Source organism: Colletes gigas, unplaced genomic scaffold (genome assembly GCF_013123115.1).
Source record: "Colletes gigas isolate AHSC1104 unplaced genomic scaffold, ASM1312311v1 Colletes_gigas_Sc00020, whole genome shotgun sequence".
Classification (NCBI taxonomy): domain Eukaryota; kingdom Metazoa; phylum Arthropoda; class Insecta; order Hymenoptera; family Colletidae; genus Colletes; species Colletes gigas.
Window position 1 is genome coordinate 15,469 of NW_025106649.1, and position 144,179 is coordinate 159,647.

The following is a 144,179-nucleotide window of genomic DNA, read 5'->3' on the forward strand; positions in this document are numbered from 1 at the left end:
GAAATGAACTGGTACTCGAAGTCCGAACTTTGATATAGAAACGAAAGGGTTCTCTACTTAAAGGTTGAATGACGATACGGTATCGATACTGATTTGGACTTTGAATGTCGGTATAGAAAAATGAATACTGACTCGGCTATTGGATATCGATATAGAACTGACCTCGTAATGACTGATCAGTGAAAGTGCATTTGGTTTTAAGGATTTAGTGTAAAACAAGATTTATAGGGCATCGATGACTTCTTGTTTCATGAAGAGAAATTTGGAATTGAAAAATATTTTCTAAAAAAAAAAAAATACACTAATTGGGTGTTTTTTAATTCAAATACAAGCATGTCACAGTATTTGAATATTAATTCCTTATTAGTTCCTTGTCGATACGACGTATTGATTGCGAGGCAGAGATGGATTAAATGGTGTTTGAATAATGGATAAACAATAAGATTAATATACTATAGGAACTCAATCATGATGTTTATTCAATCAATTAATTTTTATCCACTCAGAATATACAGTTTTTATAGTTTTTTATTTCTTATTCGTTATTCGGTAGCTAAGTAAGAAAGTTATTCATGTCTATTATCTTTCTCAAATATATTTGAATTTTAAGTAACTTTTTCATATATATTTGAATTTTAAATATCTTTCTCATATTTATTGAAATTTTACATATCTACTTCAAATATACTTGAATTTAAATATCTCTTTCAAATGTATTTGGATTTGAAATACTTTTTTCAAATATATTTGAATTTTAAGTATCTTTTTCATATGTATTTGAATTTTAAATATTTTTCTCATATTTATTGAAATTTTACATATCTACTTCAAATATCTTTTAAATATCTCTTTCAAATGTATTTGGATTTGAAATATCTTTCTTAAATACATTTATATGTTTGAAAAAGATCGTTCTTCGTAATAGACATGTATAAATATCTCATCTACACACAAATTTCACAAATACCAAATAAAAAATAAAAAGCTGTTCACTCACAACCTTGAAAATAAGTGCAAAGCGTGCCCAGAGTCGCTGGAGAATAGAAAATTGATTTATTTAGAATTTCAATGGGCACTTCCACGTTATAACAAGTTAAGAACCAAATCTACAGATACGTGGCAATATTCATGAAGCGGTTAGCGTAACTTGGCGCGGTTTAGAGACACGCGTAACCGCTCGCGAATTACCCAAGACGATAGAAATTAGTTAAACGCGAGATTCTTGGGATTCCAGACCCGGGAAGAAGCCACGAAACGATCCAAACATTCCCGTAAAGGGTCGGTTCCCGTTCGCTCGTCAGGGAAGACGGACGGGTTAAACGAACGACGTCGCTCAATACTGACCCGACGAAACTGGGAATCGCTGATGGCGAATAAATAGCATCGGCATTGTTCAATTTGCTCGTGACGTTAGCCTCTCGTTAGTTGGCGTGGAATTTCAATCGATCTGGGGCGAATTTTGTACGTTGAACGGGCAAAGTGTGCCACCGTTAATACAGAGAAAACAAACAAAAATGTGTACACCGTGAACAACCATAGTTCGTTAATAAACGCTCTCACCAAACATTTGCGATCCATAAGTTTGCAATCGCTGGGAAAAAAAAAATTCAAGAACCAAATTACACTTTTTCGAAGCAACTGAAAAAATTTCATGAGCAACATATTTCTTTTTTTAACTAAGGAAAAGGTATTCTCTTAAAATTGTTCTTTCAGTAAAGAATCTTTCCATAAGGTTTCTAAAAAATGTGGAAATTTGAATTATTGTTAGTATTAGGCGGTTTCTTGATTTTCTATAATACTATTATTTATAAAAAGCCTCATAATATTAGTGTTTGTGGAAAGTTTTTACTGTCTAATTTCTCATCTGATTTCTCATTTTTCATTTATTTCGATATTGCATAGTATTTATTTATTATATAGATAGAAACTCATTAACACTAGAACTACCATAAAGCAGTCAAAATGACCCATTCATAATTTTCAATAAAATTTGTAAAAAATTTACTCGACCGAATTTTTGAAAATTTACCACAATTTTCTACAAAAGAATGAATAAACAGTTATTTCCATTGCATTACACATTTCTTCGCGTATCTATCGTTTTAATCTCTTTGGTACAAATAAATACACTATAATTGTCGGTAGTTCTAGTGTTAATGTGCAAAAGAAAATATAATAGCTTTATAGTCGAGCTGGAGAACAGTGCTTATAGATAAATAATATACAGAACTGATGGAATTAATATCGAGATTTGTTATTCAATTATAAATTGCAAATCTGATTTTCGAACAAGGAAATTTTAATTCTCGTAAAATTGCTAAAATTCACAAGTCTGAATTAAAGTTACATTTTTTAGTAAATATCATCTCTCATCTTCGAGTAAACTTTCATATAAAGAATAAAAACCAACGACACCAAAAATGAATGCCTACCAATTCGCTAATATCGAAACAAAAGTGTTTACCATCAATGTCACGCGTTTTGGATCGTTTGCAACGCCAAGCAAGACGTTTTAAAAGCCCTCTATTTATTTGCCCAGGCTTTCGGAATATTCCCAGGGTAAGGTCCTCCGAAAAAGGCTGAATTTCACGGGCGAAAAGTTTAGGGTTGTTCCGGAAGAACAAAGAAGCGTTCTTTCGTTTCAAATTCCGCCCCTTCGCCGGCGAAACTTTGCCAGTTTAATAAAGAGTAACGTATGCGGAGGTTAACAGGGCTGGAATTGGGCAAACGGCACGGCCAAAGGTATTTCCTTCGAGATTAAAAATTTTCGGAGCCCCGTTAGGGGGCGAGTTTTTCTCGCTACCTTTCTCCCCCCGTCTCGACGATATTAAGAACGTTCATGACGATGCTTTCGCGCAGACGGAGAGAAATCCTTGCGTTCTCGTCGCTTTTCTTTCCCGTTCTCATTGCAAAGCGTCCGGCATAAACATTTTCCCCTTTCACACTCTAGTTAGAGCGTTTCGCCTCGCTTTTATCCGCTCTCGGAGCAACGCGTGAAATGGTTTAATACAATATGTAATCGACGACTGGACTTTGCGCGAAACAACGTTCCGAGATTCTAATTCCTCCACTCGTACGTTTCCCACTGTTTTTCATTTGAAAAATTCACGAGCATCCTCGAGAGACGAACAAAAGTACAGAGCGAGACTCTCGTATCAAAAAGCGTCCTTGATTTTTATCCCATAAGGGTGAAATAGTCTTTACGTTTCGATCTAAATTCAAATTTATTTCAATTAAAATGGTTTCAGATATCAAGGCCATAAACTGTATTTAATTTAGAGAAATTGAATAAGGTTATTCGGTATTAAAAATAGAATAGTTTGAGCTAACAATAACTGCAATAAATTTTGCAAGGTTTATTCTATATTTTAACAAAAATAGTCCAAGGTGTCAGGGTCCTAAATTTTGTTTGAAAAGTATCGCTGTTTTTTCGAAAAAAATTTGCAAAGATTTTCATTTTTTTTAAGGGTGAAACAGAGTTTATGTGTCGAACTAAATTTATACAGAATAAGACGAAAATCAAGAATACCAATTTGTTGATGGAGGCTTCGTTAAAAAGTTATTAACAATTATATTTAAAAATTTCAAATCGTTTTGGAAAAATAATTTTCGGTTGCAAGGGTCAATTACAATCATTTTTTACCATTACACATACCCCCGAAATCCTACGCACTTTCGAGAAAAAAATTCGAGAAGGTGTGAATTTTTTCGACAAAATTAAAACATTTCAAATCGTTCTGGAAAAATTATGTTTAGTTACAGGGGTCAATTACAAGCATTTTTGGTCAATAGCCATACCCCCGAAATCCTGCGCATTTTCGAGAAAAAAATTCCTTACCGAAAATATTATTTCTGACCATACATTGACATGTTTCCCTGAAATTTCATGCGAATCTTTAAAATGTCATAACTCCTGAACGGATTGGGCGATTTTAATGTTTAAAAATGCAAACAACGCGTATTTTAGTGTCGAATATGTAGAAACTTTAAAAATATTCGAAAAGATGTTCCTTGACCCCGTAAAGTTAGAAAAACTCCATAAAAATGGTTCATTTTTCAAACAGCCATAACTCTCACAATAGTGAATATATTTCAATGAAACTTTTTTTTTATGTAAAACTCATGGGTACCTACAAAAAAGTATTAGGCAATTTTTCTCTAAGGCGTCAAATAAAATTACTAAAAATGAAAAACTAATTTCTAAGAAAGATCGACAGGGGGTAGTAGGTGTCTAAACTTTTCAATGCAAAAAAAAATATCAAATCGTTCTAAAAAATTATTTGCAGCTAGGGGGATCAATTACAATAATTTTCGGTGAATAGATATATCCCCGAATTCCTACCCACTTTCGAGAAAAAAATTCGAGAAGGTATGAAATTTTTCGACAAAATAAAAAAATTTCAAATCGTTCTGGAAAAATTAATTTGGTTGAGGGGGTCAATTACAATAATTTTTGGTGAATAGACATACCCCCATAATCTTGTGCATTTTTGAGAGAAAAATTCAGTACGGTCGGAACTTTAAACGTTAATAACTTTTTCACGAAGCCTCCATCAACAAATTGGTATTCTTGATTTTCGTCTTATTTTGGCCTCCAGAATCCCGCCATTAAAAATTTTCCCAGGGTTAGCCAAACACCCTGTATACAAATAAATACACTATAATTTTCGTTAGTTTCGATGTTAATATTTTCAAACATTTAAATACAGTTCCCACGAACGATTTGCAGCAATATGGAGTGTGACTGACCAGACTTTTCTCGCCTGTGATTGCAGATTTTCGAGCGTGAAAAATCAGCTTGCATGGACCTCGACTGACCGGTCTTAATGCAAGGATTGCGAGCGTCTAGCACAGCCGGAGAGGGTGAGTATATTATTCATCGATTTATCGATTTTTCCCCCGTACAGTGTAGTCGACGGAAGAATCGACTCGGGAGTTCTCTCGTCGATTGCTCTGTCGAGAGGAATTCCTCTCTTTGTAACCGTCTTAACCCGATGGCTTTGATGCTCACAGCGAGGGCAGCGTTCAATGGAATTAATAATAGAATCGAGCGTATCATAGTTTCCGCGAGTACTATTTCGACGAACCCTGGATACCGAAATCATTGGTATTCGCCAATTGTAGTAACAATGGATATTATTGACGCTCTCCTGGCCATCGGTGAACCCTCGACGCTCTGATCCATTCAAAGAAGATTGATCACTATCAACGATCACCAGGTACAACGAATGAGAATAAATAATACCTGGTCTATCTGGACTTTCGTAAATTATTAGGTCGTACCATAAGTTCGTGACTGTCGATATTCAACAATTCACGAGGATAACATTCGTAATTTAATAGAAAAGAAACAAAATTTGTCAGTTCAAGGGATTTCTAGAAACACCAACAATTCATAGAAATTTGAAAGAAATAGATATTGTGTCAAAGCTCGAAGTTTAAAATCCATACTGGTTTACTGGAACGAAATTTTCTTAATCGTGCTCGAGTCTCATTGAGCCACAAAATAAAACTGAACCTTATAAGAAATGAAATACAAAATCTCCAGGTTTATCAGTGGGTGAACAATTTGAAAATGTCAACGTTTTCATGAATAGTGTTGAATTACATTTTAGTAAGAAATCAAACAGGTTTCATAGCAACCATTAAATTTGCTAAAGGAAGGGGAGAGAGTTGTCTCTTGAAGAGGTTTACTGTTTTTCATTAAATTACATTATATGTTTAAAACATTGCTTCAAGTTGTCGTATAAAACTTGTCACGAATATGTGGGACGACCTAATATTTCAATTAAAATTGTGTATCGTGATAGAATGAAAGAATTAATCTGCCTTGGAAGGATATACAGCTCGTGTTAGGTCAGACGTTTCAGCATAGACTCACGAATTTGTTTACATGTTGAGGGGAGGATCTGTTCTTCAATTTTTCTTGTCACAAAGGTGCAACTTGGATCTGTTTAACCCCTCAACGCTCATATTTTTCGAATTAATGATCAGTTCTCTTCATTGGATTTGTTTCTAAGCTATATTAAAATACGATTTTTGTTAGTTACAATGTTGTATCTAACGTATAATTTGAAGGGAAGCAAATATTGTCATCCCTTAACACATTGACTGCCAGAATAACACCTTCAAATTGTCTATGAAAACGATACTCTTTTTTTGGACATTTGGAAACTAGCATATCCAGAATTTGTCGTAGAACTTATTTTTACAGTCTCTTTAAACTTTAAGTATCCTGTCAAGATTTATTTCCTTTAAGATCTAATCTTGAGAAATAATTGTTTCCACTCATCAGTGTAAACTCATGTCACCCATATATGGTTAGATTAAACAAATATCGTTTTTCAAAGCAGACAGACTCGGGCATGAACGTTGAGGGGTTAACTTTAATCAATTTTTTAGTCCAAGATTGTACTATGAAATATTAAGTCAGAAATTATGAGGTCGTATCGAGTCTAAATTCAGACTAAACTTAAAAATGGGTCGAATAAGGTCGTGTTTGGGGAAGCAGTGAAATGTGTGAAATGTTTTATTTTCATTGGTGGATGAATGAAACGCCCCATTGTTCGATGTAAACATTTAAAACGTTCGTCAGAATTTGAAAATCAATTTTGAAACAATCATCCGCTTGGTATTCATCAGGCAATTGGAAGATCCAAATGCACGTACGCTTCGATGCGTCAGTTAATCAGTCAGATTAGCAATCGAAGCATCTAGGCTTCATACAGCAAACAGCAAGTCAGAAGCAATCGGGTCTCTATTAATCATTATGGTCTGTTGACGTTCGTGGCGGTCGGTTATCAGTTAGGTTGTCAGGAACCGATCGGTTATACAGTTATGCTACACGTGGTAAAAAGTGGTTTAGAACTTAGATCTTCGTTAAATCGTATAAAAAATCGACCTAAGTCGAAAAATTAGTCTACTTGGAAGTGATTCTGTTGGGGTTTTGTAATGAGCTGACAAATTCGATATAACTGTTCAATATAAACGTATATTTAGAAGTAAATTAAACACGTGTGCATACAAAGGCGATACGTACTCTCAGGGAGACATATTTGGACTGAACAACAAAAGAAAAACAAAACAATATGTTCGTATAGATAACGGCCATCATCGATTCTCTAACAGATTCTTTCCAGTAATTGTTATCAGAATTGCTGAGAATTTAGAGATCAGAAAGATTAGTTCCTTGGTTTGCCAATCAATGGATTATAATCCATCAATTTGTTACGTTCAAATTGTACAGTGTAATTTTAATTCGTCCTCGAGATCAGACAAAATATAAAAACAATTTTATTTATCAAGAATTTAAAGAATTAAATAAATTCTTCAGTTTACAATAACTGATCTACTCGTCTATGATCACGATCCATATCGTTTTTATATTCTATTTTAATTAATATGCATATGTAATTTAATTTTAATTTCTTCTCGTGACCAGACAAAATATAACAAATTTTATAAATATTACGAAGAATCTAGAGAACGAAAATAGAATTATTTTCTTGGTTTACAATAACTGATCTACTCATCCATGATCATAATCCAGGTCACTTTAGTATTTCACTTTAATTGATATACGTGAGCAATTTAATTTTAACACTAGAACTACCAACGATCACGAAGCATTTATTTGCATCAAAGAAATTAAAACAAAAAATAAATTAAATATAAAAGAAATAAATATTTATTCGTTCTCTTTATAGAAAATAGCGATTTTGCAAAAATTCAGTCGAGTAAATGTGTAACAATTTTTATTAGAAATTATAAATGGGTCATTTTGACCATTTTGGTACTTCCAGTGTTAATTTGTCCCCGTGACCAGACAAAGTATAACAAATTTTATTTTCATCGTGAATTTGGAAAACGGAAAAAATTCCTCTTTGGTTTATAGTAACTGATCTACCCATTTGTGGCCATGATCCACGTAATTTTAATATTTCATTTTAATTAGAATTCGCAATCTAGCGGTGATCGACGAATAGATAGGGTGTCGCGTGTTTGCGGAAAAATGAGCGACGAGAATTGGGTCATTATTTCCGACCAGTGGCCGATGTTTGGCAATGCTAGTCGCGGAATTTTCGTCGATGGAAACGTGACATTCAGATCGTGGCTCGCATCCAGGCCAATCACGCCTCGCAGAAGAATTAGCTGGTTTCAAGAACGACCGCATGACCCCTCTTCTCTTGTCTGCCTGCTTCCTTCTTTATTTCTTTTTTTCGTTTCCTGTTTTCTGCAATCCAAGATGAATTCCCGAAAGGCGGACGAAACGAGCCCGGCTTTTCCACGAAATATTCGTTGGCAACGAGCTCCGGTCGAATTGGGACGACTCGGCCTGGTGATAATGACCCCTGCGAATTGTCTTGCTTTCGTTTCTTTCCCCTTGGCCCTACAGTCTTCGACAAAACGATATCACGTACTAGAATATCGACAATACATTACGTATAATTACCCCAGAATATTTTATTCGATCTCGATTATTTGATTCTTTTTTTTTATATACATACTCCTGGGAAAAATTTTAATGCGGAATTCTAGAGGTAAAAATAAGACGAAAATCAAGAATACCTATTTTCGGTTAAGGGGGTCAATTACAATCATTTTTGGTCATTACACATACTCCCGAAATCCTATCCATTTTTTAGAAAAAAATTCGAGAAGGTGTGAAATTTTTCGATGGTAAAAAAAATTTCAAATCGTTTTGGAAAAATTATTTTCGGTTGCGGGGGTTAATTACAATAATTTTTGGTCATTACACATACTCCCGAAATCGTACCCATTTTCTATAAAAAAAATTCGAGAAGGTGTGAAATTTATCGACAAAATTAAAAATTTCAAATCGTTTTGGAAAAATTATTTTCGGCTACGGGTCTCAATTACTATCATTTTTGGTGAATAGACTTACCCTCGAAATCTTGCGCATTTTCGAGAAAAAAAATTCATTACAGGCGGAACTTTAAACGTTAATAACTTTTAACGAAGCCTCCATCAACAAATTGGTATTCTTGATTTTCGTCTTATTTTAGCCTCCAAAATCTCCCATTAATCTCCCTGTATAGCATTGATTAGATAAATTCTACATAAAATTGCAGTATTTAATATTTTTATAAATAAATACGAGACAAATATATTTATCGTATTGTAACGAATAGTTATCATGAGTGATGACAGATTTCACAGGTTTTCTTGCTGTTCGAGACATAGATGTCTACCATTCGTTGCGTCGATCGTAATTTTCTCACGTGGAGATCATGCCGCGCTCCGAGAGCCAACGTTGCGTAATGAATTTATAAAATTAGACAGCCGAGTACGTTGGAAATGCGTCGCGGGTTGAAATGCAGGGAAACGAAGATAAACTGACCACGATCCATTCATTAGGAAACAGGAACAAACGAGTTGCCTGCATGCACAATTCGTTTCCGTAAAGGAATACATCATTGTAGATAGTTTTCCTACACCAGAATCCAATTAAGCCGTATAATGCAAAAATAATATAAAAGCAAATTAAACCCATGCTTAATCTATTTACTCTTTCGCGTTGCAACGCGCATAAATTATTCCCGTTATTTTTTAATAGGAACGCATTCAAAGAAAAAAATTACAAAAGATCTCTCTTGTAAATCCAAACTACAATTCTGACAAATAAATTTCAGTTCTAAAAACAATCGTTCGTAAAATTTACAAACTGAAAAACATTCGAAATAGATCGAAGGCTCGGACAATTTTCTAACGATATTTCGAAATATAATAAAAAGGGAAAATAAGGTTAAAGACCACTGATCTGGAAAATATATATAAACTCGTGAAAATTGTTCATTACAATTTGTTAGGATTATTGGTTTAAATTAAGTAAAACAACCTTTTATAGATAACAATTCATTCAAATTTTATGGGAGATTTTATAATTATCAGTAAACAGGTAAAATAGATAAAATTAAAATTTCAGTTCCTTTCATGGCAACAGAACTTTCAATTTCTATAGTCTCCATATTTCTTATTCGATTGTTCAAGTAAATTCGCCTAAATTTTGTTAAATTTAGTTGCCAACATTTGTTCTTCATACTATAGCGAAATTGTGTAATTACAACCTTTTAATATTCTCCAATAATAGTAGCAGAGTTTCGTATTCCCATAGCCACCACATTTATTATGTATTTATTCGAATAAAACACCCAGAATTTTCTAGTTGCCAACATCTGTTCTTCACACTATACAAAAAGATCTCCCCTGTAAATCCAAAGTATAATTTCAACAAATAAATCACAGTACTAAAAACAATCGCCCATAACATCTACAAACTGAAAAACATTCGAAATGGATCGAAGGTTGGACAATTTTTTAACGATATTCCGAAATATAATAAAAAGGTAAAATAAGGTTAAAAACCACCGACCTGGAGAATAAAATAAACCCGTGGCAACGCATCGCTGGAAATTCCGGATTGCCAAAACTCGAAAAAATTTCGTATCGAGGATTCGGAATCGAAGGTCGGGAGTTCGAAATAAAAAAAAAAAAAATTATTCCGTGATTGTTCCTGGGAATTTCTTCGACGTTGAACTTCACCGGGCGGTGGCTCTTAAATTCCGAACAGGTTCGACGAATTTTTCAGCGGGCAACGAAGTTTCGTTGAATTTTTTCAACGGTCGGTGAATTTATAGCCGTCGGGGGCGAGAGCAAACTCGCGAGAACGATTATAACAGTAATTACAAAGCGCGGTTTCCGGAGTTTTACAATCATGTAATGTCACGTTGCGGACGAGCCATTACTAACGATCGTTACCGTGTCTCGCAGGACGATTTTACGCTCGCGAACCGCGACGCCGCGGGCGTTCGTCCCTCCACGGGCGTTTTTCTGCGCAACTAAGAAATTAAGATCGACTTTGGAACGTTTAATTACTAGCTACGTTAACGTCGATTAATCCCTTGCAGACTGAGATTTTTTTTGGATCGTTCAACTACTAAAACACGTTTGTTTACTGAACGGTAATTTGGTATGGCGTTGGGAATAATTACTGTGGTCAATGCTTAATGGGTATCATGGGTGGAAAGTTCACTTGAGACTGATGTATCATTTTATTAGTTACATTTTACTGTGTTTGATTTTTCTATAGATAAACCTTGTCTCTTAAAAAGAATGTGGTTTTTCATTTTATTTGCAATATTACAACTGAAACAATAATATAATTATAGTGAGTAGGTGGAAAATTCATTAGAGAGAAATTTTTAGGTTTTATTTTATTACTTAAATTTTTCTGTATTTAATTTTGCTATAGATGAATCTTGTGTCCTAAAAAAAGTAGATTTTTCATTTTATTTCCAATATTACAACTGAAACAGTATTATTATAATTATAATTTGTAGTTGGAAAATTCACTTGAGACAAATTTCAATGTATAATTTTATTAGTTAAATTTTTTTGTATTTAATTTTTCTATGGATGAACCTTGTGTCTTAAAGAGAATACATTTTTAATTTTATTTCCAATATTACAACTGAAACAGTAATATTATAATTATAGTGCGTAGGTGGAAAATTCACTTGAGAGAATGTATAATTCTATCACTCAAATTGTTCTGTATTTAAATTTTCTATAGATGAACCTTGTGTATTAACAAGAGTACATTTTTCATTTTATTTTGAATATTACAATAGAAACAGTAATATTATAATTATAGTGTGTAGGTGGAAAATTCACTTGAGACAAATTTCAATGTATCATTTTATTAGTTAAATTTTTCTATATTTAATTTTTCTATGGATGAACCTTGTGTCTTAGAAAGAATATAGTTTTCATTTTATTTCCAATATTAAAGCTTTAACTGTATTATTATAATTATTGTAGTATATGGATGGAAAATTCACCTGTAAAAGATTTTAATGTATTATTTCATTAGTTAAATTTTACTGTGTTTAATTTTTACACAGATAAACATATGTCTTACAAAAAATACAGTTTTCATTTTATTTTCAATATTGCAATTAAAATCGTAATATTACAATTATAATGAGTAGGTGGAAAAATCTCTGGAGAGAAATTTTTCTGTATAATTTTATCACTTAAATTTTTCTGTATTTAATTGTTCTACAGATGAACCTTGTGTCTTATAAAAAGAGTACATTTTTCATTTTATTTCCAATATTACAACTAAAGCAGTAATATTACAATTATAATGTGTGGGTGGAAAATTCACTGGAGAGAAATTTTTATATATAATTTTATTACTTAAATTTTTCTGTATTTAATTTTTCCAATATTATTTCCAATATTACAACTAAAACAGTAATATTACAATTACAGTCTGTGAGTGAAAATTCACCCATGATAGCATTGGTATAACAGTAAAGTATCGTACCAATTAAGGGTTAATCAATCCTCGATCGTTCAATATTATAACCCCGTATTACCTTCGTCTTTAAAAATTCTACTTAAATTACTTATGGAATAGAAATAAAAAGTAAAATTCATTTCTATTACAAAAAGAATTATCGATAGTTTATATTATATTCACTTCCAGATAAACTGATTCTAATTCTGTGAAGTCTTGTAATATTCGTTGCTGCAGTACCACTTTTCATATGTTATTTTCCGGTGTAAATTATTACGGCGTTTTCAACCCGACAAGTGGCGTGAAAATTTCGTTTGGTCGCGTAGCGTCGACGCGTTCGTTTGATGGGAAAGTTTCGGAATAAAAATACAGCATAATTGACTGTTTAAAATATTAATTCAGCAGGTCCGGGCAAAGACCGACGAGGGTGGGTGTCTGATTAAAATTCAACGGAAATTCCGTCTGACCTTTCAGCACGGACTTGATCACGAAAACTTCTTTTCCATTCACGGGGACGCGTAATTTCACGCCCACGCTCAATTTATAACGCCTACGAGGCTTTCAGCTATATTCCATCATCCCCCCCGCGGGCGCGAGACCAAAGCCTTTCCCGTAGCCTTTTAATCCGTTGAACTGTAAGTAGATGTGCCTCGACCTTAAGTCAGACTCGGCGTTCCCCGTCAAAGAATATTTTCAAATGTAACCTTCCCTCGCGGGATAGCCTGAAAATTCTGCCCTCCACCCACGTTATTAAATAAACGGGGAAAGAAGGCGACAATAACGTTACCCTCTTAGAATCGCTTAGGGAAATGTTTCCATTTAGAAACGAAAATGAGTCATAACTAAGTAAAATAAAAATTTGTTAATTTAATCAAAATCTATCATCGAGAAAGAAGTGTATATTTAAAAAAATTTCATCCTTAGAAATAATTTTTAAAAACTATTTCTCCACTTGCGATTCTTAAAATAAAGAATTTTCACAGTAATTATGAAGGAATGATTTTTAAATTTTTCTTACACGTTCAGTTATTTCTCAAGATAATACAGTAGAATCTCCATGCAATTATCTGTATTATTACTCAAGTAACTGCATCTGTTTAAATTTTTACTTAATAAAATTCTCATAATTTTCTCTCCAAAAGAATTATGACTAAGATCACAGTACTTTACCGAGATACTTCATATTTTACTTGGATCCCATAATTATTTATACTATCGTACATGCATGAAATTAAAATTAATAAAAATTTCCTCCGTCAGTATCTTTGTTTTCTCAAAAACATCGCGTCCGTTTATATTTCCCGTTTTCTTTTTTTCTTCGATTACAAATATCGAGACAGTTATAGATTCCGGTGCAGTATTTAACAGAGTGAGAGAGCTGGAATTTTTTGTCGAAAGGCAAAGGAATTTTAATTAGCGCTCCCGGGATCGAAACATGCACTTTTCCATCTCGCCACCATTTGCATTCCCACCGTGCTGTTTCAATTCTGAACCTTTTTCCCAGCCAATGTGCCACTGGTACGCGCACGCGTGTGCAGATAATAAAGCGAGAACGCTCGCCCAACATTATTTCGCAGTACATTTGGCACGGGGTGCGTCGTCCTCTCGATACGAGTCTGAAATTCCGCAGTTTTCCTGCATCGTCGCTTTTCCCGCGACGTATCTTTTTTATTCCGGAACGCTCGAACTTCGCTTACGTTTCTTTTTCTCATCGATTCGCGCACAAACCCACTCATCCCTTCGAGAATCTTCTTTTCTATGATCGAATTCTCTCTATCTTATAAAAGACCGCGGAGACTGGGGGCCAACAGTCGTGGAAGAGAGGATTCTTCGCATATCGACAAATCGAAAACCGCGGAAATCCTTTTCGAGATTATGATCGTCACAACTCTCGCCAAACAGTCCTGGAACACATATAAATATTTTTATAGGGAGATATAACTAACATTTGAGACGAGAGAAAGCCCTGAACAAACGTTTTTAGGTTAAAATCGACGAATATCTGACTGAAACAGGTATTAAATTAGATTCTGTGGTGAGAGGGGAACGTTTCGGTCAAGGAGTGTATATATAGGAATTATTGGTCGATCGACCACTTGTGAGAGAGTCAAGAGCGTAGCCCTCTGCTGGCGAGCGCGGGAATTACGATTAATCTTCGTGGCTCACATCGATCACTAAATTGAGTCAATGGATGCTCAATATTATTTTCTGATATTGGACTTAAATTCGAACTGCCAAATTTTTACACAATTTTCTCGTACGAATTTATTAAGGACTCAATATAGAAGGAATTTAATATTTTACCAGACTCGAAAAAAATTCTACAGCCTGTCTACAGTCATTTGTAGTTTTTCCAATATTTTATAGCTTCCATTAAAATCGTCGAAAGTAGACAGAATATTCTTCAGAGACAATTTTCGTCCAAGGGATGCAAGAAATAATTCGCGTGGAGAGTTGCAGAAAATTTGGAACGAAGGGCTCCCGGATATTTCGGGAAATAACGATGAGAAGAAACTACTGACTCCTCGTGAGGGAACGTCGTCGGGAAAAACGTCTACACGGTGACAAGAACGAAATTCCGGGGAACTTGGAATCGTATTTTGTGCTCGACGGTGGGAACTGCAACGCAGGACGACGCAAGCATAAAAATCTGAACCTGGAAATAAAGTTTGGAGAGAACCCCCCGATAGAGAGTCGAGGAGGAGCTCTTTTTCCGCGATACAAGGTTCGAGAGAGACCAAACATAAGAGGAGTTTACTATCCCTTGCGAAATAACACAGTCGAAAATACAAACGCTTTGTTTTCGTTTAATTTATTAACAATTAGCGTCGCGAGAATGTTCAGTCAGCAGTGACTAGCATAGTTTTCAAATGAGGGCTTTCAATTTTGATAGTCGCGTAATTTGTTATTCACTTGATCGAGTGAAAGTGTCAGAATTTTCTAGTTGACAACATTTCTTCTTCACACTATAGCGAAATTGCGTAGGAAAATTGTTCATTACAACTTGTTAGGATTATTGGTCTAAATTAATTAAAACAACCTTTTGTAGACAATAATTTCTTCAAATTTTATGGGAAATTTTATAATTATTATTAAATAGATATTTAAAAATATTATAAAATTAAAATGTCGGTTCTTTTCATAGCAACAGAACTTTCAATTTATGTAGTCGCCATATTTCTTATTCGATTGTTCAAGTAAATTCGCCGAAATTTTGTTAAATTTAGTTGCCAACATTTGTTCTTCACACTATAGCGAAATTGTGTAGGAGTTTTGCTAGTTACAACTTTTTAATATTCTCGTTTTAAAGTAATTAAAACTTCCTTTTATAAGCAATAATTCATTCAAACTTTATGGAAGATTTAATAATTATTTCTAAACAAATATTATATAATTAAATCCTCGCTTCTTTACGTAATGACAGAACTTTCAATTACCATAGAATTTTCATAGTCATAGCCATATTTCTCATTCACTTGTCCAAGTAAATCTGTCTGAATTTTCTTAAAGCTAGTTGGCAACATCTGTTCTTGACACTATAGTGAAATTGCATAGGAATTTCGCCCATTATAATCGTGTACTATTCTTCAATAAAAACAATAGAGCTTCGTATTTTCATAGTCGTCATATTTGTTGTTTATTCATTCAAGTAAAGCTTCCAGAATTTTCTACTTGCCAACATCTGTTCTTCACACTATAGCGAAATTGCATAACAATTTTACCCGTTACAACCGCTTACTATTCTCGTTCTAAATGAACTAAAACCGCCTTTTGTAAACAGCAATCGATTCAAACTTAATGAAGCATTTAACAATTACCACTAAACAGGATATTCACAATCATTATAAAATTGAAACCTCAGTTATTTCCATAGCAACAGAACTTTCAATTTCCATAATTACCATATTTCTTATTCAATTGTTCAAAGTAAATTTGCCTAAATTTTGTTAAATTTAGTTGCCAACATTTGTTCCTCACACTATAGCGAAATTGTGTAGGAATTTTACCCATTAGAACCATTTACTATTCTCGTTCTAAATGAACTAAAACCGCTTTTTATAAACAGCAATCGATTCAAACTTTATGAAACGTTTAACAATTCACAATCATTGCAAAATTGAAACCTAAATAATTTTCAACATTTACCATTCAATCACATCTTATATTTCACCCATGTGTTTAAATTAATTATCGATGTTAATTGAATAACATTAATAATATTCGATATAAGTTTCCACGATATGTATTAAAAATTTTATTCGAGCGTTTTGGAACGGAAGAAATAACGATTATTAATTCGATCGAGCTTCGAATATTACACGGTGCAACGATATTCTAACGACGCATCAGACTCGTGCTCGAAACGAAAAGGAAGAATAAAGCTGTCGCTTCGTTTTATCATTCGGGGAATGCTGCCCTTCTTTTACCCTTTTTTTTTTTTCGTCTCTTTTATCGGTTCATCCTTTATTCCAATCACAGGCCGCCGCATACGCGTCCCAGTTCTTTTCTCCGCCATTCAGGGCTCCTTCGATTCGAGCGAAATGTTTCAGAAGCAATTTTTCCCCGATGCACGAAATCACGGTTCGTTTAAAGCATCGCGGAACGTGTAATCAGGCATTCCCGTTCGCGCCTAATTAATACTCGTTTCCACCTTCCGCGGCGCGAGTTGCACGCGCTGGAATTAAGGCTGAATTTCCACCGGGATCCTTTACTTTTATTTTCAATTCCTTTTGAGCCCTTTTTCACTCCCGTTTTGCTGGAACTTTCTCAATGATTAGGTCGAACGGATATGATAATGAAACTCGTAACGAACGGCGCAAGAATAAAATAACTGTTCGCTAATAATATTGAAAATTTAAATATTCCTCGAGCAGAAAATCATGTATCCTTTCCGAGAATTGACTGTAATTGTAAAATCAAATTAATATTGTTTTTTAATATGATTGATATAAAATTGTTTAAAAACATACCCAAAGAAGAATGATAAAAATTTCAATTTTCTTAATTCTAAATTTACTCTTAGAGAATTTCAAGACACGTGGTTTTTATTTGATTATTGCTCGTAAAGATTACTTGCCCAGCAGAACAAATAATTTACCAGCGTTTAGAGAAGCAAAATTCTCAACTTTGTTCGCAAATAGTTGTATTCTTCTATCGTGCTATTCATTTCGCGTTTCGTTATCGTAATTATTTTCCCCGTCCCCGAGATCTACCCCCGAGCGAAAGAAGGACATTTTCGTATCAACTTATCCCATTATATACAGCGAGTAATCTGCTTTTATTGTGACCCATAATAATATTGACAAGAAAGTTTCGAAACGGTTAAATAAGTTCCCAAGCGGCTAACTGGATTAAAGTACCGTGTCAGAACGGTCAGGAAATTTCAAGTTCGAAATCCTTTCGCGATGAAACTTCCCTGCAATTATTAAGGTATTAATTTACTTTTTAAGCGGCTTTGGGCTTTCGTACCTTTTGCCATCGCAAGAAGGTGGAATTAGATTCTGCGACAGTTTAACGTCATGGCGGAAGCAATTAATTTTTTTCTATTCGGGGGCCCACGTATTAAAGGACAAAACGTTGCGTCGACGTCTGGTAAACTAATCTCGTCGAAAAATTGTTGTAAATTAGATGTACAGTAGAACCTCAATTTTTCACAATTTATTTCTATTTATTTGGTTATTTCGATTACTGAGTAGACGTTTACTATGCAAGGAATAATACTGAAATTGTAAATTTATTTCGACCTTCTCATTTTTAATTAATTAATTAGATGTGTAATAGAACTTCAATTTTTCACAATGCATTCAAATCCATTTCTATTTATTTGGTTATTTCGATTACTAAGTAGACGTTTGCTATGCAAGGAATAATACTGAAATTGTAAACTTATTTCGACCTTCCACTTAATTTTTAATCGTAATGATAAAATAATAAATTTGTTAAACCCTCTTCGTATTTCGGTTCGCTTCCAAGCGTGAAATAATCTTGGAGAAAATTCAACATGAGGGTGCAAAAGTAGATGGTTCAGGCTTTAAAATGACCCCAGGAAAATGGTCGTACGACTTCTTTTCGCGAAGTTATACCACTTCAAACATCGACAACATACATACGTTCTCTGCGAGCGACTCTTTCGATCGTTCCGCCATTTTGTTTCGCGTTGTGCCGTCTAAATTCGAAATTTCCTCGATCGCCGACCAAGTTTCGACATCTCCAGTTCTTGAAGCGGTCGTGAAATTATCCCCCGGGATGGCGTTTATCGATTTCATGGAGATATTATTATTCCGGGTATTCCCGTAAATCCCCGTGCAAGCTTTCCGGTTGTAAATAGATCTGAGGTCGTCCCGAGCCGTCACGTTTGTCGAATTCAGTGCCGAAAACAAACGTTCAAGGCTGACAGCCATGAGACGGAGATACGAAGCGAACAGGGGGGTTCCCGCCCGCGCAGAAATATTAAGGTGTCCCGGAAAATATTATCGAAACCTTAATTTATCAAGCGATAACTTCCAGCAAATATAATCTCGGATGATCTATGGACCTCCGTCATCTTCCTGAAAGCAATGCCGATTCTTCCGGCGAAAAATGCTACGTTCGTTCCATGATGTCGTTGTTGGATCTCCGACTAAAAACGATTCGAAGTCTGAACTATGCACACACAGGGAACAAAAAGCGTAACTCGTTCATTTTTATTATTAAGCGTTATTCAAATGTTCTATACAATAGTCGATCGATCGTTTTTATTCTCTACGGTGGTTATATGATGTAAGGAAATTATATTTTATTCTGTTTGTACCTCAAAGAATTTAAGTAGTCTTTTTTTCAAAAGTAGTTTTCATTTTTTTGATAAAATTAAAATTTTTTATCGTTTATTGTAAAATTGATGATAAATATATAGAGTAAGGTCACTTTAATATGTTAATTGTGTTTATAATTTTGGGGGAAAATTTGTAAGGCTTATTCAATACTTTAATAAGTGGACAAATTTTATATAAAGTTTATGTAGTATGAGTAATTTATAGAATTCTTACATTTATAATGTTAGACAGAGTTTGAAACTCGTGGACTTGGCGCCATGTTTCTATTGGTCACGCGAGAACCAATCACGCGTCTCTTCCTGCGTTACCGATAACCGTTACGCGCCCTTTTGTTAGTACGACTCGGGAGCCATGTGCAGTGTGTACGCATCGCGTCGTAGTAAAATTGCGAATTAATGTGTTCTACCGTCTGTAAATAGTCTATTCTTAAGTGTTAGTGAAACTGCGGGGTGTGTTTATTTAATAATCGATACATCATCCTAATATATAATCAGAATTTTGGAGAATTTTTCAGAATTTCTTCTTCGACTCTTTGAGGTTACGTTGGTTAGAAACTGTCCCATCTTTGCTTAGCTATTTACGCATGTTTTAGCCTCAAAGAATTGATGTATATTTTATGTTAAATAATTGAAACGAACGTTCTTTTCCACTGTGTTACATTGAAAAACATTCTGTGCAACTTGAGTTCATAGAGTTAATCTGTGTGTAAAATTAACAATTTCTTCTTCATCGAGAGAATAAACAGCACGAATAGGCACACATTCCTTCATCATGGAAGCCTCTTTCGGTGAAAAAAACTATACCACGTAAGTGACAATAAGAATGTTTGTTTAATGTAGACGTCGAGAGTCGAGTTTATAATTTTGGGGGAAAAGTACAATCATTTTTGGTGAGAAATCCTACGCACTTTCGAGAAAGAAATTCGAGTAGGTGCTGAAATTTTTCGGCGAAAAAGAAAATTTCGAATCGTTCCGAAAAAATTATTTTCAGTTGAGGGGGTTAATTACAATCATTTTTGGTCAATAGACATACCCCCGAAATCCTGCGCATTTTCGAGAAAAAAATTTGAGTAGGTGTTGAAATTTTTCGGCGAAAAAGAAAATTTCGAATCGTTCAGAAAAAATTATTTTCAGTTGAGGGGGTTAATTACAATCATTTTTGGTCAATAGACATACCCTCGAAATCCTGCACATTTTCGAGAAAAAAATTCTTTACCGAAAATTTCATGTCTGACCATACATTGAGATGTTTCACTGAAATTTCATGCGAATCTTTAAAATGTCATATCTCTTGAACGGATTGAAGGATTTTAATTTTTCAAAAAGCAAATAACGCGTATTTTAGTGAAGAATATGTAGAAATTCTAAGATTACTCGAAAAGTTGTTCCTTAACACCGTAAAGTTATAAAAACCCCATAAACGTGGTCGAAATTTCAAACGACCATAACTCCTACAATAGCGAATATATTTCAATGAAATTTATTTCTCAGGTAGAGCTCATGTATACCTACAAAAAAGTATTAAACAACATTTGCGAAGGAAGTCAAACAAATTTATTAAAAATGGTAAACGAGTTTTTAAGAAAAATCGACAAGGGGCCTAAATTTTTCGTCGAAATTGAAAAGTTTCAAATCATTCTGGAAAAATTATTTTCAGTTGTGGGGGTGAATTACAATTATTTTTGGTGAATAGACGTACCCCCGAATTCCTACCCACTTTTGAGAAAAAAATTCGTTTTCCCTAAGTGGTTTCAAAATGGCGTATGTACGAAACCACGTATGTAGCTGGAAACTCGACCAAAGTACACTGTAGTTTATTTCGATAGGGGGTGCAAAAAGAGCAGGAAGCGAGGCGTACTGAATTTGCGCAATATTTTCTGGGACACCCTAATATCTAACGAGAGAGTCAGCCAGTGTAAATGTTAAAAGTTGCGCGTGAATTTGCATAAAGCCACGAAACTTCGGTTTCGTGGTTGAATGTCTACGCGTCCCTGTAACTGGGACGTGGCCGGAACGAACGCGAATGAGAACCTTGGAATACCCATTTCCCCGCGGCCGCGCGTTCTTCTTCGTGTTTCTGTTCTCAGACTTTCTTTTGTGTGTTTGCCTTTGTTGCCGATCGTACGTCGCTTTTCTGCCCGTTCGTTTGTTACGAAACGCGAAAACGAAGGGGGGAAATCCGTCGGGCGCGGACGATTTTAACCCGTTCGCCAATTTATTCCGTTCCGCGCCGCGCGGAAAGTAATTATGCGACTGACGTGGCCGAAAGGTAAGGTGGAAATTTAGTAATTTGTTATTGCAGACGGCTGAAAAATTTTATCAAATATTTCTCCATCACTGGAGTGCACGTAGGGGAAGAATTTTTTTACCTGAGTTTAAAATTTAGAAAATATCGAGTGTTTTTATCTACAAATTAGCTGATCGTAGTTTGATTCGAAGTTTTGCAATGTTGTTAATTTTTTGAATCTCAGGATCCTTTGAGCATACTGTTTTTAAAACTTTAAGGAAACGCAGAAATTATATTGAATATTTCGGTTCAGATTTTTACTCATTTTTTTTCCTTTAGAATTCTGTTTTTTAAATTTAAAGTTTGAAGAAAACGCGATGGAAATAAAAAGAGATGGAAATAAATAGGGAGAACGTTAAAATTGATTCAGGGAAGTGATGTATGTTGATCAGTCGGAGCTCCCGGATGGAATTCAGAATGTTCGGGGAAAGGTGACTGTCGGTTAAAATTTCATGTCACATAAACTACTGATTAATAGCATTGCTATCGCGGAAACGAAATTTATGGGTGAAAAGACGGATTTCTCTCATACCATAAACATGACTCAGGGGAAATCTTTATAGCCCCTTGCAGTAGTATACATACGTGCTCTGTCATTTAACAGGAACGCAATTTTTATTTGCAACTTGTAAATACAAAAACCAATACAATAGTCTTAAAAGAACTTTTCGTCTTCGATTCGTATAACAGGAAACAAATAAAAATAATAAATACAAAAATGCATTTTCAATCGAAGAAAAAATTGATGGACCATCGTAATATATTTATTTATTAGTTCGAGAATTTTCCAAGCATTTAATTCTGGTCGAATGTTTTTTAAAAATAAACTTCTCGAACGAAGGAAACACGGGAAAATAGCAACTGGTTTAAATATAATTTAAACGCGGTAGAGAACAATATACCGTACGCTTAAATAAAAATTAAGAAAGATTACACGAGTAGAAGTAAGTATAATTACACGCAAGCTAAGCTCTCCCTTAATGTCTAGCACCTCACGGCCGCAATTTCCACGCGTTTAACTTTTTTTACTGCCGACTCTTTTTCCTTGAACGGCATAGCTTTCTTTAATGCAAGCAAACATACATATCCCCGTGTCACCAAATAGAGCCATTACTGTAAAACTGAGGCTATATGCGCTAGACTAAATGCACTCTAGATTGAACATTTCTTTAAAATTAGCCACCTACGTACCACTTTGGCTATTATCGCAAGTGCCCGGCGTAATTGCACCTACACTTCTATGACTGCGTTACAAATAATTGGGATGCTTTCCGCCTTTTATTTTTTCCGGAAAATAGAAACAGGAGAAAAGTTGAACGTTGGAACGATTTTCGTCTTTAGCGGTTATCTGGAATCTGGATTCTAAAATATTAATAATATTTCTTCGTCAATTTATAATAATTTAGATTTAAAATAAGTAGAACTCCATTTACTTTGGGGAAAAAAATGATTCTTCGATATTTATTTGATGTAACGTCTCTATTGCGCATGAATGATGGTATTTCATATTTAAATAAATATTAGTTAATGTATAAAGTTCATATGGTATGAGAAATACATAGAATTCTTACATTTATAATGTTAGACAGAGTTCGAAACTCGTGGACTTGGCGCCATGTTTCTATTGGTCACGCGAGAACCAATCACGCGTCTCTTCCTGCGTTACCGTTAACCGTTACGCTTACGCGTCCTTTTGTTAGTGCGACTTGGGAGCCATGTGCCGTGTACACGCGTTGCGTCGTAGTATAATTACGAATCAATGTGTTCTACCGTCTGTAAATAGTCTATTCTTAAGTGTTCGTGAAACTGCAGAGTGTGTTTACTTAATAATCGATTCATCATCCTAATATATAATCAGAATTTTGAAGAATTTTGGAGAATTTCTTCGTCGACTCGTTGAGGTTACGTTGGTTAACAACTGTCCCATCTTTGTTTAGCTATTTACGCATGTTTTAGCCTCAAAAAGTTAATGTATATTTATGTGTGTTACGTTGAAAAACATTCTGTGCAACTTGGGCTCAAAGAGTTAATTTGTGTGTTAAATTAACAGCTTCTTCTTCATCAAGAGAATAAACAACTCGAATAGGCACGTATTCCTTCATCATGGGAGCCATTTTCGGTGAAAACAACTATACCACGTAAGTGACAATAAGAATGTTTGTTTAATTTAGACGTCAAGAGAATCGAATTTACGATACGTGGAAATTAGCGAATCCGCTCGTAAAATATAAATAAACGTGTATGCACGTGTATCGAAAGCAAACATATCCCTTTCAATATAAGAAGCGATCGTATTTGTTTTCCAATTTCAATATTTCCGGAATAAATGATTTACGGGAGAAAACAGAATTATTCGATTGTCCGAAAAATTCGATTACGCGTGCACTCGTGTACCGCGATTTGTTCGTACAATCAAGGTTCCACCGTACTTTAGCATTTTACCCCGTCGCGTTGATCGATCGGTTCGTCCGGTTTTATCCGCAAAGTTGGAAAACTTGGGGCTTAAAATCTTCTCGAAAGTTCTCCGGTAATTCATGAACTTCGACGCGAACATTTTTGCTGACCCAACCGTTCGGATAATGTATCCGTGGGAAACTGTACATTTTCGTCAAAAATTTCGCGTTCCATCTTTCCAGGAGCAGCTTTCATCAAAGTACCCCAGAGCACTCGTGAATTTTGAAAGCGGATCCCAATGACTGAATGGACGGATTCACCGGAACGCCAGACGTAACTTGAAAAATAAAGCAAATGTCTTTTTCCATTCCCAGTGGGAACAAATTACCGTGGCGCGGAACAATGGCCATTGTTATGAATATTATTGCAACAAGCACCACTCGTTCCGGCTTAACGTCCCGCATTCATCAAACCCCGACGCGAAAGCAAATCGCGAATTGATCTATTTTCTTTGTTACCACTCTTTCACTTTCCCTCGAGGATCGTTCGTTTTTCGCGTCGTGTCGGTCGTGGTTAAATGAAGCCAAGATCTCCTCGTGATCGCGTTTGCATTTCGAGACTACTTAAACAACTGAAATTTCATTCGTTCGTTATATTCGATCGGAGGGTTGCATTTAATAAATTTAAAATTAACTGTGGCTGACAACGACCTTTCAAGCTAAAGCAACCTTAATAAAAGTCGAATAAAAAAAAAAACGTTTTATAGATTATTTGTAAATGGGGGGAATTATTCGTTTTGGATTTAGAATATAAATTAAACAATTAAAAATTGCTTGTAAGAAATTATTCATACAATAGTTGAGTCACGATAATTTTATTTAGAATATTGATTTATTTTCGTCTGTTTTATCGCTTGTTCGATTTCTTTGACTTTGATAACCTAACCTCACTTGGATCCTGTTACTTTCAATTTCTATTTCTATTCTTTTTTGTGCTTGAATATTCTCCACTGACATCGTTTCTTTCCTTTCCTTTCGCAATTTCAGCTCTTTACGTTTGAGGTTAGGAACGTCGCGTTTCTCACGCGTAATTTCGCGAATGTGCGTAAAATATGAAAAATCGGGACCGCCGTCGCGCATGAATGACAAATGGGTATTAAAATGTTTCGCCAGCGAGGCGTCTCGTTGATGCACTACCTCGAGAATGGCGGCCCGTTTAAGCGTGTAAGTTGGAAACACGTACAGGCGCTTCTCCATTTTCTTGCCGGTGGAAAAAAATCGCGTGTTGCACGGCGCCAAGGAGAACACGACGCTGGCAGAGACGAAGGAGGCGCAATAACGTTACAAAACGGAAAGGGAGAAAAAAGGAGAAGCGTATCGTTGTAATTTTTTATCGGCCCTCCGCATCGGCGAAACGAGCGTTTGATAGTAAAAGTAACGCTGAGAAATGTCGAAACTTGCACGGTGAATTCCGTGCACCCTGTGGCGACCGTACACTCGAGTACAGTTAAGAAAATTAAATTTAACTCTCGACGAGTTTCATTTTTCTTTTCCCCCAAAAACTTAAATGTGCACGTTAGACCATGGTGGGCGATGGTAATTTAATTGCAAGCTTCGTCATTTAGCATAGTCAGAAATTCGAATTGCAAAGTTCAAAGTTTCGGTATGAGAGGAGTAATTTCAAATTTTCAGAATATTCGGTGTAATATAATTATAATTATTATAGTTGTTGCTTGACTACTGTAAGTTAAATTTGCTATATTTGGTGAAATATAATTATAATATAGTACAATTTACTTGAAAGCTTGCATTAACATTATAGTCGTTGCTGAGCCATTATAAGTTAAACTTGCTATATTGTGTGAAATATAATTATAATATAGTATAATTTATTTGAAAGATGCATTAACATTATAATTGTTGCTGGACCATTATAAGTTAAAGTTGCTATATTTGGCAAAATATGATTATAATGTATTACAATTTTTTCTATAGTTTGCATTAATATTATAGTCGTTGCTTGGCCATAACAAGTTGGACTCGCTATATTTGCTGAAATATAATTATAATATAGTATAATTTATTTGAAAGATGCATTAACATTATAATTGTTGCTGGACCATTATAAGTTAAAGTTGCTATATTTCGTGGAATATAATTATAATGTAGTACAATTTTTTCTATATTTTGCATTAATATTATAGTCGTTGCTTGACCATTACTAGTTGGACTCGCGATATTTGGTGAAATATAATTATAATGTTGCTTGACCATGATAATTATATTGATATATCGATCTGAAGCCTGTTGAATCAATCCATGGACACGTAAGTTGATTTTAAAAATTGTCTTTTCGAAGAGTATCGATCTAAAATGTCTCCATTATAAAAACACATTTGATTCCAATAACCGGAAGTATAGGGCCTTCCGTCGAACCCGTTCGCCAAGCAAAACACTCTCGCACGTCCACGGTTCGGCTAGTCGTTCGCTTCTTTAAACGCCGCGAACGTTTTCTCAGTTTTCGTTCCGCCTCGCCGTTTAAAAGTTTATTCAGAAATTCAATTATAACAATTGGATCGCGCATTACCAGGATCCAAATTCAATTTACGCGAAGGGTTGAAGCTGAACAGCCACTGGCAACGGACAATTAAATGGATTGCGCGCTCGGACAGAGCGCCGGGTGTATAAAACCGATGGTTTTCGTAACTCTTTTTGCTGCGCGGGGAAAACAACCGTGGTAAAAAGGGTAACTCCGAGACTCGTTGCGAAATTGAGACGCAGAAACGAGCCAGCAGTTGCATTAAAAATTTCAACAATACGTTCTCCACGCGAACGTACGATCGCCAGTTTCTCCTGCGACTCGAACTTCCGCGAAACACACGATTCTGCGAGCAAACCTTAACGTTTACAGGAAGTTCTGGATTTACGCGATTAATTTGTCTTGGGAGATTCTAACGCAAGTTGAAATTTCTACTAGAGAATAAATACGCCTTTATCGCTTGGAACTAGAGATCCATAAAATATTGAGCTTCAACTATTTTGTTCCAAATGCTAAACACACGGTATAGCTGAAAAAAATAAATAGAAAATTTTAAGTTACGCAATTTTTTTATTTAGCGAGATTTTGACTTCTTTGTAGTTCCTGCCATAAATATACCCTTCCCAATGCAGGGACTTTTATTATTATTACTATTATTTATATATTACTATTATTATTTACTATTTTTATTAACAAGCTGAAGACAAGAAAAAGATGAAAACTATAAATTCAGGAAGCCATAGATTAAACTGTTCAACATTATAATTATATTTCACTAAATATAGCAAGCCTAACTTGTAATGGTCAAGCAACGATTATAATATTAATGAATGCCATGGAATAAATTGTATTATATTATAATTGTATTCACTAAATATAGCAAGTCTAACTTGTAATGGTCAAACAACGACTGTAATATTAATGCAAACTATAGAAAAAATTGTAATACATTATAATTATATTTCACTAAATATAGCAAGTCTAACTTATAATCCTCAATGACTATAATATTAATATAAAAAAAATCACAAAACGAAACGAAAAATGACAATCTAGACCAGTAATACCCTCTCAAAACAATTAAATGACGCTTCAAATACTAAAAAACATGACTCCTTTTTAACCAAATGGGAATATTACCATGAACTGGAAGAAATCATATTTAAGAATTGAGAAAATAAAATCGAGGCCCGATGATATTGTATTAAAGACAGCACTGAAAATTGATTATAATACATAGTTTCAGATCCTATCGAATGCACCAAGAACTCGAATTGCAGAGAATATTCACGTGCAATATATCATAATAACAAATGCACGGTCTGTCAAGGAGGATTCGTGATCGGCATAACTTTTGCCCGAATCCTGTTACCGATCCAGTCGAGCGTCTAACGGGTAAGAGGAATCATAATATACGATGCATTATAGAACAAGTCAACGGTTGACCTTATACCTTTTCGCGGGTACGACGTTTTCGAGAATAAGTGCTGCATACATCAAACGTTTCGAGGCGATTTCGCATTGTGGTCGTTCGAAAGGATCGAAAACGTCGGGAGCAGCGATTGCTGGATATATCGAGAAGTCAAAGACATTTATAAACAAGCTGGTGAAGCGATGTATGAAGACAGGAATGGTCGATGATACGTCAGAGCGTGGCTCGACGAATAAAATGGAGGACGATATTCCTATGGGGGTCTCGAATGGGTTTCAGAGCGTGGAACGACGCTGAAATAAAATAAATATACCGTACACGTATCTGTGTTATTCAATACACGCGGAATAGGAATCGAAGGGGGACCAAATGTTTTCGTATCGTTGCTTGAACTTCGACTTTCGTTGTAATGTCGACAAGTGACACGACCAGCAGCGTCTAAGCTCGAGCCAGAAGTCAGTCGTTAGTCGAATCGTAATTGTCAGGTCGACTTGGATCGGACAAGTGGAACAAAGGCTAGCCAAATTGAAGGAATGCACTTGACAGACTAATTGAAGGGACCTTATACCCTTGGGTCACGTTCGACCAAAATTCAAGTTTTCTTCCTCGTCGAATGGCTCTTCGTTTCGTCTCCACTTTTCTCTTTTCATCCATTTGTGTTGAGGTCGTGGATATCTTCGTTTCTTATCGAATCGAAACACTAGAATTATTATTTAATCGTTAAATATGTGGGTGACTTTTCGCTATGGAATTGAACAAAAATTAATTCTCAAGTTGAGATTCGAATAAATTTAGATAGGATTTGTTTATATCAAATTTGGATAGTAAGACAAATTTTAGATCGTGTTTAAAAGTTGTCTAAAATCAAAGTTTTAGCCTGATAGAAAATGCTTATTGAATTCTTTTTTTTTTTATATAAACATTCTTTGATATTCACTGAAACAGGAATACAGAATTTAAAAATGAAATTTAATTGAAATACAATCATGTTATCAAATATGCATGTTAGTAACTAAATTTTTCTCAATTGCAATACTTTTCTATAAATTGAAACAGAAAAGTCACTTATAAGTTCCTGAACAGATATTAATTTATATTTAAACTTGGTACCTCTTTAAAATATTGTCAAAATTGACTTTCAATTTCCCACAGTTATCTGCCATCGTTAATTTAACAGAAGCCAAAATTGTTGTTCTTTGTCACTAACTAGATTTTTCTTTTTTGTTTCAGGTAAGTCGAATCCACAACTAAATACCAAAGAAATTCCTCACCACAGGTATCTATCACTGCTACTCATTGTTAGTAAACAAGTATTAGAGTATAATCACCATATTCAGAACGATTATTAATTTTGTAAGATGACTTTTTCAAAGCTAATTTAAACTAATACTAATAATTTAAATTCAACGATATTAGATTATTTATGTACTCGAAAAGAACTTAACTTAGGATTCAAAATATTTGTACTTGCATAAACTAAATTGCAAACTCATGTACAAAACTTTTTAGTACCTAGAAGCATGGAAACGTACGACTTTCAAGTAGAAATAGTCAGTAATGGTCAGACATGTTAGCCATACAAATATAAGAGAAAAAGTATGATATAGAAGCTCACATATAATTCTAGCTTTGTCCTAAATAATTGAGAATTAAAAACATAAAATATAACATCATTTTGTGAATGTCCTTTTTGGTTTTCAACTTTATGCCAAACGTATACGTTAAATAATAATAATAACTTCAAAATAAGCATGGAAACAAACAATTTTCCAGTAGAAATAGTCAGTAATGGTCAGACACGTTAGCCATATAAATATAAGAGAAAAAATATAACATAGAAACTCACATATAATTCTAGCTTTGTCCTAAATAATTGAAAATTAAAAACATAAAATATAACATCATTTTGAGAATGTCCTTTTTGGTTTTCAATTTTATGCCAAACGTGTACGTTAAATAATACTAACAACTTCAAAACAAATATGGAAACAAATGATTTTCGAGTAGAAATAGTCAATAATAGCCAGACACGTTAGCCATACAAATACAAGAAAAAAAATATAACAGAAGCTCAAAAATAATTTAATTTTAGGTTCGTCCTAAATAATTGAAAATTAAAAACATAAAATATATAAAACATATATGTTCAATAATAATAGTGACTTAAAATTCTAGAATTTATTTTGCACATTCATGGTTCTAACATAAAGATGACTATATATAAATTTTTATTAAATGATTCTAAAAGTGTAAAACTGTTTTTCTTTTCATATAATCTGGTATTAATAGTAAAAGTATAAAAAATATAAAAGTGAGCGTCGTATTGTCAGAGAATTACCGAATAATTATGTTTTTCGTTCAGATCAAACAATGGAGGTTCTATCGCGAGTGTAAACTATTTCATGCGAATTTAAGAAAAAGTTATTCGCAACCGATCCGCTGTCGTTCGATCTTAAAGCTTTATTTTTACATTCTCCTCGGCGTTACGATGAAGAATTCAATGGAGGATGGGCGTCTATTATTTCAGAGGACATTAATAGAGGTAGATTCTTTCAGCTCGTCCTTTTCATCACGTCAGTGTCGCGTTAATCGTTCCTACAAGTAAAACTTCTTTGGGGAACGACGAGAGAAGCTTCAGAGCCTTGAATGCCAGAGTTCGTTATCGATTTCGAGGAAGTCTGCATTCTAACGAGATCGAGGGAATTGTTAACGAAGACAAATTTATACAGAGACTGGAGAGCTATTTTTATATTTAAAATTGTAACGATCCTCGAATCAGGAAGGATCGTGATACGATTAACAGAAATTCACTGCTATTATTTCAAACACTTCACATAAAAAAAAAAAAAGTCATATTAAACTTTCTGTAAATTAAATTTGATATATTTCAAGACTCTTAAATTGTTAAAATGGGATATTAAATTTAAGGAGTGTAAGTAAATTTACAATTTTAAATATGGAGCCACATTCAAATTCTAATAGATTGTTCAACAATCTTCGAATTTCTGACTTAATAACAGTTTTTTTTCTTATTAAGTTTTTATAATACTTAAAATCAAAAGAAATTTGTATTAAATTTTTTATAAATTAAATCTGATATATTTTAAGATTTTACTTTTTTAAATTGTTGAAATAGCATATTAAATTTTAGTTGTGTAAAATAGATGAATTTACAGACCTAAATGTGAAGTCACATTCAAATTCTTTACACATTGTTTGGGTTTTCTGGTTTCTTCCCTCGCTAAGAACATTTCAATTTGTCACAATTAAAAATGATTGATGTTTCTTAGCCATATAACACGAAACATTTCTTCCATAATGATAAAATATTTAACAAGATTCGTCGACTCGAACGAAGAATGAAATTGAAATGGTATGACACGGCGTTAGGACGATTAGACAGAAGCTGATAGCCATGCAAGATTAATAACGCGACGAAACCGTGGTACAGGAAATAGAATGTCAACGTCGATTACGCGTTTAAAAAAGCAGGATAAAAAAAATGTACGGATGTCCACGCGACGACTTTAATTTCTCGCGTTAGCGAATATTCGTCGACGGATTTTGCAACGTTTCCGTAAATTCTGATTGCCGTTTGTTCAAACAAAACCCTCTGAAAAATGCACTTAATCTTCTCACATTTTTAATCGTCTTGCTTTTGTAAATTTAAATTCTATTTTTTTTTTACTTATATGTATTTTTACACATCTCTTTATACCAGAACCATGAATGTGAAAACATATAAAAGAGCTTCTAAAGCACTCTATTTTTAAATATTTCTAACTCTCGTAATTTAAAAAATGAAGTACGAATAAAATTCTACAAAAATTTAAGAAATTCAGAAAGAATAAAAGAAAGTTTCAATATTTTTTTTTTCTTTATAAAATTTTTACCTGTAGACCTCTTAATAAAATAACCTTTATTTTTACCCCAATTCCTGGGAATTTGCTTAGTTTTTATTAACTTCGTGTTCTCAGCAAATAAATATTAATGAGAACGAAAAGAAATTTTATTAAAGAGTTAACAAAGCACTCTATTTTTAAATATTTCTATCTTTCATAATTTAAAAAATGGAGTACGAAAATTTAAGAAATTCACAAGGAATAAAAAAAAGTTTCAATATTTTTTATTTCTTTATGAAATGTTTACCCGCAGACATTTGAATAAAATGCTCTTTATTTTTATCCCAATTCCTGGGAATTTGCTTAGTTTTTATTAACTTCGTGTTCTCAGCAAATAAATATTAATGAAAACGAAAAAAACTTCCGTGTTTTCGAGGTTGCAAAAAGAACTAAACAGTCGTTTTACACTACAACTGTTATGGTTGGTTACGTCAGACAACAAATTCCCCGTAGAATCTTTCGAGTCGTTATTTCAAAACTCAAAAAACTCTCGAAAGCCATTTTTTGGCGGTAAATCGTGGCAAAGTAAAAGGTCATTCGAACGAGACGAATCTCTTCGACGTTGATTCGAAAACATAGAACCTTGGTATGTTTTCGCAAGGCCACCGCGTACTTTGCGGGAATTTTCACCGGCGCATAAAACATTTTTCTTTCTATTTTCGGAGCCAAGCTAATTCTTCCCCATAACCACACGACGCGACCGTTTTTTCTTTTTTTTTTTTTCTACAATTTCCGCCGTGAATGTACATTCTTTCACGAAGCCTTTTACGTCCCCGACGTCGATTTTAATTTATACACGCGTCGAGAAATTAACGCGCTCGTGTTTGAAAAACTAGGCGTTTTTTTCCCCCCCCACCCGGGCAAAATTTCTAACTTCCGGGAAGCCGTTTTGCCGCGCGACGAAACGCGCATCTCGTTGTTTCTTCTTGACGTGAAATTAAAAGGAGTTTTCAAAGACAATCTTGAAATAAAACTGTTTGTATTTAGGTTGTTAATAGCTATTTCAAAGGAACAATATGTTTACGCCTGGAACAGATTTTAGTGTTTCATAAAAGCATCAAAAGCTTACGAATCTAGTATTCAAAATTAAAGTTTATATTTGGAAGATTTTTTATTTATATTTGCACAAAGAATAAATTCCAGTAAAAAGGCTCAAAATACTCACTGGATATATAAGACTCACTATGCAAGGAATTGCAGAATTTGAAATGAAATAGTATACTAGCAGTTAAAATTAAAATTAATAGCTGTAATATTTTCTATTTATATTTGCAGGAAGAATAAATTCCAGTATAAGGTTAAACATTCTCGATATAAGACTCACTGTGCAAGGAATTGTAGAATTTGAAATTAAATAGTATACTAGTATTTAAAATTAAAAAATTAAAAATCGCAACATTTTCTATTTATACATAATTTCCAATCCAGTATAAGGTTCAAAATTCTGACTCGATATAAGACTCAGTGTGCATAGAACTGTAGAATTCGAGCTGAAATGGCCCGAAAATGTCATCTTGGAGAAACCGAATGGGAGTCTGTGTCCATACAGACGCCTTGGTGGGGGAAGGGGCGGGGCCAACGGTGTTCTCGCCACCAAGGATCTTATTTAACTTGTCGAGCTATAGCTGACTATTGATCGGTTCGACTTCAACTGTTTGACTCTTAGGTTTGTGGACTCGAGTCGAACGGAAACTTTGTCCGCGACGTTCGAAGATGGGGCGCGCGTGAGAAACCAAATAAGTTGTTCCGTAAAAGATTTCTGATTTATAGTTGTCGGTGTATCGTTTCTATGGGGGTGGGAGAGGGGGCGGTTGCTTTTGGCGGAAAATTATTCTTGGTAGCAGGGAGCTTGGCTCCACGGCTAAACTTTCGACCGAACTTCTAACGGGACCGACCTCTCGAGTCGTAAACTCATAAAGCAAATAAATCGGAGAAGCACGTAGAAAAAGTTTGAAAATCCCTGAATAATACAGTACTATCGTAACGCCGGGAATGGTGGATGAAAAAATCTAATTTCCACAATGTGAATGACTTCGTCTGTTGGGCCCCCCGTTGGTTCTGCTTCCACTCGCAATGTGAAATATAACTCGTGTATTTTTTTATTTATTTTTGCCACTGGTATGCTGCTCTGGAAAGAATTCTTTTTAATATCTTAAAGAAAAATAGTATTTTATATCTTGGTAAATTTTTTTTTTTCTTCAAAATTGGGGAGAAGTTATATTAGTGGAAATTATTACTTTTTCAAGATGGGTAAAATACATTGTTTTAAATAAATGTACCATTATAAAAATATGGAAGTTAGTAGTTTATTACAGTGTAAATATAATTATAATACACTAGAATTAATAATAAATTCAAAAGATTTGGATTATGAATTAGCATTGAATATAGAGCCACGATTAATAAAGAAGCGTTAAGACACTCCTATTGATGAATAATAAATTTTATTCATGTTGAAAAATAGTGTTATTTCTAGAACATAACACTACAAGCTTCACTAATTCTGCGATTATGTAAAAAAATTATGTTTGATTAGAATATTCTATTTCATTATCAAATCGAATGAATTCAAACACAAAAATATATTTTGTTATTCGACCAAATAATCCAATTTATTTTCGTTAAAAATGAGTAGTCGTACAAACAATGAAGTGATATTATTATTATATTTAGCGCTGATAAATCTAACATTAAAAGAATCTGAAACGTCGTTTAGGTTTGATAAAACCGTTTATAAATGGTTTTGTACGACAACGAATTAAGCTAAAATATTTAATCTACGGGACAAGCGAGACGCCTTTGCACAGCGATCGTTATACGTCTGATAATTGCATTAATACGACTCCCTATCGTTTACGTTTAATCCGAGAATGGTTTCCAAGCGCACCAACGTCAGGAGCGCCCAACTCCTCGTACGAACGAAGTACATAGAGCGTGTTTGCATCCCTGCGAACAGGGAACCCAATTTTCCTTTGAAAGCTGGGCTGCTTTCCGCAGCCAGCAGCTTCCATCGTCGTTTGCAAACAAATTCCCCCGCGAATGTTACGATTGTCTTGCGTTAATTTCGATATTCTTCCAAGCCCCCCGGTGGATTTCTACACTGGTCTCTCTCTGTGTTATTGTACTATTGTTGGAGGAGAATTCGACGCGGGTCAAGGACCTGGTAAACGTCTTGTGAAAACACTCGGTCGCTAGACTGGTCCTTCGAAGCGACTTCCGGTCGTTCGAGACTCTTAGAAGACCGGAAGTGATGCATTTTTTCCTTCTACCTCAGTTCTGATAGGAAAATCGCCCCCAAAAATCTGGACCAACGACATAGTTTCGAATCAGTCACATTTGTTTAACGAAAAGATTTTGCAAAATTCTATATAAATTCTTATTTTTCTTTGCCATTCAAAACACTTCTTTTGTTTAAGAAATTCCTTTAATCGCGTAAGAGTGTGTTTATTATTGCTAAAAAAAGTATTAATCTATGCCAGAAGTCTCTATAGAGTAGTTTTTCAATTGTTTAGATTGTTTAAAATTTTGTACAAGCGGAAATCTAGTTCAACAGAGTGAATATCTCAAATAATTGAATATGATATCAGAATATTTTAGAAATATTTTATCTCTTTTAAAAAAAATCACGATCGATTAAATCGAGAAGATAAAGGCGGGAAATTTGAATTTCAATTATATTTAAAAAGAAATTTTTTCTATTTTCTCGATATGGTTGAACATGTTGAACGTCAAATACAGATGAAATGATATCGTACGATACACGGATAAAATAAATCAGATATTTTGAAGAATTTTTCCCAGTCCAATGGCGGTGCAAATAAACTTGAATACAAATTCATACTTCACGGAAATGAGTATTAAACTAAAAGTCCCGGGAGCCGGAAACTTGATTCTCTTTAGAAAGTAATTTTGCGATTACGGAAGCTACGGTAAAAAAAAGAAAGTGGCAGAAAAAGTTCTTTCGCCGGCTCTGATAAACTGATTAAACATTCAGCGCCCCGTCCGAAAGAGAATTTTTAGCGTCTTCGTTTCAGACGAATTTTGCCGTCTGTCCTTAAATGTTAGCCGGATTTACGATGCTTCGGTTACGTTTAAAATCTGAAGTTTTAAATCTGATCTAAAATGCAAAATTAATAACAATATCGTGCATCAACTGCCTGGAATTTGATTCGAGAAAGAATTTAGAATTAAAATTATTTATGACAATTCTATTTGGATCCATTTTCAATCACAAAATTAAATAACTACTATATATAATTAGAATTTTTGAATCCAGACTGTCTTTCGTTGCTCCAAAATTGTACGAATACTATCTTTCGTCACCTAATGTAAAATGAAAATGTGTAAAAATATCCTAGGAATTAGAATTATTTATGACAATTCTATTTGGATCCATTTTCAATCCAGTCTGTCTTTTGTTGCTCCAAAATTGTAGGAGTACTATCTTTTGGGCACCTAATATAAAATGAAAACGTGTAAAAATATCCTAGAAATCAAAATCATTTATAATTCTATTTGGATCCATTTTCAATCACAAAATTAAATAATAAATATCTAATTGGAATTTTTCAATCCAAACCGTCGTTCGATGCTCCAAAATTGTACGAATACTATATTTTGAGCACCTAATGTAAAATGAAAACATGTAAAAATATCCTAAGAATTAGACAATTCGATTTGGATTCATTTCCAATCATAAAATTAAGTAACTAATATATAATTGGAATTTTTGAATCCAGACCGTCGTTCGTTGCTCCAAGATTATACGAATACTATCTTTCGTCATCTAGTGTAAACTTAAAACGTGTAAAAATATCCTAGGAATTAGAATTATTTATGACAATTCTATTTGGATCCATTTTCAATCACAAAATTAAATGACTAACATATGAGTGGAATTTTTCATTCCAGTCTGTCTTTTGTTGCTCCAAGATTATACGAATACTATCTTTCGTCATCTAATGTAAAATTAAAGCGTGTAAAAATATCCTAAGAATTAGAATCATTTATAATTCTATTTAGATCCATTTTCAACCACGAAAATAAATGATCGAAATTTTTAAACAGACGTGAATCGCACCAAAATTATATCCTGCGATAAAATCTTATTTTTTGGGGCTCGTAATGAGAAGTAGAAACCATTGAAAATATGTAGGAGCCACGAAGCTAGAATACAATTACAGTTTATTTCGGCGGAAATGAACGTAATGGGTCCGGAGGCCAAGGACAAGTCTCAAGAGAGTGGAAAGCAGACAGTTTTCGTCTGCACAATCTGTTATTTAGCCACCATTCTCCCTATTATTCTGTACCAGTCTGCTCAGAGTTTCCTGGTTTTTACATCTCATCATAGAGATTCGTTCTATGCTTCCGAAACGTTCTGAATTAGCCATGGAAGCCTGTTTACACAGCTCCGCTACATCCTCGCGTTTTCCACGTTAAATAAAGAATCAGACTTCCTAAAATCCTGTTACTTGTAACGTATTTGTCGTCGAAAGCAACGCATTGTTGTTTTCAAAGCGTATCATTTATTGAACGTAATGTCCCGGTAAAATTGCACTCGAGGAATACTCGTTCGTCGGTTGAGAAGCTTATTTTTAGATCTTACGCGGAATCCAACCAGCACAAAACTTAAGGAGACATAATTAATGGAACAGAAATTCCTTCTGCTCGAAGTAGAAGCAAAAAGAAATGCAAAAACACAGATCCTCTTTCGTCTTTTGAGTCCAACGAGGAGGACTTCCCGTATCGACTGTTTATATAAATTATATTATTTATTTGTTATACTGACAAAACTCCATTATTGGGCAAAAAAAAATATAGAAACATTTTATAATTGAAAAAATTATTATTATTGCTCAGAAAATTATTAATTAATATATAATATACGACAGGAAAATTATTTATTCGAGCTGCTAAATAATTTCCTAAACAATAATAATTAATTTATTATACTGACAAAACTCCATTATTGTGCAAGAGACATTTTATAATAGAATAAATTGTTATTATTATTATTTAGAAAATTATTAATTTATATAATATAGTACAGTAAAGTTATTTAGACGAGCTGTTAAATAATTTCCAAAATAATAATAATTCGTTTGCAAGGAGCTCGACGAGCACATGAAAATTGCAGTGGCTCGAATTGCACCGGGGGACGCAAAAATGTTTATTACACGGTCGAAAAAACAAAGGGAGAAAAGAAACCATAACCGCGCGTTGACACTTGTGCTCGTCATTGCACAGGTTCGAGGAAAGCCTCTAAATCATCTACAGTATTTTTAAATTGAAGTGTTCTTGAAGAAAAAAAAAGAAAGAAAAAAGAACGCGGTTCCCGCGATACAAAGAGAGCCCCTTCGTTTACAAAAGTTGTTCAGCGAGGAATTACCAGTATCACTCCGCGAGACGTAACGATTATTTCCGCGTTTTTCCAGTAGCAGTTTCCTTTATCTAGGGGGAAACGCAGGTCCTTTTTCTTCCCGTTTACGCGCGTCGCGGCTCCGGTATATTTTCCATTTTTCCATCAAAAGGAAACGGCCGCGCCGCGTCTGGGAGATTTAACATCGACAGAGATTAAAAGCATGGAAATAAACGCCGCGGCAACGTCATATCTTCTGCTCCGCGTGCAATCGAAAAGCACAATTTTCCTTTGACGGGGGACGCGCGTGGTCCGACGTTGGGCGCCGTTTACGAGAACGAATGTTCGACGACCGTGTACCGGGGGATCCTAACGTTTCCCGTTCTACCGCGTTTCTGAAGAATTTTTATCAAATTGTTTGCTGACGAATGGGATTTCGAAACGCTGACGAATGGCGATTACGGTGGCTGTTATATTGGTTTATTCTCACATAGCACGGGGGACGAAGAAATATTCTAGATAGAGCTAGGAATTTATAAAGCAACGTAGTAGTGCTTAGAAAATTATATTAGGCCTCTTGTTTTAATTCAGACCCGATATGGAACAGTTTGAAACGGTTTGAAACAGATTGGAGCGGATTAAAGCAGTTTGAAATGGTTTGACAGAGCTAGGAATTTATAAAGCAACGTAACAGTGCCTAGAGAATTATATTAGGCCTCATTTTTTAAGTCAAAACCGATATGGAACAATTTGAAACGGTTTAAAGCAGTTTAAAATGGTTGGGCAGAGCTAGGAATTTATAAAGCAACGTAACAGTGCCAAAAAAATTATAGTAGTTCTCATGTTTCAATTCAAAACCGATATGTAACAATTTGAAACGGTTTGAAATAGTTTGAAATGGTTTAAAACAGTTTCAAATAGTTTAAAACAGTTTAAAATGGTTAGACAGAGCTAGTCATTTATAAATCAACATAAAATTAACTAGAAAATTATAGTAATTCCCATGTTTTAATTCAAAACCGATATGGAACAGTTTGAAACGATTTGAAACGGTTTGAGACGGTTGGAAACAGTTAGGAATGGTTAGACAGAGCTAGGAATTTATAAAGCAACGTAACAGTGCCTAAAAAATTATATTAGGCCTCATGTTTTAATTCAGACCCCATATGGAACAATTTGAAACGGTTTGAAATGGTTTGAAACGGTTTAAAGCAATTTATAATGGTTGGACAGAGCTAGGAATTTATAAATCAACATAAAATTGCCTAGAAAATTATAGTAATTCCCATGTTTTAATTCGGAACCAATATGGAACAGTTTAAAATGGCTTAACACAGCTAGGAATTTATAAATCAACGTAACAGTGCCTAAAAAATTATAGTAATTCTCATGTTTCAATTCAGAACCGATATAGAACAGTTTAAAACGGTTTGAAACGGTTTAAAACAGTTTGAAATGGTTGGACAGAGCTAGGAATTTATAAAGCAACGTAACAGTGCCTAAAAAATCATATTAGGCCTCATGTTTTAATTCAGACCCCATATGGAACAATTTGAAACGGTTTGAAATAGTTTGAAACGGTTTAAAGCAGTTTAAAATGGTTGGACAGGTGCTAGGAATTTATAAATCGACATAAAATTTGCCTAGAAAATTATAGTAATTCCCATGTTTTAATTCAGAACCGATAGGGAACAGTTTGAAACGATTTGAAACGGTTTGAAACGGTTTAAAACAGTTAGGAATGGTAGGACAGAGCTGGGAATTTATAATGCAACGTAACAGTGCCTAGAAAATTATAGTAATTCTCATGTTTTAACTCTAAACCAATATGTAACAATTTGAAATGTTTTAAAACAGTTTGAAATAGTTTAAAACAGTTTGAAATGGTTAGACAGAACTAGTAATTTATAAATCAACATAAAATTGCCTAGAAAATTATAGCATTTCCCATGTTTTAATTCAGAACATGTATGTAACAATTTGAAACGGTTTGAAACAGTTTGAAATGGCTGTACAGAGCCCTGAATGTGGAAAACGTTGACTTTTTGCAACAAAGACGCAGCTCGAAGATCTTCTATAGTCCCCAACTTTATGCCAAAACCATAAACACGCGCGTTAGATAACAATGGTGATTATACTCTAAGCTTGATCCATAAATGTTATTTATTGTACCTTTCAGCAACGCCAAAACTTTGAATTTCAAAATTTATATTATGTTCGTGATTCTGGCGTGACACTTAACAGTGGTTGATACAATTTGAACGAAAAATTTTGTAGAAAATCATGTAAATTCTGAAAAATTTTAATAATCGAATGATAAATATTGAAACGATGCGGAGAATGTTTATCAGAACTTTCTTCTCAGTTTGAAGGTAAGTTAGTAGAACTTCCTGCAGAAGGAAGCTTGTTGGGTTGCCATGTGTTGTCCACGACCCTAACTCGCAGGATATGCTTAGGTAGTTATAGGTAATCCTGGAGATCAATACGTTCGAACGTATGTTTATGCGTGCTGCAAATTATCGTCTGTTTTTACCTTTAGCCACTGTTTGTTGCAGTTTGAACGAAGATATCTCGAAATTTTGCGACGAATACGTTTCCAAAATCAATTTTCAATTATTTTTTAAATTTTACAAAATTTCTGCTATTTTTTGCAAAATATTCCTAACATTCCCCATCACTTTATACAATAATTAAATTATTCCATTATTGTGACTTTGAATAAATTTTTCATACGTTCGTTTAATCAAGTAGACAATTACTCTGAAGTTTCGAACATCCATAGAAGAATCCAATCCCTACACATAATTCAGTCTATTTTAAAAGATAAAATACTGAATTTTAAATTACCACCTTCGTTCGATCTATCCAAATTCTTTCCAGGTATTTATCCCAAACAATATTCATAACTTCACCGATCACTTTAGACAGCCGACGAGAGAAAAGGCAGACACTAATGAAAAGTGATTCGCATAATTAAATTTGCAGAGAAAAGCGTCGGGCGGTTGTACAGACGATTAGCAGTGAAATTTTAATTACTTTCGCGCCATGAATTAACGTCGATTAAGGGTCAGAGGCGCCCGGATACGTTCGTTTCTGTCGGCCGGGAGAGCTTATTCCAACGTTTGCTTTTCGATTTTACATCCGTCGCGCTTGTCTCAAAGAAAATTCCCGTCGCTGGTTAATTCGTTTCCCCCGCGACCCCTCGCGAGACTTTCCACGTAAAAACCTGTGCCGACGAGAATCACATGACCCGAGTAAAAGGCAAAGCGTTTCTGTAAATGTTTTTTCAGCGAATCGAAAGGTTAGCTCGTGTTGACAATGAAATTCAATTAACGAAGTTTCGAAACACCACCACCGATGCATACGTCTTCCTTTTTCCTCGGTATTTTTACGCGCTCGTTTTATTTCGAACGCGATGCTCCGCGAGCAAAATGCAGAATGTATATCTTTGCACGAGTCTCGAAACGTCGCAAAATCGTCCATTGTCTTTATTCGGTGTTATTTCGTCGTGTTTGGTTCATTCGTGATACGAATTTCTGCAAATAAAATATCGTTGGTATCTTTTCGCGTGCATGCGTTCCCTGTATGAGAATCGAACGTTCTTGATGGAATTCAATTTTTGGAACTTTGAAACATTTCACTGTTTTGACGCGCTTGTTTTATTCGTAATACGAAATTCTGTAAAGTAGGTATTTTATAAAGTGAACATTTTGTAAATAATATACAAGTAATAGTAGATATTTTTTTACCATGCTCAAAAAATCAGAAAATTAGTTTACAATCAGAATAAAAAATTCTGTAAATAACATACACATAATAATAGATATTTTTGTACCATTTTCTAAAATAAAAAAAATTAGCTCGAAATCAAACTAAAAATTCTCTAAATAACATACACGTAACAGTAGGTATTTCTTCACCACGTGCAAATCCTATCAGAAAATTAGCTTAAAATGAAACATTGCCAGTGCATCAGAAATTTCTTTGAATATTCACACGTGATGTAATTTTTATTTTACAATTGTTTGTCACGCACCGCGTTCTCACGTCGTTGGATCACGTCTGCCGCGAAGGAGCATGCATATCTGCCTTTATGCACTCCCCTTCCCTCCACCCACGTAACAGAAGCATAAAACGTAACACAGCGCGAGGCTCGTAACTTTTAATCTTTGAAACACATCTGATTTCGAAGGGAACGCGGGAAACGTGACCGCGTACCTTTCGAGACATTTTCGCGCACGTGCTTCCCCGCGCAAAAGGGTTCACAGTCGATTGAGTCTTTCTTGAACGGCGAGTATATTATTTATATAATCGTGGAAGTTTAGCACGAGGGAAAATCGCACGTGAATAAAGGTTAATCTGTTGACGGACGACCGTCGCCTCGACACGCGACGATATTTTTACTGGGTCGATTTACCGCATAACTCCCGTTGTAAATCGTTCATTGAGAATGGCGCCTAACTCGGAACACGAGCAGGTGATAGCGCTCGCATAAATATGTCAACGGTTGTATGAATTACGTTGCACTTTCCAGCTGATGAATCGCGTTCTTTCGTCCGTTGAAATTCTAGTTGAAATAAATTCTCACGCTTGCTTTGGCCAACGAATTATTTTCATTTGTTATTTTTTCGTGCATAAAAAATTTACAGAAAGATTAATTTTTTTCTGTTTTAAAACTTTGTGAATATGTTTTTCGTTATACGTAACTTTTTGGAAGTAGAAACAAAAAATAATCAACAATGGCCAAAGAGAAAAATAATAATGGTAATAACAATAGTAACTTTTTTAAAAATTTAAAATCTCGAGTGAACCAAACTTTGTTAACGTATATTTAGCTATACTTAATTTTTCGGCAGTGATAGCAAAAAAAGAAATTATTAATGATCAAAGAAGAAAAACAATGAAACATCGAATGATAATGCTAATAACAATAGTAACCTTTTTTAAAAATTTAAATTCTCGAGTGAACCAAACTTTATGAACATGTATTTAATTATACTTAATTTTTTAGTAGTACAAGGAAAAAAAAAATTATTAATGGCCAAAGAAGAAAAATAATGAAACATCGAATGATAATGCTAATAACAATAGTAATTCTAAAAATTTAAAGTCTCTCTTAAAATCTCGAGTGAACCAAATTTTGTGAACATGTATTTAATTATACACAATTTTTCGGTACTAAAAGCAAAAAAAAATGATTAATGCTCAAAGAAGAAAAATGATAATAACAATAGTTTGCCACTCGAGCAGTTTTTATTAGACAATTCACGTGCAAAAACACTTTCAAACGCCATCGAACCGATCCCTATGCTTGCCAATAAAAATAATCCTCAAGAAACGTGATTCTATTAATTCTAAATTAATTCTTTCCGAATAATAATCGTATTTTCGTAACAACGATAGCGCGTCGTGCATCCAGGAATTGCGCGAGTACGTATGCGAATTTTGACGATTTGTCATAAATAACACGAGGGATTGATGTGCAGAGAGCTAGAGAGAGAGACGGGGCGACAAATCTCGGGAACAGGGACATTTGTATGCATATGATTCGCACGTGATATAAACTTCCACGTAGGCCGTGGTTCCTCTGGTTTCATTTAGTTCACCGTGTTCGTTGCACCGCGACTGCGCTCGGGGCTGCATCGGTGCATAGTCTGTATCCGATTCCGCGTGAAACAGGATGGAAGACCGGGAGAGGAGGTGCCCGTGGGTTCTGCGGATATTCTGTGGCTGTACAACCACTGTAAATGACCCGTTTTATTATTTAAATGACCGTGTTCCTTTCGTTGCGCGCGGCGTCAAACAACGAACGGGAAATTTGTCAACAACTTCGTTCGAAAGTGTTCATCCTCACCGTTACTATTTGTCCAAGCCTAGAATCTATCAGACAAACGAAATCAAACTAGTCGTAGTAATGAAAATATCTTTTAAATTGATGTATGTATATCTATAATAATCTAATGTATGAAAGTATCGAAGTATAAAAGCAAAATGTTTGCAGCTGTTTGAGTGTGAATCTTTCCATTCAATATGTTGAATTTTGAACTAAAATTTGTTAGATTTAGAATTGATGTTCGAACTGGTTAATGATCTTTGATATTCGAACATACAGAAACAGATCTGTTGAGGAATGTTTGAAATTATACATAAGAACAAAAAGTTTGCATCTTTCCATTCGGTGTCTTCAATTTTAAACTAAAATTTACTAGAATTAATATTCAACAAATTAAATAACAAAAAATCATTAGCCAGTTGAAACTTATAAAAACAGATTTGTTGAGGAATGTTTAGAAGTGTGCATAAGAACAATAAGTTTGCATCTTTCCATTCAGTGTCTTGAATTTTGAACTAAAATTTGCTAGATTTAGAATTCAACAAATTAAATAACGAAAGATCGTTAGCCAGTTGAAACTTATAAAAACAGATTTGTCGAGTAGTAATGTTTAAAATTATACATAAGAACAAAAAGTTTGCATCTTTCCAGTCAGTGTCTTGAATTTTAAACTAAAATTTGCTAGAATTAACATTCAACGAATTAATGTTCGAATTGGCTAACGATCTTTGTTATTTAAACATACAAAAACTGATGCGAGGAGGAATGTTTGAAAGTATACGTGAGAGGAAAAAGTATGGAGCTGTCTGAGGTATGGGTCTCGTAATAAATGTTCAGAATGTCCGACGTCAGCGCAGATGCAACGCAAACAGATTATTAGAAAAAGAGCTCTAACAAGGAAATATAGCGTTTCCTATGTTCCTGTTACACGGTTTGATCCTCTAAGTAGGAGGAGTGTTTTTACAAAGTCTTTTTACAAATTTAGACTCTGCGAAGTAAAATTATTTGCAACTAATCAGAAGCAATGTGAACAGGTAATACCTAAGAATAATAAAAAATCTAAGTTTGCACAAACTCCAAGGGAAAATAATAATATTGATAAATTCACGAAAATTGTTGATACAGAAATTAAAAATTTATTAATTTGGAAAATTCTACAAATTTTAAATTTTTTACAAATTTAAACTCTGTGAAGAATTAAAATTATTTGCAACTAATCAGAAGTAATGTGAATAGGTAATACCTAAGAATAATAAAAATTACTACAGATTAACTTTCTAAGTTTGCACAAACTCCAAGGGACAATAATAATACTGACAAACTCACGAAAATTGTTGATACAGAAATTAAAAATTTACTAACCTGAAAAATTCTACAAATGTAAACTCTGCGAAGAATTAAAATTATTTGCAACTAATCAGAAGTAATATGAACAAGTAATACCTAAGTATAATAAAAAATAGTACTAATTAACTTTCTAAGTTTGCACAAATTCCAAGGGAAAATTATATTACTGACGAACTCAAAAAATTGAAAATTGAGAACTCGAAAAAATTGTTGATACAGGAATTAAAAATGTACTAATTTGAAAAATTCTGTTAGTCCATAAACAAGTCTTACAAAAAATGATCGACCGATGGAAATTTAAATTAAAAAATGACTCCCAAAGGACGGAGACGAGGACCAAAATTGCATAGTGCATCGAGGGGATTAAAAAGGTCAGAATATAATTTTGTATGGTCGAGTATTTTAGGATTTGTCGCGCTCGACTGAATTACTAAACATAAGTTTTCTTTTCAAAGCCTCGTCCATGGGGAGTCGCCTCGATTGCTATGTTATTTCCAGAGATACTAAAACGATTTCACGTATCAGGACGCGCGAGTAATGCTCTCCGGTTGACCTTTCGAATTTCCCACGCACGTCTCCCACGCAAAATTAATTTTCACCGAGTGGCCGAGGACGATTGGTGATCGAATAGTAACTCCGTTTAGCGCGAATCGAATCCTTGATACAATTGAAGATAATGGTTCCCGGTTGCTTTGGGCCACCAGATAATTATCGCTTTCGACACGATATTTGTACGTTTCGTAATTCTCATTTATGTTTCAAATCTAAATATCTCGAAAACAAATGTTAAATACAAAAGTTACTCGATTTCAAGGGGTGAAACCCTCATTTATTTTGTACAAAAACAAAAAAGTTTCATAAGTAAATAAATTTTGTATCATTGTAAGATAAAATTTGTCCACTTTTTACGTAGAATAAATATCTCTATAAATATTTCTTAAAAAATAACCCTTCAAATAACCTTGAAAGCGTCCAACAAATAAAAAAATAAAAATAAAAGTACAAATATTGCAACTTATTTCACAAAAATGTATTATTTTCGAGACATTCAGATTAAAAATTTTCAAACGAACATCCTCCCTAAGTGATCGTTTCACACTGACACTTAAGCGAGCGAAGCTCCACGGGCTAATTTTAATTTTAAAACGTATCTAAAAATTTGATTCGTTAATCGCGGTCCTCAAGGCGGCCATCTTCGCCAGCGACACCCCGTAGATCGCAACGGGTGCAAATTGACCGTTCAATTATTCAGACGGATGTAAAAGGGCTGTAAAGTTCGACGCGTGGTTAACCGCGCGCGCAACGGGGGTCAACCGGGGGCCTCGCGAAACCCGAAAAGCAGACAGAGCCGTTTGTTTCGGCAATTTCCGTAAGCTTTTTCCGCGGCTGTTATCGCGCTCCATTCATCCGCTCGTATTTACCTTCCGTGGCTGGCAAAGCCTTCGACAAAGACGGCTGATTTAATTCAGATACGCGGCCGCGGCGCTCTAAATTGAAGATGAAAGCCCCGGCACACGCGTAATCAGATTCTAACGCGACTGTACGAACTTAGCCTCCATTTTACATTTTAAATTGTCCGTTCGTTAGAACTCCAAGTCGACACTCGTTTAACACTCAACGAGGAGCGTCGATATTCTTCTAGCCCGTGGTTATGCCAAAATTTCAAAAAACCATGAATTCTAATAATCATGATATTTATACAATTATTTCTGGTGGAAAAGTTCGCCTAAATGTGGAGTAAATTATAAAACTAGGATGGTATCTTTCAGTTTGTTAATGTTTAATACATTGACTGGTGGTCACTGGTGACCGGCACTTTTTTTATAGAATCAGGCCTTTATTATATTTTTTTTTAAAATATCCTCCATGTCCTGTATAAAAGACAATAATATAATAAATAATTAATAGAAATATTCCTATTAGATAATTATAATTTGTATAAATATTTATATACCAATAATAATAATAGAAATTTGTCAGTTTTAGAACACGGTTTTTTGCAGGTTATTTTTGTCCTATTATCCAAAATTGGTGTTCGGTGCCAAATTCAAATCAAATTGTTCGAAACGTTCCTTCGACAAAGAGTTAACCCGATACTCTGATTCCTGTACGCCGTCGATTGGCTGTATCGCGTTTTAATCTCCGGGTCAATAGACTTCAGCAGTTGGAATTCCTTCACGCTAAAGATAATCTTGGCTTCCAGTTAATCAATCAACTTAATCAGCCTTTGGAGCAATCAGGCTTCCCGGACAATACTACCTTAGAATTAGAAGCACTCAGGCTTCAATCTCTGCAGGAGCAGTCGGGCTTCGGTGACTCCCAATCAGATTAACGAGAAATTAGGCTCAATTTGTACACTTTGTCCAAACAAAAAGGTCTGCAAAACCTGTTCTTTGTGAAAAACGTGGATAAATTCATTTTCTATAGAGTCCCAAAGTCCAAAAATTGTAAGAAATAATTCTTGTACTATTCTTTAACACTCTAAACCTACAGCAACCGGTCAAACGATCGTTTTTAAAATTTCGTTTAAAATAACACAATATTATTTTAGCGACACTTAACTTTTCGACTTTTCTTATTTTTATTTTCTTACTTTTCTTTATTATATTTTTTATTATATTTTCTATATTATAAATTCTGGTTAGCTTCCAGAATGTATAGCAAAGATGAAAGAAAAGAATATTCAGTTTCCAGTGCCTTAGAACAGTCTAACAACGCGTATTAAAAATAGTTAAAGTTTAGACGCGTGCAGTTCCGAAACTATTAGTGTTTTATTAATTATTGAGGCATTGTTAGAAGCTGCGAAGCCTCCCCTTTAAAGTGGCTTTTGGTTTTTTGTCGATCGGACTTACCGTTTTCGAGATATCGCAATTTATGTAAAAGGTAATTTTTGTTAATTCGACTGTCTCACTGTCCGCCTCGCGTATAATAGCCTATTAACGCGCATTAAAAATACGAAAACTTTGAACGCATGCAGTTCCGAAACTACTAGTATTTTATCCATTATTAAGACATTGTTAGCGGCGGCAAACCTTCCTCTTTAAAATGGTTTTTGGTTTTTGTCGATCGGACTTACCGTTTTCGAGATATCGCAATTTATGTAAAAGGGTATTTTTCTTAATTTGACTATCTCTGTCTCCGTCTGACGCGTCGCGTCGTACCTCCTTGTCGCACGTGAGTCGTGACCGAGTGACCTAGTTTCGGGCGTAGTATTTCCAAGAATTTACTACGCACTGTTTACTATTGTCGCGCGCGCGAGTTCATTGATCTCAATGAAACGTAAACAAATCTTCGAACGCTTATATCTCCGTAACTAGCCACCGCATCGACTTGAAACTAAAATCCTCATATCTCCGGAACTAATTACGCTATCGACTCGTACGAACGCTCATTTTAAAGGGCATTTCATTCTCTACCTAATGATCATATCGCCTACTATAATTTTTGCTATCTTCTATGTTTATTTTCACATTTATTTTGACGCTACATACCCAAAGTAGTTTCAACAATTCCTATTGATCATACGATTAATGTACGATAAAACTAGATTATAAATTGTTTATTTGATTGAAAATTAATTTAAATTTAAATACAGGATGTTTGTGTAATCACTAGCCAATACTTTTTCTAATACTAGAATTACCGACAATTTCTAGTGTATTTACTTGTACCAAAGAAATTAAAACTATACATACCTGGAGAAATATATAATGCAATGGAAATAAGTGTTTATTCAGTCTCTTATAGAAAATCACGGTAAATTTTCACAAATTTAATCGAGTAAATTTTGTACTAGTTTTATTAAAAATTACTAATAGGTCAATTTGACTGCCTTGATAGTTCTAGTGTCAAATAATTGTTTTCTCTAGAACTAATTACGATATCGACTTGAAACAAAATTCGTTTTCAAGACTGTTTTATCTTCTATATTTTTTTACACAAAAGAGAAGGATATCTTACGAATAAAAATCAAAACACAACTTTCTATACATATAATGAAAAAATTACGTTTCTTTGTGAAAGTGGAAAAGAAAGACTGGTCATTTGATCAGTTATGGTAGGAATGAGTATTCATGAAGTGACGGGAGGTTTAGTGTTAAAATATAGTCGAAGACTCGTCTCTCGTACGAAGGGATTGTAATAATTTTCTTAATTGAACGTTACAAGGCTACGAGTCGTATTTGTTTCGTTATCGATTTAAAATAGATTAGCCTTTCGGTGCATGAATGAATATTGCAACACAGTTGCTTATCGCGTAATATTATCGTAATTACGTGGCACTACGTGGCTATGCTCGTTGTTATATTATTCATGCGCGCGTGGGGCCGCCTGTAAAGTTCGACAAGCAGTTAATTCCGCACAAAGTAGAGTCCTCCGTCGGAAAATGACAGAGTTTCCAAAGTTATGACGTTCGATAGTTTACTCGCCACTTTGAACTTCCAACTTGGAAACGCTTATGAGCCTTAATACTTAATTGCTGACGCGAGGCTTCGCTAGTCACGATGCTACATTATATTTTACCCATTCCGATATCGTCTCCCAACCTCTTTGTGGGCGTTCATTTTCTTTGCACCAAAGAATACTATTTTACGCTTTGCAATCGGTCGAAACTGTCCTCAGATTTTTATTGCTTTTCGGAAATATTATAAAACTGAGGATTATTATCAACAAAATTGATATTAATATCTTTTAGAATGTATTTCAATACTTACTATTCAAAGAAGTTTTTGTTGAGAAAATGTTGCAATTTCACAAGTATTCAAGTGTATTATATTTACAGACGGAAATGTACATTAATTTGTAATCATACTTGGACGCGACGCGTGTACATTGTGCATGGTTTTCGAGTCACGTGAACGAAACAACGCGTGACCAATAGAAGCACGACGCCAAAACTGCGAGTATTAAACTGTGAAAGAAAATTTAAATAGTTATAAACAAAATATACTACAAACGTTGAATCAAGGAATTCTTTTCTGATTTAAAAATGTCTCTTTAAAACGATTTATTCATTACGGATGTAACGATTAGGTTTATAAAAGGACATTTCTGAAGATCAGCTGTTTTTAATGCTGTTACGCTAAAATTCTATTTTAAGTCGAGGGATCCCTGTAATTGTAGTTTGTAGAGACAATATTCCGGAAGTGGATCCAATGTGTGGTTTAATTAGGAAAATAAATTCAATTCCTTGTGTGGCTTATTAATGCCTTCCTACGTAGTTACCATCCAGTAACTGCGTGAATAAACCACGCAAGGAATTGAATACATTTTCCTAATTAAACCACACATTAGACGTACATTTGTAAGGTTGTTTCTATAAATTACAGTCATGGAGATCCCTTAACGTAACTTCGATCGATCACTTTCACGTTAAATTCAACATTATCAATGTTTCAAAAATTTATTTGGAGATAATAATATAAATTTTATGATGAGTTTTCAAACATTTTCCAGCAATTATGATTAATTCAAAGACAGTTTCAAAATAAAAAATAATGCCTTATACAGGGTGTTCGGCTACCTTTGGGAGAAATTTTAAAGAGAGATTCTAGAGGCCAAAATAAGACGAAAATCAAGAATATCAATTTCTTGTCTGAGGATTCGTTAAAAAGTTATTAACAATTAAATTACAAAATTTCAAATCATTTTGAAAAAATTATTTTCAGTTGAGGGGGTCAATTACAATCATTTTTGGTCATTTTACACGTACCCCCGAAATCCTACGCACTTTTGAGAAAAAAATTCCTTACCGAAAATATTATGTCTGACCATACATTGACATGTTTCACTGAAATTTCATGCGAATCTTTAAAATATCGTAACTCCTGAACGGATTGGCCGATTTTAATTTTTCAAAAAGCAAACAACGCGTACTTAAGTGTAAAATATGTAGGAATTCTAAGAACTTCCAAAAAGTTGTTCCTTAACCACGCAAAGTGAGAAAAACCCCATAAGAATGGTCCAATTTTCAAACAGCCATAACTCTTATAATAGTGAATATATTTCATTGAAATTTTTGTCTGTAGTAGAGTCCATGGATATCTACAAGAAAGTATTAGACAACTTTTCTGTAGGGCGTCAAACAAAATTATTAAAAATCTAAAAAGGAATTTTTAAGAAAAATCGACAGGGGGTAGGTGCCTAAATTTCTCGGCGAAAAAAAAAATTTTAAATCGTTAAAAAAAAATTATTTTTGGTTCCGGGAGTCAATTACAATCATCTTTGGTGAATATACATACCCCCGAAATCCTATCCAGTTTCGAGAAAAAAATTCGAGTAGGTGCTGAAATTTTTCGGCGAAAAAGAAAATTTCGAATCGTTCTAAAAAAATTATTTTCGGCTGTTGGGGGTAATTACAATAATTTTTGGTCATTACACATACCCCCGAAATTCTACCCGCTTTCGAAAAAAAATTCAAGTAGGTTCTGAAATTTTTCGGGGAAAAAGAAACTTTCGAATCGGTTTGAAAAAATTATTTTCAGTTGAGGGGGTCAATTACAATCATTTTCGGTGAACAGACATACCCCCGAAATCCTACGCACTTTCGAGAAAAAAATTCGAGTAGGTGCTGAAATTTTTCGACAAAATTAAAAGTTTCAAATCACTCTGGAAAAATTATTTTCGATTGCGGGGGTTAATTACAATCATTTTTGGTGAATAGACATACCCCCGAAATCCTACGCATTTTCGAGAAAAAAATTCCATACGTGCGGAACTTTAAACGTTAATAACTTTTTAACGAAGCCTCCATCAATAAATTTGTATTCTTGATTTTCGTCCTATTTTGGCCTCTAGAATCCCCCATTAAAATTTTTCCCAGGGTTGGCCGGGCACCTTGTTTATTGTTTAGTACTCTAATAAAACTCAGAGATTGTCTACCGGATGATGATTCATGCAAACAAAAATGAGTAAAAATTGTTAAAAGGAAACGTTCGTAAATCTGGTGTTAATTAGAGCTTCGTCAAGGTGTAATATCAACCGCATTAGTCGACTCTGCTTAGGGCTGTAATTTTACCGTAATTACGACAACGCCGGTGGTTCGCCATAAAGAAGGACCCGCGAACTCTTGACCTGACCTAGCGCAAAGGGCAGTTCAGCGGAGCGCGGGCTTTAACAATATTCATAAATTCATAAATGTGGCCTTTCGGACCTGGAACCGGCCAATGAATTTACTGGAAACGGACCTGCTCCGCGATGTCCACGATTTCGTTCTCTTTACCAACAATGAATATTTACTCGTTTCGGTCAGAAACTACCCCGACGACGCGGCCACCTATTTTTCTGTTACCGCCGCGAAAAGTAATTAAACTCCAGCAAAGATGCAAATATACGGCGTAATTGGTGGCTCGAGTGAATACCGCGTACGTTTCCACTTAAATATTCATCAGTTTCGTCAAATTAGCGTTGCCTTTCTAACGATCGTTATTAATTTGCTCTTATTGATTCCAACGCTCCAAAACAAGGGTTTCGTAATCAAACGATCACGAAATTACCATTCCAAGCATTTCTCCCCTTAAAAATTTTTCTACGGTCAATTACGACGATGTTTGAAGACCTCGTCAGGGTAATTAAAAATTCCAATCTGCGTTATTAATTATTAAATAACTCACATTATTACCATTGTTTATTTTTATTCATTATTTCCTAGGATTAACAGGTCTTACGATTTAATTCTTGAATTACTATAGTAGTGTGTCATTTATTTCCGTCGCCAATTTATTTGCAATAAAGTTTTTGCAATATATAAACATATCATGAAGCATGAAACAATTTGTATCATCCAGTGACAATTATTTTCATCCATTTAGTGTTTGTGTCTACTTATCATCGAGGTATATTGTTTCCCCCGGTATAATAATAACGAGAGCGAACCCAATAGCTTTTCAACGAAGTTCTATTTCTGGTCGACGTAAAGTGGGTTCTTATTTCGTTCGAAGATCCGACGATAAAAAAATTGGACGATGGTTGTGCAAACAACGAAAGGAATAACGGGATTCCTGACTCGGTAAGCAGTTGGGTGCCACTCATTCCTGTAACACGGTAGCGTATTATAGCGATTGCTGGTCAGCACGGGGTCGATTCAAGTGGATACGGAAACTGAACAATGCAGGAATTCCCGCGGGCAAGTCGTGCCCGTTAGTAGTTAATCGAATATCGACTAGGTCGAACAAGTGGAATCTCAGGTGATTATCGAGTGAGTTTCTATCGATAAGAGTCTCTCGCTTCCTCGGTATACACGTTCCCCCGCTTTACTTCAAACTTTATTTCGTCCCTTTTCTGCGTAATTGCACGCCATTTCTCCATTTACAAACGTCCCGCGACCAAACTTTTAAAACTCAACGAACACCCTTTCAAATCACTAATAAATTCGAAATCACTGTAGCAGTTATTTACATACTTCGTAGTTTTACATACAATTATTTATTTCCAGTTTTATCAATTTTAATTTTAAATTTTTATTTAATATTTACGTTTCACACGATTTTAAAACTGAAGATGAGAAAAAGCTAGAAAAAAGTAGTGTTTTTGTATTGTCTGATTGTCCAATAATTTTGTGTTATCTAGTTTTGTCTGTAATACTTAAACTGTTTCCACGCGTCTCATTTGCCAGAATTTGTTCCTTTGACGAATTACTGTCCCCGCAAATATCTGAGTAAAATCCTATAATAGCAAAAGCATACTATGTTGTGCTCTTACTCAACCGATGAAAATCATACCTGTGTGAAACGTGAAACCTGGCGGAGACGGTGTTTTCAAAGGGAATATTTGTTCGTAATAAATTCAGGGAGTTGGGTTTCAGTAGTGCAGACGTAGCATTTACAGTCCTGTGATCTGCGTCTGACATATGCACGATATTACTACGTGGAAGTAGACAACACACGGTGTGTGTAGAATACGAAGAATTCAATCCAATAAGAAGACACGTTTGCCTTTGCAGGCTCGAAACTTTTGTAATACGTAATTTCTAGGTTAAAAATGTTCCTTCGAACAACGAATAAATATTGTTATTATTAAATATCTTTATCGTGCTCGTAGATACCTCGTACGAATGATAATTTGCACGATGTCGAAGCACAGCCAGAGGCTATTTTTCACCCTTAATGTTATCACATAAACAAACAAAATGAAACGAGCAGAATAGCGTAAGGGTGGCAAATATATTCCGCGCGCTTCGATAATTACGATTGGACTTAATTTTCCGAATAAAAAGATCGTCCAATAAATCGATACAGGCGAATTCTAAACAGGCGATGTTTCGATAATTGCGTGTAAATGATTGTTTGCTTTGCAAAAGTAATATACACTTTCGAAAAGTGTTTCGATCCCGTTCAGGTTTATAAGACAGTGATACGAGCGAACATAATCGTTTACATGGAATGAAAACCGATCCTATTCAAGCTCTAGAGGCTGTCTATAAACGAGGAAGTTTAACAAGCCTATAAGTGAAATTCAAATATGTACTTTGCATACATCGGGAAGTACTTTCGCCTGACAGCAGGGAAGCTTGCATGTCAACGTACAAAGAAACGTTTTTCGAATTATAATATTATGCAAATACGTTGCACCCTGCAATTTTAAAAATCGTTTCGCTGCAAAGGAGGGAGGGGTGTTAAAGTAACGAATACGACACTGTTCTCTTTACAAATTTGGACTTGTTTCTCCTGTAGTTTGTTGCAATTTTAAAATTTTTAAATACTGTTGTAGATTACTTTTAAATAGAGAAATATATTTTGTTATTCCACCAAATAATATACCACATATATTATATAATATACCACTTATACATATAATGTATATCGAGTTTTCAATTTATGTTAAATGTAAATAAATGGGCTATTAGATTCATACCCTTAGTATATTTAATTAATATTCAAAACTCTTTAATAAAGTCCTGTAAAGTATCTTAACAGAATGTTACTTCATGTATTGTCGTTAATAACCTAACAGTTGATGTGACGTTGAACTCACAATTAAAAACAGAAAATTAGTTATGTAAATAGTGATTAAAGTAAGTGGTATTCTGATAGTTTACAGGGGTGCAGGGTGCAGGGTGCAGGGTGCAGGGTTCGTCAAATATTTGATGAAAAAAATAAATAGAAACATATATTCATATATTATTGAATAAACTAATGAAACTAAGCATCAATTAACTACACCTAACCAAACCTCGAAACAAGAAAGAGACTATACAAAGGAATGAGTGAATATATGAACAAAATATACAAATTTGTCAAGATTAAAAAATCCAGAAACAAATTAAAGTACAATGATTACGAAAAAAGGAGCAGATTTAAAACACCAAGATGAAAAAGAGGGGTAAATTGAGGGTAGTAGTCTTTCTTTCATCAATCATTTTATTTCTCCTCCATCATAGTCAATAAAATCCTCAAAACTAAAATACCCAAGCAAAGAAGAAAGAATCTTCCATATTTTAATTCGACTATTCATCGTCCTCGAAACTATACAAAGTATAAAAATTTGTCAAAATTGCAAACCCAGAAACAAATCAAATAATAATAATTTAGGGATAATAAATAGTCTTCTTTTCGTTAGTCATTCCACAAATAACAACGTTTCCCTATTATAATCGATAAACTTAAATACCCAAGCAAAAGGAAAAAGGAAGCCTTTAATTTGACTGTTATTTCTCGTCCTCGAAAAAACGAACAATCGCCGTGCAATATCTATTTCACGCGAACCGGTAGTTTGCCCCTGCTGCGCCATCCTAATCAGCTTTAAAGTAGTTCAAACGAACCAATCTACCGGGGGGGGCGCCATACCAGGCTACTTTTCCTCCGCTAAACCGTGTGTCCTCGTGCTCGCGACGGCGACGGAACGGGCCAGAGCCGTGGCCAGGACACAATTCGCAGTCTGGTAGGTCCGTTGGCGTGCGCAGACTGCACATGCACGACCGCGCACGCAGTGGCCGTGCTCTCGCGTGCATGTGTCGATGTTTGCGCTGGTTTTAAGGAGAAAAGCGAGGTCAGGTCGATTGTCAGCGCGGCGGGACCTTGACTCAGTGGCCGTAGGCGAGAACCGCGCACGCGCGATACTACGGCCGGGGTTACCCGTTTCCTGCCCCTTCGCTGCCGTCGAACGGGTCGAGAGCCACCCCTTGCACGCTACTATCGTTACTACTACTACGTCCTCCCCTCTTCCCGTATCCCCACCCCTCCAACATCATCTCTTACTCCTAACCCGGCGGATCTACCAGCCCAGGGACGACTCGTCCAGGTGTGCAAGATCCTACCTTTACCCGGGGGTGCTTAATCAACAGGGCGACGTTCCAATCGAGTTGTTTAAAAAGTTTTTTTTTGCTTGCAAGATTGGGCTCTTGGATGTTCACAATATGACTGACATACTGATAATGTAAGAGGAAGTTTGCTACCTCTTCTTGTGAACTTTGAGGGGTGGTTTCATCCCCTAAATATGGAAATGGGCTAAAATTCATTTGCTAGAGCCTGTTTGGTAGAGTTGATGCCAATATAATGAAAGGAATATATTCAAATGTGCAGATTGGCCATTTGATCGAGGGTGCCTGATCAACAAGGCGACGTTGGAATCGATCATTTAGAAATTAAATTGTTGTTATTCATCCTCTGCTTTTACAAGCAAAGTTCGACGATTAATACGCTCCAAAAAATCTGAAATATTGCACATAGCAAATACATGTGAACCTAACTGACTAATCACATTGCCATTTTTCATTTTGGTCCAAAAACTAGGCGTGTTTTCATCCCTTCAAAAGAATTCTAATTTTTCACACATTTACTAATATCTCTGAAACTACAATAGGCATTGAAAAAAAGTTAAATACAAAGCGTTATAGTCTTTGATACTCTACAGAACTGTAACAAAAGATTTCAAAAAAAAAATTTTGCAATATTAATATGTTTATAGATGATCACTAAAACAAAAGATAGTATGAATAGATCGCCATTGATCCTGAAACGAAACTTTTTTAATTTGCTCTAAGATGAAAAAAAAAGATAGCAATTAGTATTGGAACAGAAAATATTATGAAAAAAACAGTTGTACGTGAAAGTTTAGAGAGCAAATGACGATTCCAGAACCAACGATATTTAAGTAAAGAGCACCTCTGAAAGAAGCAGATTGCTGCCAGGTTCAGAGATCCAAACAGAAGGGAATTATAGTAGATTCAGCCGTGTGTCGCTCACCTTGATAAAAAAGACGATTGAAGAGCGGCGGTTGAAATGGTCGCGCGGTCGTTGGAAAACCATTACTATCGTCGGGAAAATCGTAAGAAACGAATGGAACGGCTCGAATCTCGCAAGAATTGGACTTTTGACGAATGAAAGAGCGTTCTTCGGACAGGACGAACCGAAATTTGAAGTATCCGGGTCAAGTCGTAGGATCTTCGGTCTCCCGAGGAAAATATGTTATTGCAGTGTCCATTGTTCACGATCAATAATGGCGGGAGCTCGGTTGTGGCTCGAAAATCCTTTTTACTCTCGAGAGCAGGTCCAAATAAACAGTTCAGTTAAGAAAGTAAACTGATACAATAACATTAAAAAGAACCCTTGGACTACCCCTAAATGCTATACAAACGAATAAAATTACAATTCTGCCTCATGATATTTTAAATTTAATAGAAAAGTTAAATGCAACAATTTTGAAGATAAGTTTCGCCCCGTTGAACTAAATTATCGTCAATATAAAAAATGATCCTTAATTTTTCGTCTACTATACATCTGTAAAACTGGGGAAAAAATTTCGAATTTTTTCACGCCCTATTATATTTACATAATAGCACCCTCAAATTTGAAAGCTTGAAATTCCAGCACCAGAATATAAAAATCACCCCAATTTGCTTGGCGAGAAAAATCGAGTCTCGTGTACTTAATTTCTAGTAATCAGAAATAAATAATCGTTGGTGAGGGGTGACGCGGGAGGGTTGTTCGGCACTGTCACCACCACTTTCCACGTGCATAGCTCGATCCTCCTACGCAACCGATTAATGAACGCGTCACAGTCGGAGTGCAAGGCACTGCTAGGAAGAGATGCGCGCGCACGTGGACGCCCGTCACGACTCCGGGCGTCCTTCCGCGAAGGACGCGCGGCTCGGGCGTTCAATTAAAATTTCGGATGGGTGGTTCCCCCGCTGCTTGAAATTCTGATATTCATCGATAGAGCGCGCGGCGGATACGGGGGATGAATAAAATATTCGCGGGGTCGAATACGTGGAAAGAATTGTCTTCGCCGGAAACCGGGGGTCGCGGAGTCGGTCAGGAGGGCGTCGTTCGGAATTAGGGCGGCTTCGGGGGGAAAGCAACGCTGCGTTTTAAAGCAGATTCACCCGAGACACCAGCATTCTCCATGAAACCGTTTCTAGTGTTTTTGTTATTCTAATAATTTAGTCATTTTAGTATCGCTTCTAGTAGTTTGGTACATCTTCCTTGTGGATGGATGTTTAGAACGTATTTATTATAATTGTATAACGTTGATAAAAAACTGTTTAACAAGAAATCGATACAATAACTATGATTTGTCTCACACGTCTTCTCACTCTCAATGCTCGCTTACAAGTGACCGGTTTCACACACATCACTCTTTCGTTTACTCTTCAATCATAAAGTATACAAACTATTTAGACCATTCACTCGTGTCACACTCATCTCTCATACAAAATATCACTCACTCCATATCTATGACAATCAGTACCACATTCCTCGCCCTACAAATTGTTATTTTACTTGAACAAGTACCATTTCCTTGTAGATTTCTTTATTGATATACTGGTAAACTGTGTGACACACTTTTTAATAATTTTATTACAATTTCCTTTTTCCCCACTCTTCTTATTTTTTGAGTCGGTGGATAATATTTGTGGAGGTTTGCTGTTATTCAATGGAGGAATGTGTACTATATAGAAATAGGTAGACGGTCGAGCACTTGTGAGAGAGATAAGAGCCGTAGCCCTCTGCTGGCGAGCTCGTGAACTTTAGCCACATATTATTACAGAACATCAGAATTTGACGAGGTTTAAAGACACATTAAAGACTACTGAGAAAAGAAGAAATTTAAACTACAAGTTGTAAAAGGAGATACATTTAGAGTAGTATCCTTTGTCATGTTTAATAACAGTGATAAAACTGAAAAAAAAGAATCTTGCGAATTTTCTAAACCATGTGCTAGAAAGTTTGTGAAAGTTTATAAAAAATTTTGATTTTTTTTAAATTGTGCAGGGTTGTTGAGACCTGACTTTTGTTTTTCGTTGACTTTAAGGTTGGATATAATTTTTCGTTCTCTATTTTCGCCGTCGGAGGGCTGCTTATAACAGCATTAGCTCCCTGAAAGTTTAAGCTAAGAACTGTGAAGTCAGAGTCGACGAAAATCTAATTGCGTGTAAGGCAAGGTTTACTGGGTCAGCCTTATTTTTTTGTAACATTTTTATTTGAGGTTTCCAATAGAAACAATCGTAGTTCACAATACGAATATCTCTATAACCATTAATTTTGTATTATCATCGTCAGGAATTAATTTCTTTTAATGTAAAAAAAAAACTTAATATTTTACTAATCGTAAATTTCTCCTTCCCAGATGAATTCTTAAGATTAAGTTTCCTTGTTTAATGACATTTAAGACTTTCGTGCTCCCCGTTAATTTCTTCATTTGTTATTTAAAGCGACGACGTTGCAAACTGGGGCAGCATCGGGCGAAAGCGGCGCAGCGTTTTAAAGCGGATTTAGCTTGATTTTTTTGGGGGGATATAAAGGAAACTCGAATAATTTCATGCTACTGGTAATATTATGGTAGTTTGAGTAAAATAATTCTTTAAATAATAGCACAGATTGTCGAAAACATTTTCACAACGATTGATCAACGGTTAACTATATTTTTGTACATTTTTGCATGTGTTTGATGCAAAGAAAAAATTTATTTAAAAAAAACACACAAGGTGTGTTATCCAATAAATTCATACTTTGACAATTCTCAATCACGAACTGAATAATTTAGAATAATTTATTCCACTAAAATTGTTCGTAAACAATGTTTAATAATTTCATGTTTTTTATTACTATATACTATTTTTCACAATTTAGAGTTTTGTCCTTAATTATCAACGATTATTATGAACTGGTTATTATTTTAAAATGCATTACTTAACAAATTTAACAAAGGTATTTGATCAAACATGACGAATAATATTTCCGGTGTTCCTCGCAATTATATTTTATTTATCGAAAGTCAATGGCGATCAAACGAACAAAATAATTTCTGTATTATTCCCGACGTGATCAGTAACACGCATCTAGCTTATCATATTATTCATATAACACATGAATTCTCATTTGAATTCGCCGTCGCTGATGCGTCACAGCGATAATTGATCATTTTATGTCATTTTCCATAAATAATTAAAATCTATTTTAAATTATTAACGTAGACGTATTATCGCGAAATTATTCGTATTAAATGTAACAACAAAGTAAATAATTACGGCAATCTGTACGACGGATCACTGAACATATACTTTGCGTTGCTCACGTGTAATGGAATTTATTTTAATATTTCTGGAAATTCGTTGACGTCGTAAACTAATCCGATAATGAGTTTCCTCTATTTTATATTTTTCAACCGTTTGCATTTTTAACGAGGGGAAATGTTTTTAATATATTTTCAATATTTTAGTTAAAATTGTCTCTGGTTCGTTTGAAAAATTTGGTATCTGAATAAACATTTAATTTTCGTTCTGAAAATTTTGTTCAGCACTCATACTTTTCATTTTAAAAATATCTGTATTTGTGATACTCTATGGACCAATTATAATTAGAAACTGTTTTAAAAACTGTTGATGAATATTAAAAATTACAGTCAACGATATTGAGTATTTATTATAATGAGAAATATTAAAAATTTGTTTGTATCAATGAATAAAGATTTTCAAACATTTTCTTTAACTTCATCTGGCCTCTTTGCACAAATAAAGAAAAATTAAATAAAAGTATTCCTCTTGCACAAGAATGTTATTTTTTGTAAACTCTATTCAAACTAAACTATACGTGTGTCCATTCACACAGAAACTTATAATGTGAAAATTAAAAGAAAAAAAAATTCGATTTAAAACTTTTCAGTGGAACCTGTTGGTAAAGTTCCATAACTTCTCAACTCTCGATACCTTATAGCACAACTATAAACTACCATTAACCCAACCATAAAACTATTTCTAACACAGAAAATAACACTTTGAAAGACATTCGTCTTTGAAATGGATATAACATATTTTTCTTTCAAAACTATTTTTTTAATCACACTTACTATGATACATGTGCCATTCGAACACAACACCCACAAATTGCGGACAAAGAGATAAAAATTCAACTGTTCGATCGAATAAACGTCACGAATAAATTGCTTTACGACGGTTTTATTTGTTATTTATTACTCGAATAAAATTTCATCCATCTCTGGTATAAATCAAAATGCGTACGCTCTCGTTTACATATTCGTGACAGAACCCTGTCACGGAAGTAATCAAATTCGAATAAATTCTGATACGACAGAAGAGAAAAATTCACGATTAATTAAATAAAAGTAAAAAAAAAAAAATAAAATTGTTCGTACGCATGAAACTATAAAATTATATTTTTTATACAATTATTTGTATACTAATTGTATAATAAGAGTAAAAAAAAAATAAAATTTTTCGTACGCGTGATAAGTATAAAATTATTTGTATACTAATTGTATAATAAGAGTAAAAAAAAAATAAAATTTCTCGTACACGTGAAAATATAAAATTATATTTTTTATACAATTATTTGTATACTAATTGTATAATAACAGTAAAAATAAAATAAAATTTTTGGTACGCGTGAAAGTATAAAATTATATTTTTTATAGAATTATTTGTGTACCAGCGTGTCGAATTGTATACGAAATTATTTCTGCGTATTTGTTGCAAACTATAAATTGAAATATTAATCAACGTGCATGTAGTTTTGGACAAGTAAGAAGTTTGGCCGGAGTTCTGTTATTAAATGTCAAATTTTCCCGGTTTCGTGTTGCAAAATTTAGACGCCTATGGTATTTCGACAACTTCTTCCTTAAAGTTACGGAATTACACCTCCACTGGCTGAAGTTTGACCGAACCGCGGCGCATATGAATTAATCAAATGCACCTTGTTGAAGGCATTACACTCTTGAATAATGATCTTTCGGAATACATTCATGCGCCACACTTTGCGGGGTCCCTTATTTGCATGGCAGGGCAAACATCGTATGTATGAATTAGTGGAACTTGGTTCCTCTGGAGTATCACTCTTTCCAGGGAAATGTGACGCTAGGCGTTGTCATCTTCGTTAAAAAAAATCTTCAAAGGTTTTATTAATACACTCGAATGGATCAAAGAAAAAGTTTTAACGATCGCCTTTTGGTCATCGAATAATTATATTTATCTTTGCATTTTAAGTAGAGTTTTGTAGAGCACGAAAAATAATAGAATTAGTATTGCTGCAAAATAATCTCTTTCTTGAGATTCAAATTGCATTAATAATAATAGTAATAAATAAAAAAAAAAAATAGTATTGGGAAATTCGAAAATTATAAGATTCTTACGTTGCAAATCAATGTAAATATTCAACTAAAACTGAGAAATAAACATCGAAGAAACAACGATTAAAGAATTTATAAAATCATTTAACAAAATTATCCTCCAACGGAAGGTTGGATTTTAGAACTTTTTTTTAAAGTTAAAGTAAACATAATTCAATTTTAAAATTGTGTAAAAAAGCACGAATAAATTTCTTCCGTAATTTACACATAATAGAATTTTTAAATTATCGTTCAAAAAAGCACGGATAAATTTTCCCAGAACAGTTTTTTTTCGAATTTAGAGTAGACATAATTCAATTTTTAAATTATCGTTGAAAAAAAAGGCACCGATAAATTTCTCCAGAACAGTTTTTTCGAATTTAGAGAAGACATAATTCAATTTTAAAATAATCGTTCAAAAAAAGCACGGATAAATTTCTTCAAAATTTTCTTTTGAAATGAAAGTAAACACAATTCGATTTTCAGACTTTCGAAGTTATTTCTAAGCGCTCAAAATCGTGTAGAACGGTTTTGGTAGCGTATTTGAAACTTAGAGTCGACGAGAGGATGTTTTCGCGTTGAAGATTTTGATTGCTTGAGTTTTAGTTGGCCACGATTTTTATAACCTCTGTTACAAAGCAGTTTAGCATCAGTCTAGTCTGTTTATCGCGTTTGGGCCTGGATTTCGTCGAGCTAAACATCACAGAAAGGGGTTGATATCGGTCCATTCCGAACGAATAATATTTACCGCCGACGTTCTTCCTATTTTCGAAGACAAACGAGACGTTTATGGTGTTCGTGTTAGTCGGGACACCGTGTATGCGATATTTGACTACCATGCAAATAGGGGATCGTACACTTTTATCGAAAGGATGCAACCGTTGGACTACGTTCGCTTGGTATTGAACAGATACGGCTGGAAAATAGGATATGTATAAACGATGCGTTTCATCGGAACAGAATGGCCCCGCGATTGGCTCACACGATTTGCCTGGTTATACGGGAGACTTTGTTACACGATATTCTCGTCGTCTTTTCAAAGAACTGTTTCCACCCTATAGCCACGCGCATACACTAACAGAATTACCCGACGTTGTCCAGGGTAGAAAGTGTTTCGATATAAGAATTGTTTCAGCCCGTCCTGACGTACATATATCCTTACGCGTTTTTATTCAAACGAAACTGCTCGGTTCCACTTACTGTATTTCTAAACGTATAAAATGGCAGATAGAAAATAGGACGCAATCCTATCGATGATTATCTCGGTTGAATTTATTATATTATTGTGTAATTTATTTCAGTTGAAAGTGACAAAGCAGTAAAGAATTATTTCAAATTGAAACTGCACTTAACAATATTAAAATTATTATTTTCTTTTTTGATTAACTTCCGTTGATATTATTATTGAATTTTATGTTCAGTTTTTACTGGTCCAAGGAGTTTTCTTATACATATAAATAATTTTTCCAGAACGATTTGAAATTTCTTTTTCGTCGAAAAATTTAGGCACCCTTGCCGATTTTTCTTAAAAATTCGTTTTTCATTTTTAGTCATTTTGTTTGACGCCCTACGGAAAAGTTGTTTAATACTTTTTTTGTAGGTACCCATGAGCCCTACTTAAAAAAAAAGTTTCATTGAAATATATTCACTATTGTAGGAGTTATGGCTGTTTGAAAATTGGAACATATTTATGGAGTTTTTCTAACTTTACTGGATCAAGGAACATCTTTTCGAATATTTTTAGAATTTCTACATATTCTACACTAAAATACGCGTTGTTTGCCTTTTTTAAACATTAAAATCGTCCAATCCGTTCAGAAGTTATGATATTTTAAAGATTTGCATGAAATTTCAGTGAAACATCTCAATGTATAGTCAGACATGAAATTTTTGGTAAAGAATTTTTTTTCTCGAAAATGCGCAGGATTTCGAGGGTATGTCTATTGACCAAAAATGATTGTAATTAACCCCCTCAACTAAAAATAATTTTCTTGGAGCGATTTGAAATTTTTTAATTTTGTCAAAAAATGTCACATCTACTCGAATTTTTTTCTCGAAAGTGGGTAGGATTTCGGGGGTACGTCTATTGACCAAAAATGATTGTAATTAACCCCCTCAACTAAAAATAATTTTCTTGGAGCGATTTGAAATTTTTTAATTTTGTCAAAAAATGTCACATCTACTCGAATTTTGTTCTCGAAAGTGGGTAGGATTTCGGGGGTACGTCTATTGACCAAAAATAATTGTAATTGATCCCTGCAACTAAAAATAATTTTTTTTAGAACGATTTGAAATTTTTTAATTTAATTGTTAATAACTTTTTAACGAAGCATCCATCAATACATTGATATTCTTGATTTTTGTCTTATTTTAACCTCTAGAATCTCTTCAGTAAAATTTTTCCCAGGGGTGGCCAAACACCCTGTATGTATATCTTGGCCATTATCAGTCGTATCGAAAAATATATGTAACGAAAAAGTTTGTAATTGTAATTTGCAACAATTTCGAATCAGTGCATTTTTGCTTTAAATGCAACGGTAATCGAGATATCGTATGTTTGAAATTGACACTTCGAACATCCTCTCTAGGCAAGAATTTTGTGACGTCACGCGGATTAGATTTTAAATTGGCCTGTGCTATAGATACGTTCCAATTTTCATTGCAATTGCTTCGGCCATTTTCCAGTGATGGTTTCCCACTGACAAAATTTACTTTACTATGGCTGCTTGTATAGGTATTGAAAATGCATATAATACGATATCGAAGTCACTAATAAATATTCCAAAAAGAAAAACGAAAACGACACTTTGTCTAATACTTACTGTTAATAACCAGTTTAAACCTTGAAAAGAGATTGGTATAACAACTATAATAGTTAGATCATAGAGAATTCGATAAATTTTAGGTATTTTTCAATGATCTATTAAAAACAGTCTCAAAAAAGCTTCTGAAATTATCAAAGATATACAGATTCGAAGATGCAAGAACTATAATATTTATACAGATTTATTTTTAAAATTTTCCTGTTTTTTCCCCCCCTAGTCAACGTTTGTTATTTGTAGGGAGAGTGAAAAAAGACATTCGATCCAATCAAACAAGCGCACATGAATTGCTCGTTGCACGAATAATTCCAAAAGCGTTTCTATCGAAACGATGTTTTTTGAATCGATGCCATTGTCATCTGGAAAAACTACTGGACCGATTTACTACCGTTTTTACATACGGTACATACAGGAACAAAGGGCAATCGTGCAAATTATAAACAAAAAAAAGTTAAACCCATTGTTCTCTATAAGCAGAAACAGATTTTTAAAATGTAAAAAATAGGCGGAACATTTGTCCGGAGAAATGAGTAATTTTCATGATTCTCCCCAAAAAAAAATCGTCCACCACCGGTTGCAATTGCTCGAAACGTGTTTAAAGATCGATTAATAAATCTTCGTTGCCGATTATTGACAAGAGAGAGCTCGGTATCCGTTTCACGCGAGCCCTGTCAACGCTAACAATAACGAATGCCTCGATACGAAACCGGTAATAGCATTATTCCGCGGACTGGCATCGACGTACGCGGTCCCAGAGACGCATTCACCGGCGCCTGTCAATATGCATAACCTATTTTTTCTCGTGCATCATCCTGTGCTCCCACGTGAACCGAATAATGGAAGGTCGTAGCCCTCCCACCCCCCCGAGACTGGTCTGAATCTTTTAGCCGACGTGGTTCGATGCGACGTACATACTCGATTCAGTCAACGCGTTGCGTAACACGATTCCCTCGCTCCTTGCACCAATTTGCGGTACGCCTACGTGCAACTGAATCATCCCCCCTCCCTTGGTTAGTCTTCTTTCAGCCACTCTGTCAGTGCAATTTAACACGCGTCTCCTATTTGTTATGCTCCAAGTTTCGTAACAGAGAGGATTGCCTATTTTACATTGCTATAAACAAATTAATTGATCATTGCTATATTCGAAATATGGTCTCACAGCTGGACCTATTCAATTACAGTCTTATTATTATTACAGTAATACAGTCAGTAATACAATTATTATTACACTTATAATCGTATACTACAGAAACTTTTGTTTATTATGTGACTTCTTTCTCATTATTTATCTTTATCAAATTGTTGTTTGTTACACGTCTGTATTTATTTCTATTTATTATATTCGTTATAGTCTCATAATTAGGTCTATTAAATACAGTCGTGTTCGTATACTACAGAAACTTTTGTTTATTATTAGGACTCTTTTTCCCCTATTTATCTTTATCAAATGTTGTTTATTACACCACTGTATTTATTTCTATTTCTTATATTCGTTATAGTCTCACAGTTAGATCTATTTAATACAGTCGTGTTCGTATATTACAGAAACTTTTGTTTATTATTAGGACTTTTTTTCTTTCTTATTTATCTTTATCAAATGTTGTTTATTACACGTTTGTATTTATTTCTATTTCTTATATTCGTTATAGTCTCACAGTTAGACCTATTTAATACAGTCGTGTTCGTATACTACTGAAGCTTTAACTTTTGTTTATTATACGACTATTTTTTACTTTATCTTTATCAAATGTTGTTTATTACACCACTGTATTTATTTCTATTTACAAAGTACTTTTCTTATTTAATATTAACCCGTGCATATAATGCCCAATTACCAAACCGATAGAGTGATATAATCATATATAAACCGTGTATACAACAAATCAAGAAATGCGTGTTTTTTCTCCCCGAACGGTAACCCCCCATCCTGGTACTGCACGCGGCCCAATGCAGCTGCACCTCGCTGATCGCACGAGGACCAAACGTCTCCAATGTGCCACGACCCTCCACAAGTATTACTTTTAATTTATTCATATTTAAAAAATGAATTTATATCAGTTTCGAAAATTCAATCCATAAGAAACAATTCTTTTTATTTTTTTTTTCATTTATAGTGAAATATACGAACACGAGTGGGAGTAATTGTGTATTTTATTTGCAACGAGAACGCGTAGTAGATTGCATACGATGACAACAAATACGCGGTCTGTGGTGTTCGGTTTTCCAATCGAACGCTGGCAGCTGACCCCGTTAATTTCTCATTGCAATGATGCAAAAATAATCTTGGAAATTCTGCTTACAAAGCGACACGATGATTTTTATACCGACGACTGTAAAAATTTTGTCGTACGTTTCGAATCAAATCAGAATTGAATTCCGTCGGTCTGTTTCTACGGAATTTAACAATTTGTAACAAAAATGAACGAGCACCGTACCTGGTAACGTACACCCTTAATGAACCGATACGAAAACCGTAACCAGAATCAATACGCTCGGTTTACGGTGTGTTTTAATTGAAATCTGACTTTTCGATTGCAATTGAAGTTAATTGCAATTAATCCTGCAATCGATTGATCAATTGGTCGCAAATGAAATTGATTAATATCCGACACTGGGCCGTACGTCGACTCGATTGGTTTTGTATCCCATTCACTATGTCGTGCGCTCATTTATGATGTTCCATTCACGGTAAACAAATTACAAGGCCACGCTTTTCGACATACTAAACATTTACTGATTTATGTTTGATTACTTCTTAGTTATACGTCAAATATTGAGAATTATTATTTCATAATATAAACTGGAATTAATTTCAGCGCGTGTCACAAGACAGAACCACTTTGAGAGTAATAAATAACTATTATTTTATTGTGTAATACTCGTGTAATTTTGATTAGAATTTCTAGAATCTTCAAAGAATTCATAATATTTTTTTCAAACAATTTAAATAGAAATCTAGTATTCTAGCCTCACTCTAACCAGACAATTTATTTATTATATTAAAAATATATTTTCATTACTTCTTCATAACAATCTTAATAACGAAATAGTAATATTTTTCTAATAAAAATGAGCCCAAACACTTTGGAATTTCACAACGAAATTCAATCGTTGATTCGAGGCGACTTGGAGGACCCAATTTTTCGCCTTATAGCGAGGCACTATTATGATCGTAGAAAAAGCTCGTCTAATTTTTACCCGACGCTACAAATTGTTTCGTTCGCGTACTGAACAATGCTGGTCGCGAAACTGCCGCGTCATTTAACCTTTATCCTGTCGTTTGAACGAGAAACACGGCGGCCAGGTAACGACAATATAACCTGGTGCTTCGTTCGAACAACCTTCCTCCGGGGCGCCGTTAAAATTCCTACGAATTGCTTGGATCGATGTAGAAAGCAGACTTGATAATAGCGTCTGTTATTCATTTTTATCGGAACAAACGCGACTTGGGGTTCATTAGGCGAGATTTTCAGGCGACAGGAATATTTGTTATCAGACGTGTCGATTTCAAAGAAAGTCTCGAGGAAGGAACCTCGTTGAAAAAGTCCTGTTTTTACTTATTAATCATGTGGGAACCTCAGTGTTAAATAAACTTTAATAGTTTACACGCGTCAAGTTGAACACTGATATATTGTGTAAATCAAATCATTAAAATCGGGCAGAAAATGCCCCCTCAAGTAGACATATATAAATAGTGTGTACAGCTGGAAAGTTGACACCTGATAAAATTGAGGATTTCATTAATTTTAGTATAAATTCCACTTCTATTGTTATATTATTTTTAAATTAGACAGAATATACCCTTTCAAATAGCCATATATAAATAGTGTGTAGAGCTGGAAAGTTGAAACCTGATCAAATTGAGGATTTTATTAATTTTAGTATAAATTTCACTACTATTGTTATATTATTTTTAAATCGGACAGAAAATACCTCTTAAAGGAAATATATTTAAGTAGTCTGTAGAGCTGGAAAGTTGACATCTGACAAAATTGAGGATTTTATTAATTTCAGTATAAATTCCTTTATTATTATTATATGGTTATCCTCTATTATATTATTCAAAAAGCAGACAGAAAATACCTTCTTAAACGATCATATATAAATAGTGTGTAAAGCTGGAAAGTTGACACCTGATCAAATTGAAGATTTTATTAATTTCAGTATAAATTCCTTTATTATCATTATATTGTCATTCTCTATTATACTATTTCAAAACTAGACAGAAAATACTCCGTCAAAAGAACATATATAAATAGTGTATAAAGCTGGAAAGTTGAGACTTGATCAAATTGAGGATTTTATTAATTTTAGTATAAATTTCACTACTATTGTTATATTTTTTTTAAATCAGACAAAAAATACCCCTTCAAAAAGACATATAAATAGTGTGTAAAGCTGGAAAGTTGAGACCTGACAAAATTGAGGATTCTATTATTTTTAGTATAAATTCCACTACTATCACTTTTAAAACGAGACAGAAAATACCCCTTCAAATAGACATATATAGTGTGTAAAGCTGGAAAGTTGACACCTAACAAAATTAAGTATCGCTTCACGAAAAGAGGAGTTTCGTAGTCCAAGAAAGGAAGAAACTTCGCCAGAAATATTGAAGTTACAAGGAATGGTCGTGACTCGAATGGAGTTCTGCAACGAGATCCGAATAATAGGAATCGATGAATATAAACGCGCCTCGGTGCAACTACAGACTTCGTTCGGAAGTTAAGCGCTATAGTTTCGAACAACGACAGGTTTAGGACTATCGTGGAACATTCTATCGTCGATGATAGTCCGAAATCGAGGTTCCGTCGAAGAATCGGAGTCACAAAAGGAGGATTGGGTGTGGTTAATCGGGGATCGATTATTCAAAGAAGCTGTGGGAAGGGATTATGGAAAAAGTGGTGTTGCATGCGAGAGGCAGGTCAAGGAAAGGGAAATGCAAGCAGAAGTCACGGAAAGGGATGGAAAGTATCCGAAGGAAAGAAGGCAAGGTTTCAGGGTGGTGGATCGGAGCCCCCTAATTTATGGTTGGCTGGGCCCGGTGCGAGGAAATTGTCGAATTTGAAGTGCCACTTAACACGCAATCGTCTTTCGTTCTTAAGAAAACATTCTTCTAAATGGTAACGAAGGATTACTATGCAACAACAAATTCGATTATTCAAACAAATTTCACGTGGTAAAAGAAAATAAATATTTCAGACGAATATCAGTTCATCAGTCATACGAAGTTGGAATATTTAAAAAATTGTTAAATTAATACGACTGTAGGCGACCATTTTAAACATTTCGAAAATAAAACTGTATATCCATACTTCTTTTTATAGTTAATTAAAAAAATATTAAATATGAAACATTGAAGAAGAAATTAATAATTAATAACACAGGTTGAACAAAATATATTACGTACGTACATTGTATTTACAAGTTTCCTGAATCCAGGTTAAGTAGATAGTATTAACGTATAGAAAGAGTAAGGAAAGAATAATTTTTATTATTGATCTGAAATTTGATGCGACAGCAGAATAATTTAATGGCCACGCGAAGTTTCTCCAGTCGTATTAATGCCTCAGAAAAGGTGGAACTATTTACGAGAAGATGAGAAAATTAATTTTCGTAGACGCGATTAATGCTTGTTGGAGATTGCAAAATTTTTCAATGAAATTACGGGGACGATGTTCAAGGTAATATTTAATTACGTGACAAGACTGGAGACGCGCGTCTGTCCGTTATTAAGCCCTCGCCCGGGAACCCAAAGACAATGTAATACCTAAACCGACGTAACAGTGCGAAGAAAATTACATTAGACGGGAAATTTTAATCCGTTAATTATTTCGTCGCAAATATCGTTTCGATTTTTATACTAATTTCGATCACTTTGTAAATACGATTCAAAAACTCGTTAACAATAATTTCTTAACTTTCCAGCAATTTTGTCTTCGTCTCTAACTTTTCAATTCGATAAAACTGATAATAAACTTATTTTAAATATAAAATCTCGATACAAAATAGCTTGCCTACCATTAAAACAAAAAATCGAATCGAAAAATGATAATCTAGTCAGTGGTAAAGTAATGATTCTTAAAATGAACGTGCATGATTCGTAAATTGAACATTTCTATCAACGATAGTGTAGAAATATCTGTGTCGAGTCTCAACATGCCCCTGAAAATCGAAAAATAATAATTCAGACATCAGTACCGGTGATAATTCTTAAAATGAACCTATGTGATTCTTAAATTGAATATTTCTATCGACGATAGTTCATAAATATCTGTATCGAGTCTCAATATGCCCCTAAAAATCGAAAAATAATAGTCCAAGCATCAGTACCAGTGATAATTCTTAAAATGTACCTATGTGATTCATAAATTGAACATTTCTATCAACGATAGTGTATAAATATCTGTGTCGAGTCTCAATATACCTCTGAAAATCCAAAAATAATAGTCCAGACATCAGTACCAGTGGTAATTCTTAAAATGAACCTATGTGATTCATAAATTGAACATTCCTATCAAGGATAATGTATAAATATTTATATCGAGTCTCAATATGCCCCTGAAAATCGAAAAATAATAGTCCAGACATCAGTACCGGTGATAATTCTTAAAATGAACTTATGTGATTCTTAAATTGAATATTTCTATCAACAATACCGCCGTGTATATCTGTGTCGAATTTCACCTCCGCTATACGAAAGATGAACAAGGCCACCAAAGCGATGGTGCATTTTACGAATCATTGCCTCCTCAATTGATCGCTTCGAAACCGTCCAATCGTGTCCCAAATGTACACACAGTAAAAGGACCCTCCTAAATCGTGGCTCGTGCATTCAAATAGCTATGTACTGATTTTTTATCATAGAAATATTTCACAAAAAAACGTCGAAGGGTAAATCTCCCACGGACTTCCGATCCTACGAGATATTTCTCTCTCTCCGCGTGGCACAAAGCCATCGAAGGCTCTCTCCAGGCTCGAGGAAGCGTAATCTCGAAAGAGTTAGCAAGAGTCACTTCGCGCCATTACCGAATACAGATCCATTAGCGGACGAATCGTGTCAGCCGTTTCTTCGAGCCGTTGAAAGCGCCTCCGCCGTCGCTGGTGATTGCATTCGAGGTGCTATAGAGTCGGAGGGGCGAGGACAGGGCGGAAGGAGAGACTGGAGGTGAAGAATGATGTAATCGATGCACAAGGGTAGGAGCCGTGGTCGCGACACTTGGCCTTTGCGTTGTTCGACGATGCTCAAAGCCATGGCAACCGGGGAGAGAAAAGCGGGCGGATCGCACCTCCCCCCACACAGCGTTCCTCGCGAAAAGTACTCGAGGAAAAAGGCTGAAGGAGGATCGAGTTAGCGAAGGACGTGTCCGTCCTTGAGAGAATCGGGAAACCTCAAACACCGCTTGCTCGAGATCCCGGGGATGCGTCTCTGTTGGACGTCGAGAACGCAGGCGTCGATGCGAGAACGGGCAACCGACTAAATCGCTAATTGGAAAGACAAGAAGAAGGTCAAGAACCGAATAATGAACGTAACATGTTACATCTTTCGGGACGGGGTGATACTTTAGGTGATTTTTTAACGTTTCAGTGCCCATTCCCTGTCGAAAATTCTACGATGATCATTCAGGGTCTTTCACTTTTGCTTGCAATGGGATCTAACCTAACTTGATAGAGAGAAAAATCGACAATTTAGTGGTACTTCCCTCTATAATGTTCACGACACTGAGAAGCTAGCGAACGTTATGGAGGAGGATACTACTAAATTGTCGATTTTTCAGTGTCTTTCACATTTGCTTGCAATGAGATCAAATTTAACAGAAAGAAAAATCGACTATTTAGTAGTACCTCCCTCGATAACGTTCACGACACAGAGAAGCTAGCGAACGTTATGGAGGAGGATACTAAATTGTCGATTTTTCAGTGTCTTTCACATTTGCTTGAAATGGGATCAAATTTAACAGAGAGAAAAATCGACAATTTAGTAGTACCACCCTCGATAACGATCGCATTACGAAGACGCTAGCGAACGTTATGGAGGGTGGTGCTACTAAATTGTCGATTTTTCAGTGCCTTTCACATTTTCTTGCAATGGTATCACGCGAACGTTATGGAGGAAGGTGCTACTGGATCGTCGATTTTTCTCTCTGTTAACACTTTGACGGCCGTTGTCACGTATACGTGAGTTCGCAAGCTAGAAGACGTTGGCCACTGTCACGTGTACGTGATCTACTGTATCAGCCACCATTTCGATTTATTACGTTTGTTGAGGTTACATTTATAATTCCTTATAATAATATTCCCAGCATCTTCATGTATCTCACTTTGGTCTACAATATCACAGTGGTAACGAACAACGGTCTTCGCGTGATACGTGCGGCCATTAAAGTGTTAAGTTTGATCCCATTGCAAGCAAAAGTGAAAGGCAATGAGAACGAGTGAAGTAGAAAGCAATGTTTAACGCTTCTTTATTGTACAGATTCTAAAATCGTTTAGAAATTAAAGTGCACATGTTTAGTTCAGCTCAAGTTATGTTTATGTTAGCTCAACTTAAAAATAGTGAAGGTTGATTTATTAACGACGTTACGCCTTCTAACACATTCACTAACCAATTGTCAATCTGTTGATTTTTGCATCGCATTTTTAATTCGCATTTTCTTGGTGCATTCAAAATCTGGTTCTTATGTATTTATTTTTTTTTATTTTTAAACTTTGTTTTTCACGTTTTCAAGGAATGCTTGGTCTTATGAACGAATATTTAATGACCAAGCTTGCAATGGTTTCAGAAGTTGGTGGGGATGAAGGCCTGTTTAATAATAAACAATATATATTAGATAATGTAGATCAATTTAAAGTTTCAATTATTAAATTTATTAGAGTTAACGAAATTATTGAAGATCATTAATTGTTACTAAATGAAATGGACGATTCGAATGCATCATTTAATTATTTGTTCCCGTTAAAATGTTCCTAAAATTGAAAATACAAGAAGATTAAATTGTAAATACTGAAATTTCTAGAATGAATAATAATTAATGGTATAATTAATGTTATTGGATTACTTATACACGATCCAATTAATGGCAATAGATGGCCAGCTAATATATTTGTAGTTAATTGAATACTGTTCAGAGTCTAATAATATTTTTGATACTTTCAAAACAAACAAAAATTCTAGTGAACGAATTTATCAAAGTTTCTCAAGTTATTGAAGGTCATTAATTATTTCTAAATGAAATGGACGATTCGAATGTATCATTTAATTATTTGTTCCCGTTAAAATATTCTTAAAATTGTATATACAAGAAGATTAAATTACACATACTAAAATTCCTAAGATAAATAATACATTTTGAATAACAATAATAAACCGTACAATTAATATTCTCGAATTACTTATACACGATCCAATTAATGACAATAGATGACCAAAATATATTTGTAGTTAATTGAATACTGTTCATGGTCGAATAATATTTTTAATACTTTCAAAACCAAAAAAAATTCTAGTTAACAAATTTATTAAAGTTTCTGAAGTTATTGAAGGTCATTAATTATTACTAAATGAAATGAACGATTTGAATTTATCATTTAATTATTTGGTTCGTTAAAATATTCCTAAAATTGAATATACAAGAAGATTAAATTCCTAAGATAAATAATACATTTTGAATAGCAATAATAAACGCTACAATTAATATTCTCGAATTATACACGATCCAATTAACACTAGAACTACCAAACCAGTCAAAATGACCCATTCGTAATTTCTAGACTGCGTATGTTTATGCATTTATGGGAAATTTTAATCCTCAAAAAAACTACAGAATGCATTTGATATGCAAAAATACAAGAAATACTTAAAGTAAGATACGAATTATTATATTTAGGGGTTGAGACAGCCCTCTGCGAAGCTTCCGTTTCATTAGTTCTATTAATAAAAATGTGAATTTGCATAAAGATCCGCAGTCTAGTAATTTCTAATAAAACTTGTAAGAAATTTACTCGACTGAATTTTTGAAAATTTACCACAATTTTCTACAAAAGAATGAATAAACACTTATTGCCATTGCATTATATATTTCTTCGCGTATCTATCGTTTCAATTTCTTTGGTACTAAGTGGTTCTAGTGTTAATGACAATAGATGACCAGCTAATATATTTGCAGTTAATCGAATGATGCTTGAATAATAGATTTAATACTTTCAATTACAACCCCCCGTGTGGTTGCAACCACACCAAAGAGCCATGACCCAGAATTATCAGCCCTCTCGACACTCTTCGTATCGCCGAGGATGGCCACTCGGGCGACCCATCTTGACTCCAAGTACAATTGCGTCTAAGGACATCTTCTCTTGGGTCTTTTTCCGGTCGTGTCTATAAATTAACAACAACACCTAAGTCCCAGACCCCCTTGTGTAACCCAATTTGATCACAGAGGGCCCCTGTGGTTCCCCTGACCCAAACTAGACGACTATCTTGTCCCCCATTTGGAAACGCGTTGCTCGTTGCATCAGACAATAAATTTCGACGAGTCGTTGGAGAAAGGAATTTCAAGTAGATTGTTCACGAACAGCCAGCGAAACAAAGAGGTTAATTGCAGAAGTTCAATGTCGCGTTCGAGGGCGTATTGTCTCACGGTTATCGTTTTTAAATCCGCCCGCGGCCTCGGGTTCCTGCACGACGTATGATAAATGGAGGGTGCACTCGATAATGACAATGGTGACCCCGAAAATTGTGTCAAGAATACTCGATCACGACACTGAGAGAATAAAGACGACCGCCACCTTGAAGGTGGACGCCATTTTAAGAAGCGAGAATTCGATCTCGAACTGGAGCTATTTAAACCGACGAAACAATTTCACAAAGTGCATCTACTTGCAATATAGATCAACACTTTCCTTTCGATTATAAAAATTACACAAAAAACAAATTAACAAAATTATACACAATATTCCCTCGATGTATCGATCTAATTTTAATCGAAGAAAATAATCGTTTTTTCGAAACATTTATTTATTGTAGCGATAAAAAACCAAAATTGTTTGCTAAAAATGTTCCAAGGCTAAAAACAATAACCCAGATTATATTAGATCCAGGTTACTTCGAAGAACGAAGTTGCAAACTTTTAATAATTATATCTCGAAAACCCAAGAGTGACGATCATTATTTTTTGCCCCGCACGACTTGGAGCGTCCAATTAAAATTTTTTTTTTTGAATAATTTCATAATTAAACGCTTTTTGTCCGTCAAGAAGTATCGGGAACGAAGACAGCCTCAAATTGAAAAAAACAAAGAGAATCTTACGCTCTCAAAATGAACGGTGTACACGTTCGTTTCGTTCGGAGCGTCGAAATTACGTCTCCGTGAAAACAAGAGCTTTCATTGAGAACTTTATCGCGGCCTCGAAGTTTTCCCACGTTACGATAACATTTATCCACGGGGACGTTACTTTTCAGACAAATAGCAGCTTATCTTGGTAATGCTCCTCTCCATTGATCCGTAGAATAAGTTCATCCTTCGATAAGGCATAGTAAATTTCACTTTGGTATCAAGATCCGAACTTTCCAATCGCGAGTGAACTGTAAATGATTTTTCGGGGGAATTTATTGCACAGTTTCCGGGATTTCGTTCGCATGAAACAGAACGTAACAGATCTGTCTTCTTAACACTTTACCGACCGGTAGCGGTTGATTAATCGGCTATCGGTCGGTAAGCATTGGTCGGTAAAAAAGTTGATTAATACGCTATCGGTCGGTAAATGTTGGCCGGTAAAAAAGTCGATTAATAGGCTATCGGTCGGTGATGTGTTAACACTTTGACTGCCACGTCAACCATACTTGAGTGACAGAACTTTTAACAGTGGAACTAAAACAATGAATTCTCAAGTTGAAATGTTAAAAAACATCAATTTTAATAGGCTTCGTAAATTTTAACGAGGTTAGAAAAGTAACTATTACGACAATTTTAAAGTTGTGTTGTTTACAATTGCCTGAAGTCAGAGTTTTGGTGTCGTAAACAATTTTAGGATTTTAGACTGGCAGTCAACGTGTTAATCGATAAGATAAACAGGAGAGTTTCTAGTCTTTTACATGCCGATTAATATTAATTTTGTGCAATTAATTGAATTAGAGGATCACCGTGTAATAGTAATTTTCTCAAGAACAAAGTCTCGTGTAATAAAAATAAAATGATTTTATTCCATATTCTCGATTCAGGAGGATCCATGTCGTTCCATGGGTTAGGCTACTCTGCACGGTAGCATAACTCGCTAACCATGTTTCCCAGTACGTCACACGTATTAATTTCCATTCCCACATTAATGTAATTACGTTAACATTAATACGATTATAACTGTACAAACAGCGTCCGCTTGGTTACACCGTCAAACCAACCAAACGAATTATCCATCGCCAACTATAAAACGCGATTATTACAGTGTAAGTGGCTAAAGTGGAATTAGCAAATCGCTTTCGTGCGAACGCTGTGAATACGCTAATGTGCGTGTAACGACTTTTGGAGACTATCCAGCAATTTATATTTCAAATGAAATTAAATAATTACACTTTTTATCTTTCAATAAGATTTAATTTTAATACCAATAAATATAAACATACTTGCAGGACTTACATATTCAAACTTTTTTTTATTTTAAATACAAATAGACAAAATCACTGACAATTTTATTTTTATTCTTTTTTTAGAAACCACAAGCAATAATATATTTTCTAAATGAACGAAATAATTACCCTTCTCTTTCTTTCGATAAAATTTAATTCTAATACTAGTAAAAATAAATATGCTTGCAGGAGCATATTTCAATTTTTTTTTTTTTTGTTTGAAATAAAAGTAGACAAAATCACTGACAATTTTATTTTTATTCTTTTTTGGAAACCACAAGCAATAATATATTTTCCAAATGAACGAAATAATTACCCTTCTTTTCTTTCGATAAAATTTAATTCTAACACCAATAAAAATAAATATGCTTGCTGGAGTTACGTATTTCAATTTTTAATTTTGTTTCAAATAGAAGTAGACAAAATCACTGACAATTTTATTTTTATTTTTTTTTAGAAACCGCAATAATAAATAAATTCGTGCATGTTAAATTTAAAATACTAATATTCCCGCAACTGACCATCGAATAAGAGGTTAATGGCCGCCACGTGTTCGTTCACGCGACGAAAATACAATTTATTCGGAAAGTGTGTTAGGGAATATAAGGAAAATGTAAGGGAGAGGGGATTTCTTGGTAAGTTTGAATCGCCGCGCTTGCACGGATAGGGCGCAGTTTGAAGTTTCTTCGAAATTATCGATCCAGTTCGCCGGGATCGACTGCAGATGGCAAAAGTTTCGAGAAATTTCGCGTGTTCCAGGAACATTGAACACTGAGCCTTTAAGATAGCCATTCAGACCCTGGAAAACGATCGAACCATTCTCCTCGACCTGAACTCTTTTTGATTTTGTTTCCGTGGAACCAGGTATAAAATAACTATCTTCGTAAACTCGGTGTGGTTCCACGCAAATGTAGTTTCTCGGTTTATCCGATTCAGAACGAAAATTCATGGTTGTCGAATAACTTTTGTGATATAAAAATGTAAAAACTAAACCAAGTAATATGCTTGTTTTCGCTTTTTGAGGTTCAAAAAACACATATTAGTCATAAATATGACCTATTTTCAGAGAAATTTTCTTCATAATTTATCTATTTTTTCATTTATATTGTATTCATTTGATGTAACTTGATATGTATTTTTTATTTATTATGTATTGTTTATTGTTTATATATATATATGATATTTATTATAGAGTGATTATTCTATACGAGAAAATAAGTCGAAAATGTCCTATACAAATTTTCATACAAACTTTTGTTTTCGAGAAAACTGGACATTTGTCGATCACGTCTGACCATTACTCGTTAGTTTAAGTGTAACATGGCATAATTTATTCCAAGCTGATCCTAATCAGTTAGGAGATGATAAGATCAATGAAAACAAATAATATCACACTATAATCAATTTCAAAGACCATCAGTTTAAGTAGAAATACCGAATATTGATCAGTGCAAGTAGAAATATCGAAAATATAGTCAGACCTATTTACCAAGTCATACTAAATCTTTAGAATCAATGTTCTCGAAAACGAAGCACCCTGTAAAAAAATTTATTCCACACTTTCGAATCAGTTTTCCATGTAGAATAAACCACACTACCTTTCGGTACCATTAAATGATCAGTGCAAGTAGAAATATCGAGAATATAGTCAGACCTACTTACCAAGTCGTACTAAATCTTTAAAATGAATTTTCTCGAAAACGAAGCACCCTGTAAAAAAAATTTATTCCACATTTTCGAATCAGTTTTCCATGTAGAATAAACCACACTACCTTTCGGTACCATTAAATGATCAGTGCAAGTAGAAATATCGAGAATATAGTCAGACCTATTTACCAAGTCGTACTAAATCTTTAAAATCAATTTTCTCGAAAACGAAGCATCCTATAAAAAAATTGATTTTACATTTTCGAATCAGTTTTCCATGTAGAATAAACCACACTACCTTTCGGTACCATTAAATGATCAGTGCAAGTAGAAATATCGAAAATATAGTCAGACCTATTTACCAAGTCATACTAAATCTTTAGAATCAATGTTCTCGAAAACGAAGCACCCTGTAAAAAAATTTATTCCACACTTTCGAATCAGTTTTCCATGTAGAATAAACCACACTACCTTTCGGTACCATTAAATGATCAGTGCAAGTAGAAATATCGAGAATATAGTCAGACCTACTTACCAAGTCGTACTAAATATTTAAAATGAATTTTCTCGAAAACGAAGCACCCTGTAAAAAAAATTTATTCCACATTTTCGAATCAGTTTTCCATGTAGAATAAACCACACTACCTCTTGGTACCATTAAATGATCAGTGCAAGTAGAAATATCGAGAATATAGTCAGACCTATTTACCAAGTCGTACTAAATCTTTAGAATCAATTTTCTCGAAAACGAAGCATCCTGTAAAAAAAATTTATTCCACACTTTCGAATCAGTTTTCCATGTAGAATAAACCACACTACCTTTCGGTACCATTAAATGATCAGTGCAAGTAGAAATATCGAGAATATAGTCAGACACGTTTGCCAAGTCGGACTAAATCTTTAAAATCAATTTTCTCGAAAACGAAGCACCCTGTAAAAAAAATTTATTCCACATTTTCGAATCAGTTTTCCATGTAGAATAAACCACACTACCTTTCGGTACCATTAAATGATCAGTGCAAGTAGAAATATCGAGAATATAGTCAGACACGTTTGCCAAGTCGGACTAAATCTTTAAAATCAATTTTCTCGAAAACGAAGCATCCTGTAAAAAAAATTTATTCCACACTTTCGAATCAGTTTTCCATGTAGAATAAATCACACTAACTCTTGCTGGCATTAATTACCGGACATACATATATTTTATATTAAGCTTTAATAATCGAAAGTTTGAAATGTAAATAAACATATTGTTGCCAATATTTCTTTTTACATAAATTCCACTACAGTAACGTAACATTCACTACAAATATGTAAAGTTTGCTACAATGTATTGTTAATTACACGTGCTCAGCGAATATGTTATTTCGTTTATCAAAATTCAAACGGTGAATACTTAATGCTGTTTTGGAATCGTCCATATTTATTGTGCGTAGTGCAAATGCGTTCTAATAGCGTAAACTGAATAATAAATATTGCTAATCGCTGGATTAAGCTACTGTAACTTGTTGGTAAAACACAAACATATAACTGGCTCGTGTTTGTACGCATTAATCTCGGACTTCGACGCAACTTCTCCATCTATAATTTATTCAAGGGCCTAATGTACACTCCGTGTATACAATCCAATACAAAAAGATAGGTTTCTTCTCAAATACTTGTAAAATAATATTATTTGTTCATTTGGAATGCATTCAATTTATTATTCTCAACACTCAAATAAATATGACTTCTTCAAGACTTTATAATATGACAGAAGATACATGATTTTAGTAGTTAGGCCAGTTTTAGGTGGAAATATAATTTTATTAATTTTAAAATGGGAGAGTCTTGAAAAAAAAATATACTTCTCCAGAGGACCGAAATAGAAAACTTATTTTTATATTTTTGTCAAGTAGAATAATTAGAAATAATTAAAATAAATTGATTGTAGCGATTGATTGTATTTTGTCAAGTGGAATAGTTAGAAATAATTAAAATGAATTGATTGTAGCGATGTTTGAGTAAAAATAAATTTTAATAGACTCTTAAAACGCATCATCAAGAGGCGGAGTGCCTTTGAAAACTGTCAGACTGTAGATCCTGTTTGGGTGAAGCAATTTTACTCAATTTGCTCAGTTATGCCCGTGTTGCGTCGTAACAATACATTCATAAAGCCGGACGGTAGCTATTCATGCTTCAAAAATTCGAATTTACCTTTTTGGCCAATTGCCATGAAGGCTACTAGTTAGTCAGCAATTTGTTCGCTTGTTTTTCGGATCCATGCGCTTCATGAGTTTACAACTTTCAGGATCAGCTGTAGGGTCATGCGGAAATTCTGCTAGTTTAGGACACTTGCCCAAAACCCGTACAATTTTTTTTTTTTAACCAATTAAATACGTCGTCCATTTTCCCTTCCGGGCCAATGAATTTCTAAAATTAATCACTGTTCAAAGATTTGGGTCAACCCGAGCTCGGGCACTTTTTCGAGTAAAATTTAACATTTTTCTCGAATTTGAATACATTACAGCCTTTACCAATTATTAAAATTATTTGAAAGAATTTTACTGAAGTTTAAATACATTACAGCCTTCAACGATTATTAAAATTATTTGGAAAAATCGTGTTTAATTTGGAGATTGATTTTACAAGTATTAAAAACTGTTAGAGATACTAAAAGCTCATTGTCTGATTCTATCATTACGATTTGCTAGAAAATTTCTTTTTACGTACCTTGTAACTAATTACTTTTGTTTAATATTTTTTTAAGGCCATTAATCGTTATTCCAATCTTCCAAAATATTCTAAACTTTCAAGATTTCAAACCACGGGGACTCCCCAATAATTTCAGGACGTTCAGCCACAACAGTTTTACAAAACGTCTCGAGACTCCTCGAGCATCCCTACTCGACTCAAGATGTCTTCAAATGGATTGAGTCCCGCCACTGCGTCCATTCCTCTAATAGCACCTTCCCCTTCTCGATTTCCATTTAGCTAAAACATGAACTAATAGCCACGCAGTAATCCACTACCTCACATTAAGTTGCAATCAGTAAACTGTGGATGTTTATTCATTTATGGGAAATTTTAATTCCCAAAAAGCTACAGAATGCACTCTATGTGCAAAAATATAATATATATATTGAGACAGCCCTCTACGAAGCTTCCACTTCATTAATTCTATTAATCAAAATACGAACTGCACAGAAATTAATACCAGAATGCATCATAAATATTACCATTTTTGCACAACCTTTTTATGTCGTCAGAATTCGACATCAGTGGTCAGAAATGGTGTGATGGTTGTCAGTAGTGGTTTGAATTGGTCATCAGTGGTTATCAGTGGTCAGTAGAGGCTAGAACTTGTTCATCAATGGCCAGAAATAATAGGATACTTGTCAGTAGTGGCCTTGAATTAGTCACAAGTGGTTGTCAGTGGTCAGTAGTGGCCTGAATTTTTTGCAAGTGGTCACTTGTGGTCAGAATTAGTCACCAGTGATCGTTGAAAGTCGTGAGAAGTCTCAAAGAGTCAAAATCAATTGATATACCAAACATCTAGTAAATATAAATGCAAAAATATAATATAAATTTACACTATCCTCTACGAAGCTCCCATTTTACTAATTCTATTAATAACAATACCAGACCCACAGAAATTAATACCAGAATGCATCCTAAATATTACAATTTTTGCACAATTTCTTTATATGGTCAGAATTTGCCACCAGTGGTCAGAAATGGTGTGATAGGTGTCAGTAGTGGTTTGAATTGGTCACCAGTGGTTGTCAGTGGTCACTAGTGGCTAGAATTTGTTCATTAATGGCCAGAAATAATAGGATAGTTGTCAGTAGTGGTCTGAATTAGCCACAAGTGGTTGTCAGTGGTCAGTAGTGGTCAGAATTGGTGGCAAGTGATTGTCAGTGGTCACTTGTGGTCAGAATTAGTCACCAGTGATCACCAGTTATCGTTGAAAATCGTGAGAGGTCTCAAAGGGTCAGAATAAATTGATACACCAAACTTCTAATAAATATAAATGCAAAAATGTAATATATATATGGGCAACCCTCTACGATGCTCCCATTTTACTAATTCTATTAATAAAAATACCAACCACACAGAAATTAACACCAGAATACATCATAAATATTACCATTTTTGCACAACTTTTTCATATTCTAAATTTCTTTTAATAAATTATTTCTATCTCGTTTCACCAGAAGCTTAGGAAAAAACATAATTTAAAAAAAAAAATAGAAAATCAGGAATTAAAAAATACGAACTACAAAACCTCTAAAATTCACAATATTTATCAACAAAATCCATTAAAAAGAAGAAAGAATCTATCGACTTGGGTGCGTCCTTACCTCTGCTCAAATAAAAGATACAAAAAAATTAAAACAAAACACGATTAGAATCGGGACTTTTTCCAAAAAAACATGAAAAATCTTTGACTCCATCGAGCGTTCGCGGCGCGTGTTTGCTTTTACGCTTCGTTTAAGGGAAGAAACGGATACGCAGTCGGTAGTCTATTCAATTATTCCCACAAAAGAAGTTCCGGGCGGGCGAGGCATTCGTAAAATTGCCGCGGGACCGTCGAGAAATCGCATTAGTTTCGAGAGTTGCGGAAACGAGCCGCGAGAAGTGGCGGCCCGTCGATCAAGGGCGAAACTTCACGACCAATTCCAATGCACGTTCCGTGGAAAAAAAGTTTCTTGGGGGAGTTTCACGTGCGTTGGGCGCATCGCGGTGGCGTTTAACACACTAAAAACCCGGCACAGCGCGATAAAACACGGATAACATTCTCAATTTAGGGGTTGAATAATGATACCAGAAGGGACTACTTCAAATCAAACGAAACTAGGGTTTCTCAATGATGGGGGGACTTTTTATTTTCCATTTTGTCGGTCGAGTTAATTAATTAATGATATACAACGCGTCAGATAACGGAACGCAATTTGCGGGACCGGAAGCGCGGGAAACGGGTCGTAAAAACGCTCGTCTTATCCGATCTTGTTCTCCAACCGTTTCTTTTTCGTTTCAATCGGTCTCTTGTTAAATGCAAATTCGTTCGACTCGCTTGCAAAAACATAAAAAATTGCATTCGATGTACGAGTCAAGTCGGATACAAAAAACTAAAAATATTTTCAAGTTAGTCAACGTGCTAAAAGGGGGTTAAATTATCGACGAAAGCCCACCCCGCGGAAAACTAACAATAAACCGCGGGCGTTTTGGAGAATTAATTTCGCGCGTGTAAATAAGACAGTAATAAGCGGACAGTAATCCGGGCCTCTAATTAAAACGGTTCCATTCCCGAAGAGTTGCGTTCACGCTAACGAGCTAAAGGTCAAAGCGGGAACTCTTCAATTATGCAAATTCCCGGCCATCGTGCATCCACCTTTTCTTCGACTGCCTTGGCGACTGGCGACGTTTTATATCGTTAACCTCGTCGACGATGCAATTACCGTGGGCTCGTCTGAAATCTGTCCCTTCGGCCTTGATCATCTTACCGATGCACGACACGGGATCCACGCGAGCGTGCCCTTTCGCCACGCGAAAGGAATGCCAACGAGATTAATTGCTCGTGGCTCGGATACTCCTCAAAGAAGAACGAGGAACAGTTCCGGAAGATCGATCAGCTTGCAGGAAACAATTTCCGTTGGGTTAAACCGGCCCTCTTTCCAGTACGTTGTCCTTCCCCTTGCAAATTTCGCAAACACAATCCACTGCACGGGTAAACATAGATTGATGACCGTCTTGCAACAATGAATATTGCAATAACAATCAGTTGTACCTTAGATTGTACTAGGGACTACAATTTTATCAGATCCACGTTTCTCCCAACAGTTTCTCTTTGACAACACCATTATTTACTTGTAGACTTCGTGTTTTAGCACTTTACATATCGATGACTCTTCACTGTACGTTAACAGTGGTCATAAGTTGTCAGTAATGGTCAGAATTCGTCACCAATGGTCAGAAATGGTGTGATAGTTGTCAGTAGTGGACAGAATTTGTCCATCGGTGGTCAGAAATGATAGGATAGTTGTCAGTAGTGGTCTGAATTGGTCACAAGTGGTTGTCAGTGGTCAGTAGTGGTCAGAATTGGTCACAAGTGGATATCAGTGGTCAGTACTGGAATGAATTAGTTCATCAGTGGTCAGACATGTTAGGATAGTTGTCAGTTGTGGTCTGAATCGGTCACAAGTGGTTGTCAATGGTCACTTGTCTATAGAATTTGTTAACCCCTTAACGCTCATATTTTTCGAGTCAACCAACAATGATCAGTTTTTTTTATTGGATTTGCTGCTAAAAATGCGGTTTTTGTTAATTAGAATGTTGTATCTAACGTATAATTTGAAGGCAAACAAATATTATCATCCCTTAAACCGTTGGGTAAACAAATAAAATTTTTCGAAGCAGTCAGACTCGGGCATGAAAATTAAGAGGTTAATCAGTGGCCAGAAATAATAGGATACTTGTCAGTAGTGGTCAGAATTGGTCACAAGTGGATATCAGTGGTCAGTACTGGTATGAATTAGTTCATCAGTGGTCAGAAATGATAGGATAGTTGTCAGTGGTGGCCTGAATTGGTCACAAGTCGTTGTCAATGGTAACTTGTGGATAGAACTTGTTCATGAATGGCCAGAAATAATAGCATACTTGTCAGTAGTGGTCTGAATTGGTCACAAGTGATTGTCAGTGGTCAGTAGTGGTCTGAATTAGTCACAAGTGGTTGTCAGTGACCAATAGTGGTCAGAATCATCACCAGTGGCCAGAAATGATAAGATAGTTATCCATGGTGGTCTGAATTGGTCACAAGTGGTTGTCAGTGATCACTTGTGGTCAGAATTAGTCACCAGTGATCGTTAAAAGTCGTGAGAGGTCCCAGAATCAAGAGATAGCCTAGACTTCTACTGAATACATTCCTATATTTAACATTAATCCAGAATCAAGCATAGAAACATACAGTGTAACTAAAAGCAAAGATGACTTTGTCGATCAAAAACGAAGCATCAATATATCGTCAGACTGCGAATTACTTCACATTTGCGATGTAACAAGTGAAACAGTCGAAACCTGCCTTACTTTCTCGTACGTCGCAACAAGAGAAACAAGAAGCAAGTTGTTCTCAACAATTTCAAAGGAAAGGCTCTCCTTTACGTGCATCTCGCCGACATTTATCGTAACATGAAACATACAACCGAGGTGACGAACAACGGTATTCGAAGCAACATTTGCATCGCCAAGGGCCGTACGTTCCTCGTGGTCTTTTTGCAACGGGTGAAAAAAGAAGAAGTTAAAAGGCTCGATCTGGATACGTTACGCGGAATTACAAAGTCAAAGCGGACGGCCACGCGATCGCGGGCGAACGGTCGCGCCGTGAAAAGAAACCGAAAAGGAAAAAGACGCGGGAAAAGAAATTTTCTCGAACGCGTATCGGCCGCCTCCATCTAAGGAAAGAAGGAACCCGTAATCATCCTCGGGGAAGTCAATTGATCGCGTACGAAAAAACTCGCGGCGAATGTTGCGTGTTCGCTTTGCATGTCGGGGGATCGAGGGAGCGGGGCGGTTTTAAGGCGGCGAAAAGCGACCGTGCGGGACGAGCTACTTACACGGCCTTGCGGGCGCAAGCCATTATGCAAGCGGAAGAATGTCGTGTGTTACATCGTTGGAAGCGATCGTGTACACGATTCTCTTCCACTGTGCATCATTAACCTCTCCGCCATTCGATATATCGATTTCGTTCACGCGGTCTTCCGATTATCTTCAAAGGCCTACATACGCCAGCGATTCTTGTACCTCTCGTTCTCGCCACAGTGTATATTCCAACCACAACGCCATTCTTTTTCTATCGAATTAATAAATTCTTTAATTCCTCAAATAATACCAATAAATTGAATAAATTTATATACATATACATTAACTATAATTTTTATTATTATAATTATAATTTATTTTATAAAGTTTCATATAATTAATAAATTAGATTATAAAATAAAAATAAAATTTTTATTTTTTTCAATATTCATAGTGCAAACAAAACTTCTAATTGCGCGATTGGATCTAGTATCAGACATTCTCCATTCTTTACTTGTAGACTTCGTGTTTTATCACTTCGCGTATCGATAACTCTTCACTGCACGTTAATAGTGATCAGAATGGTAGGATAGTTACCAGCAGTGGTCTAAAATAGTCACAAGTGATTGTCAGTGGTCATTAGTGGTCAGAATTTGCCCTACAGTGGTCAGAAATGGCGGACTGGTGGTGCCTAATGGTCTGAAATAGCCACTAGTGGTTGTCATTGCTCATTAGTGGTCAGAATGTACCCACCAGTGGTCAGAAATGGTGGGCTGATGGTCACTAATGGTCTGAAATAGCCAGAAGCTGTTATCAGCTCTTATTAATGGTCAGAATTTGTCCATCAGTGGTCGAAAATGGTGGGGTAGATGTACCATTCTTCTTCTATCAGTAGTCACAGTATGAACGAAACTTCTAAATACAGATCTCGAATGAAAATGTAATTTCTATAAACAGGGAAACAAATTTTCAGCACAATGTACCAACCCAGTGAGCAACATTAACATTGATAAATCGAGGTACATCCGTACCCGGATAAGTGCATTTGCTTCAAAGAAAAGTGTCGACCTTCCATCCTGCCCGTGCAATTTAAACATCGACACAGTCGAATTCGTCGGAGGAAGATTGATATACGAAGGGTTGATCGATTATAAGGTACGGGATTCGTTTTCGGAAATGGACGTGGAACCGGAAGGGAAAATCCAGGACTAAAGGCGCCGGTAAGCGATCGTCGTGTCGGCGCCGGTTTGCAAACAACGGCAACGATGATCGATAACCAGCGCAAACAACGCTCGTCAAACTTTCCCTTCCGATGCACGTATCACTGCGGAAGAATTTCTTCGCGTTTGTTTCGAAACTGTTCTTCCATTCTCCTCGGTATTGTCTCCCTGTTCCCGCATCGCGACCTCCTCGGCCATTGTTTGTCTTTTTCGAAGGTTAACGCTGCCGACGTGCAAACACTCCCGGAGGTTCCCGTTTTGGAGGTTAGCGTTACTTCTTCCACGTAACGAGACTACGGACCGCGGAACGCGATGCTGCAAAATTTAACACATTGCGGACCACTGACGTGCAGCTACGATTTTCAGAGCTCTGGCGGTTAGGCAGCATTTATATAGCGGATACACGCTGGACTGACGAGAAAAGAACCACAATCGTAACCTATTGGATTCCAGGGACTGTTCGTGGGATGGCAGAACACGTGTTTCTAACAACTTGCGTGAAATATTAGATACTTGGAAAATTTAAAAATAAACTGTGTATAATTTCTTAGTTAAATGTGTCCTTAATAATAAAAGTTTACATCGAGTGAATTGGAATTAGAAATTCCAACTCTGAAATTGATTAAGTATAAATGTTTCAAAATGATAAAATAAGTCAGGGGGCAAATTCTTGACGCGAAAAGAAATCGAAAATGTCCTTTGCCATTTCAGAATCCGTGGCTTCGTTTCCTAGATACAGGCGGTTGAAGTTTGCATCGCTTCCAGCGTCCGCCATGTTGATTCCAGCGCGCGCCAAAACTTCAACCGCGTGTATCTCCTGAACGAAGTCTCGTATCGCGAAACGGCAAAGGACTTTTCGGTTCCTTTTCGAACAAAGAATTTATATTCCCCCATCGTTCCAAAAAAATCTGTATAATACACGATAAAATGCATTAAAATGGAGACGCGAAACGAGTTATTACCTGGTTTATTATTTCAGCATCTTCGGCGCGCTACCCCGACCTGAATTCCATCGTTCGTCTCCCTCTCGTTTTCGCAGATTTCACGGCACACAACGCGATAACCGCGATGAATAGATAACGAACGAACAATGCACAGTGACGTACTCGCGTCAACGGAATTAATCGGATTTCGAGACACAGAACGAGCGAGGCACTCTCCTGGCCTGCGAAGATGCGCGTATCGATCCACGGAATTTCGTTAGCACGCGTTTTAATTCCTTTCTATATATATTTCTTTTTTTATTTTCAATCGATCGAAGGCAACCGTTAGCACGACGGAATATTTTCAGATATTTTTTGCGCCGCATAACGAATTAATTTCGATCCTCCGCCATTGATTAAACAGAGGCCACATTTTTTGCCGTGAAAATATTAATTCACGTATCCTGTATTTCTAACGTTTTATACAGTTAATTTACTTGATAATTAATACTCTTACGAAATGTGACTGAAGTCAATCTCAGTTTGTAAATAATTAAGAAATAACGTGTCTCGTTTTTCTGTATTAAATAATAACTGTACTTAAATGTATAAAACTAGAAAATATAGCGGACCAACGTAAGTCTGCTTTTCCCATCGATGGCCTCGATCGTAATTTCTTCGGTTCGTTTGAGGCTGAATAAATAATTTTATTTTCACATGGAAATTCACCTCCTCGCAAGCTTTTTTAGAACTCGGGTAATATTTTACCCTGGACAGGTCGTGGCTTCCAATGTTTTGTCGCATCTTCCATTCGTGGTTTGAAAAAAAGGAGAATCGAGAGTCGCGCGGTGAGAGGCAATATGGGTTCCGTCGAGAATCCCTTGGTTACAGGATGAAATAAGAATCTGGGTTCGTATAAAGTGCATCGCGGGGAAGACACAGAGTCGCCGGGAAAAAGAGAAAAATTAACGGAAATTTTCAGTCGCTAGGCACTCGCGGCGCCGGGGGGAAGTAGTTTGCTACATGAATTGGAAAGTTTCGCGAATATACAACATCACAGCCCTACAATGACGGTCGCGGCGGCGGGCAGCGATGCGCTTTCAACTATCCAGGAAGCCACTCGCGAGCATCAAGCAGCTGAATGAGAAAAGTTATGGGCGCCGCCGTTCTGCGTTTTCATTTTACGTTTGCAATAACGCGGCCAGACCGGCGTCAATTGTTCTTGGGAATCGTTTGATTTTTCATATCGTCGTTAGTTCGCGTCCCGAGTTCGGAATAAAAGTTAACGGGATGAGACAGAGTTCCATTCCGGTTCGTGGAAGCTCCAGGAAAACTGTATTCTACGTTTCGTGGAGAACCGACTTTAGTTTTAACAATAATCCTCGATATTCAATTTGAAACTTTTTTTCTTTTACAATTATGTTCGTAGAGTGGATGATTCAGTTTTCGATATATTTACTATTTTTCCATATTGTAGAAGCTTTATACACCAAAATATCGATTATCCAACATATTGGAGACTGGACCAATGTCGGAAAATCACATTTCTTGCCACATATTATAGTTTCGGTAAAGAATTTTTTTTCACGAAAATGCAGAGGATTTCGGGGGTATGTTTATTGATAAAAAATGATTATAATTGACACCTGCAGCTGAAAATAATTTTTTCAGGACGATTTGAAATTTTTTAATTTTGTCAAAAAATGTCACACATTCTCGAATTTTTTTCCCGAAACTGAGTAGAATTTCGGGGGTATGTCTATTCACCAAACATTATTGTGATTGACGCCCCTAGCTGGAAATAATTTTTCTAGAACGATTTGAAATTTTTTTTTTCGCCGAAAAATTTAGGCACTAGCCCCTGTCGATCTTTCTTAAAAATTCGTCCTTCATTTTTAATAATTTTGTTTGACGCCCTACAGAAAAATTGTTTAATACTTTTTTGTAGATACCCATGAGCTTTACTTTAAAAAAAAGTTTCATTGAAATATATTCACTATTGTAGTAGTTATGGCTGTTTGAAAATTGGACCATTTTTATGGAGTTTTTCTAACTTCACGGGGTCAAGGAACATCTTTTCGAATATTTTTAGAATTTCTACATATTCTACACTAAAATACGCGTCGTTTGCCTTTTTAAACATTAAAATCGTCCAATTCGTTCAGAAGTTATGATATTTTAAAGATTTGCATGAAATTTCAGTGAAACATCTCAATGTATAGTCAGATATGAAATTTTCGGTAAGGAATTTTTTTCTCGAAAGTGCGTAGGATTTCGGGGGTACGTTTATTCACCAAAAATATTTGTAATTTACCCCAGCAACTAAAAATAATTTTTTTAGAGCGTTTTGAAATTTTTTAATTTTGTTGAAAAATTTCACACCTTCTCGAATTTTTTTCTCGAAAGTGGATATGATTCCGGTAGTATGTCAATTGACCAAAAATAATTGTAATTGATCCCTGCAACTAAAAATAATTTTTTCTAAACGATTTGGAATTTTTTATTTTTGTCAAAAAATGTTACGTCTATTTGAATTTTTTTCTCGAAAGTGGATAGGATTTCGGTAGTATGTCTATTAACCAAAAATAATTGTAATTGACCCCTGCAAATAAAAATAATTTTTCCAGGACGATTTGAAATTTTTTAATTTTATCAAAAAATCACATCTACTCGAATTTTTTTCTCGAAAGTGTGTAGGATTTCGGGGGTATGTCCATTGACCAAAATTGATTATAATTGATCCCCCTAACCGAAAATAATTTTTTCAGAACGATTTGAATGTTTTTTTTTTGCCGAAAAATTTAGTTTTTGATTTGTAATAAATTTATTTGACACTCCACAGTCTGACAATAAAAATTTTACCAAAACTTCTATTAAACAATGAATGAAATTTAAAAGCAACAATCATTTCTCCATACAAAGTTGAAATATCGTTTTATAATTAAGCGAATCGTTGCTTCTTGTTGGACCAAGCGTAGGTATAGCAAAACATGCGAACGCGAGCGAATACGAACGAACACGAGCGAACCCGAATAGACGAGAGAAGACACGTTTTTTCTAATCCCTAAGCTACCGTGTTTACAGTTTACATGCGTTCAGTTCGAATGTTGTCCTCGCGAGAATCAGTCGCGTTACATTAAGCCAATTCGTTTCATAAAGCCGTTATTACAGAGTACACTGTGATTTCATTCTTTCATATCCACTTATCCACTGCATATAAGCCTCAAAATTTCTAAAAAAGATACTCTAGAATGAAATACTCAATTAATGAACGCGTATCGAAGAATTGAATTTCTTCAGAAATACAATAGAAATCATACTCCAATTAATCAAATGTTTAAATATAAAAGAACGTATCTAACAACTGATTATAAAATTTATTGGCACAAATATTGACAACGTTTCGACCTGAAACCTTCTTTTTCTGTCTGACTCGATAGATGTTAAAGAATTATTTCTCAAAGAAATTCTCGTTCCACTTTACTGTTGTATACTGTTGTTTTCGTTTATTCTTTTCACGATACTCCCTTAGAATCGTAATAAAAATACAATAAAGATAGCAATTTCTATTTTTATCGCGGAATCCCTCTTCCTCGGACTGTAAGAAACGTTTCGTAACCTTTCTTTGCTTTCTTTTTCAGAAAACTCAAGGATGTGAACAATCAAACTAGCGCAAATGCCCAACAAGGCACGGCCTCGTCGAGAGTGGTCTCCCCAGTCCCCTATAGATGTATTGTAAGTACTTCATATTCACACAATAGAACAAATAATTACTCTGACGAAGCAAACACAGCTAAATTACAATACTCGATGGCACGAAATATTTTTAATACAAGTAATTCTAATGTTTTTATTACTTTTCCTGTATACATATAAACATCAAATTAGCGATTTATTTTCTTTGTTAGTAATTATTTAATAGATTTAGGTCCCCGACAAATGCAGTAAGATTTGAATAATTGTTTCAGCACGATTAATAATTTCGTCATAGTTTCGTTCCGAAAATTTCCCTCTGCCTTTCGTGCTTCCCAATTATAATTTCCTTCGTCGCGTTTTTGCAATTTATTCGAGCATTCTCTACGAACTCTTTTTCTAGCGCAAGAATTTCGCGAATTCAACCGAGAGAATGAAATATTCGAAATAGCTTTTAATAAATTTATTTCAAGCGATAATTTTAGGAAAGCTTCGCCATTGAAATAATCATGATGTGTTCAATCAATCGTGTTTTAAAATAATCTTCGTATCTCATGAACTTTGTCCACAAAAATATCTTCAATAATGGATACTGATAATGAAATATGTAGATTTCTCCTAAATAATACGCAATAGGTCGCGTGGTTTTAAGAATCTTATTCTATCGGAATGTTAAACTTGCACAGTAAGGAAAGGGGGGATTTTAATAATAAAAAAACTAGGTTTGCATCTTGTATGATGCTCGATCTAACTTTTATCTTCTTTGCGGGCAAATTAGCTAATTAAAGTTCCCGGGGATAATCTCCGTGACGAGAAGATCGTTGCTTTCCGCAGATTCTAATTGAACTAGTTCGCGAGATAAGGTCTTCAATTTTAACGCAACGGACATGGCGAGAAGTCACGAACCGGTCGACGCAACCGGATGCAATTAGAAGGTAGAAACGGTGTACCGTGATCCACGCTGTCCTAAAACTATACTTATCATAACTGCGGCAATCTCTCCACGAATTACATCGAAAATTGTCGGGGGTAGCGGGAAAGCCGCCTGGAATTTACTCCTTCCTGGCGGATAGTGGTTTTCCTTGCAAATAAAATTCCTTCGTTACACGAAAGCTGCATTTTCTATAAAATTAGGCTTTCCTTATAGATACAAGAATAATAATGCTCCCCTAAATAAATTCTACATCATTTCTGAACTAAATAAGCGAATTGGGATTAACAATTCTAACTCTGAAGTATAAGTATTTCATAATGATAAAACAAGTTGAGGGGCAAATTCTCGATGCAAAAAGAAAGTGAAAAAGTTCTTTGCCATTTTGCAATCGGAGGCTCCGTTTTCTAGATATGAGCGGTTGAAGTTTTGTTGAATCTAGCGCGCGCCATTTTGAATGTCCTAGACTGATTCTCGCGCGTGAAAACTTCCAACGCTTGTATCTCGAAAACGAAGCCTCGAATCGCAAAACGGTAAAGGACTTTTCGCTTTCTTTTTACGCGAGGAATTTATATTCCCCGTTATAAATATGGTTTTCCATGCAAGTTAATATTTAAACGCGAATTCCACCCAAAAGGAAACAATATTAGCTTTGTCGAAAGTAAACTTGTAATTTATAACAGAGAAAAGGAAATTAATGCAATCAAGAATTGTAATAAAACAAAGAATGGACGTTCAACTGTTTAACCTGTACCATTCTGTATTTTTAAATTCCTTCGCCAGCATTGTTACGCTAACATTTTAACATTTATGCAGTGCTCTCCCGCAGTTCCAGCATATTTCCTCAAGTTTTCGTGCCTGGCCCTATGAATAGTAGAGGACAGTAACGTTGTTCGGTTGACGATCGGTCGTTCGCATGAATGTTAACCGTGGAAATTGCGATTTGTCACAATAATACGGTCGATGGGTTTCCACAGAGAGATCCTGACGATGCGAGATAAATATTTGGCGTTACGCCGAAAGCTGTCTTTCTCTCTCTCGACTTCGGTCGCCAGAATCAACCGATCGAAACCAGAGAGCAGAACGACTCTGTGGTTTTTCGACGCCGCTTGTTTCCCTCGGATTGCCTTCCAGTCGACCAATAACTTCCTTTCTTCCCCTCGAAATCGTTTGGCAGATCCTGATTTTTTGCAATCCGCGAATTAAATCGCAACTTCTTTCGTGGTTTCGCGTATACATATTACTGAAATTGTAATAAAATTAAGATTACCGTGAACAGTGGTCTCAAACGACCTCGAAAGCCCAGAATTAAATTTCTGCCATTCCCTGGAATCGTATTTGCAAGGTTATCATTTTAAATTGAATTGCATACTGTGCTCCGATGATTTTAAATTACATTGTACGCTGTGCTCTATTAATTTAAAGTAAATTCCACGCCTCGACTAGATACACGGCCAAAGGGCGAAAGTCCGTCCCGTTTCATCTCCGCGTTTCGAAACTCGCAAGTTCGATGTTAGACACTTCACGATGCCGCAATATTAAGTTCCGTTGCCGCAATTACGCATGAAATTGCAACGGTTACGATTATGATTCTGCTTAAGCGTGCCTTCCAATGTACAAGGAAGCGGGCATTACGAAGTTTATAACCTCTTCGTTGCAATCGCCAACCGCCATTATTCTCTCCTTACTTCATTATCTGTTTCGTTGCGTTGTAGGTACTTTCGTTAGCAACTGTTTTAATTGAGCAACAAGGAGTAAAGGGACGCGAGTGCTCGAAAATTTATTACTTAGCAAACGTATCTTAACAAAGAGTTTCACTGAAATTTCTCCAATTTAGAACAGAAAATTATTTCTACTATATTATTGCATGCACTTGCATAATTAGTTTATTCTATTAACGAATTTGTAACGAAATACTTCAAATTAATCCATTCGTAGCAAAAGAGAAAATTTGTTTCTGATAATGTGTATTAAAAGAGGTGAAAAGTGAAAGAACACAGATTTATTCTCTTAGAATATCGAGACACAATAATAATTGACTAAAATGTAAGCAGTGGTCTTCTAAAAGAAAATTTGATTTTGCACTTTCTATAAAAATAACGAATATGGATTAAAATTTGTTAGACAGAGTTTAAAACTCGCGGCTTGGCGCCGTGTTTCTATTGGTCGCGCGTGAACCAATCACGCGTCTCTTCCTGCGTTACCGTTACCGTTACCGTTACGCGCCCTTTTGTTAACGCGACTCGGAAACCATGTGCAACGTGCACGCGTTGCGTTGCAGTTTAATTACAAATTAATGTGTTCTACTGTCTACAAATACTATATTCTTAAGTGTTGGTGAAACCGTGGGGAGTGTTTATTTGAAATGAATCCATCGCCCAAAGAAATTATGGACCCAAAACGACTGAGATCAAAACTGTTTCACGTAACGTGGAAGCAAAGCGAGGTTATCTACACGCGTCGCATCGAGGCATGAGTGCAAACTAATTTCTATTTCCATCTGTAAAAATACTCTTAAATACTCGTAAAACCATAGGAAGTGTTTATTCAAAAACAATCAATCGTTCTAAGACTTTTATATTTGAAATAATCCTTTTCCTTTAACTCTTTGAGGTTAAGTGGGTTAGAAACTGTCTTTTGCTTAGCTTTACAAGTATTTTTTAACCCACCTCAAAAGATTGATATATTTTATGTTGAATAATTTAAATGAACGTTTCTTCTCGCTTATTTGTATTAAAAATCATTCCGTGCAACTTTTTCTTTTGAAATTACCGTTTCGTGTGAAGATTTCGATAGCAATTTCTCGCATTAGCATTAAGTGGTGGGAATATCTACCGAATTATGGTGCATCGTGCTTGAATTGTTCGTTCGATGTATATTACGAGGGGATTATCGAAGTTGATTGTTTTTCACGTGATTATCCTCCCCCGACACGGTGTATCCGACACAGTATATCGTGGTTTGTTCTTGGTGGCCCGAGGCAGAAACAGCTGATTTATCGATTACAGTAGAAGCAATGAAACTGGGGTTCCTAGAATTGCAACATCGTGCGACGTTACCCGGGAAATGTGTTCGGTTAAGTTTCTACATCACGTATGTGAAAGTTCAGTTTGTCATTCGAGCTTCCGCCGTAGTGACGTCAATGTGTCCGTGCTGTATATTAAATATTTTATTCGCGAGTTTACTGGGACACATTATGGAATTTTCTTGCGACATCACGAAATTGTTTCCTAATAATTTAGCGTCGGTATTAATAATTTACAGGCTTTAGAATTTTATTTTTAAAATCGCCAACCCTTTGTTACTATTTAACTCGTAGATTTTAATCTTTTTTTTTTATTTGGAACTAATAAATTTTCACGAGAGAAATAGTAAAGATTGTCGTATTTATATATTGTAAATTTTCAAAATGTAAATTCAAATTTGGTACCTGTTATTTATTATACACGACGTATTAATATTGTAGACCATATAGGATTTTATTTTATAATTGTTTATCTACTTTAGGTATCTGAAAAGGATTGAGAAGAAGTTACGTTGTGCGATAAAAAATTTATATTTTAGATTTTCTATGTTTTATATTAGTATGGCGATGGAACTTAGGTTAGTTTACAGTCGAAGGATTTTATCAGTGGACGACACGAAGTGTTGGGTATCGATTTTAATGAAAATTTGTACGTGGCTAGTGAACCGAAATATATTTTATTCGAATTCAGACATTTCCGTCGATGCACCATGGTTTATGAGATTTTGAACAATGAGAATTGCCATAGTCCATTAGTGTGCGAATGGTACTCAGGCAGAAAAATATTTGATCTATGCTCGGCTGTTTGCATAAACGTTCGACAAAAATGGTTTACGAGATTTTTTTAACAATGCAGTTAATAATCGCCCTTTAGCGCACAAAGGAAATAATTCATTTAATAATTAAAATGAATTGCTGCGAAATCGAAAACCATTTTTGACTAATTTGGGTATTTTTGGAGAGAACTTTTTCCCATCACTGTTTATGCTATTGATAATTCGTTAATAAATGTAAATTATTACCAAATTAACTGAATTACATTCTATTAATTCGATAATTAAAAACAGAATTTTTCGAGAAATATTTAGAATTATTTTTAAACATTAAAATTTGTCATTTATGTGTCAGTTTGTTAATATACAGGGTGTTCGGCAACCCCTGGGAAAAATTTTAAAGGGAGATTTTAGAGGCCAAAATAAGACGAAAATCAAGAATATAAATTTCTTGACCACGTTAAAAAGTTATTAAAAAATTAAATTAAAAAATTTCAAATCATTTTGAAAAAATTATTTTTGGTCGCTGAGGTCAATTACAATCATTTTTGGTGAACAGACATACCCCCGAAATCCTACCCACTTTTGAGAAAAAAATTCGAGTAGATGTGACATTTTTTGACAAAATTAAAAAATTTCAAATCATTTAAAAAAAATTATTTTTAGTTGCAGGGATCAATTACAATTATTTTTGGTCAATAGACATACACCCGAAATCCTACCCACCTTCGAAAAATAAATTCGAGTAGATGTCATTTTTTGACAAAATTCCAAAATTCCAAATCGTTCTAAAAAAAATTATTTTTAGTTGCAGGGATCAATTACAATAATATTTGGTGAATAGACATACCCCCGAAATCCTACCCACTTTCCAGAAAAAAATTCGAGAAGGTGTAACATTTTTCGACAAAATTAAAAAATTTCAAATCGTCCTGAAAAAATTATTTTCACTTCCAGGGGTCAATTATAATCAGTTTTAGTCAATAGACATATCCCCGAAATCCTATCCACTTTCGAGAAAAAAATTCGAGGAGGTGTGAAATTTTTCGACAAAATTACAAAATTCCAAATCCTTTTAAAAAAATTATTTTCAGCTAGGCGCGTCAATTACAATAATTTTTGGTCATTACACATGCCCTCGAAATTCTACCCACTTTCAAGAAAAAAATTCGTGAAGGTTCGAAATTTTTCGGCGAAATTAAAAAATTTCAAATCGTCCTGAAAAAATTATTTTCATTTGAGGAGGTTAATTACAATAATTTTTGGTCAATAGACGTACCCCCGAAATCCTACGCATTTTCGAGAAAAAAATTCAATACGTGCGGAACTTTAAATGTTAATAACTTTTTAATGAAGCCTCCATCAACAAATTTGTATTCTTGATTTTCGTCCTATTTTGGCCTCTAGAATCTCCCATTAAAATTTTTCCAAGGGTTGGCCGAACACCCTGTATAATTTAACGAATTTATGGAATTAAGAAAATCCTGTATATAAATAGTAGTATTGAGTTAAATCGTACGTAAATAAATTTGTTAACGTTAAGTTGTTATTTTTTCTCTCCTAGGACATTTCTACCAATAGTCCACCAGTGCATACGTGTTATACAGAGTGTATCGATGTTGGAAGTTAGCTAGAAACAAGTTAATAAAGTTGTCAGCGAGAAAGCACGAAAGCAATCAGGCTCACAATAGTTTGTCAGAAATCAGTCAGCACGCTGGAAGCAATTAGGTCTCCATTTAATCAATCAGTTGGGGTGCAGAAACGCTGAGGCTCCCAGTTAGCATTAGTCAGTCAATTTAGTCAGTGTTGGGCTTCGGCCAATTTAGGCCAGCAATCAGATTCTATTAGTTAGTCGTCAGCCAAATAATCAATTAATTTAGAAAGCAATCAGGATCACCGTTCCGCGGCTATTTTAATTCGAACAACTGTTTGTTATCTATCACTAGGATAGTCCACGAACTTTTTTTTTCGTTTTTTTTCTGCTATCATTTTGAATGGTATAAATGATGAAAAAATTTCTTTACAAATTCTATTTTATCTTCTACTGTTCTTAGACATTAATTGTGTACTTCAAAAATTGTTTGTAAATGTGTTATTAAAAATGTCACTGAATGATTGTAAGCATTAACATGTTTTAATTTAACTGAAGATTTCGTAATATTATTTAATATATAGACTCTTTATTTAGTTCTGTGACAAACAAATGAACAAAATTAAATTTCTACTCAAGTTTCAAGTAATATAACATTAAAAACTGAAAACAAACTCAAAATTAAACTATTCACTATCGAGTTGAAACTAAATTGAATATAAATATTAAAGTTGGAATTAAAAATGGAATAATTTATTATAAAATGATCTTATAGAAACAAAATTTTTCAAAGAATATTATATTATTATTTATAAAAAAAGATTTATTACTTGTTCCAAAATTCTCTTATCAAAATAAAATAAATTTAATATAAAGATTACAAAAGAACGTATATCAATTTAATTAAAGTGCAAAGTGAAAGTAAATAAAAATGTCTCTCGTATAATATAAAATGGAATAATATAATATAAAATGATCTTCTCATAGAAGAAAAATTTTTATTAGAAGTCGTATACAGGGTGTTCGGCCACCTCTAGCAAAAATTTTAATGAGCGATAGTAGAGGCCAAAATAAGACGAAAATCAAGAATAGCAATTTGTTGATGGAAGCTTCGTTAAAAAGTTATTAACGTTTAAAGTGCCGCCCTTACTGAATTTTTTTCTCGAAAATGCGCAAGATTTCGGGGGTATGTCTATTCATCAAAAATGACTGTAATTGAACCCTACAACCGAAAATAATTTTTCCACAACGATTTGCAATTTTTTAATTTTCTCGAATAATTTCACACCTTCTCTATTTTTTTTCTCGAAAGTGGGCAGGATTTCGTGGGTATGTCTAATGACAAAAACTGATTGTAATTGACCCCCGCAACCGAAAATAATTTTTCCACAACGATTTGCAATTTTTTTTCTCCGTTGAAAAATTTAGGCACCTAATTGGATTTTCAGTAAGGAATTTTTTTCTCGAAAGTGCGTACAATTTCGGAGGTATGTGTAATGATAAAAAATGATTGTAATTGATCCCCGCAACCGAAAATAATTTTTTTAGAACGATTTGAAAAATTTTTTTTCGCCGAAAAATTTCAGCACCTACTCGATTTTTTTTCTCGAAAGTAGATAGGATTTCGGAGGTATGTGTACTCACCAAAAATGATTGTAGTTGACCCCCGCAACCGAAAATAATTTTTCCAGAACGATTTGAAATTTTTGAATTTAATTGTTAATAACTTTTTAACGAAGCTTCCATCAACAAATTAGTATTCTTGATTTTCGTCTTATTTTGGCCTCTACTATCGCTCATTAAAATTTTTGCTAGAGGTGGCCGAACACCCTGTATAGGTTCGAATTTTTAATAAGGAAAACAACGAAAAATTTTCCCGGGATAATTCTGATATTTTTAATAACGAACACCGAGAGAATTCGTTTGGTTTCTGAATTATTTATACAACTCAAGTAATTAAATCACAGCACGTTTTCGCGCGATAACCAAAGACCTACGGATCGAGAAAAGACACGCGGGGTTATCTGAATGCCAAGCGAGTGATCTATCGATCCGCACCTTGTACGCGAAAACAGTTGTTGTGGCAAGAATCGTGATAGGTTGACCGTCGAATCCCATTACGATAAATTAATATTGTCGGAGCCGGTTGAACTAGGTTACAAACTCTATGAATGGATGGGGACGTTTTATAGTGACCATCTGAACTTTATAACAGGACCATCTATATTTAACAACGGAATATAGAACCAGCGAAATGTACGATTATAGCTAGACTGCGGATGTTCAGGCATTTATATGGAAATTTTAATTTTCAAGAAGCTTAATATGCAAAAATATAAGAAATAGTTAAAACATGATACGAATTATTATATTTAGCTCTGCAACGCTCCCATTTCATTAATTCGATTAATAAAAATATGAATTTGCATAAATAAGTAAAGATTCACAGTTTAATTATGGCTGCAGAGAATGTCCCTGAATTTTGCCTCTTTCAACAACAAATTACCTTTACACGCTGATCACGATATCGTGATCATTGATTTGTATCGTAAAAGATTCCAATTGATAGTGAAATAAACTTCTTCAGGAAACGTAATCACTAAATTCAAGGTAGACGGTCTACAGAGTCCCTATCATGAATAATTTTATTCATATGTCCAGTGTCCAAATACACCATGCAGGAGTGAGCGAGAATGTTGTCCCTTTTTAAATAAACAATCTTTGGGGAAAGCCAAAGACTGCAAAGAGGCAAGGAAGAGCTCCAAAAATTCCAAGTCCCGTGTAGAGTTGAGTTTGGTGGTTCCTTAACCCTTTGCACTCCGAATTATATTTCAATTTTGTTACCAACAGCTCCCAACATAAAACAAAGCAATTTAAACAAGTAGAGGAACAAACAAATTCAATTAAATATCTGTTTTATTTACACTATTGTAGTATTTTGTAATTTTTACGATATCTCTTTGGTTTGGACTTGAAAAAGGATCTCCTGGGATAATAACTGATGACGAGTCACACTCGACATAGGAGTGCAAAGGGTTAGTGACCCTAACGTAATTTCCAAGTAAAAATGTCTCGAAGCCCTGATCCTCAACAATAGCTGAGAAGTCACGTCCGTATCATAAACCCAGCGATGTTAAGGTTCCTTCAGAATCCTTAACACAATATTTAGAAAAGTTACTTCAAATTCGCAGCCATTAGCTCGGCGTTAGCCACGAGGAAGAACTTTTCTATCGTGGGTACACCGATTACCAGGTCTCACCACGTGGAGGTTGCTGCGAGTGGAGACCCGGAGACTTTTTAACGTTTGACTGTGACTATTTTACTACAACTATTACTAGATAGTGACCACTGGGTTACGAATATCAAACTTTGACTCTCAGACAATTCTTTTTAAACCCCGTCTTCGACTATTAGGCATTGATTATTCGACTATAACTACCGCTGACCCATTTGAAACAGAATATTTCGCTTTGACTGTTTCACTTCTATCGATTCACGACTATCTCCTCCTTGTAGCATTTTAATTTTCTAGGAGGTCGATATTAGGCGACAGTCGCGAGCATATGTGTACCCGATTTTAGTTCTACAGTTATGGTAAGCATCGATACTATGTGCATCGACGAAGGTAGGCCTTGATGTTTGCTCCCAAGAAGTGTATATTGTTACAAAATTCTGGAAACTCGACTCGAAAAAGTAATTTAGATGAATGGTGACCCCAAGCCACAAACCCAAGTATTCCAAGTTATGATATATTTCAAGTAATAAACACTTGATCATGAGCGTCAGGGACGTCGTGTTACTCGCATATTTAAGGGCTAGTAATTTTTTTTTTTTTCTTAGTATCAAAAGAATCAAAATTATTTTTTAAAACTACTTACTTTTCAAACGAAAAAGCTACCCCTTTGACCCTTTGCACTCCTATGTCGAGTGTGATTCGACGTCAATTTTTATCTCATATCATACACTTCAAAATTACAAAACACAACAACAGAGTAAATAAAACAGATATTTTAACAGGTAAATTTCAAATAAAACACTTAAAGGCGTTGGAAGCTGCTGGTAACAAAATTGAAATATAATTCGGAGTGCGAAGGGTTAAATCGATACAAACTGTTAGATTATTCCAACACTTGCTAGTATTGGAATAAAGAAGAGAAACCCAGGAAAAGTTAATTTGGAACTGGCGGATGAAACCGTGACACGAATTTTCGCTGAAAGTGACCCCGACAGTTTTCGAAAACGCGTAAGTTGACTGACAGCGGAAAGGGTTAACGTAGAAAACTTTTCCTCCACTTTGATATCGCGCATTGAATTTCAACGTATCGCGGGATTCGAAACTTTCCTTGTAAGCTGTCAGAACAATCGGAAATAGGATTATTTCAGGTGTCAAAATGAATCGAAATGAGAGAGGAAATGTTATTCCTTCAAAGCTTCGGTTCTCGAAAAGTCACTTTGAACGTCGATCGAACGCGTACCCCGCAAAAGGATTCCAACTTTATTGTCCTTGTTTGAAAACTGGTCAAAATTTTCTTATAAAACGTGATAAACAATATTTCGTTTATATTTATTTCACACTCGAAAGCTCTCGTGACGTTCAATTTTCTCGAGAAATCTCTTTGTTCTTGATTTTCATCTCATTTTAAATTATAGAATATTGGTATAATGTTCTTACCACAATAAAATAGATTTAACATGAAAATAAAAATATCTAAGAATTTACAAAGAACATATTATATTAATTTGATTAAAAAAGAGATATCGAGTAATATAATTTTAAAAACTAAAAACAAACTCAAAATTAAACTATTTACTATTAAGTTTACTATTTGAAACTAAATGGAATATAAAATGATCTCATCGAAATAAAACTTTTCAAAAAATATATTTGATTAAAATAAAAGAAAGATATATAATACTTGTTCCAAAATTCTCTTACTAAAATAAAATAGATTTAATATAAAAATCATAGAAAGAGAATTATCATATTAATTTGATTAAATAGCAAAGAAAAAAATGAATAAAAATTTCTGTCGTACGATATAAAAATGATCTCATCGAAACAAAATTCTACAAAGAATATATTTTATTAAAATAAAAGGAAGATATATTACTTGATTTAAAATTCTCTTATCAAAATAAAATAGATTTTATATAAAGATCACAGAAAGAGCATATTATATTAATTTGATTAAAAAAGAGATATCGAGTAATATAACATTAAAAATTAAAAACAAACACAAAATTAAACTGTTTACTATTGAGTTTACTATTCGAAACTAAATGGAAAATAAAATGATCTCATCAAAACAAAATTTTTCGAAGAATTAGTTTGATTAGTTTATTAGTTTGATTAAAATAAAGAAATATATATTATTTGTTCCAAAATTCTCTTATCAAAGTAAAATAGATTTTATATAAAGATCCCAGAAAGAGCATAACATATTAATTTGATTAAATAGCAAAGAAAAAACATGAATAAAAATGTCTGCACGATATAAAAATTATACAAAGAACACGATATCGTGTCAGTTCGATCAAAGTACGAAAACGAAAAGAAAAATAGAAATATCTACGGTACAATATAAAAATTACACGATGAACACGATATCACGCGAGCGTGACGTGTATCAGATTTTTTGGATGATGTTCTAATGGATAGGAAATGCTTTTTCATTTAGTTTTCACGGCTGAAAATGATTAATTAATCTTACTTAACAGATACTTATATCGCGCGGCTGATGTCAGCGTTTCCGACGTGATTACTCTTATCTGGTGTACAGTTTCTTCCTTCGGAAAGATCCCCTCGTTCCGCGAGAGTGCATGCGGGCTTACTTCCTTGATTTATTGTTTTCACCAGTATCGATAAAACACCAGCGTGTTCGAGATGCAATTTGTGCAAACGCGCGCCACTATTAATTCCGTCGCTTCGTTAATCACTGGAAAGATTTCTCGAAAGAAATTGTACCTAAATCTTTCGTTCATTCGCGTTTCGACGTTTATTTTTGTCTATTCTTACCAAGACAACCGATAGTATCATAAACAGTGCTTAGATAAACAAAGAAAAACTAAGTTTGTGACTGTTGACGTCGTTCAGTGAGTTTGAGAATTATTTTTACAGTAAGTTACAATTATTTATAATCGTTTCTTGTTGCTGATTATTCTCAAAATCTCCAATTTAAGTAAAATTTAATTCATTTTTAATATTGCTACTAAGATTCGAGTTATCTCGACTTCACTGTATCTCTAAAATAGAATTTTCTTCACTATTTTCGTATAATTTACACGTCGAAACGTAGAATATCGTTTTTCCATCCACATTTTTATCCTTTAAGTTCCAGATTAATTATACACGATCTATTTAAATTGTTAATTGCCGGTGAATTATGAATTTACAGTTTTTTGCACCGTAGCATGAATAATGTAACGGGGGAGCTTCTTCATAAATATGTAAACAATCCAACAAGAACAAAGAAATAGCTATCACTGAAATCGGAGATCCAAAAATTCATAAACTGATAATAAAAAATATAGTAAGACAAGCTCGTTTCGCGGTTTTGCAATCTTAATAATGATAAGCTTATCGTGAAAGCAACTCTGAGCTTGTATGCTGGAAACTTCCTGAAAAATTTCTATTGCTAATTAACCGTTCTGTAATCCCAAAACACTTCGCGCTTGGCCTCAGGCAAAACAGCTCTATATGCTCTTTTTCAGAAGAGGCGTTTGAAATCCTTTCCTCGCTTAAAATGCAAGAACCACTATGGGGATTTGAATGTAACAAAAGCTGTAAAATGATGAAAGTTCATTTTTGCCATTTTTTGCAAGTGTCATGTACTTCCATTGTTTAGAATCTCACTCTTTTTACATCTGGGTTTGGATTATTCACGGTTTAAGCAAGAAAGAATTTCAAACGCCTCTTCTCTTAAAATATATTCCTTTCGAGTTCTATCGCGTCTACCAAAGGTGCATACAAAGCGTATGAATGCAAATACAAACAATACTGAGAGCAGCACGTTTCCATAGTATCTTTTGCTCGAATTTAAATGACTTTTCTGAATATTCTGTTTCTATTAACAACGATTCTACGACGGTCCCGACAATTTATTAGAAGTTGTAATTCTACAGTAATCTCACAGAAACGCGTTCAGCGGTAATCTTTCGATGAAAACTCCATCGAGGAAAATTCTAATTCCAATCGTGGTCGTGAAAGGACTTAATTTGTCGCGATTCCAATACCTTAACATTCACCAGGAAAATATTTTAATAAACTGCGATTAAAAAAGTAATTCCACCGAATAAATTCGTTAAAAATCTTACTCCGCGTAGGGTAGGAGAACGGTTAATTAGCAACAGAAATTCATTCGGGATAATATTCTGTACGAGAACTACTTTCTTCTCATTGCGTATAATAACTAAAAATTAATACTAATATAATAAAAATAACTACTGTGGATTGGTAATGTGCCGTGAATATTTTTTACACACAAAATTAAGTGGAACAGGTTTTGTTAATAATGTAACTTTTACGTTTGTAGTTGAAATTTACTCTGGAAAAAATTAGCTTAAATTAAACTTGTTATAGGTCTTTATGTGTGAGTTGTATCATTTACTAAATATTTGCTTTATAAATTAAGGTTGTAACAACTCACCCCTCAGTGTGTAATATAACAAAATTAATTTGTATGACATTAAGCTTCTCATTTATATAAATGTAATTGTGGTAATTACTAGTAATAAGTATGTATACTTAAAATGAGTATTATTACTAATATTGATAATGGACTACAAAATGAATGAAAAATAAGAAACTATTAATTGTTAGTGGATTGTTTATAATCCTATATCGAGTTACATCGTATAACAATAAAAAGCTGTTACAACGACTGAATGCACCATCGGTGGCTCCGAGACTCACGCTCGTTCGACCGACGCGACGCCATATTGAATTCGCAGTTACGCAACTCGAGAACAATACTCTTCTCGCGAAGCTCAACTCCAGTTATATTCTATCGCGTTTCAATTATACACACCCCCCTCCATCCTCCTGAAACGTAAATACTTAATGGACCGAGCGTGGGCGTCGCGTTTTCCGTGGGAATGCTTATTCGCGGGGACAAGAACCGACGAAACTCCGACGGGCACGTTTCGCCAGACGAAAACCGTAATACGCGGGCGGTGCACGCCTCGCGGAGCACATGCGAACGACCGTGTAACCGGGTCTTATCAGTATGCATGCGATGATCAGTAACAACGACGGTCTTAATAATTCTTGCGGCGTGGAAAGTATAAGTTACAGCCGGCGCGTGCTGCTAATGCAGACGTTGCGTGACGCCGACACGCGTGCCGCCCGACAGAAAGGGGACATATTGTAATCCGGTAAATGCTCGCGGTCTCCGTCGAGCCCGATCGAGGGGCCGATGATAACGAGCTCGTTCCTCGAAACATTTATGCACTACCGCTTCGGCCATCGCGGAACGATTACCGGGATGCAACGGTTTGATTTACAGAGAACGACCTCCTGAAGCTGAAACCAAGCTTTGGGGACCATAAGTATAATTTCATTTAAGAGAACAAAAGGAAGGATTGAATAATATTGTTTCTTTATTATTTTTTATTGAGTTTATTTTATTCTTTCTTGATTATTAAATCAAAGTCGCTTGTTGTATCGTGGTGATGGTTCCTGTACTCGCCGCCAGAGGGAGACGCTGGACCTGTACCACTCTCACAAGCGCTCGTCTGATCCTCGACTGATTATCGAATTAGTTAGTTTTCTTCCCTCCTGCTATCTTGCTCATTTCCTTCTATAATAGAAAGTAATAGTATGAACAATTTTCTCATATGAACTCTTGTATCTCCCAATTAGTTCAATAATTATTGAACTGAATTAAATTAGGGAAATCTCATCGATTTCACAAACATTCTGAAGAAGTTCTCTTATACATATAACCTCAAAACGTATAGCTATAGTTTCCAAGCCATTTGCAGAATTCAAAAATCTAACTTGCTCTTAGCTTTAACAAAATGAATGATACCCATTATGCAAATTCTGAGGCAATGAACCAAACATGCATTTAACATTTGTTCCTGTTTATTAAAATAAAATCAAATTATTGTTTCGATTGTATTTGTATAATATCGGCACTTTCCACATTCGCCACCAGAGGGCTACGAGATCAACAGCTTTCTCACAAGTGGTCGACCAACTACCTATTTCCATACATCAAGCCACCACAATATAAAAAAAATAAAATCTCATCATTGCTGATGGTTAACTAATTTTCTGACAGTACGTTAAAATTTGTTTCCAGGTGGATGTCCCGCTCTGCTATGAGGCCGGCCGAGGGCGACACTTCGGACTGCATCCTGGTGGTTGGCATATCCAGACCGAAGATGGCCGCCGCTTTCCTCACGGTCGTCCTCCTCTCCCTCTTTCTGACCTTCCACATTCTCTACGACAGCGCCGTGTACAGCCTGCACGCGGTCTCCGCCGTCGAGGGTCGTACCGTCGAGCTCGTATCGCAAGTACGCGCCACACCGCCGTTGCTCTTCTCCAGCAAGGTACACTTCCCGCGCACCAGCCGACATCTACCTCAGGCGATCATCATCGGGGTGCGCAAGTGCGGCACCAGGGCCCTCCTGGAGATGCTCTTCCTTCATCCGCAGATCCAGAAAGCCGCCGGCGAGGTTCACTTCTTCGACCGCGACGACAACTATGGGAAAGGTCTCGAATGGTATCGACGGAAAATGCCCTACTCCTTCAGGGGCCAGATCACCATCGAGAAGAGTCCTAGCTACTTCGTCACGCCAGAGGTCAGCATCTATTCACTTCGTTCTAGTAACTTGAAAATCTAGTGACTTTTACTGCTTGAACTACTATTGGGAGACGAGATGTTGGCTATAGACTATTCACAAGCTAAACGATGCAAGGGGCAATGGGTATCATCTGTACGTTCCACCCAATTTCCACTTTCTTAGCTTATTTAAGGGCGTGGTGAATTGCAAGTTTGTATCATCAGCTCATCTCCCAATAGTAGTACCAGGGTTGAATATGTACCATAGACAGATGACTTAATGGTTAGGTATGCAAGATAGAGTAGGATATGTGGCGCCATCTAAAGCACCCACCAGTAGAGGGCTACACTCTTTCACAAGTACTCGACCAACCATTCAATGTCCCAACAACTATGACAGGACTGGTGAATCCACTATCAAACTCACTTTGCTTCCATTTTCTTTCACTCTGCTATCTCATGCAAGCCACTATAGAGACATGGGCGTAGCCAGTAAGCTCAGAATATTAACCATCTATAAAACAAAAATGCACATGTAGATACAGAGATCCTACTATCATGTAGTGTGACTGCTAAGAAGGTAAGAGTGTGGTGTTTTCTGTTGGTTAAACTAAACAATCTACACCCTTGTTCTGTTCAGTTTGCCAGGTGCCTAATCACCCAGTCATCTCTCTATGGGTACATTGCATTGTAACCCAAAATTTCATCATCTTTGAAGTAGACAAGGTCTCGCCTTGCACCATTAAGCGTCGCCAAACAATGTCAATAATTATCCTCGAAACTGAAGGAACTGGTATAAGAATTTCTGACGCTTTCCAGGTGCCCGAGAGGATCCGTGCAATGAACGCGAGCGTGAAATTGCTGCTGATAGTGCGCGAGCCCGTAACCAGAGCGATATCGGATTACACTCAGCTGCGAACGCACGCCGCGACCGCGTCCACCGTGACGAACGGGACGCCCCGGAGTGTCCAGCAGCTGCAGCAACAGCAAGCAGCCCGTAGCTTCGAGGAGCTGGTGATACGACCGGACGGCACCATCAACGAGTCCTACAGACCCGTCGCGATCTCTCTCTATCACACGTACATGCACAGATGGCTGGAGGTGTTCTCCAGGGAGCAGATCCTCGTGGTGAACGGCGACCAGCTGATCGAGGATCCTGTGCCGCAGTTGCGGAGGATCGAGAGCTTCCTCGGTCTGGATTCGCGAATCGGCAGACACAACTTCTACTTCAACCACACGAAGGGGTTCTACTGTTTGCGTAACGAGACTTCTGAGAAGTGTCTGAAGGAGAGCAAGGGCAGGCGACATCCGAGAGTCAGCCCCGTGGTGGTCACCAAGCTTAGGAGGTTCTTCAACGAGCACAACCAACGATTCTACGAGCTCGTCGGCGAGGATCTCGGCTGGCCCGAGGAATAACCGTCGTAGAGGCACCGGTTCGATCGCTGTCGCCGCCGATAACGGTTTTGCGCGCAGTCACGATGGATCGTCGAGGCGAGAATCCGTTCGAGAACACGGCTGGTCCGCTGTTCTCCCAACAAAATCAACGCGAACGAGGTTCTGGCGCTCGAGCAGGATCCAAGTGAGGCTAGCAATAGCGGGAAACTCGGAGGTATCGGGGGATTCGTTAAATCGAGGAACACCGAAGAGAACGGCATCGAAGAACTCGACGGTGAAGAAAATGCAAACGGCGGTGGAGAACATGGCGGGAATCGTCGGAACGAAGATTCGAGCGGAGAAGATCGCGTCGTGTCTGCAGCCGCGTCGCTCGGAAGCGCGTCGTTGCCGGTGCGTTCGTCGTTTCGACGATCGTCGGAAGATCCTTACGGAACGGAATGCTTCGATAGTAACTGGCACACCTCATCGTGGAGAGAATTAAGGCTGATCAGGATGAGTACCTTTTATATTTTACTGATTAGCTGTAAGATCAAAATGGGGTAGCGGCTCGATGGCGTCGGGCCTGGCGCGCCGTGCGTGTGCTCGAATATCGGAAGAAACGGTTTCTCACGGTTGAACGGAATCATCTTTTTGATACCACCATTTGCAAAACCGGAATCGTATTTCCATTTCTTGAGTTCACACGAGTTTAAATCGTACGCCTCACTGGTATCGTTGGGTCGTATATAGAAAACTATGGAGACACCTCTTGCGCTCGCCGCCAGAGGGCAACCTTTCTCGCAATTACGACCGACCACCGATTCCTATATGTACACTCCTCGACTGACTTTGAGGCGAGGCTGTTTTCACAAAAAGTGTTTCACTTAATCGATCATATAATTTCCATTAGCCTCTATTATATAGTGAAATGACAATTAGAGAGAATATCAACCGAAAACAAAAGTAATTGAAGCAGATGCATGACCCAACGGTACCAAACGAGGGTGAACGCTGGAACTCTGTTGATAAAATGCAAAAGAGCGAGGATGATGATGGGGTGGTTAGAAAATGGAAAGGTGCGATGAGGATTCCTTAAAAGTGCAACAATCCTGCGAGGATTGTAGGAAGGGCACTCGAGCACGCGAACCTGGAGTGGTCGTTGGAGAGCCCAGTGGCAACGAGCGAAGCCATTAAATCGAGTGCATGCAATTTAATGGATACATGCTCTGCCCGGAACTCTTCATTATTAGCAGAGATCCTGAGTCCCCTCTTGCGTTCGCGTTTCAGTCGCTCGTCCTTGCGTGCTAATTGCTTCGAATTGCTTTTTCAATGCGCCGCCGAGACCGATTTCTCGCGGCGAAAAAAGATTTTCATCCTCGGAACGTGACGTGCGGAGATTGATAATGATTGCCCCCGCGATCGTATGCATTGAAACGGGATAATTTGGCACTTAGCCCGTTCAGCAATTTCGACAATGTAATCCGACAAGCGTGTAACGGGCGCGCTTAACATTTCAGCGAACCCGTTGATTAAAATTTAATCAAACGTTTTATGGTATAAATTCGAACGGGGAGATTTTAGGAATTCATCGAGCGGTCGATCGACGATAAACGCGAGCCAAGAGGGTTTTAAATTTTTTAATTAATCTCCAAATTGTTATTTTCCACGTTTAGACGAAAATTGAATAGTATATTCTCGTCGTAGCGAGCAGAATCGCGTCGAAGTTTCGTACAGCGATGGCGGGGCATCCGCCACGCGGAATCGAGCCAATCTCAGGGAAGAAATCGCCTCATAATTATGTCGGACGCGTTGCGCGATCACCGACGATACGCACGTTCGAGAATCACAACATTTCCACTTGAGACAGCTTATCCCGCTCGATGACAGATGGTTTAAAAATCGAGAATAATCCGGTTACTTCCTAAATGACATGCGCACACAATATTCGCGCGTCGGTCAGGATCGCGTAACGCTGTCCTGGCAACAGCTACACATTCTCATTTTCTCGATTAACGCGTTATAGGACAAGAATATAAAGTTTGTCATCCGCATCTTCCATTTCTATTTCTCATTCGATCTGAAACTGATGATTCCGGGGAAATCGGCGAGAATAGTTTTTAGCGTTGATTCGACTTCATTTGAGGGGGTGGTCTGGTCTCTTTGGGTCTGTCAGGACTGCAATTTTTTAAAAATGGTGCATAGTGATCCTGGGCTAAAACTTAGAAGTGCTACAATATGCCTAGTTTTTTTCATTTTTTAAGTTTGTTTTTGGTACAATTTAAAGAGAAGAATCATCATTTAGATAGTGATTAACTACCCTGTTAACTGATTCTATCTAAAACTGAAAAGGGATGCAATACCAAAGCATTCATTTTTTTTAAAGTAAAGGTGATCTTGAAGTATAACACAAATTATATTGTTCACGATGTTCTATTAGGTGCCATGGGACTTTATAATTGTAATTTAAAAAAAATTACTGAATAACTAGGTGATCAGATACTGAGCATGTAAACTCAAAGAGGCTGCAACGAAAAATAGCAATTTTTTCAAAAATAGAGGTGATTCTGAATTTTAATACAAATTATATTGCTCCCTCAAGTAGGTAATGATCAAATATTTTTGAAGTATATTTACCTAAAACTCAAGGAAATGCAATAATGTTCTCAGAAATTCTGTTGTGATCCAATAAGAAGTGTTTATAATTTGAATATAAATGATATTCTTCATTATATTACATTAAGTTTCGTCGTATTTTGTTCCAAGTACAATTTGAAAAGGATAATCATCATCTAGATAGTGATTCACTTCTTTAATTCTTTCAAAAATACTAGTGCTCCTGAATTTGAACAAATTATACTATCCACTATATTGCATCCAGTCTCATTGGATTTTGTCATTGCAATTTATAAAAAACTGATGAATAACTACTCATCAGGCTAAAATTTAAGGAAATGCAACAATATATCTAGTTTTTTTCACAAATTTAGAGTGATTTCGAATTGGGACACAAATTATATTCTTTGCCATTGCAATTTATAAAATATGATTAATAACTAGGTAGTAGACAACTACTATTGAAGTGACCCTACCTAAAACTCAAAGAGGTTGCAACAAAAAATAGCAATTTTTTAAAAAATAGAGGTGATTCTGAATTTTAACACAAATTATATTGCTCTCTCAAGTATAACTAGGTAATGATCAATTATTTTTCACTTGTACCTACCTAAAACTCAAAGAAAATGCAACACCAGAACATCAATTTTCCAAACCTATTACTGATCTTAAATTTTAACACAAATTATATTGTTCCCTCAAGTATAACTTACCTAAAAGGTATATACCCAATAATATACCTAAAAGGTAATGATTAGACTGCGGATGTTTATGCATTTATGGGAAATTTTAATTTTCAAAAAACTACAGAATTTAGTTCATATGCAAGAATATAAGAAATACTTAAAGTAAGGTACAAATTATTATATCTAGGGGTTGAGACAACCCTCTACAAAGCTCCAATTTCATTAATTTTATTAATAAAAATATGAATTTGCATGAAGATCCGCAGTCTAGTAATGATCAACTATTTTTCAAGTGTACCTACCAAAAACTCAAAGAAGATGCAACACCAGAACATCAATTTCCAAACCAATTACCGATCTTAAATTTTAACACAAACTATACTATTCCATCAAGTCCCATCAGATTTCATAATACCAATTTAAAAAAAAAAATTCAATGATCAAGCTGCTTAACAGATGACCCAAATGTAAAACTCAAACGAGCCAGCGAAAGATCGATTTTTCGAAAAGTCGTAGACCAAGACCACCCCCGTCAGGGGCGACTCATTAGCCCCGGGGAGCGGGGGGGATTAACAGCGCGCGCAGAATCGCTCAAACGTTCCTCCGGGTGGGGGTAACGAGTTTACCCGATGCCGTAGAGAGCGGAGGATCAGCGCAGCGTGCAGAATCGATCCGAATCGCCGTTAGAAATATCGTGGACGGTGAAGGAGCTTCGACGGGTACGATCTTCGATATCCCACGGTCGCTGGTATCCCGCAGGAGCGTCCCGTCGATGCTGTAAACGCCGGTCGGGAGAGGGTCGTTACTCGGATGGGGCGGACGTCTGTCGGGCGATTCACGATTTCGAGCACACATCGGCGCGGCGGCGGGTATTTAGGTCGATCGATCTCCGCTCGGGAGAATGATCCATCGACGCCGTTACCCACGTTCCTCCACGTGGCTGCGCGCAAGACAGCGCGCGTCTTGTTCCGTGGGTGCACGCGCGTGGTGCAGACGAGAGGTAACTATAACCAGGTGCAACGAGGACTGGCTGGAAAGATAAACAGCTGCGCCAGGGCCGAAACCGTAATAAAATGATAGGGATGAAGCTAATATTTTGAACGATAAATTCTCATCCTCGATATTAACACTTTGACGTCATCCATATATGGGTATTTTACATTTGGAATCTTTAAAAAGCTGAAATGTTAAAGAAAATAAATTTGAATAGAATTCATGAATTTTAATATGGTTACGAGAATGATTACTGAGAGAAATTTTAATTTGTATAGTTTATCTTTGTTTCTCGATCACAGAAAAAGTCGTACAGTTTTGGTCTGGCAGTCAACGTGTTAGTATTGTTACATGATAATGTAAACGAGGAGTGAAGATACAAATTAAGGAGAACTATATTTCAACATTTAATTTATCTATTTATTACAATTGGTAGCTTTTACGTTAATTGTGTGTTTGAACTGTTAGAATTTAAATTAATTCTAAATGATTCAGTTGATGATTTGAACAACACGTTCAACTCATTTTTCCCAATCTTCAACCGTATTATTTGATGCAATATAGTTTGTAGTCGTGTTAGGGCCCTCTGTTTACATTTTCTGCCAGTCTCCGTTGCACCGTGTATAGCACGGACGCGCGTAAACAGACACACACACACACACACTACACGCAAACACACACAGAGAGACCACACGATTCACACGAAGTAACAGTAACGCCGGCCAAAATAAAATAGAGACGAGAGGGTTCGTCGAATACGAAACCGTTCGCGAGAAACGCGAGAAGACGACCGTTTCTCTGTATCGGGGATCGGGACGGTCCGTGTCGTGGATCCTCCGTCGCCATGGATCACATTGGTCCGTGAGTTTACATATCATATAGGTTAACTAGTTCATATTACAGAAGATTTAATATTTTTATAATCCACATTGGAAGTTGTTATATCGAGTCGTTAAGCTTATTGTGTATAGGAGGAGAGCCCATCCGCGGGGATCGGGTCTCAGGGGCGGACAAAGAGGGCTCCCGCGCGACCCGTGCTCTTTGATTTCGTCGCTCCCGGTCGACCAATCGGTAGCGTTCCGTTTCGCGCGCTCCACGAAAGGACGACATCTTTTATTTACGATCGATTCGCCGTACAAATTAGGACGATGATGGGTGAACGTTCCAAGCGTGTACCACTCTCGGGTTCGACGCTGTTTCTACCGGAAGTGTCGAATGGAGACGTTGAAAACTACGGTTGGTATTATTTTTCAAGCTTAATCGTTTTTACCATACTTTTCCTACGAGTGTTCTTAACTCTAGATTTACGGATGCACATATTTTTATTAACGATTTCATTTAAAAAAACAGTCTTTTGTTTAATTGGAATGTGGATTCGTTATATCAATCAAATTCGATGTAAATTGCTAGCAAGTGATATTTGTGAGCTCTGTAACTTCAAATATGGAATCTGAAGACCCGGTTAAGCTAGTGTAAAATTAATTTATTCTTTTTAAGGCACCTTTGGTCGAGATAGGTTTGAATGAAATTGAGGTAGAAACAGTGTTGGAGAGTGAGTTGAGAAAGTAGCATTCACGTGCAATTACCTATTGAGTCTGAAGAAAATATATTTATTATTCATGTTACAGCACTTTCTGTAAATAAAACTGTTTAAATAATTAGAGTATTAATACATAAATTGAGACAGAATCTGACAAGTAGACTCCAAATTTCTTTTTCTACTATTATTGCTAAATCATGAAGTGGTTACGAGGCAATACAAATTTGTTAACTATTTTTTGTATAAATATGTGATCCCCCATAAGTATAAAAGTCAAGTTTATTCTATTATATTTTATTAAACGTATGTTTATGTACGTTTAGGTCCTCTCAGATACATTATACTCGCGAATGCTACTTTCTTTACATGTTACTTAATACTTGGAGTCCTCAAAGACAGGTTGGAACGAAGCAGTCGAAGCCTCAATTATGTTTGATCGATATTCGCTACGTGGTACCATAAGCAGGATAACTATCATTGAAAGTACGAAACGAGAAAGTATTATAATAAATTAAAGATCGTCGAAGGATTTTTGCTTCGATATGGTTCAAAAATTATCGCGAATTTACATATCGTCGTGTTAAGGATTCATAATAAGGGATTCCCCGATACTTAAAGATTCTTTGCATTTGAGAAATGCTCGCCCCAGCGTCTGCTTTCGCGTAAGAATTAGGTCGTAATGGTGTAACGCATACATATCAAAAAATGTGATATAACGAAGTACAGTTTTTTATAGTCTATGTAATATACGAATTATTAAAGGAGTTAAGGCAATAATAACTTTAAACGTTTACTATGGAATAGGAACAATTATGTATTTATGGATTAAGAATTAACTCGTTGAATTGCATATTTTTGCTTGACAGGCGCGATGAGGTTAACTGTTAATATATTATTAATATATTGTTCGATCAACGTTTGCTCGAATGTCGAAATTTATTATTTACAAAAGTGAAAAATTCATAATGTATCTTAACGTAAGCTACTTCATAATTTTTACCATAAAAATTCTTCGCAATAATTATTTTTCGTCGTATCAGTTCGAACGTATCGAATCGTATCTGAAAGCGTGGAAAAATGAAATTTAATAACGTAATACAGAATGGGAGCAATTTCGTGTATATTTTTAAAACATCGCTATAAACAAGTATCATTGGATAAATTCTCTAAATAATCTGTATAAGAAGGGAAATAATTTTATTCGAAAAATGAACCAATTCTGTGGGGGTATTTTTTTTATAAACAAGTATCATTGGATAAATTCTCTAAATAATCTGTATAAAAAAAAATAAAAATTACTCGAAAAGTGAACCAATTCCGTGGGTTTATTTTTATTATAAACAAGTACCATTGGATAAATTCTCTAAATAATCTGTATAAAAAGGGAAATAATTTTATTCGAAAAATGAACCAATTCTGTGGGGGTATTTTTATTATAAACAAGCATCATTGGATAAATTTTCAAAATAATCTGTATAAAAAAAAAAAAAATTATTCGAAAAATGAACTAATTTCGTGGGTTTGTTTATTCTGAAAATTCGATGAAGAGAGACTCGAGGAGCCAAAAACTGTCCCACGGGGGCCACTCAGATTAATTTAAAAAGATCCGCCGGAGACGTCGAGAGGCGCTGTCCAGCTTGAAAGACAGAAATCCTGAAAGAATCTATCGGGATTGGTGACGTCGATTTCCCTGCTCGCCTTAACGTAAATCTACAGATAGCCCCGTCGATGTTTCCATTCGGGTCGCCGTAATGGACCTTATATCGCAGATCCTTCGATGTACGCCCATTTCGATATCCAAGGCACGAGATTGAAGTAGGGATATCAGGGATGAAAAGGAAGAAAAGGGGGGTGGTGGGGGCAACGGGGACGGGTCTCGTATATCACGCGGAGATAAAACTTCTCGATAAAATTGACCATTTGTTTCTGGACAGGGAAAAAACCGGGGGAGAGGGATCGCGACATGAGAATTCCATTGATCGGTGGAACAACGAGGACGCGTGATACCATCGATGAACGGGAATCCTGAAACGCGTATAATAGAACGGTGAAGGATCGACGCGAACCTTCTTTGCGCCGGATGTTTTCGAAATTGTGGCGTAAACGTTGGGTTTTTCATTTTTTATCTATTTTGCAGTCTGTTATTGATATTGGTAATATAATACACATTTAAATTATATACTTTCTACTTTTCATCTACTTGTCAACCATTTTGCAGTCTGTTATCAATATCAGTAATATAATACTCATTTAAAGTATATACTTTCTACTGTTATTGACCATCGTTACCGTTCACATAAGTGAGAAGCATGATTTCGAAAAAATTTAAGTGATAATAGAGGAAAATTAAAAAATGTAATAACTTATCCTTACAAGGAGTTCAAAAAAATTAATTTTCATGGTAAAGAGGAATTTATAATTTAATTGTGTCAGTTGGACATGAAAAGTGCAATAATCCCCGATTTTAAGCAACAATTTCTACCCCGTTTTTTAGCAATGGAGTCACTACTTTCTATATTTACGTGCGGGTGATTAAAATTTTAACACACGAGGCAGAGAAAGTTGAAAAATATACTTCCAAACTGTCTTAAGTCCAGATTTTTTTTTAAATATGGGGATGGCAGATGTTCAACGTGTACATCTACAATATCTCTAAATTTAAAAGAAATGCAAAACATACAACATGTTTGAACATGTTTGACTATGTTTCAACATCTATAATATCATTAGATTCTTTTAAAAATGGAGATGATACATGATGTATGAAGATCTTTAACGTGAACATCAATAATATCTCCAGATTTGTAAGGAATGGGGATCATACAAGCTGTTCGAACATGTTTGAAGATGTTTGAAGATCTTCACCGTGAACATTTATAATATCTCCAAAATCCTGTACAAATAGAGATCATACAAGATGTTTTGACGAAGATCTTTGGAAATGTTCAACGTGTACATCTATAATATTTCCAAATTTAAAGAAAAATGCAAAACATATAAGATGTTTGAACATATTTGAATATGTTTCAATATCTATAATATCTTCAGATTCTTTTAACACTTTCACTGTCGCGTCACCCATATATGGGTGACAGGATTTACCATTATAATACTAGAAAAATTAATTCTCAAGTTAAGACGATGAGAAAAATAAATTTAAATAAAATTTATGAATTTTAACAAGGTTACAAATATAAATATTGAACAAAATTTTAGGTTATGTAGCTTACAATGGCCCAAAATCAAAGTTTTACTTTTGCATTATATTATTCGGTTTTGATCTGGCAGTGAACGTGTTAAAAATGGAGATGATACATGATGTTTGACAAAGATATTTGAAGATGTTTGGAGGTCTTCGACGTGAACATCTATAATATCTCCAAATTTAAAAAAAATGCAGAACATACATCATGTTTGAACATGTTTGAAGATCTATAATATCTCCAGATTCTTTTAAAAATGGAGATGATACATGATGTTTGACGAAGATGTTTGAAAATGTTTCAAGATCTTCAATGTGAACATAAATGATATTTCCAAATTTTTAAAAAATGAGGATCATACAAGCTGTTTGAACATGTTTGAAGATCTTCACCGTAAACATTTATAATATCTCCAGAATCCTGTACAAATAGAGATCATACAAGATGTTTTGACGAAGATCTTTGGAAATGTTCAACGTGTACATCTATAATATCTCCAAATTTAAAAAAAATGCAAAACATACAAGACGTTTGAAATATATTTAAATATGTTTCAACATCTATAATATCTTTAGATTCTTTTAAAAATGGAGATGATATATAATGTTTAAAAATGTTTGAAGATCTTCAATGTGAACATCAATAATATCTCCAAATCTTTTAAAAATGAGTATCACACAAGATGTTTAAACATGTTTGAATATGTTTCAACATCTATAATATCTTCAGATTCTTTTAAAAATGGAGATGATACATGATGTTTGACGAAGATGTTTGAAAATGTTTGAGGATATTCAATGTGAACATCAATAATATCTCAAAATTTTTAAAAAATGAGGATCATACAAGCTGTTTGAACATGTTTGAAGATCTTTAACGTGAGCATCTATAATATCTCCAAATTTTTAAAAAATTAGTATCACCCAAGATGTTTGAACACGTTTGAAGATCTCTAACGTGAACATCTACAATATCTCCACTTCCTTTAAAGATAAGGAACAGAATCAAGAAAGAATGTTAACAATTTCAAAGATGCAAACGTTCCAACAAACATATTTTGTCTCTCAACATAATTTTGATCCCCTCCCACCGTCGAGAGCGTCCGATTTATCATCGAAACGTGCTTTCATCGCGTGGAGCTAATAATCCGGCCACCCATCGTGCACGAAAAATGTAATATAAATTTTAATAGCGTTATCGCGACGAATCAAAGGCCGCGAGAAATATGGATATCAGAAGTCGTATTTGTAAAAACGTATTTATGGGAGCCGTGTGCAGCCAGGCGAGGCAAAACGGGAAGAAATACGAGCTATAAAGCTCGCCATGAATTCCGGACGGACATTTTCCGCGGCTGATTATTTTCAGCGTCAGTTTAATATGACGTAAACTGTAAATCGTGACGGTCACCCGGTTTATTGCAATATCACGCGTTGACGCTTACTCGCGGTGGCATCGTTTGTAAATATCGATGGTACGTTCGCGATCGAACGCGATGATAATGAACTTCGAACTCGATTCGAGATACGCGAGTGATCATTTTACGAATATACTAGGAATTCTCGAGAAGAGTAATTTTAATATATAATATTTCTTCAAATATTGCAACTCGAATTCTGAAATTATATCTCACGGTTTGGATGCTTTGAACGTTGAAAATTATTCGTTATAAGGCGTTTCAGAACGTTCGAATTTATCGTTTATTTGTTTAAAAGATAAATTTCCTGCGCGTGACGAATATCCTTGTTAAATAAACATAAATTCTTTCCCGTCCCTTGAAAGTCGCACAAACTTGATCAATAAGGCAGAGTACATAAACCGATACAAATTCCCCGTATTTGCTCCTTCAACCGTGGCGAAATTTGTTCGTATGTAATATCGAATCGGCGTAAAAATATGTTACACAAACGAAAAATATGTATTCGTATCCTTTTTACGATCGAAGTTCGTTTATGAAGGAACGTAAAATTCCTGTCGAAGGCAAATTTTCTACCATTCCGACCGTTCAGCCACTTCGCGTCTTCTTTCTTTCTCAATTTTTGAATATTTTTCAAATATCGCGTTAAATGAAATTTGAACACAATGGAACAAAGGTATTTGTTATTTTATTTTTCTTTATAGTTCATGATCTATTAGTGTTACGTGATTTGCAATAGCCTCTTTAGTACGACGAGGGTTGCATTAGTTTCACAATTTATTTTTGAATAATTATAATTATAAATTATAAATCTGGTGTGTCTAGAATAATAGGAAAGGTAAAAATACGAGTGACCATTTTGTTCTAACACAGACAAATTGTTTAGAATATTTTATTCAAATTAAACACATTTAATTTGAATAAAATTCGAATCGAATGGCGAAGGTATTAATTTTTTATTTCCACGGTACTGTGCACTTTTGTGTAAACAATAGGGATTAATATGAAGTAGAAAGGCTCTCTGTCGTTGAATAATGTCGAGACAATGGTTATGAAATTGCATTGCTATGAATAGAGGAGGATTAAACGCGAATAATAAGAGAAATCTTCGGATTCGAGGCGGATGTTTATTCTCTTTTCGCCTTTCCTCCGTTTCGACATAACAATATCGGCTGACCCGCGATGAAAATTTAACCTCTGTCCTGCCATGGTGATATTTATCGCGCGGAACAACATGGCGGACAGAAGATGCAGTTTCTAGCCAGCCAGCGCGGATGCACGACTCAACGGCCCTATAAAGCGAATTATTTATGGCGCGACACTTTACCTGCGTCGACCAAACACTTGTTTTCTTCTTTTATCGTCCCCTTATGTCTTCGAAATTAATATTCAAAGAGCACCAACGCGATCGCGATAATGTTCGATAATTTGAGAAAAGGGTCGCTTTACTCTTTCCAAAAATGGCGTCGAAATTCATGATTTTCTTATTATGATGAATAAACTTATTATTGCGTCGTATGCTGCCCTTAAAATCGTGCAATTTTTCTTGGAAAATTACTTGGAAACATACCCTTCATTCTCGAACATTAAAAATATTTAATGAAGATTGTAGAAGTAGTTATGTCTTATAATTTTTGTATTATGATAAAAACTAATTACTATGTTGTATGCTACCCTTAAAGCCACGCAATTTTTGTTGGAAACATTTTTCAATAAAGCAAATATTTGATGAGTTATTTCATATAAAACTCATCCTCCATTCTCGAAGATTAAAAATATACAATGCAGATTATACATGCAGTTAAGTTATGATTTTCGTATTACGATAAAAAAACTAATTATTGCATTGTTTACTACCCTTAAAACCGTGCAAATTTTGTTGGAAATATTTTTCCATAGAGCAAATATTTGATGAGTTATTTTATATGAAACTCACCCTGTGTTCGTGAAGAGTAGTGATATATTTAATAAATATTATAGGTGTAGTTATGTCTTATGGTAAAAAATTGATTATGGGCTGTATACTAACCTTAAAAACATGCAACTTTTGTTGGAAACATTTTTCCATACAGCAAATATTTGATGAGTTATCTCATATGAAACTCATCCTCCATTCTCGAAGATTAATAATATTTAACGAAGATTATAGATGCAGTTAAGTTATGATTTTCGTGTTATGATAAAAAAACAGATTATTGCATTGTATACTACCCTTAAAACCGTTCAAATTTTGTTGGAAATATTTTTCCATATAGCAAATATTTGATGAGTTATTTCATATGAAACTCACCCTCCATTCTCGAACATTAAAAATATTTATTGAAGATTGTAAATGCAGTTAAGTTATGATTTTCGTGTTACGATAAAAAAACTAATTATTGCATTGTATACTACCCTTAAAACCGTGCAAATTATGTTGGAAACATTTTTCCATAGAGCAAATATTTGATGAGTTATTTCATAGGAAACTCACCCTGTGTTCGTGAAGAGTAGTGATATATTTAATAAATATTATAGGTGTAGTTATGTCTTATGGTAAAAAATTGATTATGAGCTGTATACTAACCTTAAACACATTCAACTTTTGTTGGAAACATTTTTCCATATAGCAAATATTTGATGAGTTATTTCATATAAAACTCTTCCTCCATTCTCGAAGATTAAAAATATACAATGCAGATTATACATGCAGTTAAGTTATGATTTTCGTATTACGATAAAAAAACTAATTATTGCATTGTATACTACCCTTAAAACCGTGCAAATTTTGTTGGAAACATTTTTCCATATAGCAAATATTTGATGAGTTATTTCATATGAAACTCACCCTCCATTCTCGAACATTAAAAATATTTAACGAAGATTATAGATGCAGTTAAGTTATGATTTTCGTGTTATGATAAAAAAACAGATTATTGCATTGTATACTACCCTTAAAACCGTTCAAATTTTGTTGGAAATATTTTTCCATATAGCAAATATTTGATGAGTTATTTCATATGAAACTCACCCTCCATTCTCGAACATTAAAAATATTCAATGAAGCTTGTAGGAGGAGTTATGTTCTATAATTTTCGTATTACGATCAAAACTAATTACTGTGTTGTATACTACCCTTAAAGCCATTGAACTTTTGTTTGAAATATTTTTCCATATAGCAAATATTTAATAAATTATTTTATATGAAGCTCACCCTTAATTCTCGAAGATCAGAAATATTTAATAAAGATTGTATCGTAAAAGAGAAGGATAGTCGATGCAGGATTGAAACGTCGATTTATTAGATATTTGTTTATATTTCTAGAAAATTGTTGTCCACGGTTGCTCACGGTAAATACAAATATAAGCCCCGGGGCAGACGTTAATTTAACAACTTAACTGATCCACCGCTCAACTAATCAAAGCAAGGCACAAACCTTGATCTTGACTAGTCTCTGCAGACACCGGGTAACCGGGTCTTTGATCCAACCGAGAAAATCAGCTACGTTTACTTAAGTCGACGCAATTTCGTATCATTCGAGGGATCACAGACGAAAAGTTGCCTGCCGTGCGCTTTACAAATTAAAGACGGTGACTTTTCTTGTTTACATTCGTTATACCCGGTTAATATCGCTCGTATTTACCGCGCACTGTAATTTCTCATTTTAATTAACGATTATAAGTCGCGTACTAATTTTTGGGAACCAGAAAACAATCGAAATTGTTTACATATTATTGGCATATATGTTCCTAATAATTATCGGTTTTTATTTTTAGAATTTATAGTTTATTTATTTTTTAAAGACTTGTAAATTTACACAAGATACAGCTTTTGAGAAAAAAAAACAAATTACTGAAAGTGAGAAAAATGAAAAAAATGTCTTGAATTTAAGGTAGGAATGTTCCATCGAGAATACTATTATTAAATATAATAGATTTATTTCTATTAGTAGCTTACAGTAGGGCTTTTAATAAATAAAATATAAGGATAACGTTGTCTAGCAGAAAAATATAAAATGTTTACCTTTGTTTTTGCTAGCATGAAAAATAAGAGAAATATGTGACCACGAATTATTTTTATTCCGTTGTCACGCAAATATTATTCACGAATAACGAATAAAAGTGTTGTATTAATGAGTTATTCGTGAATAAGATACAAAAAATAACAGCAGTAAATTAAATTTATTAATTCGTATCCATGGAAGTTTATATCGTGAATAGTTTTAACGAAGATGAATTATATTTTGTAATGCACGGACAACTCAAAATAGAAAGGTTGTGACAAATCGAATAGAGAGTAATTAGGTGATTGAGCGATTTATAATGTTGACATTGAAACGAACCAGCTTATTGGAAAACGATACGGTGATTGAAGGGTGACACAAAATCGTTACTGGTTACATTTATAAGTCGACGTTCGATCATAGCATCCTCGCTGGTAAGTGCTATGCCTGAAATTCATTAGTTGATCCTGTCGATTCGATCCGAAAATGTCCATATGCTCGATCGAGTTTGTCAAAGTTCGAATTTAAAATCGTTTCGGTGACGTAGACTTTAGGATAGTTGAGAATTCAAATGTCTCGCTAAAAGGTCGAGTTCGATTTAAAATAGAAAGCTATAACAAACGAAACAAATATAGCGATCAGAGTCTATAAGTAATATTAATAAATCTGAGTGGAGTTCACTTTCTTTTTTTTTTGCCACGAGAGTGTAATTTTTCATACTATTAAGGGAAATTATTTCCTCAAAAAATTTATATAACAAAATAATTTGACAAACTTAACGTGTTAGTTTGGAACCCCACTTTTGAACAATGATTCTTTCACGTGAAGACATTTTTATACTCAACATTTCAGTAATAATCCTGTAATAATTATCACAAAGATATAAACTTAGGTCAAAACCATCGAAAGTCGAATAAAGAAATTTCCGCTGGTTTTGCATTAAGCAACTAGGTGGGGATAATATGCATTATTCCTGACTATTAATTTGTAATAATATTTTATGATCATGGTGCTAGCTGGTAGCAACACCTGCTCACCATGGAGACAGTCCAGGCCCTTAAAGTTCCAATGTCCAAAGAGGATTACTCCAACCTCCTGAACTTTTGACATACTACACTCGACAGCACTATGGTCTTCGCTCCCCCACAGCTTTTACGACACTGCTATATTTGTTCCGTATACTCTACAAGGGTTGGTACATTGCACGAGAGGGGACATAAACCCTAACCCAAGGGTGTAACCCCGACGCTAATCATTTTTAAAAAATAGTGGAACCTCTATTAGTTCAGAAGAACAGGGTTGTCAAGCTCTAGGAGTATGGAAGCTTATGAAAATGGTTATAATAACAAATTGAATAATTCTCTGCATTAATTAAGTTTGGCTTCATTGCTTGAGGACTCAAGCTTGTTGCTAAACTTATTAACAGAATGCACACAGATACTAATCTTTCTTACAAAACATTGGATCCTCTTTTGATACCAAAAAACAGGGTTAATGAGTCCTAGGAGTATGGAAACTTATGAAAATGGTTATAATAACAAATTGAATAATTCTCTTCATTAATAGACTTTGCCTTCATTACATGAGGACTCAAGCTTGTTGGTAAACTTATTAACAGAATGCACACAGATACTAATCTTTCTTACAAAACATTGGATCCTCTTTTGATACCAAAAAACAGGGTTAATGAGTCCTAGGAGTATGGAGACTTATAAAAATGGTTATAATAACAAATTGAATAATTCTCTGCATTAATTAAGTTTGGCTTCATTTCCTGAAGACTCAAGCTTGTTGCTAAACCTATTAACAGAATGCACACAGATACTAATCTTTTTTACAAAACATTGGAACCTCAATTGATACCAAAAAACAGGGTTGTGGAGTCCTAGGAGTATGGAAACTTATGAAAATGGTTATAATAAAAAATTGAATAATTCTCTGCATTAATAGAGATTGGCTTCCATTACCTGAGGACTCAAGCTTGTTGCTAAATAACCATTCCTTTCAGTTATTAACAGAATGCAAGGATGAGGAAATATTATAATTTATATTTATAGAGTTCCCATACATAATTCATTCACGTTTTTGTGGTCTGTTGTACGAAAGCCTCGCTTTTTGAACGTCTTAGAAGACATTACACCTGTTGATACTGCTAATCTCAAGTAAGCAGCGCTCCCACTTACCAACACAGTAAAGTTCACATTTTTAACCTCTTGAAAGGAGACACTACAACATAGTTTGTTCAGCTGATTCCTAGCAAGCATCCACATATCACCATCATGCAACAAACATTCTTAAGCAATCACAAATGTTGCACATATTCCTACTGTATCGAACATAGTTTCTTTATGAAGATTTCTCATTTTCAAAGCCTCACAAGGAAACATCAATTACTGATGATACCAAGTGACCACTTATCGAGACAATGTAACCAAGCAGGATGGAAGGTTCCCATAGATCCATGGAAGTCACAATTATCAAGATTCTACTGTACGTAATGCCTATGGTTCTACTGTCTATGCATAATGTATTTTATATCTCACTTTCATCTTGGTTAGTTGCTTTACAAAGATTCACTATTATTTTCTTGATGATTTCCTTCTTTTCAAGCTGGTAATATTGATGCAAGTAGTCATTTTGTCTGGGATTTTGTTCAAAAGTGAATATACAATATTAGGGGTAGTTAGAGCCATCGTTTTACTTTTGAATTTGTTTAAAAAATACAGGTTTCACAAATGAATATTCTACCGTGCCATAGACAATTAACTTTCATCTCCATTGGTCAATTACTTTACAAAACCTTGCCCAAAACAACCTAAATTATCCTACAACTCTAGTTGATCTTCATCAATCAATTTCCTCAAGGATTCCCTCTTTTGATATCCTACAAGTATCTACTTTAGTTTTGTAGCATTCCTCCATCTTTCCAACACAATTCAATGATCAAGATCCAGCTGTATTTCTTATCCCTCCAACCAATTTCAATTCATCATTTTTCCAGTTTCAAACTAGTTTAAAAAATACAAATCTCAACAAATGAATATACCACTGTACCATGGATAATTAATTTTCACCCTCCTTGATCAGTTGCCTTACAAATTTCAATCAAAACAAGTGAAATTACCCTATTTATCGAGGTTTCCCCATGTTCATCTTTATCAACCAATTTCCTCAAGTTCGAGTTCCTAGAAGAAATCATCTTACAAATATGTACCCACTCTCGTTCCTTCCAACGCAACTCAAGAAGCTCCTCCACGCGATAGTCGAAGTTGTATTAGTCGGGGATTCTGTATTTCTCGTCCCTACGATCTTTCTTCGATACGAATTCTTCCTTCGTCGGTGCATACACGAGCCCCCTCCACCGCGCGTTATCAGATCCCCGGGACGATGAAGTTCCTGGACGGGCTGGATACCGCTTCTTCCTCGGGGATGATATTTCAAGGGTGAATTTCCGCGGCGGAACGCTCGGCTGCCTTATTCAGAGTCGCTCGCGGCCACCCTGTACGTGTGTGCGTCGCGTTACGAAGTACCTCGAGTGAATTATGCGTTATTATGAACCGGAAGGGCCAAGTCCTGTATACGTCACTCGCGGCCATAAATTGTATCTCCGAGCCGCGAAGTCGCCGGGGCACGGGAAGACGAGAGTCTGGGAAAAAAAAGAAGGAAAAAAAGGAAAGATTAGAAGCCGTGGGGGGGAAAAAAATGCTACTTTGTAGCGGCACGCTGTACAAGCTGCTGAATTAATTCCGCGCATAAAAGCACCCGGTGTCCCTTATCCTCGTCGCTCCCTTCGTCCGATGCGCGCCGCCTTTTTCGCCCTGTTCGTTCAAAGCGACCGAGAAAAGCATGTTGCCAGCCTTTTATCGTGTTATATTTATTTCAAAATGTCGTTTCGAGTTTTTATCTAGCAATGCCCGCTGTTTCCTCCGTTTACCCTGCCGTCTGAACGTTCGTGTTCCCGCTGTTGTGGCTCGAGTCCGGCCGCCATCTTTGTTTGTCGAATTTTTTCCGTCGCGTTCGTTCGTCCCGCGCGCCATCATCCAATTTCCAGATGTCGAGATTCCAATTTCGAAAGTGAACCGTAACGGTGCACGGAATTTTTAAGCTACGAACAATGGAATTACTGGCAGCTTCCGCTCTGAACGGAAACTGTAATTATGCGGGGAAATATGAGTTCGAGGGTGTACGTCGACGTTATCGCGATGCTGTTTCTCTGATTGGGCGCTTTTGTTAGGGACACGATTGTTTAGACAATTGGTAAACGGTAAATGGGGGTAAAGAGTATAGTAATTGAGGCCTTTTGTCACTTAAATCATGAAATATTAATTTTAATTTAGTGAATTTGAAAATAAAATCAACATGAAGGGTAGATTAAATATTAATGGATATTAGATTAGGGATTTACGATAAAAACGATACACTAATATAGAAATTGTAAAGAAAGATATTTATTGAGATCAATTCTATTACTATTATACACATCTTGTTCAATGATTTGACAGACACAAATTTAGCAATGAAGAGGGAATTAATATTATTGAAAAATATGTGTTTTATTATTTATGTGCACATGTATAACTATTTAACATTAGACAGAGATAACAAGTATTATATAACATAATCCATTACATATAAAATAATAATAAATGTTTTTCATTCTGTAACTTATACTTAGTTCATGCTTATCAATCATTATACATATCCCTGGCATGGAAAAGTATAACTTTTCTTGGACATTTTTCACATTTTATAATTACTGGTTTTTATCTCTTCATTATTCTCAGCCATTTTCTTTTTCTTCCAATTGTCCAGCTTACATTCTGTTCTTTAACTTCCACTAAATAGAAAAAAACTTCTTAAACATTAATAAATGCAACAGTGTTCTGCTAACAAGGGCAAAGCCAATTTTGTAACAGTTATGTAGTATTGCAATCATTGTTTCATTGTGAATGTAACCGCGAAGCATTCATTGGCCAGTCATTGTTCAATGTAATTTATGTGACAATTGTTGGCCATCGAATTTTCATTTATACACTTAAATAAACGTTAATGAATGTAACAATGTTCTGCAATAAAGGCAAAGTCACATCATTGTCTTATTCTGAACATAACCTCAGAGCTATAATTAACCAATCATTGTTGTTCAATGCAATTATATGACAGTTGTTGGCCATCGAATTTTTATATTAATGAATGTAACCATGTTCAGAAAGAAGAGCAAGGCCAATCAATGTCTCATTGTGAACATAACCTCAAAACTATCACTGGCCAATCATTGTTATTCAATGTATTTTATGTAACAATGTTCAGCAAGAAGAACAAGGTCCAATCAATGTCTCATTGTGAACATAACCTCAAAATTATCACTGTTCAATGTAATTTATGTAACAGTTATTGGGCCTAAAATTTTTCTTTATTTAAGCAAATGTAGACATTTGTAATACGCTCTTGACCTTTTTTTTATTGCTGCCTATGAAATAGTTAACGAGTTTTATGCTGTTAGAAATTTCTTGTACACCATCGAGAACAACAGGCGAGTGTAATAGTCGAAGAATCGATGGCTCTGGTCTGCAATTGGTGAAATTGCAATTTCTGCATTTACCGTAACACTCGGTTGAAACGTACCCTAAAGACGCTTCCATTACAAACTTAGATTCGATTAAACAATTACTGTTATTGCTACGCTATTGCTCCTTGTCCACCGAGCTCCAGGGGGTCGCTTAATGCACTGTCCGGTCGTAACACACGGTCTCCAACACAGTGTGGAATATATGAACATCGTGAAAGTACTGTAAGTCCATTTATCTTTGTTTCGAGATATAAAACGCTTTGCATTTCAGTTGACTCCAAAGATGGCGATAACCGCTAATTGTGTCGTTCTATACTCTTGTCGATCGCGGATAAGTAAACCCGTTGGGTAATGAAAAAATATAGACCAGCTATCAGATGGATACAGTCAAATTTTATTTTTTTTAATTGTCATATAACTTGGATATTTTATTTTTTTAAAATATTCCCTCTTACATCTTTATTGTACACTTTGGAAACTCCCTTGAAATTCTCGTCAATTTTTACATTTCATTTAATTAAAGTAACTTATTAAAAACGGTTTTTAATCAGAGAAATATGTGTTTGGTGACCGACAATGGACTTACACTTTCATAATTTCCAAAACTGGGGCCTTTTTCGTAATAAATACAGGTCCTATGTATGCAAGTAAACTGGATGACCATAATATTACCCCTTTGAAACTGGAAACTTTTTTATCAGAAAAATATGTTCTTTTACGCTGGTGGAAATTTTATTCCCCAGTGGATTTTTCCAACGAACGACTCGAATTATTATGTAACATTGTTCTCCTCTCAGAATTACACGAGGCTTCCAGTACGACTTTTTAACTTAATCTATTTCTTTCTTTATTCGATTCACCTCCCTCTCTATTAATTTCCTTTCTCTTTTTCTCACTTTTTTCCACCCTCGCTCGACTACTTTCCTCGACAAACTCTTCTTCGTAACCGACAAATTCCCTCCGATATTTCTGACGCTGTCTCTTCTGTCAATTCTGCAACTCTCCATTGTTTCATCCTCCCCCTTTTCTCCCGGTACACTCCTTACCTCGTTTCATTTCGTAATGTACAACCTCGCCAATCTAATCATCCTCCATTCTTCTCCATTCTTTCACAGATATCCCCCACAAAGACCCTAATCTCGTTCAATGCCCCATTGTATCTTGAATCTTTAATTCTCGCATCTCTAACCTGTGCTTGAATCCCCCATTACCCTGAATTAACCGGTTGAAATAGAAAATCAATGCGACGTTTGCTGAACGCACGAAATCAAAACCGCGGACAAAGTTCGTCCAATTTAGCGAATTAATCTAAACTGTTGCGCCTGAATAAAATTTTCCCGCACTCTGGCTCGAATTTTACGTTATCAGCTTCGTAAAATAAAATGAAACAGAAAAGAATAATAGTTTTTATTTCGATACGATTTCTGTCTTGTGTATTATTTAAATATCTTTTAACTTTGTTACTGTTGTGTTTTCCACCAAATGAGATCACTCACGAAACGTATTTTAAAATTACTACTTTATTATATTAAGTAAATACATGTATAACAGATATTTCCGCGTAACGGTTACGTCTGCCACGTGTGCACTGGAAGCATAGACTCGCGAGAGAGCCAGGAGGAAACAGATGGCGCCGTTGTCGGCAATCGCGGACCTATTTAATTTGGGCCCGGAGTTCGCCCGTTATTGACCATTTCCGACAGTTACGTATAAAATGAAATTGCATTTTCTGTCCTTGAAAATTCTATTTTTCGATTTTTTTTATGCAAAGAAGACACGTGGTTATTTTTAAAAATGAAAATCGAATTACCAAAGTAAACCTGCTACATCATAGCTTGTGTATTAAAGATCAAATGTTCCCGAGACAAAAGAAGCAGTTTTACGCCATGTTTGTTCACACAAATATATAAAATATTTTATCGTGCAAAGAATTGTCTGAGATCGTTTTTCTAATTCTGTGTGGAAACTCATCTTTGCATTTTCGTGGGACGTGAAATTTCGTTCCAATGGTATTCGAGGGGTTGAAACGAACAACCCCTCAAATCGTCGTCGTTCGTTTCATTAATCTTGTTTGCAGATCATTTTTGCATTAGTCTGGCGCGTGAATTTAATTCAATACCCTACGACCGGTAAATAGGAACGTTAAATAATTCACCGCGCTCTGCAACGTTGATATTCAATTTCTACGCTCATAATTTATTTCCTTGCTTTACATCGCCTAACCATCCACTGGGATTCCATCCAAAACCCACCGTTCTAGAATTAACCGGTCAATTTGTATCCACGGTCTCGATACTTTTCTCCGCAGAAAATTTCACGTTTTTTTAGTATTAAAAATTTCTATTCGCCATGGATAACACAAAACTATTTTACATTATTTCTGTATTGAATTTTCTTTTCAATCGACCCACCAGAGTAATCAAAGTTTAAAATTTGTTTTTAATTTCAAAATTTCATTTGTATCTAGTTTTCTATATCTGAGAATGTTCATTATAGCGATAAACATGTTTGTATTCGATATTTCAATGGCGTACTTATTTGATACCATTTCTAATAATGTATTTAAAATTTTACAGATATTAAAGTTGATAATTCTGAGCATTTTAAAAAAGCGTAAGATTAATATATTAATAATAGTAATGTCCTATTTGGGGATCGCGATAGAATACGTAGAGAAAAATGTAATATATTCGTTAGTTTCATTCTAGTAAAATAAAAGAATTCCTAGCTTCGGAACAGTCGTAATAAATATTAATCAAACTTCTATGTAATAAGGGGATTATGAAACTAACTGAATTAGTCAACCAATGTTCCTGATTCTCTAATTATTACCCTAAGAATCTGAATGTTTTAAGTAACTATACAAAATTTGAAATTACTTAAACAAAAATATTACCTTACATATACAGGGCGTTCGACCACCCTTGGGAAAAATTTTAATGGGGGATTCTAGAGATATCTGATATTTTTTGACAAAATTAAAAAATTTCAAATCGGTAAAAAAAAATTATTTTCAGTTGAGGGGGTTAATTACAATCATTTTTGGTCAATAGACATACCCCCGAAATTCTGCGCATTTTCGAGAAAAAAAATTCTTTAGAAAATTTCATGTCTGACTATACATTGAGATGTTTCACTGAAATTTCATGCAAATCTTTAAAACGTCATAACTTCTGAACGGACTGGACGATTTTAATGTTTAAAAAGGCAAACGACGCATATTTTAGTGTAGAATATGTAGAAATTCTAAAAATATTCGAAAAAATGTTCCTTGATCCCGTAAAGTTAGAAAAACTCCGTAAAAATGATCCAATTTTCAAACAGCCATAACTCCTACAATAGTGAATATATTTTAATGAAACTTTTTTTTTAAGTAAAGCTCATGGGCGCCTACAAAAAAGTATTAGACAACTTTCTTGTAGGGCGTCAAACAAAATTATTAAAAATCGAAAATGAATTTTTAAGAAAAATCGATAGAGGGTAAAGGTGCTTAAATTTTTCGGCGAAAAAAAAAATTTCAACTCGTTCTAAAAAAATTATTTTCGACTAGGGGCGTCAATTACAATCATTTTTGGTGAATAGACATCCCCTCGAAATCCTACCCATTTTCTAAAAAAAAATTCGAGAAGGTGTGAAATTTTTCGACAAAATTAAAAATTTCAAATCGTCCTGAAAAAAATTATTTTCAATTGCAGGGGTCAATTACAATCATTTTTGGTGAATAGACATACCCCCGAAATCCTATCCATTTTCTAAAAAAAAATTCGAGTTGTGAAATTTTTCGACAAAATTAAAAATTTCAAATCATCCTGAAAAAATTATTTTCAATTGCAGGGGTCAATTACAATCATTTTTGGTCAATAGACATACCCCCGAAATCCTGCGCATTTTCGAGAAAAAAAATTCAGCACAGTTGAAACTTTAAACGTTAATAACTTTTTAACGAAGCCTCCATCAACAAATTGGTATTCTTGATTTTCGTCTTATTTTGGCCTCTAGAATCCCCCATTAAAATTTTTCCCAGGTGTGGCCGAACACTCTGTATTAATCTCTAACAATACCGTTATTATTAACAAATTAATAACAAGATTGCAAATACCATCGACACATATTAACAATTTTAAATTATTAACCCCTTCCCGTGCTTTATTGAGTCTGATTCGCGATGAAAATTTTGTCCCAAAACGTAAACATCCACGAGCCAGGCTCGCGGACAGCAAATCACGATCGTGATCGAGCCTTTAGTTCTTATCAGTACGCCACAAGAGTCGGTCATGATTCTTATAATCTCTGTTGGAAAGCAGTTTAGTGTCAGTCTGGTCTGTTTACCACGCGTTGACGCCTACCGTTCGAGCCTGGATTTCGTCGAGGTAAATGCCAGGGTAAAGGGTTAATGTAAACTGTTATAAAAATAAATGTGAATGGATCCGCTGTAATAAGGAATTTGTGGGTTCAGTAGTTCGAGAGAGTTATGGTCAGCCAAGTGAAAAGGACATTTGGTATCAGCATAACACGCGACAGTCATTCTCGGGGGTTCATTTAAATGCGGAAATAAAGTAATTTCGTGCGTCAGGAGTAATAACTCGCGGCTGATGGCGTACGTCCTGCAAAGTTCACACCTTTTCTAAAATTACAGAGAGAGTTGCTGAAAAGTTCTCCGAATGAAAGTTTCGCGATTTAGTTAAACTGCATCTCTAACAACGGAAATCGAAAACATCGTTCATGTTTCGTTTACGTTCCAAGAACTGGCTAAGTTTATAAAACGTATTGCTAAATTTTAAATATATTCCATCGTTGCTGGCGAACGTTAGAAATCCTATACTTCCGGTACGGTTGAAACAAATCTAGAAGACATCCCTGGACACGGAAAACTGGCGTGGCAGTTAACGTGTTAATTAATTCTCGTCCGAAGTAATCAACCGTCTGGCCAGCCTAACAGTTCCCAACAACCGAGTAAAATTCCCAGTATTCGCGTCCATGTTGGTTTCAAGCGCTGTCCCCGAGGTGGAGGATCGTTAAAATCGTTTGTTTCAATATGGCCGCCGAGACTCTCGACGGAGGAAATTTATCGAATAAAAATGTCCGGTCTTGGTGCTGGTTTGAAACTTAAATTTCCACCCGGAAAATTCAGTCTTTATTAATCTAATTTCACGTGGAAATATTTAAATAGGTTATGTCGTGTATTTCAAGCGTATTTTCAAGTTCTAAATTCAAAATATCTAGTGAGTGGTTGGTTATTTGTTTCCTTAATGGATAGATTGTATTAAAATACAGTTAAAAAATGTTTCATTCGTGTCAAAAAAAATTTGTTTGAAAAATCAAATTTACATGTTTGTTTATTTAATTACATTATAAAGAACTGTAATATTAAAGCTTAGTAACTTATATGAGTAGTTTCGAGGATTACACATAAAATAATTATTTACAAGCTAGTCACTGGGAACCATAAAAATAACCAAAATTAATATAAGAACATGGGTATCAAGAAAATAGTAATTTGTAACGAAAAATAACAGTTTATTACCATAGTTGGTAGATTAATGTTAAATGGAATAACAACTATTCTTATTTTACTAATGTTGATTCCAGAATTTAGTTTTCTTATTCCTCTTTTCCTCGTGCATTTCAGATTTCGTTATTTGTCGTTTTGCTTCATTTTCACCCTTCCAATTTCTTTTCCCTCTGCGCTGCCGTTTCCATTTTTCATTCGTCAGCTTCTCTGTTCCTCTTTCAGTCCATCGTGGTATCGGTTGATTTTCTCTTTTAATCTGTGCAACGATAAAACGTCACTTTTGATCTTGGTTTCCCTTTTCTCGTACAGGTTATTTCTCTTCGTTTGTGCATGTTCCTTTTCCATTGGTTTTTCTCTTGTTACCCCGTTATTCCGCTCTTCGTTTTCCAGTCTTTTAAACATTTCGACGCCATTTTCCTTCCGTTCCTCGAATTATCTGCCATTTTATAAACTCATTCTCCACGATTCACCTTAACTGCATGTTGAAAGGCCTAAAAATACTGTTAATATCTCTTTTTTGAAATGAGTCATTATTTTGTTATAAATTAAAATTACCTCCAACATCTAGAATTAAATATTTTCTCAATAAACGTTATTTTCTAGTTCGTTTCAATTTTTAAATATAATGCTGAAAAATTAGCCTCAGATTACATGTTATTAAGAAATGAAAAGCCTAAAAACTATACTTAATAACGTTACACCTATACAGGGTGATCGGTCAACCCTCGGAAAAATTTTAATGGGAGATTCTAAACGCCAAAATAAGACAAAAATCAAGAACATCAATTTCTTGACTGAAACTTCGTTAAAAAGTTATTAACAATTAAATTTAAAAATTTCAAATCGTTCTGGAAAAATTATTTTTGGTTACGGGGGTCAATTACAATCATTTTTGGTCAATACGCACACCCCGGAAATCGTATCCACTTTCGAGAAAAAAATTCGAGTAGATGTGGCATTTTTTGACAAAATTAAAAAATTTCAAATCATTTAAAAAAAATTATTTTCAGTTGCAGGGGTCAATTACAATTATTTTTTATCAATACACATACCCCCGAAATCCTACCCATTTTCGAGAAAAAAATTCCAGTAGATGTGGCATTTTTTGACAAAATTAAAAAATTTCAAATCATTTAAAAAAAATTATTTTCAGTTAAGGGGTTTAATTACAATTATTTTTGGTGAATAAACATACCCCCGAAATCCTACGCATTGTCGAGAAAAAAATTCAGTACAGGCGGAACCGCAAACTTTAATAACTTTTTAACAAAGCCTCCATCAACAAATTAGTATTCTTAATTTTCGTCTCATTTTGGCCTCTAGAATCTCCCATTAGAATTTTTTCCAAGTATGACCGAACACCCTGTTCATCAAATTATTAATACCTTTTTTAAATTGAATTTTTATTTTGCCCTGAATTAAAATTACGTTCAACGTGAATATAAAACGAATGTATGTTTTTCCAATTACGTTCCACGTTATTTTCTAGTTTATTTCAATTTTTGGATAGAATGCAAACAGAAGTTCGTATTCCATAACGAATTTGTTATTACGCGCCGCGGCTTTAATATTAAATACACGGTACGCGTGTAACAATTATTGCTGCTCAGGAATTACAAACAACATAATTGAGTTTGGTAACGCCAGTCACCCCGCGCGACATTCAACACGCTGAAAGTCTCAACTAATAATACACAGGGTGCGGAAAAGTGCCGTAGAAACTGGGCGAACGCGAAAATAAACTTTCGCGGCCATTACCGTCAGCATCTATATTTAATCGGGTCGCTGCGGGTACAGTAAAATTCCGGATCGATTTTCCATTAATCGGCTATTAGTATGCGATACCTAGTTTGTCCGTGTATGGGGAAATGACTTTGGTCTCCTGAGATAGTAATAAGGCAGCAATCGTCCCGCGCGGAGGGGACGTTCTTCGATAATGTAGCTTCCGGCCGCTGGCCGACAACGTGATTTATCGAACAATGACCGACTTAATTACACGAATTTCTTTCCTTGACGTGGCTACGGAACACCTTCGTCGCAACCTTTCGAACCGTAGATAGTAAACATAACCTACATTATCGTCGAGTCAATATTTCCCCCTTAAAATTTAGCCAACATGTCCCAAACACGCGCCATTTTCTACAAAATAGTTCCTCCTCCTATTTTAGAAAACATACAATGCACTCTGCCATCAAATTTCACACCCGCCATTAAATCAATTATAAAATATACTATTTAAACAGCAAAGGTGAAAATCTCTTGAAAAACTGGAGAACTTTCACCAATTACTGGTTTTCAGTTAACCTTACTTTTAACAGAAAAATCATTGTGAGGTTATGTACCGTGTTATTTCGTTCTACGATATTTAAAGAACTTTCACCAATTACTGGCTTTAAGTTAACCTCACTTTTAACAGAAAAATCATTGTGAGGTTATGTACCGTGTTATTTCGTTCTACGATATTTAAAGAACTTTCACCAATTACTGGCTTTTAAGTTAACCTTACTCTTAACAGAAAAATCATTGTGAGGTTATGTACCGTGTTATTTCGTTCTACGATATTTAATTCGCGTGTTATTAAACATGGTCTGTCTGTCCGGAATGTTAAAAAAAAAAAAAAACGAAATCCATTCAAACCGTTGAAATGGAATCTATTAAAAAAGTTTCACAAGTGTTTCCTACCACGGGTATCCAGCGTTTGAAGGGGGCATCGTCCTTCGGAAACTTTTTTAATACCGTGAAATGCAGCGGAAATATTTATAATAACACGTTCAAGTTGAATGGAAGAAGCCCGTAGAAAGTAAACCACGGTGAACGTCCTCTAAACATTATGTATGAAATGGTAATGCATGCATAAATTCGCGTCAAAAGAACTTCGTTTACACTCCGGCAGCTTCGGAGGAACAGTTCGCAATTATTTTCCAGGCGAGATGGCGCTTTCAACGGACGGAAACGTAAAACAGCAATGACTAGTCCGGATGGGGCCGCGTGTCGGGAGAGCGGAAAAAGTACTTTCGAGGGGATCCGCGTGCCAGGGAAATAGAAAATTGAAACATTCAACTCCGCCCTAAATGCTATGTCCGCGGAAGTGTTGACATTTACTACCCACCCCTCATTGTCAGCGATAACTGTTCTCACGTTTTTGGCAATTTTCCAGTTCCCGGTTCGACCCGGCCAACTCGCTCTTCGCAAATCACTCCGCGGCCAACGTGTTAAATAGTTATGCGAGACAAATTGTTCGGCATAATACGGACGGTTATCGTCCGGAATGATAAACGAGACGGTAATTTATACGCAATACGCGATCTCTTTTCACGGGAACGAACGGAAATACCTTACGTTCTCTTGCTTATTTCATTTCACGAACGCAGGAAGGGTAGACCGTCGAAATAATCGAACACAATTCGATAGATGCGAGCACTGGTTTATTAACAAATGCACTTAACCTATACGCGCGTGGTAACGACGCGATGTGTCGTCGAGCAATTGTATAAGCAGAGATGCACCGCTAGGAAAAAAGGATAGCTGCGATGCAAGCGCCTCCAGCGGCCAATGCAGAAAGCACATCACAAAGAACGCTGATCACACACGCTGTAGCACTTTTTATTCGAGCAATTTCAATTTTTACATTATTACACATCTGTAATAAAAATGAGCTACCTAAATGCCGAGTTTCTTTGACTGTTTTCACGTGGTGGAAATCATGAGATCCGTTATGGTTTTGTCGCGGATAGAGAGATGAATAGATACAATATTCTACGTTTTATTACACGTTACAGCGTACTACGTCTGTAATCGACAGATTTTAATTTCAAAACCATAAAACGGACAAGGGCGCAGAGGTAAAGGGAGTAAATTAAATAAAGAACTTTTATGACGAGCCAGTTTTCATAAGGAGGCGCAAAATTGTGTAACGAAACGAAAAAGACGAACAAGAAAGTCAAACGCGAACGACAAAAGGGCTTCTCTTGCGGGGACTTTCGTTGGAAATGTAGCGTTTGCGGAACTTGAGACCGCGGAACGCGAATTAAAATTTTCTACGTAGTCCGTCCCCTTTGATCTAGCCGCCATTTTCGCGAAAGAAACGTCTCTTCGTTACACGTTAATTACACCAGTCGACACGAACATTTTTGTTTGCCGTTCGGGATGAGTTATAAGTCGAAAGAGCCAGTATTAATTAAACGGACTGTTAAATCCGAAATTTCTGCTCTTTTTTTGTTAAACCTAACCTCTTAGTCTTCGTATAAAATTCCTATTTCATGTACTGTTCAGAGATTTTACAAATCGAACTTGTTAGGTTATAGGTTATAGGTTATAGGTTATATAAATTTAACTGTTAGAGGGCTAGAAGAAAACCTATAATATAATACAATAGAAATTTACGATTATAATAAATGCAAGGAACTAGTACATTCATTAAAAAATTATTAAAAAGTCGTTTTGAGATACAAAGAGCTTTATATTTTTATGCTACGAGCTTGGTACACAAAGTGAACCGAGAATTACGAAAAGCAACAAAGTATGGCAAATTAACTTTTTTATACGTTCTTTTCCGAACCTGCTTCTCGGCTTTTTTACAACAAAATTCCGTCACGAGCTTCGGGACTTCTCGTTTTATTTAACGTTTCTCTATTTTCTTATCGCGCTGGGGAACTTTCTAGAAATAATCGCTGAAGGTGGTTCGATTCTCGCTTATCTCCGGCGACGTTTACAAGGTCGTTTTTTTATTACCAATCATTCTGTCCCATTTTTACCTCGTCTGTTCGTCGGCTTCGCGAGCACACACTCCGGAACAAACGAGAACCATTCGAAGAAAATTGTTCTGTAAGCAAACGCGACGCGGAGGCCCCCTAGTCTTCGCGATAACGCCGACAGATTTGCACGAACATCAATAATTTTTCAGGAGCTGAGAAACTCCCTCGTCGTAATTTTAATGGCCAATCGAGCCTCGAAAGAATGATTCGTTTCGCGTAAAAAATTACTTATTCGAAATCAATATTCACTTTTCATGAATATTAAAATTTAATATTTCCTGGGAAATTAAAAAAGCAATCTCTTTATTCTACATTTCCTTCGATTCGAAACGTTCTCAATACATTTCAGAAACATTATTATAAATTAAAAATATTGCTTGTATTTTCAAATTGATCTCGGAGATAAATATTTTCAATAATAAGTTTTCAAATTTTTGATTTTATGAAATTACAAATAATCCAAATAAGGTCGTGTTTATACTCATTTTCATTAAAAAAATCCTCATCGATTCAACAATAATACTGTCATAATTATCTAGTGGAAAATATAAAATTTTAATTGTTATTAATTAATTAATTAATGGATAAAATTCGACTCGGACTTATAATCCTCGGAAAATCCTCATCGATTCAACAATAATACTGTCATAATTATCTAGTGGAAAATATAAAATTTTAATTGTTATTAATTAATTAATTAATGGATAAAATTCGACTCGGACTTATAATAACTACAGATGAAACATTGAAAGGCGGAGAATGATTCTGTTGCTTGAATACGATATAAAAATAGTCTTGAAGGCGGGGATTATTGCATTAAATTTTGTGACGATTGAAAGCTGACAAAACGTCAACGTTGGTGAAAACTGGGGATGGAATTCCTGAAACTTTTAACAACCGTACTGCAATACGACATCGCGTTCCATAAAATCTCGAACGTGTTCTGGAACAAACTGTTCGATCAGTTCTCTTTCGGGATTAATCGACAAACGGAAAACGTCGTTCAAACTTTTCTTCGCGAAACTTTCAAATAGCGGCGTTTCACTTGGTTTCGTGATTCCTATTAGATTCTAATCAAATCCCGTCGGGAAGCATGATCGTGGAAATTTCAAGTCGAACAGTTAAAAAGCACAATTAGACTTCGATAATAAAACGTTAATTCAGCGGCGAACAAGACGTTTGCGAGAAACGTTCGACGGAGACGGTAACTAGATGGAGGGGAAATATGTTAATGAAAAATGTCCCAGCAATCCAGCGTGTATTTAATATTCGTGACAAGTTTAATCAAGAAAACGTGAAGTATTATGCTGAGAATGACGTTCAAGATTTTAATCAAAATGTAGCAGAGTGTAGGAAGAAAAATGAGAGTATAAAATGGATTACCTGAAATGAAGTTCGATTAATTCGTATTTCTTTAAAAACCAAATTATATTTAACTTCTCACAAGTAAAAATAACTTCTGTTATTTTTAATAAACTGTTTTGAAATGTCTTTAAAAATGTAGAAATTCAATTAACCTCTTCACGCCCTTGGCCACATATGTGGACGTTTAGTTTTTTTTTTTTTATAATTATAGTTACTGTCAATAATAAATACACAAAAAAAATTCGTCCCTGAAGAGGTTAAGACAGTTACGTGTGTTCGATGACTGTTAAATGGCGGACGAAAGTTATTATGTATTCCTCGTAGATACGATTCTTTTTATTTACGTATTTTAGATTAAATTACAGAAAATAAGAACCTGGAAATAAATAAACGTGCAATCGGATTGGACGGTAAAGAAAAATTTCATTCAACGTAAAGTCGGTTCGCCGTAATTTTTCCGAGATCTTACAACACAATAGACGCAGCAGGTTTACTGGTAAATCCGATCAGATCCACAATTTACGAATGGGATCCGTGCAATAATCCACTAGAAGGGAATCAATTTATGTTTACCGAGTTTCCCCAAATCCTACAGTAAACGGATGTTGCTATCAAAGGGACATTTACACAAGTGTTTTCTGAAAATATTGCTTCTGCTTTCAGTTAGAAGTGGGAGGACAAATCCTAACCTGCGATCGAACGAATTAATATACTATTTGCAATCTCCCTTGTCAGAAAGAAAGACATCTACGCGTACTGTTGAGTTAAGCATACGAAACTTTATGTTTTAGACACGAACTAAATTTGTTTATTACACTTAAAGGCATAACGAGATACATAATTGCACGAAACACACGGCACACGCAACGTGTAACGATATGTATGTATAGAGAGCGGATACTCGGGACTCTATCTTAATTTGGGCGCGTATTCAGCGCCATCTGTAGAGGCCCAACGTAAAGTGACAACATGGCGTCTGATTTGTAAATTGCGAATCGCGATTGTAATTTTAACGCGAATAGCACATATTAAAGCAGCGATTCTCGAACTGAATTTTCCTGTTTATTTGAAATTTATATAAATTTTATATAACGCTGTAGCATTGCTTTCTTTTTTATTCCAGAAATGTATCGGTACAAGTTTTCTTGGTATCTGGGGATAATTGTCTTTCAGCATTTTGATTTGTTTCCAAAAGCCTCGAAATTACACGGATTCTTGTGCCACAAGGTATTACCGAAACCACCGTTCCCTTCGAAACGATGTAACGTTTAAAAGGGACTGGTTTAATTTAAGGCAGAATGGTGCGATACCTTACGCAGATATTGTTTCGTGTCTGAAATTTCCTCGTCGAATAATATTCGCTGAATATTCAGCGTAGCTGAAGCGTTCGTGCGAGTTTACAGAGTGGCGTTGGTTGTGATTTTCGTTAAAGGTGCGTTAATATTTCAATATGAAACCATAAAGTGTAAATCGAAAATATCACGAAATTTACCACAGAAATTTAGTGTCTTGATAATAAACGCGAACGATTTTCTATTATAGAAAACAAAGCCTCTGGTGAACAAATTTAATACCTTGTTCCGTAGAATTACTTTCTGGTCGGTTGCACTATCATTTTTCATCCACTCTGTACAGTATATGTCTTCTGTATAATGAAAATTCAATCGTACACGAAAGGAATCTATTATCAAAGACGTTCGTGTTCTCTGTCGTCGCCATCTTGAAATCCCTTTAAACGGGGGCCCGATAAAGCATTCTGGGAAAGTTTTGATAACAACGTGGTGCCAGCAGCCCGATACCGGCCG

The 144,179-nt window shown here is 35.3% G+C and overlaps 1 protein-coding gene across 3 annotated transcripts; it reads left to right on the forward strand.

Moving 5' to 3' along the window:
* The first annotated feature begins 4,771 nt into the window (after positions 1–4,771).
* LOC122400930 (heparan sulfate glucosamine 3-O-sulfotransferase 5) lies at positions 4,772–118,482 on the forward strand. Of its 3 annotated transcripts, XM_043402706.1 has the most exons (4): positions 4,772–4,863; positions 93,209–93,302; positions 108,886–109,387; positions 110,188–118,482. In XM_043402706.1, exons 2-4 carry the CDS (start codon positions 93,244–93,246, stop codon positions 110,782–110,784), a joined length of 1,158 nt encoding a protein of 385 aa, XP_043258641.1. In that variant the 5' UTR covers positions 4,772–4,863; positions 93,209–93,243; the 3' UTR covers positions 110,785–118,482. The 3 variants fall into 3 exon arrangements, with proteins under 3 accessions (XP_043258641.1, XP_043258642.1, XP_043258643.1); XM_043402707.1 differs by lacking the exons at positions 4,772–4,863; positions 93,209–93,302 and adding an exon at positions 105,537–105,697; XM_043402708.1 differs by lacking the exons at positions 4,772–4,863; positions 93,209–93,302 and adding an exon at positions 108,219–108,339.
* The last annotated feature ends 25,697 nt before the right edge of the window (positions 118,483–144,179 follow it).

Bases quoted from the DNA above. Each gene is read 5' to 3' on its own strand.
- LOC122400930 (XM_043402706.1), top strand. From the start codon at position 93,244: ATGCCCAACAAGGCACGGCCTCGTCGAGAGTGGTCTCCCCAGTCCCCT. The intron at 93,303-108,885 runs GTAAGTACTTCA...ATTTGTTTCCAG, and splicing joins CAGTCCCCTATAGATGTATT to GTGGATGTCCCGCTCTGCTA. The intron at 109,388-110,187 runs GTCAGCATCTAT...GACGCTTTCCAG, and splicing joins GCTACTTCGTCACGCCAGAG to GTGCCCGAGAGGATCCGTGC.